The 112,413-nt window shown below is 46.4% G+C and overlaps 4 protein-coding genes and 1 long non-coding RNA gene across 11 annotated transcripts; 3 read left to right on the top strand and 2 right to left on the bottom strand.

Annotated features, from left to right (window-relative positions):
• The first annotated feature begins 685 nt into the window (after positions 1-685).
• On the top strand, positions 686-10,899 carry NLE1 (notchless homolog 1). 3 transcript variants are annotated; one of them, XM_028128572.2, is made up of 13 exons: positions 686-723; positions 868-1,011; positions 2,226-2,443; positions 3,040-3,119; positions 3,851-3,927; positions 4,074-4,171; positions 4,402-4,594; positions 5,084-5,219; positions 5,385-5,431; positions 7,579-7,781; positions 9,690-9,849; positions 9,941-10,011; positions 10,576-10,899. In XM_028128572.2, exons 1-13 carry the CDS (start codon positions 706-708, stop codon positions 10,586-10,588), a joined length of 1,458 nt encoding a protein of 485 aa, XP_027984373.2. In that variant the 5' UTR covers positions 686-705; the 3' UTR covers positions 10,589-10,899. The 3 variants fall into 3 exon arrangements, 2 of the variants coding, with proteins under 2 accessions (XP_027984373.2, XP_054565112.1); XR_008554722.1 differs by lacking the exons at positions 9,941-10,011; positions 10,576-10,899 and adding an exon at positions 8,933-9,058 and having other exon boundaries at positions 9,690-9,754; XM_054709137.1 differs by lacking the exon at positions 686-723 and having other exon boundaries at positions 957-1,011; positions 1,748-2,443.
• A 1,378-nt stretch (positions 10,900-12,277) lies between these two features.
• FNDC8 (fibronectin type III domain containing 8) lies at positions 12,278-19,305 on the bottom strand. The gene is made up of 4 exons (XM_008153663.3): positions 19,059-19,305; positions 14,938-15,307; positions 13,104-13,340; positions 12,278-12,545 (listed from the first exon to the last, which is right to left on the bottom strand). Exons 1-4 carry the CDS (start codon positions 19,262-19,264, stop codon positions 12,393-12,395), a joined length of 966 nt encoding a protein of 321 aa, XP_008151885.1. The 5' UTR covers positions 19,265-19,305; the 3' UTR covers positions 12,278-12,392.
• A 1,571-nt stretch (positions 19,306-20,876) lies between these two features.
• Positions 20,877-33,747, top strand: RAD51D (RAD51 paralog D). 2 transcript variants are annotated; one of them, XM_054709643.1, is made up of 10 exons: positions 20,877-21,136; positions 21,367-21,496; positions 21,730-21,848; positions 27,231-27,312; positions 27,555-27,689; positions 28,214-28,309; positions 31,173-31,263; positions 31,388-31,458; positions 32,777-32,941; positions 33,156-33,747. In XM_054709643.1, the coding sequence occupies exons 1-10, from the start codon at positions 21,045-21,047 to the stop codon at positions 33,237-33,239; spliced, it is 1,065 nt and encodes a 354-aa protein (XP_054565618.1). In that variant the 5' UTR covers positions 20,877-21,044; the 3' UTR covers positions 33,240-33,747. The 2 variants fall into 2 exon arrangements, with proteins under 2 accessions (XP_054565618.1, XP_008152065.2); XM_008153843.3 differs by having other exon boundaries at positions 20,877-21,126; positions 21,435-21,496; positions 33,156-33,746.
• An 8,508-nt stretch (positions 33,748-42,255) lies between these two features.
• RFFL (ring finger and FYVE like domain containing E3 ubiquitin protein ligase) lies at positions 42,256-109,161 on the top strand. 4 transcript variants are annotated; one of them, XM_028128586.2, is made up of 7 exons: positions 42,256-42,396; positions 91,875-92,062; positions 100,247-100,657; positions 103,562-103,645; positions 104,597-104,807; positions 106,285-106,308; positions 108,770-109,161. In XM_028128586.2, the coding sequence occupies exons 2-7, from the start codon at positions 91,883-91,885 to the stop codon at positions 108,949-108,951; spliced, it is 1,092 nt and encodes a 363-aa protein (XP_027984387.2). In that variant the 5' UTR covers positions 42,256-42,396; positions 91,875-91,882; the 3' UTR covers positions 108,952-109,161. The 4 variants fall into 4 exon arrangements, with proteins under 4 accessions (XP_027984387.2, XP_008151888.2, XP_027984389.2 ...); XM_008153666.3 differs by lacking the exon at positions 42,256-42,396 and adding an exon at positions 64,258-64,407; XM_028128588.2 differs by lacking the exon at positions 42,256-42,396 and adding an exon at positions 76,209-76,232.
• On the bottom strand, positions 58,880-65,892 carry LOC129147349 (uncharacterized). Its single transcript, XR_008554726.1, has 3 exons — positions 65,804-65,892; positions 64,248-64,372; positions 58,880-59,383 (listed from the first exon to the last, which is right to left on the bottom strand). It is a non-coding gene; the product is annotated as an uncharacterized LOC129147349 (long non-coding RNA).
• Positions 109,162-112,413: the final 3,252 nt, after the last annotated feature.

Raw genomic sequence — 112,413 nt, forward strand, 5'->3', positions numbered from 1 at the left:
GGGGAGGTTGAAGAGGGTAAAGGAGGTCAAATATATAGTGACAGAAGGGGACTAAACTTTAGGTGATGAGCACACGATGCAATATGCAGATGATGTATTATAATCTGTGCCTTTGAAACTTATGTAATCTTATTAACCAATGTCATCCCAATAAATTTAAATGTTTTTAAAGAGTGATTTATTTCTGAGTGTGTAAAGTTATAGTGATTTTTATTTTATTCTTTTCCTTATCCGTATATTCTAATTTTTGTAAATAAACATGTATAATAAAAATACAATAAAAGTCACATTTTCAAATAAAAAAGAAAAGAACAATAATTTCTGCCCTCAACCCAATAGCCTCTGGCTTTGTAAGTCATCCCCTACAGGGCTGCTTGCTGCCTGGAGCCTATTCAGTCTTCTGTCATTTTCTATCTCTGTGACGTTTGGGAAAATAAACCGCTCAGAGCCTCGATTTCCCCATCTATAAAGTGGGGCAAGTATCCCTGTTCTGAAGAGACAAGTCTGCATTCTGCAAGGCACTGGGAGGGACTGAGTGGGGCGGCAGCGAGCTGTCCAAGGGAGGTCAGGGGTGCCAGGCCTGGCGCGGCGTGACACTTCCCCTCCGCAACACCAGAGGGCGATGTCGCGAGCTGCGGCACCACCCGACCACAGGGGCGGCGCTCCGTCCCTCCAGCGTCTTTCTCCTCCACGTGGGGTCGCGGGATGGCGGCGGCGGTGGCGGTGGGTGTGCGTGGATGGGGGCGGGGGCGCGCGACGGGGCGCTGGTGCCCGAGGTCCGCGATGAGGGAGGGAGGGAGGGAGGCGGGAGTGGGGACCCTTCCCTCCCAGGCGCGTGGCTGACGCCCGCTGCGCTTGTTGGCGCAGGACGAGGCGGCGGCGCGCGACGTGCAGCGGCTGCTGGTGCAGTTCCAGGATGAGGGCGGGCAGCTGCTGGGCTCCCCGTTCGACGTGCCCGTGGACATCACCCCGGACAAACTGCAGCTCATATGCAACGCGCTGCTGGCCCAGGTGAGCGGTAGGCGGCGCCTCCCGGGGCGGGCCCGCTGGGGATCAAAAGACCTAAGATCGGGGGGCTCAAGGGCCCCCACCACTCGCCCACAGTGGGTGATAGACCCCTGCGCGAGCCCATGGGGTGCCACCCCCCCCCCCGGGGGAGGGTCAGAAAGAGACCCTGGTGTGAGAGCGATTTACATGCCGACCAGACAGACCATCGCGGTCCACTTGCGGAGAGAGACTGCGTTAGGAAGGCATGGGATGCCTTGTCAAAGGAGTCCTCGCCACGGCCCCTCCTCAATTCGCCCCATTTTACAGGGTAGCCCGGAGGCATCATTGTTATTCACACGATGCTACGTGGTAGATGGTAGTTTGGAATTGGAATCCAAATGTGTCAAACTCAAAGCCCGTGCTCTTTTATAAACTTCCAAGCCAGTGTTTTCAAAGTGTTGCCCTCTGTTGGGGTGGGAGGTGCTTCAAAATGCGGAATTTGGACTCCACCCCAGACTTACTATCCCACACTCGGGGGTGAAGCAGAGCCTGCATTTCCGAGCAGCTTTTTGGATGCTTCTTACACATTAGACAGCGAGGTGTGGTGGTTTGGAAACAACTGCAGGATGGTGTATACTAATCCTGGACTCGAGTGTTCTCCTTAAAGAACACTAATGAATCTGAATTAGTCATTAGCAATAGGATGTTGGGCTAATTTCTTAGTTGCTCGGAGCCTCAGGTTTTTTTTCCATCTTTCAAGTGGGAATATGAATGCCTACCTCCCCGAGTTGTTGTGAGATGCAGATAAAGGGTTTTAAAGTGCTGTGCCAGCCTCCCACAGTTGTTCTTCAAGGATTAAGAAGGTCTAACTCAGCCAAAACCGGTTTGGCTCAGTAGATAGAGCGTCGGCCTGCGGACTGAAAGGTCCCGGGTTCGATTCCGGTCAAGGGCATGTACCTTGGTTGCGCGGGCACATCCCCAGCAGGGGGTGTGCAGGAGGCAGCTGATCGATGTTTCTCTCTCATCGATGTTTCTGGCTCTCTGTCCCTCTCCCTTCCTCTCTGTAAAAAATCAATAAAATATACTTTAAAAAAAAAAAAGAAGGTCTAACTTAGTGGGGAATGATGGGGGCGTAACTCTAGCAGGGTGGCTGAAAAGAAGGAAGTGCTACCTCCCTGGTGCAGGGGCCCCCTGCCCACCATTTGATGGGAGAGTTGCCCTCTGCCATTGCCCTCCAGGAGGATCCCCTGCCACTGGCCTTCTATGTCCACGATGCTGAGATCGTCTCCTCACTGGGGAGGACGCTGGAGTCCCAGGCGGTGGAGACGGAGAAGGTCCTCGACATCGTTTACCAGCCACAGGCCATCTTCAAGGTCCGCGCTGTGACCCGCTGCACCAGCTCCTTGGAGGGTCACAGCGAGGCTGTCATTTCTGTGGCCTTCAGCCCCACAGGAAAGTAAGGACAGCTGCCAAATTGTGGAGGGGAGCGTAGGGGTGCAGCCTCTGGGTGGGGTGAGGAGGGAACCCCCAAGGGATGATCAATGTGGCCTCTGGCGGCCTATCCTAGACCCAGGCACTGGGCTCAGGTTCGAAGTAGGATTTCCCAAGGGAGGTTTGCCCCACAAAGACCAAGGACACCTGCCTTGGAAGAGGCCTTCCTGGACTTGATCTCAGGAGACGGAGCTGCCCGCTCAGCTCTGCCCCTTCTAGCTGTGTGACCTGGGTAGGTCACGTGACCTTTCTGAGTTACTTCATCATCTGCGGAACTGGGTTTCGTTGCTCCTCACGGTCCTGCGAGGATAGTGAGACGCTTTAAATCTGGTTACAGCTGTGGCCGTTCCCTTTAGGAAGGAAGAGAAGCGAATGGCCTCTCGGGGTCTTCTCCCAGCTGGCAGCAGGGTTGCGTTTCTCCTTTTCACGGGAGAGAAAAGTCCAGTCCCAGACTCGAGTCCCAGAAGACAGTTGCACAGGCAGCAGAAACGGGCAGTGTTTCGGGGTGGGCCCTACCCCTGGGCCCCCCTGCAGAGGTCAAGCCGCCTCTCTCTTCTCCAGGTACCTGGCCAGCGGCTCTGGAGACACCACCGTGCGCTTCTGGGACCTCAGCACCGAGACCCCGCATTTCACGTGCCAGGGTCAGTGTGCTGTTAGCCGTTTAGGGGGTCTGACGGGGGGGCGAGGAGGGGGCGGGTGACCCGCTCAAGCTCTTTAATTCCTGAGGAGGCAGACTCCAACTCCTTCATGTCCGTTTAGTGATTTACCTGTCCCTGAGTAGAGACTGCACCCTTGAGCCTAGCCAGCCTCTTAAGAACAAGCAGACTAGACCAAAGAGTAAGTGAGGGGGTGTGGGCAGGGGCTGACTGGCTAGTAGCAAGGAGGACCTGGCTTAAACCCAGCCTCTGCCACAGTGGTTCTCAAACGCTCGTCGGAATCGCCTCTGAGTGGTGCTGATGATGCTAGTCTGGGGACCACACACTGGCTGGGCAAGGACCTGGTGTGTGTGGAGAGCGTACGCCCTTTTTAAGCTTCTGTTTTCTCTTCTGGAAAAGGGGGGTGATCATTCTTGCTTTGCCTCAGACCTTAGTGCTAGTGTGAGAATTTCAAGGGATGACACACATGAAAACACTTTATATCACGGGTCACGTGAGGAATTATTGGAAAGTGGCTGTGTTATCTGTACAGCAAGACGCATGGTTCTGGCACTTGGGGTGTATTCTCCTGCTGCCTAGGAAACCTTGTCTCTCCTTTCGTTCGATCATTCGCTTATTCAGCAGCTAGCTTAGGAGCTCCTGCTAGGTGCCAGGCGTTGCTAGGAACTGGGGATAAGAACAGGTGTCCCTCCTTTCTCCCTTCCCTTCTTTCTCAGGACACAGACACTGGGTCCTCAGCATATCCTGGTCCCCCGACGGCAAGAAGCTGGCCTCAGGCTGCAAGAATGGCCAGGTAGATGGTGGTCAGGGTGACTAGGCGGGGACCCTGGGCTGCCTTCCTGGAGCTGGGTCACAGTCGGGTTCTGGATCTTTAGGGAGGTGGGTGGGTGGGGCAGGGGAACGTTAGGGAGGCTTATTATGTGAGCTTCTGTCTTTCAGATTCTCCTGTGGGATCCAAACACAGGGAAGCAGGTGGGCAGGACCCTCGCCGGCCATAGCAAGTGGATCACGGGCCTGAGCTGGGAGCCCCTCCATGTGTAAGGATACTGACAGGGCTGGGGTAACGAGGAACAAGGGGTTCAAAGCTCTCCCCCTGCGCACTTGACGCAGACGGGCCTGTTCATCACAGGGCCTGAGAGCTGCTGAATCGGGGGTCCAGAAGCTGTGCAGACATTGTCCTGACCCTTGAATTGGGACTGGGGAGGCGCCATGGGAAGACAGGCGTTGCCGGGTCAGAAGTGAGGTCACAGCTCCCTTCCCCTCCCAGGAACCCCGAGTGCCGCTACGTGGCCAGCAGCTCCAAGGATGGCAGCGTGCGGGTCTGGGACACAACCTCGGGCCGCTGTGAGCGCATCCTCACCGGGCACACGCAGTCGGTCACCTGCCTTCGGTGGGGAGGAGACGGGCTTCTCTACTCTGCCTCGCAGGACCGCACCGTCAAAGTCTGGAGGGCTCACGACGTAAGAGCTGGGCGGGTTCAGAAGCCAGTCTGGGCAGATCTCGGGCCCCGGGATGCCAGCGCTGGGGGAACATTGACCAGCGTCTGAGAGCCAGGTCCAGGAGACACTTTGGGGACACGGGGTCCTGTGGTTGGTGCTGCGCTGTAAGGGAGGTTGCCGTGTCTGTTAGCATAGGCGGGCTCTGGAAATTCCTGCGGCAGGAGGCCAGTTTCACTGCATTGAACCTGCCTTATTCCAGCCTTACTTGACGGGAGCCTTTTCATTCTGACATACTTAGCTTCCGTCCATGAGACATGTTTTCAGAAACATTGCTCTGGGCTAGTGCTCTCTTTTTACAATTGAGGAGAGACTCGAGGCCATAAGGGTGGTTTGATTAAGATCACAATGAATGAGGGTCCTGACTTTGAGTCTCCTGGGACTAATCTGGAGGTGCAATTTCTCTAGGGTAGAGAGTGGTATGTGCGTCTGACCTATCTCCTTCTCCCCTAGGGTGTGCTCTGCCGGACTCTGCAAGGCCACGGCCACTGGGTGAATACCATGGCCCTCAGCACTGACTATGCCCTGCGCACAGGGGCCTTTGAGCCAGCTGAGGCCTCGGTTAACCCCCAAGACCTCCAGGGGTCCTGTGAGTGAGCGGGAGAAGGAGGGGGAGAGAGCTGCTTGGTAAAGAGCCAGTTCTCTAGCTTAATGTGTGAGAGTTGAACCTAGGCTGGGGGTGTTTGCTGTTTGTGTTGGATTTTCTAATCAGCCTCCTGCCTCACCTTCTCTCCCCTCCGGTGCGTGGACACAGTGCAGGAGTTAAAGGAGCGGGCTCTGAGCCGGTACAACGCTGTGCGGGTGAGTATGTGCCCGCCGCAATCCTAGTTTATACTTCTAAGGTCTTCATGTGCTGGGGATCACTTTATTTTATTTTGTTCTGTTTGTTTCTCTATTCATTGCATTCCCAAGATGCCTCTCTTTTTTATTTTGTTTAGTTTAGGTCAGTGGTCGGCAAACTCATTAGTCAACAGAGCCAAATATCAACAGTACAACGATTGAAATTTCTTTTGAGAGCCAAATTTTTTAAACTTAAACTTCTTCTAACGCCACTTCTTCAAAATAGACTCGCCCAGGCCGTGGTATTTTGTGGAAGAGCCACACTCAAGGGGCCAAAGAGCCGCATGTGGCTCGCGAGCCGCAGTTTGCCGACCACGGGTTTAGGTAACACATTCACACGGCCAGAAGTTCAAAGAACACAAAAAGACAGATAGTGAAAAATCCCTCATCCGTTCCTTTTAGAAGCATCTAGTGCCACCAGAATCTTGTTTCTCCTTCCAGAGACTTCATATATCCGCACATGCATGTATATACGTACACTGCATACAATCCGTGCTGCATAAGGACGTTTCAGTCAACAACAGACCACATGTGCGATGGTGGTCCCATAACATTATAGTGAAGCTGAAAAACTCCTGTCGCCTAGCGATGTCACTGTCCCCACATCCTCTCACAGGACATTGCTCATGTTTGTGGTGATGCTGGTATAAGCAGACCTATTGCACTGCCAGTCGTATAGAAGTACAGCATGTACAGTTACGTACAGTACGTAGTACTTGATAGTGATAATAAGCAGCTGTTACTGGTTTGCGTATTTACTGTGTTATTGTTATTAAGTGTGTACTCTTTATACTTATAAGAAAAGTTTGTTGTAAACAGTATGCTATGTCCAGCAGCAGCCTCATTCATATGTCTCATGTTTACCTTGCCTCTTGATTGCATAATTTTCTCTTGTGCTTGAGTTAAAATCTCGTGCTTTGTACAGTGACATGCTATACAGCAAGCATGTCAATCTCAAAGGCTAACATGGGCCAGATAAACAAGGTTTACGTTTATGTGGGCCACAAAAAAAAAAGCTTCAATTTTCATAGAAATGTACGTTTATTTCGATAGAGACACGCTGAATACAAAGGGCTGAAATAAATGAGTAATTGTTAACATAAAATAATAGAACATTTCAATAAAAATTAATATTTTTTCTTGAACATTAACTTACCAGACACTGAATAACTGCACAAGTTAATAAGTGTAACACAAATAACCCTATTTTTCTTGTTCTCTGAAAGCAAAATATTTTCTGTTGCGCACACCAGACAAGTCAGTACAAGACTAATGACCTGGCAATCGGCTGCTAAAATATTCGCTGCTAGTATTAGTGGAGAGAAATGGTGCGCCTGTGCGTAAGGCACGCAACACGATTATAGTAATCAGTCATTAGTGAACATTGTAGTTCGTTAATAATTAGGTATAACAGGATATTGTAAAAATTTAGTTACAAAATTTTTATTAAAACGTTTCTTACATACCGTTGTATTGGCTGGGCCACAGAAATATTCGTTGTGGGCGGGCCGCGAGTTTGGCATGCTTGCTGTTCAGGCTCCGCCCGGCAGCCGTAGGCTGTGCCATCTAGCCTGGGTGTGTGGTGGGCTATACCATCTAGGTCTGTGTGCGTGCACTCTGTGAAGTTAAAGCCACGGCAAAATTGCCTAACGACACCTTTCTCAGAGCGTGTCCCCATCATTAAACAGCCCAAACAATATATTTTATTGACTTTTTACAGATAGGAAGAGAGAGGGATAGAGAGTTAGAAACATCAAGGTACATGCCCTTGCCCTTGACCGGAATCGAACCCGGGACCTTTCAGTCCGCAGGCCGACACTCTATCCACTGAGCCAAACCGGTTTCGGCAATCCTTCCCCTTTCTTAACACACCACTCCGTACCTGGCTTTTTCATGGAATTACATATCTTAGAAATGGTCCTGTGTTCGTCAAGTTTCTTTCCGGGGTTTGGGGGAGTAACTCCTGGGAGTTGGTAGCTGGCCCAAGCCTCACTGCTCTGGGTCCTGGCCGCGGTGCTGGTGTTGAGTCATCAGTAGCGTGTTTGTGGCCGAGGTCGGAGTCTCCCGCCTGAGGCCATGTTTAACACTGTCTTTCTGCCCCCCGCTAGGGCCAGGGCCCAGAGAGGCTGGTGTCTGGCTCAGACGACTTCACCTTATTCCTGTGGTCCCCAGCAGAGGACAAGAAGCCCCTCGCACGGATGACGGGACACCAGGCCCTCATCAACCAGGTGCTCTTCTCCCCTGACTCCCGCGTGGTCGCCAGCGCCTCCTTCGACAAGTCCATCAAGCTGTGGGACGGCAGGACGGGCAAGTGAGTGGAGGTGGGGAGGGGAAGAAGGCCACTGTTGCTCCAGGAGGACCTGGTTCTGCCACGGACCGGTGTGTGGCACGTGTCTGGGTTTCCTGAGCCTCTGTTCCCTCCTCTTTCTAAGAAGACACCTGACCCGTCAGCCTTGTTACGAGGGTTGAATGAGATGGTGTATTTGGCAGCAGCCTTAAGTAGGCACTGAAAACGCTAGTTCATTTCACATCTGAGGAGAGAAATGATCTTCGCACTGGCCTTCCTCAAAGTGTGGTCCAGAGACTAGTGGCAGCAGTAACATCTGGGAATTTGATAGAAATTCAGAATCTCGGGATCTCATCCTTCAGAATTTTAGATTAATTTTCCAGTTATATTTGGCAGACAATATTATATTAGTTTCAGGTGTACAGCATAGTGATTAGACATTGAGATACCTTATGACAGTGATGGGCAACCTTTTGAGCTTGGTGTGTCAAACTTCGCCAAAAAACTGAGCATAACTCGGGTAGTGTGTCACTTTGAGGAAAAAACATTTTGCAAATGTTTCATCCTCAGGAGCAGCAAATGTGTCATCAGAAATGGCTACGCGTGTCAGTGCTGACACGCGTGTCATAGGTTCGCCATCACTGCCTTATGAAGTAACCACCCAGGAAGTCTGGGACCCACCTGACACCATACGTAGTTATTACAGTATTATTGACTATATTCCCGTTGCTGTACTTTACATCCCCACAACTGTTTTGTAAATCACTTTGTTCCCTATCTGAGTTTGTTTTATTTGTTCATTTATTTTGTTTTTTCGATTCCACATATAAGTGAAATCATATGTTATTTGTCTCTCTCTGACTTATTTCACTTAGCATAATACCCTCTAGGTCCATCATGTCACAAATTTCAAGATTTCATTCTTTTTATGGCTGAGTAATATTCCATTGTATACGTGCACCCCATTTTCTTTACCTGTTTTCTGTCAATGGATGTTTAAGTTGTTTCCATGTCTTGGCTATTGTAAATAATGTTGCAGTGAGCACGGAGATGCATCTATCTTTTAGAATGAGTGTTTTGGATTCCTTTGGATAAAAACCCAGAAGTGGAAATACTGGGTCATATGACAGTTTCATTTGTAGTTGTTTGAAGACCCTTCATACTGTTTTCTGTAGCGGCTGAACCAGTTTACATTCCCACCAACAGTGCCTGAGCGTTCCCTTTTCTCCACATCCTCACCACACTTGTTTGTTGATTTATTGATGATCGCCACAGCATCTGCATTTTAATAAGGTCACCAAGTGAGTCTGCTTGTCGCTAAGTCTGAGAAGCCCCGTGTAATGAGGCTCAGTGCCCTTGGGGTTAATTAGTTTGGAGGAGAGGCAAGGGCATGGGCAGGAAGGAGCAGAGAAACCCTTGGCACCTATGTGTCATTTGTGTATTTTTACACAGCAGCCCTTTGAAATAGGCCATTCAGTTCCTTTTTAAGGTAGGAAAGCTGAGTTTCAGAGATGCCTAATAACTTGTCCCAGTAGACACAGCTAGTCTGTATTGATCTGGAAGTTCCAGGTGGGCCTGGCCCAGTTTTACTCCATGCCACCTGTCAGCAAGCAACTGTCATATTGGGGGGATGTCGGGCAGATGGGCTAAGCAGATGGCTGCATTGGATTCTAAGGCATGCAAAGCTGAGTGGGTATGGAGGCCTGGCAAGAGGCACCCTAGAAGCAGCTCATTTGGAGAAGTTTTAAGAACACATCATGGGCAGTAATGATTCACTGGGCCTGGGGTGGGGCCAGGCAGTGGGATTTTGTAAAAATTCCCAGGTAATTCTAACCTGCAGCCAAGGTTGAAAACTACAGCTGTGGGCATAGAGGACCCTTCGGACGTGCTTGATGATCTAATCTCCATCATCATCTTCTTCCCTTGGCCCAGGTACCTGGCTTCCCTGCGTGGCCACGTGGCTGCCGTGTACCAGATCGCGTGGTCGGCCGACAGCCGGCTCCTGGTCAGTGGCAGCAGTGACAGCACATTGAAGGTGTGGGACGTGAAGGCCCAGAAGCTGGCCACGGACTTGCCAGGCCATGCGGATGAGGTACAGCCGGCCCTGTGGGTATGGGATTGAAGCCTGGCCCTCCTCCTTCACCTCCTCACTGGCCCGCTTGCCTTCCTCCTCCGCGGTTTAGGTGTATGCTGTCGACTGGAGTCCAGATGGCCAGAGAGTGGCAAGTGGTGGGAAGGACAAATGCCTCCGCATGTGAGTTGGGGGAGGTGGTGATCGGTGTGCTGGGCTTTGCTGTCACTCTTTGTGACTTCCCCTTCTGGCGTAGAATTCGGAGGGTTTGCCAGGTTCCCAGGACGGGGCATTGTAGGGATTAAGGGAGACCCTGACAGTTCTGAGGCTGCTCTGTGGAGGGGGGTCCAGGGTCGCTCCAGCACGAGGCAATAGTTCTTTGTGAGCACTGGACTTGGGAGTCTTAAGACCTAGTTCAAACCCTGGTTCTCCCTTCAATGTGCAATCTTGGAGGCCTTGGCTAACCTGTGTCTTGGGGGTTATCAGACTTTAGCAGAAAGGAAGAGCAAAGGAACCAGAAGCACTGTGAGCTTGTAAAGGACTGTCACGTCATTGGACAACTTGCTGGGCACCCCAGGGGCCGGGCCTGGTCTGAGGCCCGGGTGAGGCCGGCGGCGGGTGCCCAGCCTGGGTGAGGCTGAGACGGTAGCCAGGCTCTGGATGACTGAGGGGAAACCATAGGTTCTCCCTGTGGCGGGCTCCCTTTCCTGCGGGTCACTCCCCAGCTGTTCCCTCCCCTCTCCACAGATGGAGGAGATGACCCCGCCTGGACTTGGCCTGTGCCAGCTGCCTGCCCTGACAGAGACCAAAGGCCCGGGTGGTGACCCGGAGAACAAGTGTGGCCTGCTGTCCTTGCACAGACCCTCGAGCAGGAGATTGGAGGTCACGGGAGGTCACCACAGAGCTCAGCCCTTGGCCGTCACTCTGTACCTTCCTGGTACCATCAGGGGTGACAGGAGGCCAGGCAATGACTAGACCCCTGCTGCTGCCCCTGCCTCCTTTCCCAGCTGCCAGCTCTATTCAGAGTCAGACCCCAGATTCTATGACCAAATAAATAACTTATATTTTGTGTGTTTGGGTTATAATCCCTTGTCTAGAATCCCCGGGCTCAACCAAGGTCTGTGCTAAGTCCGTTTGTTTAGCCTCCTCTGCACTGGGCCAGGAAGTCACCTTTCCTCTCTCCCCACCCCCACGTGTCTGTAAGGGAGAGACCGGTTGAGGCTGGGGAGGCTGGCTGAAGCCCGTGATCGTGGCCAGAGGGTAAGCCAAGGCTGAGCTGTCTGATGTGTATGCACGAGCCACATGTGGCTCTTTCCATTAACTAGCATTCCCTGCAGTTAGAGTTGCTGTTCTCAGTCGCTCCAGCTCCAGGCTGCTGACTGTGTCAGACAGCACTGTCGTCATCACGGAGTTCTGCTGGCCCGTGCTGCTCTGTGGGGCGCCTTCCTCGGCCCTCACCAGCACACTTCTCGAGGCCTTGCCATCCCTGAGCACTGTGCCCGGCTCTCGGGATACAGACAGGTGACGGCTGTCCCGGAGGATTCTCTAATGGGGCGTGCGGGGTGAGAGCTCCGGCAGAGGTGGGCGAAGTGTGTTATGGGAAGATGGTTCTCTGTCCCCTGACGACTTCAGGTATGAAGGGACCCCACAGACCCTTGACCAAGATCTTGCCCTCCATGCATCCTGCCTCCTCTTTCTCCTGCTCCAGCGCTAAGGCAGATTACTGAGGTTGAACTTCTAAACCATCCTTATATGTACTGCTCAAGGCCACAGCATTTCTAGTCTCGTGTTTCCTCACCCGCCCCCACCCTCTTCTGTGCTTTTATACATCCCTCATAGTAGCCCTGCAGCTGGTCTCATGTCCATATATATATGGTTTTTTTTAATCCTCACCCGAGGACATTTTCTCCATTGATTTTTTCCCCCCAGAGGCTGGGGGGAGGGCGGGGGGGGGGGGCGGGGGGGCGCGGGAGAGAGAAACATCGATTGGTTGCTTCCCACACGTGCCCCGACCAGGGCTGGGGATCAAGCCTGTAACTGAGGTATGTGCCCTTGACCGGGAGTTGAAGCCAAGTCCCTTTGGTCCGCAGGCCGACACTCTAACCACTGGGAAAAACTGGGGCCAGGGCACGTCCCCTTATTTTTTATAAGGAAACAGCCCAGGAAGCTTAAATGGTTTGCCCATGCCCTCACATCCAACAGGAGCCAGAATTAAATCTGGCACTGCCCCAAAGGTGGTGTAATTTGCACCATGTCCCTCCAGAGCCCATCTGATGCTGATGGTGTGCGGACTGCCGCCTCCTCTGCCCAACGTTGCTGTTTTTCCTGGCGTGTGTTTTAGTCTGGGTGCCAGTCTCTTCCTCCCATGGGGAAGAAAGGGTGGTGCTGGCAGAGCCAGGCGGAGGCGGTGGTGGCTGGGCACAGCATGAAGCCGAATGGAGAGGTGTGCTGAGTGACCTGCAGTTCTTTAATGAGGGATCTGGACTTAGCCTGGATCTGGGGAGGGGTGCCTACAGCTGTGGGCAGTGGCTGACCTGGCCTGCAGTGCCCTGGAACCCTCTCCCTTAGTAGGGAAATACGTTTTCCAGGTCTTCCATCCTCCGCATCTCAGCCTGCCTCATGGCCACAGTTTTCCGCTGCGATTCCTTGCGCCGCACGGTGATCTGGATGGGGTTGTTCTCAGGGAAGCTGGTCAGGTCGTTGGCCAAGGTTGCAAACTGAAATCACACGAGAGAACCCCTCAGACTTCCTTCCCAGGCCTGACCTCTCTCTCTTGGCCACCCCCAGTGTTTGTTTGTTAATTGGGATCTTAGTAGCATTACCAACCTACCTAGCAACACCAGAAACAGGTACAAGGAGGCATGATTCAAACCTGTGATATTTCCAACCACAGGTGGACTTGGGCCTCTCCCTGACCCCATGCCCCTACCCACCCGCAGGCTGCTCCCTTCTGTGTCCCCCTTCAGCCCAGCCTCTGTCCTGTACCTGTCAATGCCCTGCACTTCCTGACCCATTCACAATCCTTGGAACCAAGTTGAAAGATGAACAATAGAGTGGTGCTGATGAGTACATTAGTTTGCATTCCCAGTGGGCACCAGATTGGCTTAATCCTTAAGCCTCCCAGAAGAGAGCAACTCGGAGTTGAAGTGTATTTGCGCAGGTAGAAGGAAAGCAAGCAGGGAGATGTCGTGGGGGTATAGGGGGGTCCCCAACCTCCAAAGCCCCTGGTGTAGAGCTCTCCCTGACCCCGTGGGCCCCCATCTTTCAGGGCTCACTTTGTAGGGCTTGCACCACTTCCCCGCCCCAGCTGTGTTGATGGCACGGACGATGAGGCAGTAGCTTGTGTTAGGCTTCAGCTCCATCAGCTTGACAGTGGTACCCAAGATCTTGTGGAAGATCCACGGGCAATTCTTTGTCTTGGGAGCCTCATTGTCGTTTTTCTTGGCCATCTCCTGCAACAGGACCTGGTAGAAACTGACCGGCTGCCTGCTCATGGCATAGGTCCAGGAAATCTAGTGGGGAAGAGAGCCCCCAAAGCTTCCTCAGACCTGGCCCGGGCTGTCCTCCCATCACCCCGACTCACACCCCCACCCCCATATGGGTGGGAATGCCCCTCTTCCATCCCCTGTCCCTGCTGGAGCTGAGGCAAGTCTGATGGGAGGTGCAAGGTGCCCTAACTGGATGTGGAACCACCAGCACGAAGCATATGCGGCTCTCCCTGCACAGCCCCACTTACCTTGGAATGTGCCTTCATCCCATTTCTTCTAGACCAGCGCTTTTCAACCTGTGTGCCCCAAGAACTGCTAAAACATGCCATACCTGACACTAAACAGTCAACCGGTACCGCGGCACATGCATGTTTTGAAAATTCTTGCAGCACATCAGGGTTGAGAATCGCTGTTCTAGACTACGTCAGTTGAGAGGGACCTTAAGAGATGGTCTTGTCCACCTCACTCATTGCACTTGGGTTCAGAGGGTAAGTGGCTGGCCCACGGTCACATAGCAATTCAGTGACAGGGATCAAACCAGTAGCTCCAGAGCCCATGTGCTTTGTACTACAGCAGTGGTTGCCAAGCCAGCCTGGCTAAGGACCCCAGGGAGTGTTAGTAACACTGCAGATCCCTGGCCTGCTGTCTCCTGCCTGGTCTCCATTTACAGTCCCTCCCCTGTCTAGGCCAAGTAGTTCCCAAACTGGTGTGCACGAGAATACCCCGGAGGACTTGTTCAAACAGATTGCTGGCCCCTGCCCTGACAGTCTGTGAGGCAGTCGGGTGGGAGGGGGAGCGAGATTTAAATTTGTAACTAGCTGCCAGGTGATGCTGACCCTGGGGGTGGTCTGGGAACCACACTTTTGAGAATTGCTGCTCTAGGCCTTCCAGCAATGGAGCTTCCAGATTTATCTTCCTAACACACAGCTCTGATTGCTTCCTTCATCAGAAATCAAGCTCCGCAAAAAGCTGTTCTCTGTTGCTTACAGAAATATCTTTAAAGGAGCCTGACTTCGGAGGACTTCCGGAAAATGACCCCCCGCTAACTTTCCCCATCTATTCCGCTAGGACAGCGCTTCTCAACCTGGGGTCCGGGGCCGTCAGCATCACCTGGGAATTGGTTAGCAGCACAGATTCTCAGCCCCCACCCCCAGGCCTACTGAACCAACCAGATGAGGACCGGGAGTCTTGTTTTTAACAAGATGATCAGATCTGCAGGCACAGGAAAGTGTGCATTGGGGCCTGGGTGTTTCCTCCCCCACCTTCCCACCCATGAGCCTTTCCTAGTGTCAGCGCAATGCCTTTCCCCCATCTCTAGATGTTTAAATCCTACCTCTACCCCAGCTCCAGTGTTACCAAGAGCTACTTCCTGCACCTGGAAGTAATGTGTCTTTCCCTCTGACTTCCTGGTGGGCTTGATCTGAACTCTTCCTACAGCCATGAGCCCTTTCTAGCTTGCACTGGCGTTCCTTACAAACACGCCCTCTCTCCTAACCTATGAACTCGAGGTCAGGGTGCAGGTGTTAGGCATCTTCACCCTCCCCACAGAGCTCAGCTCAGTGCCAGGCACATTGCGGGTAGGCAGTAAGCCTTTGCCAAACGCATGAGGAAGAAAACGCACCACGGCCGTGTAATCGCTGACGGTGTGTTCACAGATGAAGGGCGCCTCTGGCACGTCTGTGACCACGGAGGACTTGGAGGATGTCGAGGAGGTGTCTGTGTCCAGCTCAGGGTTGTCAAGGTCCAGCAGGCCCGCAGGGGCTATTTGGGATGTAGATTGATGGGGGCAGAGGGCCAGGTCCTCCTTTTCTGTATTCTTGGCCACCGAGGTGATGCTGAGCTTGTTCAGCTCGCCTTCCAGCAACCCTGCAAAGAAGCTGCTGTTGGGCTGGGTCACGGCCAGTTTGATGGGATTCAACAAGGTGGATGAGATGGGGGAGATGCTGGTGTCGTCGGAGCTGCATTCGGATTCCTCCCCCGGCATCGCCTTCCTGGAGTGCGAGGGGAGACAGGTGAGCACCCGGCCAGCCCATGCAGCCTGGAGGCTCCCGGAGGCCAGGCCTTGGGCCTGACTTGCAAGGGTCCCAGCTGCTTCTGAACAGCTCAGAACATCCTTACTGCGGTGCAGCAGTGCATCTGCACACGGGGGCACACATGGGAAGTGCAGATTCCTGTCCCTGGTTGGGATGGAACTGGGGAAACTGCTAAAGTTAATAGGATCCTCAGACGATTCTGAGGCAGGTGTTCTGAGAACCGCAATTTGAGAAACTGCTAAAACTTTAAGGCTTCCCTCCACAGTAGGGGGCAAAGTCCCAGGGAAGGACCACCATGATCTACGGAGGTATGGAAAAGTATCTAAAAGAAAAATAAATCAGGCTTTACTAATATGTATTCACTATTTAATATTTAATGTAGTAACTAACTTATTTACTTAGAATTTATAACATTTAACATTAATATATAGCATGTAAAAGTAACAAATACATATATATTGGGATGAATGCTGAAAAACTTTTTCCTTCCATTCTAATTTTTTAAAATCATGACCTATTTTAGATATAGCCACAGACATCAAGGATAATATATTAGCCCTGACCGGTTTGGCTCAATGGATAGAGCATCGGCCTGCGGACTGAAAGGTCCCAGGTTCGATTCCGGTCAAGGGCATGTACCTTGGTTGCACGCACATCCCCAGTAGGGGGTGTGCAGGAGGCAGCTGGTTGATGTTTTTAACTATCCCTCTCCCTTCCTCTCTGTAAAAAATCAATAAAATATATTTAAAACAAAAAAAGAATAATATCTTAGCCTGGCAAGAGTGGCTCAGTAGTTGAGCATCAACCTATGAACCAGGAGGTCACGGTTTGATTCCTGGTCAGGGCACATGCCTGGGTTGTGGGCTCGATTCCCAGTGGGGGGCGTGCAGGAGGCAGCTGATCAATGATTCACTCATCATTGATGTTTCCCTCTCCCTTCCTCTCTAAAAGCAATAAAAAATATTAAGAAAAAATAATATATTAATACAATAATATATTAAACCTATGTGATCATGTCAACCAATGTCACCCCAATAAATTTAATTTTAAAAAATAATAATATATTAAGCTTTTATTTAGCCATCATCCAGCTTCAGAACTAAAGCCTCATCAGGATAGCTGAAGGCCACTGGATACTTCTCTCCCCACCTTACTCAGAGATAACCAGTACAGTAAATTTAAAATTTTTGTGTTTATTATTCCTTGTGTGTTGTTACATATGTATGTTATCCCTAAGCAAGATATATTTTGCATATTTTAAAATATGTTTTTATTGATTGAAGAGAGAGGGAGAGAAACATCAGTGATGAGAGAAAATCATCAATTGGCTGCCTCCTGCACGCCCCACACTGGGGACTGAACCCACAACCTGGGCATGTGCCCTAACAGGGACTTGAACCATGACCTCCTGGTTCATAGTCAGTGCTCAACCACTGAGCAACACCGTCCAGGACATATTTTTAAACTTTACATAAATAAATGGTATCATTCAGTACATATCCATTGGCAGCTTGCTTTTTCACTCAACATTATTGTTGTTTTTTCTATTCGTCTGTATTATACAATAGCTCTGGTTTAATCATTTTAACTGTTGTTTGGTTTTTCATTATAGGGATATCTGTATTGTTACGAATTATTTGCTATTAAAAAAGAAGACCTTGTACAGGTTTCTACTATTTAAATATTTTTTTTACCAATGAAGTGCAGAACCCCCCAAAACTGGCTTTCATATCTTTTTTTTTTTTTTTTTACCTACCTTTACCCAAAGTAAGAAATATATATTACATGGCAACCTAGTATACTCATACATACACATAAAACATACATACACACTGCACAAACCAGTTCTTCCTCTATGTGTGATGTGCCCTGGAACTTTTTATTCTGTTTAATTTCATTTTTGTGATACTCGTCTCCACCAACTAGAATGAGTTCCTGACCCACTAATGGGTCACAACCCACAGTTTGAAGAGCACTTGTCTGGAAAGAGCAGTCAGGGTCCCACGGTGAGTTGATGGCAGACTTGGAACTAGGACCCAGATCTCCTAGGCCCCAGGCCTGCCCCACCCCATGCTATGCAGCTCCCATCTGCCCCTGGCACTTTCTGGCTCATCTCCTCTGCTTCCTACCCCATCTCCATCAGCTGCTCTGGCCAAGTCAGCAGCCAACACGCTCCCCTGGATCCCTTACGCCAGGGCTGCTGCTGGCTTCATGGTTGATTGACGGGCTAAATATTTCCTCCCTGAGCTCCAGCCCCATTGACCTCCTAAGAGACCCTGATCAGCCCAAACCTGTGCTAGCCCATTCGTGGTGGGCATTTAGAATAGATGATTCCCCCACCAAGGTCATTGTAGGCAGAAGAGTCTGAGTATTGATGCCATTTGTACTTTAGAGTCTGAGTATTGATGCCATTTGTACTTCAGGTTGTCCTAATGGATCTCTGTCTTAGACTTGCTTTTTCAAAAGACCAGTGCTGATGTGGGTATGGAAGGCAGCTAGCACTGGGCTGTATGCTGCACATGCTCTCTTCTGATATTTACAGTAGCCCTGCTGGGTGGGTGTTAGCCCCAATTTCCAGATGAGGGACTAATCTTACCTACCGCCATGTACTAAGCAGTAGAACTTGGATTTGAACTTGGACTCATAGCCCTAGGTCTTCCCACTAGAGCATGAAGTTTCCTTTAAGCATCCATCACTTGAGCCATACCTGCTACCGACAGGTCCCTTAGGAAATGGACACCATATCCCTTTCATATAATCAGGACCAGCTACATAGCTTGTGGGTCCCTTTCTTCAAAAATTATTAAGAATATCAAGAGAATGACAGCAGGACATTCAACTAAGCACAGGGCCCTTCTAAATGTGGGGCTGTGTGTGACATAACGGTCACACACCATGAGACTGCCCTGCAGATAACTTCCTCAGGCCGTATCCACCCCCTTCACTGCTACCATATCAACACCACTGCCACCCTTCCCGGCTCTCCTTCCCTTCCTAGACATTCAGCTCACATATCACTTCCTCCAAGAAGCCCGCCTTAACTGCACCCTCTCCCAAGCTATACTAAGCTTCCTTCATTTTCTCAAGGTGTCCGGTCATAGCACAGACCATGCTGTATTATCCTTGACTTTTTACATAAGCTGTATTATCCTTGACTTTTTACGCACGCGCACGCACACACACACACATGCACACACACACACACACACACACACACACACACACACACACACACCAGGCTGGGAGCTTCTTAAATCCTGGGCCAGACACCTTACAGGAGCTCAAAGAGTTTTGTGGAATGAAGTAAAGGGAACCCAGAACCACCAAAGAGAAGCAGTTAACCTCGGTCTGAAGACAGACAGGTTATTGGGGGGACATAATCAGGAAGGGGAAGGCACCAAAAGGGAGGATTGAGAGAGGGGCAGGGGTGTCTGGGGGAGAGGGGGAGGACCCTAACTAGACTAAGGGGATGAGGAGCACAGTCAACAAATCTCTGACTAATCCCAGAAGGCCTCCTGGAGTAAGAGGCCTACATGTGTCTAAGAACGGACGTGGGCCCAGGAATCCATGGTGCAACCTGCACACATGCTCTCCCCTGGGAGTCCAGGGCCCAGGTTGTGACAGGTCCAGGAAGTACCCCTTCTTCAAGCCTCTCCCCACCCGCAGCTCCAGCCCTAGCGAGGAGGACAGAACCCGACTTGTATCTTACGGTAGATTGGGAAGGTCGATGGTATCTTCCTCCATGAAGTTAATCAAACTGCCCCTTGAGGAAAGAGGGAGTCCTTTGGTGGCAACCATCCTGTTCATAGACTTGGGGTTGAGAAAGGGCTTCGACATTTGATTCAGAATGAGAGTTTCCTTTTTCATCATGTTCTCCTCCCCATCTCCCACCTTACAGAACACCTCTGATGCCATCGAGTTAGTTTGGGGCCACGGCCAACAACCAAGCTGACAGGAAGTAGAGAGAAACTGGGGGCAGGGGACCCACCCTTAGTTTGGCTGGGAGGGGGGTGCAATGAGCTGACTTCATAATCATCGCAGAGTGTAACAATTAGGGGACAGCCTCCCCCTTGACCTGAGGCTGCTGCTACCCAGGGCCAGGGCCAGGGTCTGGAGCGAGGTGGAGCCCAGGAACAGACTGCAGCCCCCTTCCAGCTCGAATGCCGGTGGTTCAGCTGCCCTGCCCTTCTGCAAAGATCTCAGAGGCTCACCACCTAGGATGCCCTTTGGAGCTGCCCTGGGGAGGAGGAGAACGGTGGTAGGAGAAAGGCACCCTGGCACGGAGAGAGGAGACACTGGAACGGGTCTTCGGGACTGGGGGACTGTGGAATGCTGAGGCACCATGTCCAGAAATTCTAGGCAGCAAACCCTCACTGTGTCCGGTCTGGAGGCAGAGGGAAAGCAGAGCTGGCCCATGGGACTCATGGCTCACATATACCTACGTGGGTTTTACTGCTAGAATTCTAAACGTGTCACATGGGTCTTCCTGGGTTGAGTGACAGTGGAGGATGCTGCAGAGGGATACAAAGATGGGCCAGACGTTATTTCTGTTCTCAGGGAAACCACTCTACGGTAGGAAAACATACACACAACTTCTGGGTTAAAGCAGCACAGGCTTTGCACTTAGAGGTGAATTTGTCGCTCTAAGTCCAGTTCTGCCCTTACAGGCTCTGTTACCTTTGGCCCCTGACTTCACCTCCCCCAGCCTCAGTTTCCTCATCTGAGAACGAGGGGTAAAAATAGCGCCTATCTTACCGGGTTATGAGGAGATAACCCTATAAGGTTGTTTTGTTGCTCCCAGAGGATGAGGCAAAAGCAAAGGACATTCAAAACAACAAATCCTATATTTTGTGTTTTACATACTCAGGGTTTTTGTTATTTTTTTCAAATGGTATTTATAAAACAATGTTAAATACAGAGAAGCAGCCCTGGCCGGTGTGGCTCAGTTGCATGGGCGCTGTCCCGGTGCACCGAAAGGTTGCGGGTTCCATTCCTGGTCAGGGCACACACCTGGGTTGCAGTTTGATCCCTGGTCATGGAGTGTCCGGAAGGCAACCAGTGTTTCTCTCTCACATTGATGTTTCTCTCTCCCTCCCTCCCCTTTTCTCTAAAAATAAAGTAAGTACAGAGACTCAGGTGTCGTCTGTGTCCTCTGCTGTTTCTTAGCGCTCATCATAGACTCTGTAATATCCTACCTGGTTGATTTCATTCCTCCTCGCTGTCTTGCCCTCACTAACAGGTAGGGCCCCTGAGCATAGGAACTGGTGGAACTTTCTGGCCTAGCGTTTAGAACAGAGGTACATAGGTAGGTCTGCGTGCGTGTTTGGGAAGGGGGTAGAGGCGAATGTGGATGCCCAAGTGTGCACAGGGCTTGCGGGTGCAGGAGCCTGTGCGGATCCGCGGGGCGCTGGGGCGGCTCAGACGAGCGCTTGGGGTTGGGCTTGTTTCGCCCCAGCCGGCGGGCCGCAGGAGGGCGCGCATCCGTCCCGCACGGCCAGCAGGTGGCGCTGCCCGCCGGCTCCGGAGCCTGGAAGCCGGAAGAGGCGGTGCGGCCCGGGCTGGCGGGCCCTCGGCGCGGGAGACCCGGCTCCTCTGCGCCGCCCGTCCCGGCTCCGGAAAAGGGTGCCGCGGGGCGTCTGGAGGGGGCCCTGCGGATGCCCACGGGACGAGCGGCGGGCGCCGGGCCCCAGGGAACATGGGCGTGCTCAGGGCAGGGCTCTGCCCAGGCCTCACCCAGGACATGGTCCAGCTCCTGAGGAGCCACGGAATCAAGACAGGTGACCGCGTGTGCGTGCCACCAGCGGGGCACACCGCGGGGGCCGCCCCGCGCCCTGCAGACCTGGGCGGGGCCGGCCCTCCCTCCTCTGCTCCCCACCCTTTGGGGAGCCAGGCCTCCCTCTAACGGGGCGGAACCCCTGCTGTGTGCCCGGCCCCCTGCCCGGTCCTGCGGCTCTGTGAGTTCCCTAGGCCTCCTAAGACAGCCTGCCTCGAGGTGGAATTGTCACCCCACTTTGCAGATGGGTGAAAGCCACGCAGGGGCAGCCGCGCCCTTCGTGCCCATCAACCACACGTGGTTTGTTTTCAGTGGTGGACCTGGTTTCCGCAGACCTGGAGGAGGTCGCCCGGAAGTGCGGCTTGTCTTATAAGGTGAGCTGATGGTCTGCTCCTTCCAAACCTGGGTGTCTCTAAATGTCTGTCCCTGAGCCAGAGGAGCAAAGGGTGCTCAGAGTTTCATCTGGAGGGGAGGGGGGCAGACGGGACTCGGGGGTGCCCCCTCCCTCGCCTGCTCCTTGCTGAGTACTCTGGTTCGCTTGGGGTGGAAGTGCCCCGCCCACCCTGAGTTGCCCCGCCCACCCTGAGTTGCCCCGCCCCTTCGGCAGGCCTTGGTTGCCCTGAGGCGGGTGCTGCTGGCTCAGTTCTCAGCCTTCCCATGCAATGGCGCCGACCTCTACGAGGAACTGAAGACCTCCACCGCCATCCTGTCCACTGGCATTGGAAGGTGTGTATGTGCCCGCGGGGAAGGAGGTGAGACGCCGGAGCTTATGGATGCTTGCGGCTTGGCTTTTGACGCTTGAGTCTAGAGCAAGCATGTCAAACTCGCGGCCCGTGGGCCGCACACTTCGTTGATTTGGCGCGCATTAGCCTTTGAGTTTGACATGCTTGGTCTAGAGAGCAGGGTTTTTCAAGCAGGGGTGAGGGCAGCAGGGACTGATGGTCAGGGCTCCTGAGTTCTCTTACCTTCTAACAGGGTTTCTCAACCTCACACTCCTGACATTGGTTCGGTGCATCATTATTTAGGGGTCGGGGGACATCTCGTAAGCTGGAGGATGCTTGGCCGAATTCCTCACCTCTGTCCACTAGGTGCTAGTAGCACCTCCTGCTCCCCAAATTGTGCAATCAAACATGTCTCCTGAGCCCTGGCAGGTGTGGCTGGGTTGGTTGGAGTGTCCTCCTGTACACCAAAAGGTGGTGGGTTCTATTCCCAGTCAGGGCACATAACCAGGTTGCAGGTTCCATCCTGGGTCAGGGCGTGCAGGAGGCCACTGATTGATGTTTCTAACATCTATGTTTCTCTCTCTCTCTCTCTTTTTCTCTTTCTCCCTTCCTCTCTATGAAATCAATTTTTAAAAATGTCTCCAGACATTGCCAAATGACACCCGAGGAACAGAATTGCCCCTGATTGATAACTGCTGTCATATAACACAAGATGTCAGTATTTCATTATTATTCAGCAGATCAGAGCAACTCTTCTTCGGCCCTACGTCATATTTCACTTAAGAATAGGACAAGAAAGAACATACAGGACTAACACTTACTGAGTGCCTACTATATGCCAGCCATTGTATATAGGTTATGTAACCTCTTCAGGGAAAGTGTGAATTACGGGTAATGATTATTAACCCACTTGAGTTTAGCCGAAGAGGAGCGAGCGGTGGAGTGGGGCCCAAGCCCTTGGGGTACTTGACCGAGAACTTGGTTCATGCCCCAAACAGCAGCCGCTCTCTGACTGAGGGAGTCCGACCTCTTTCCTGGCCTGTTTGTGTGAAGTGTGATGAACTCCGCCATCACAGAAGTCTTTGGACTGGTTTGGCCCTTGCTGCTTCCATAACACATTCTCTTGGCAAGGTTCACACAGCATAGTGCTTGCGCCTCCTGGTTGGTCTGAATCTGTTATCCATCACGGCCTCCTGGTTGCCAGATACGTGCAGTTGATAGTTGTACGCGTGAGGCAAGGCTCCTGCACGTAAAGGAGAATGGGATCCCGTGGGTAGGAAGACGAGCAGGTGAACCCAGCAGGGAGGTACAGAAATGTGTGAGGCAGCGTAAGGAGGGAGTGATTAACAGGAAGCACACTGGGCCTTTGGGCTTAGGGAGCTTATAAAACCAACGTACTCCGAGGAAGCATTTCGGGAGCAGTCAAGTGGTACCCTGGCAGGACTGCAGCTGCAGCGGGTCCCTGCAGGGGAGATCAGAGCGGCTCAGGAAAGCTCTAGGAAGGAGGCAGGCCTTGGGCATTGAGGACCGGGTGGGCTTTCTCTGGGTGCTACCAAGAGCCAGGCACCGCGCTTGCCCTTCACAGTGTATTATTTCATTTGTTCTTCACCAGTGAGCGCTTCGATGTCTCTCTCTCTCTCTCTCTCTCTCTTCTCTCTTCATCCCCTCTTCTCCCCCTTCCTCTCTCTAAGCATGTCCTCCGGTGATGATTAAAAACTAAATAACAGCCCTAACCGGTTTGGCTCAGTGGATAGAGCGTCGGCCTGAGGACTGAAGGGTCCCCGGTTCGGTTCCGGTCAAGGGCATGTACCTTGGTTGCGGGCACATTCCCAGTAGGGAGTGTACAGGAGGCAGCTGATCGATGTTTCTCTCATTGATGTTTCTAACTCTCTATCCCTCTCCCTTCCTCTCTGTAAAAACTCAATAAAATATATATTTTTTAAAAACAAACAAAAAAACCCCCCTAAATAACATTTACTGTTTTTCTGATTATAAAAGTAATGCATACTCATAATAAACGATTTCCAATACACAGAAACACAAAGAAAAAGTAAAAACCACCTCAGTCAATAATTTTAGCCTTTTATACCCTGTCATCATCCCTTTTTGCTTAACGTTCAATGTCTTTAAAAGGTCTTCAAAACATTTTAATGGCCATATCTAATACGTATAAACCACAATTTACCCATAATTATTCAACCAGTCACCAATTTGGAAATTTCCAACTTTTCTCCTGTAATTCATTCATTCATTCTTTTTTAAAAAAATACATTTTTATTGATTTTAGAGAGGAAGGGAGAGGGAGAGAGAGAGAGAGAGAAGAATGGATCAGCTGCCTTCCGAACGCCCCCCATGTGGGATCAAGCCCAAAATCAGGACATGTGCCCAGACCGGGAATTGAACCAGTGACTCCTGGTATGTGGGATAACGCTCAAGCAACTAAGCCACACCAGCCGGGCAATACCTGCCTCTTTTTTTAATTTTATTTATTTATTTATTTTTTTACAGAGAGGAAGGGAGAAGGATAGAGAGTCAGAAACATTGATGAGAGAGAAACATCAATCAGCTGCCTCCTGCACACCCTCCTACTGGGGATGTGCCCACAACCAAGGTACATGCCCTTGACCGGAACCAAACCTGGGACCCTTCAGTCCGCAGGCGGATGCTCTATCCACTGAGCCAAACCGGTTAGGGCAACCTGCCTCTTTTTAAAACTCCTTTGGTGCCCTGGCAGGTGTGGCTCAGTTAGGGGCCACACCTGGAGAAGCACTGCTGTGATGCGACTGGGGTTCTCTGATCTCAGTGGGAGGAATGGGATCCAGGAATTGCAGAGCCTGGATGCCTTTTTAAACAGAGTCAGGGACAGCTGTCCTAAGATGCTACAGGGCTGCAGTCTTTTGACTGGCAGGGGTCTGTGGTTATAATCACGGGGTCCCTGGAATTGAAATAGATGGGGTGCGTACTAAGGTGCTACTTGGCATAGACAGAGGGGTCATGGGAGGTCTCAGGAACTATTTCTGAGGACTGGCACCGGTGAAGTGATGGTAGGGTGAGCTAAGGGATGCTTGTGGACACGGAGACATTGGTATGGGCTCTGGTGTAGGAGAATCCAGCCAGTAGGCTGGGCAGGACATGGAGGGTGGTTAGTTACTTGTTTCATGGTGGTTCAAGGACAGAACTCAAATTAGGAATTGGCCGTGTCTTGAGTTTTATCACAAGGCTCCCACAGCCCGAGTGCCAATAATAATAGGACTAAATGGCATGTCCTATAGCTTATTTCTCTGGGAATATTTATTGTGGGTCTCTTGTGTTTCGGGCCAGTGTAGCACAGTGCCTGGATGTAAGGGCCAGTACCTGCCCCAGGGTGCTCTGGGCCACATGGGGAAGACAGACAAAAACAAGTAAATAGAAAATAATTCAAAACCCCTAGAACTAATACGTGAATTCAGCTAGGTTGCAGGATATAGAGTAACACGTAAAAATTAATTGCATTTTTGTATACTCAAAATGAACATGTGGAAATGGAAATTAAAAACACAATACCGTTTAAAATTGCTTCCAAGAAAATGAAATAGTTAGGTCTAAATCTAACAAAACAGATATAAGATCTGTATGCTGAAAATTAAAAATTGCTGATGAGCCCTGGCCAGATGGTTTAGTTGGTTAGAGCATCGTCCCAATGCACCAAGGTTGTGGGTTCGACACTCAGTCAGGGCACATACTGGAATCAACCAGTGAATACATAAATAAGTGACACAACAAATTAATGTTTCTCTGTCTTTCTTCCTCCCCTTCCTCCCCCTCCCTCCCTCTCTCTAAAAAATCAATCAATGTATTTTTTTAAATTGCTGATAAAAGAAGTCAAAATGGACCCAAATAAATAGAGGGACATATTGTATTTATGGATTGGGAGACCGAACATAGCAAAGATATCAATTCTTCCCAAAATGATCTATAGATTTAATGCAGTTCCTACCAAAAATCCCAGCAAGGTTGTTTGAGAAATAGGCTTATTCTAATAATTTTATGGAAGAGCCAATGGCCTAGAACAGCTAAAACAATTTTGAAAAAGAAGAAGAAAGTTGGAGGAACCATTCTAGCAAATGTTAAAGCTTGCTATATAGCTGCAGTAATCAAGACAAATGTGATATTGGCAGAGAGATAGGCATACAGATCAACGGAGCGGAATAGAGAACCCAGAAATAGACCCAGATGTGTCCGACTGATTTTTGACAAAGATGCAAAAACACTTCAGTGAGGAGGAATATAGCCTTTTGAACAAATGGTGTTGGAGCTATTGAACATCACGGGTAATAAATAAATAAACCTAAAATTGAAAATGGATCATGGACTTAAATGTGAAACTTAAAACTATCCATCTTTTAGAACAAAACAGGAGAAAATCTTTGGTAGCTAGGACTAGGCATAGAGTTCTTAGACTTGACATGAAAGTATGAGCAATAAAAAAATTGATAATACGTTTTTTAAAACAGTCAAAATGAAAAACTGTTCAAAATTTAAAACTTCCTCTGCAAAAGAGGATGAAAAGGTAATCTATAAAGTGGGGAAAATATTTTAAAGCCACATACTCTACAAGGGACTTGCATCTAGAAAACATAAAGAATTCTTAAACCTCAACAGTAACACAAACAGTCCAATTAGGAAATGGGGCTTTAGCCGCCTTGGCCCAGTGGATAGAGCGTCAGCCTGTGAACTGAAGGGTCTCAGGTTCGATTCTGGCCAAGGGCACATGCCTGGGTTTCGGACTCGATCCCCAGTTGGGGGCGTGCGGGAGGCAGCTGATCAATGATTCTCTCATCATTGATGGTTTCTATCTCTCTCCTCCCTTCCTCTCTGAAATTAATAAAGAAATATATTTTTTAAAAAATAGCAAAAAAAGGAAAATGGGCAAAAGACATGAACAGACACTTCACCAAAGAGGACATACAGGTGGCAAATAATCACATAAAAGGATGTTCAACATCATTGTTCATTAGGGAAAAGTAAATTAAGATGCACTGAGATACTACTACACACTTACCAGAATGATTAAAGTGAAAATGGTGAGCTCTGGCTGGTCTTGCTCAGTTGTTAGAGCAAACTGTAACCTCCTGGTTCATAGGTCGACGCTCAGCCACTGAGCCACAAGCTGGCCTGGCTGGAGAGATGATTTTTAAGCTGCGAGCGAAAGGATGAGGAGGGCGCACGGAGGAACATTTAGCCACGCCCTTTCCCTGAAGGAAACTCTTCCTAGAAACCTCCTGGCCAGAGACATTGAGAGCATCTCCGGACAGAACCAATGTCTTGCTTTTCTTCTTGGCTACTACTTCCCTCCCTACTCTCCAGTACCCTGGGTTGATCCTCTTCCTTCCTCTTCTGCCATCAGCCTAGACAAACTGCTCGATGCTGGTCTCTATACTGGAGAAGTGACTGAAATTGTAGGAGTCCCAGGTAGCGGCAAAACCCAGGTAACACATACAGCCAGAAGCCAGAGGATTGGGAGAGGTAGGTGTATATGATCCTGGATCCCCAGGGAAGCTTCTGCCAGTAGATTGTGATTCAGAGCTTGGAAGAGAGACGATGGGTGGTGAGGAGTGGGTCTTGAACTTGACCCATTCATGTCACTGGGATCTGAATAGATTTGGTGGGAAGCTCCATCCTGGGCAATCTTTGAGGGCTCAAGTTCACCCAATGCCCGGTCTCTACTCAGGTATGTCTTTGTGTGGCTGCAAATGTGGCCCATGGCCTGCAGCAGAACGTCCTATACGTGGATTCCAATGGAGGGCTGACAGCCTCCCGCATCCTCCAGCTACTTCAGGCCAGAACCCCGGATGAGGAAGAGCAGGTAAGGGGTAGGAGTGCTGGATTCCTTTAAAGCTGTGACACAAAGACCCCACGATCCCTTACATTATAAGGATTTTAGCCATTTGGATGAGTAGCCCTGCTGGCTTTGAAACTTGCTGTTCTCTGAATACTTCCTGTATTCTTCCAGTCTCCCTGTTATAACATCATCCCAACTTGGATGCCGTTCACACACGATCCCCCCCGCGCCCCCCAGCTCCTTGCATACCTTAATTCAGGGCTGGCAAATACCCAGCGTCAGTGTTCCTATCCCATTTCTTGCCCAGGGCAGACACCACCAATCAGTCCTATCACACTTCCCCACTGTGCTCTGACTTAGCTTTGCAGCTCAGCACCCAGGCAGCCACCACCGTGAGAACTGGCCCGTTAGACAAAGCGTCTTGCCATCCTGGACCTGATTCCTTGTATCCAGATGCCTCTTCCTGCTCAGCCTTAAAATCCCCCTTCCTCTTGCTGGACCCTGCTCCCTCTTATCCAAAGCCCCCCTTCTCTTTCCCACCCCTTCAGGCAGGAGCTCTCCAGAGGATCCAGGTGGTGCGTGCCTTTGACATCTTCCAGATGCTGGATGTGCTGCAGGACCTCCGAGGCGCTGTGGCCCAGCAGGTGAGTCCGCTGTCCCGCTCCTCCCAGCTTCACCCAGCTTGCCGGGTGCCATCTATTTGTGGGCAGGTGTCCTACTACAGACTCTCTGGAAATGCAGATGTGCAATCTGGTGACTCCAGCTGGGCTTGCCACTCCCAGGATGGGGTTCTGAGTGCTTAATTCGTTCCTGAGTGCCTCGTTGTGTACACACTCATCTTCCCCACTAAACAGTAAGCCCCTTGAGTGCAAGGATCATGTCATACTCATCTCGGCATTCCCCCGATGGATCAGTTTTCAGCTGCGCGTAATAGAGTATGACTGACAGACACTTAAACTTTGAGGACATTTAATTATCTCACAGGATCTGGAGGTTGGCAGGGCCACATTATTAGGGCTTTAGGCTGGTGTGTGTGTGATTCTCTTGCGCTTTCCCCTTGTGATTGCAAAGTGGCTGCTGTTGATCTAAGCCTCATATTTTTATTTTTTTAATAATTTTTTTTTATTGATTTCAGAGAGGAAGGGAGAGGGAGAGAGCGATAGAAATATCAATGATGAGAGAGAATCATTGATTGGTTGCCTCCTGCACACCCCACCCTGGGGATCGTGCCCGAAACCCTGGGCATGTGCCCTGGCTGGGATTCAAACCGTGATATCCTGGTTCATAGGTCAACGCTCAACTACTGAGCCACGCTGGCCGGGCTAAGCCTCATATTTTTCAACATCACATCCACATTCAGGGCAGTGAAAGTAGATGCCTCTTTTTTTGTACTTGTTCCTCTTTTATCAGGGAAGAAAATCTTTCTCCAAAACCCGCTAGCAGACTGCCCATTTCCCCTTACATCTAATTGGCCAAAACTGAGTTATACGTGTATCTGAGACCAGGGGTTGGGCCCACCTTCCCTGATGTCAGAAGATCTGTGTCCGGTACCCGGCCACATCTGCAGTTCTGTTAACAAGCAAGAGGGGTTCGGAATGGCATTTGGGTTGGTTCCCTGCAAACCTGCTAAGTGTTTAGACAGGATTTGGTGCACTGATTTATAGACTATTAGATTTGGAAGACACCTTAGAATAGTTTAATTCATCTGAAATGTTTTCCTTCACCCAGAAGCATGACATGTTCCTATGGGCATACCCAGGGTTGTATATCATTTTTACAAACCTTAGAACATACAATAGTTGAACAACTACTTGCCAGGGGCTGACCCCACAGAAGAGGACTCACTTCAGTGGGGCTCTGGTGCCCGGTGAGCCCACCCCTGGAGTGTGGCACTGGTGGAGGTGATTAGGTGGTGCTCCAGCGTGGTCTGAAGCTGTCCACTGGCAGGGAGGAGGGGGCAACATGCAGTCTTATCTTATATAACACTAGAGGCCCAGTGCACGAAATTCTTGCAACAGTAGGGCTTCCTTCCCCCAGCTGCCAGCACCGGCTTCCCTCTGGCACCGGGACCAGGGCTTCCCTCTGGCCACTGGCAGGCACCCAGGAGCCGGGCTTCCCTCGCAGCCCCGGCTTCGTCCGGAAGGATGTCTGGTCCAATTAGCATATTACGCTTTTATTATTATAGATAACAGTCTTGGGAGTGATGTCTCATTACCTTCGCCATGTAGCATAGCCTAATTAAGAGAGTGACACTCCAACACCTTTGCCATTTTAGTCAGAAGTAAGTCACAGGACACATCCAGGGTCAAGGGGAGGGGATTATACAAGGGCGTGAGAACCTAAAGGTGGGCATCGTGGGGGCCACTTAAGGCTCTGTCTGCCACAGATGACCTGGAAGTGACGAACAGGGCAAGGCTTGCTGTCCCATTTTAACCAGAGATTTCAACCTGCTCTCCCAGAGAGTAAGGAAGGGCTAAGCCAGTTTCAGTTTTAGCTTCTCTCTTTTCTGCCATCCTCTCAGATAAGCTGATGACTGGCCAAGAGTCAGTAAGTGGAAGACGTGCCAGAGACAGAGCAGATAATGCTGAATATCTACTAGTAAGACTCAGCTCACGTGAAGTGAAAAAAAAAAGTTGAGAAAACAGTCAGCAAATGACTTGGATATAAGGAGTAAGGGAGAAGAGAAGCAACAAAGATAGGTCAAAAAAAAAAAAAAAAGGAAAAAGAAACAAAAAACAGGAAGATGCTAATGCTTGTGTAGAGACAAAAAATTATGATTTTCACAGATGGCTGTCTGTATAGCCCCTATTTGGAACCATTTTAGATACAGAAAATGAGGCCCTAGAGGCATGATCTGGAAGGCGACAGTGAAGTGGAGAGGAAGTAAACTTGAAGGAAGTTAGGACTCTGAAAAGTGAGCAGAAGAGGGAAAGAGGGGCCTGACAGGCTGGTCGGGGGCGGGCCATGAGAGAGGTGGCCACTAAGAAAATTCCTGACCAGGGGCCACAACACTGAACAGGGATTTCTCAAATGTCGTTATTTTAGGGTATCTGGGATGTCCTGATTTAAACCTTCTCTATCCGCCCAAATCTTCAGTAAAATCTCTTATTTGTACAAATGGGGTTGAGGGAAAAAGACATTGATGAAATTGGGTGATACCTGCACAGCTGTATTTGGTCAGGGAAGGTTCTCACCAGTTCCTTTAAAAGAAAATGTTTTTATTGATTTTAGAGAGTGAGGGAGAGGGAGAGAGGGATAGAAACATCAATGATGAGAATCATTGATCAGCTACCTCCTGCATGCCCCTACTGGGGATTGAGCCCGCAACCCGGGCATGTGCCCTGACAGGATCGACCGTGACCTCCTGGTTCATGGGGTGGTTGTTCAATTACTGAGCCACACTGGTTGGGCTCTTCCCAGTTTATATTAGAATCAAGCTTGGGTTGTAATGAGTGCCCCCTAGAGGCCCAAGTGGTTCATGACACCTGCTTCCCACCAACCCCTTAGGTGAGCGATTCTTCAGGAACTGTGAAGGTGGTCATTGTGGACTCTGTCACCGCTGTGGTCTCCCCACTTCTGGGAGGTCAGCAGAGGGAAGGTGAGTGATGTGTGTGGCAGAGCCCAGGGTCAGAGATGTGACCTTGTCTCCCAGCTCTGGAGTCCAGTATCCAGCCAGCCCAGTCCCTAATGCCCTGCTCCCTCCCGCTCTGCTTCTCCTCCAGGCTTGGCCTTGATGATGCAGCTGGCCTTGGAGCTGAAGACCCTGGCCCGGGACCTCGGCGTGGCAGTGGTGGTGAGGAAGGGCGCTTGGCCAGCGTGCTTGTCCCACCTGATTCCTGGGCTTCACCAAGAGGGAAGATGAACCTGATTTCTAGCTGTAGCTAAAAATGTATTTCCCTTAAATGGAAGTTTCTTTATTGCCCTTATATGGCAGCTTCTGGACCCCCAAAATGGAAAGGGTCACAGCCCAACCTCCATGGGTCACCTAGAGCACTGGACCCTGAGGGGATCCACCTATAAATAGCTAAGGGATCAGAGGTAGTCTTGTTTTTCTTTTTTCTTTCTTGAAGTTAAGTAAATTCACATAGAGTAACTTTCTTCTTGTTTCGAGTTTGACTAACAGCCTTGTTTCCTGTCTAGACTGCAATCAAAAGACAAAATATCCATTTCTATCACCTCAGAAAGGTGCTCTGGGCATGTGACCTGACTGGAAATCGAACCCTGACCTCCTGGTTTATAGTTCAATACTCAGCCACTGAGCCACACCAGTCACTATGGCAGGGCAAGAATGCCATTTTTAGCAGTTATGTATTATCTTGTTTAATACCTATGTTACAGAGGTCAGCAAACCTTTTCTATTAAGGGCCAGGTAGTAAATATTTGAGGCTTTATGACTATACTAGAGGCCTGTGCACGAAATTCATGCACAAATAGGGACCCCAAGCCTGGCGGACGATCAGGGCCAATTGGGGCCTTCTGGTTGCCGGCCGGGGCCTCCCTTCCAGCCACTAGCCGGGGCCTCTCTTCCCCAGCTTGGAGCCTTTATAAGTGGTTCTTAACCTTTCTAATGCCGCGGCCCTTTAATACAGTTCCTCATGTTGTGGTGACCCCCAACCACAAAATTATTTTTGTTGCTACTTCATACCTGTAATTTTGCTACTGTTATGAATTGTAATGTAAATATCTGTGTTTTCCGATGGTCTTAGGTGACCCTGCTAGCGGTTCTCAACCTGTGGGTCGAGACCCAAAGGGCTGATTGGACATGGTCTCACGATGCCTGTCTGCTGGGTTGGGGGTGGGGGTGGTGGGCTCAAGACCACCACTGGCCTCCCTTCAGGAAAGTGCAGACAGCACTGCTTGTTCCCGGACACATGCCCCATCACCTTCGTTGGAGTCAAGCTTGAGGCATTGTGGTTTAGTGGAAAGAGCTGTGCCCAAGTCAGGAGCCCGGGGTCTGGTTCAGGACCTATGTGGATAAGTTACGGAGTCTTGGGGAAGGAGTTTCTCCATGCTAGGCCTCAGCGTTCCCATCTGTAAAACGAAGGAGTCAGAACAGATGTCCTCTCTGCTAGCATTATGGGTCTGTACGTCTTTGATTCTTTCTGCCGCAGGTGACCAACCACATGACCCGAGACAGGGACAGCGGGAAGCTTAAACCTGCCTTGGGCCGCTCCTGGAGCTTTGTGCCCAGCACCCGGATTGTCCTGGCCATCGGCGAAGGAGCAGGAGCACCGGGCAGTGAGCGCACGGCGTGTCTGACTAAATCTCCCCGTCTGGTGAGTCAGTCCCAGGGGCAAATAAAACTAATAATAACAATAAATAAAAATGAAACTAATAACAATAAAACAAAAACAAATCATCTGGGCCCTTGAGGGTAGTGTCTATGCCCATAGATGTCTTATAGAGGAATTCTTGGATGCTGAGAAGTTGCAACCAAAAACTTGGGTTGCTTAACTCAAAAACTTACCCTTCCCTCCTGTCTTCTTCCAGCCAACAGGTTCCCAGGAGACGGTAGACATTGGGACCTGGGGGGCTCTGGAGCAGAGCCCATTGTTACAGGGAGAGCAGGCATGACTGTGCTGTTGATTGGGAAGGGAGAGGCCTCAAGGCCTCCGACTCTCCTGTACAGGAACGCCTGCCGCTCACTGCCAGCCAGCTCTTGGGATGCGGGAGACACTCTCGGGCCGGGCAGAAGGCAATCTCAGATTCTCCAGTTGCTCTCTCTGTGGAAACATTTAGAACTACTGGCAAGAGAGGATGCTGTAGTGGAGGACCCAGAAATTCATGCTGGAGCCAAGTTTTCTTCCCTTGTTTCTACCATGCATGTGTCTACTGGAGCCAAGTTCATTCACCCTGGCTTGGGGCATCTCTGAAGAGGCACGCTAGTGACTGGATGGATAACCCTCCCATGCATCACCATCGTGCCTGCACTCCATCCTAATACAGTGACTGAACCATGAAACTTGCCTTTGCTTCTCTTTTTTGGTTTGTTTTTTGGCCTCTGTTTTTCCATCTGTAAATGAGGCTCTCTTCCCCTTAGCTCTGTTTTTGAGTTACTGAGTTGAAGTAAATACAAAACTCTTCTTCATCTATGTCCTGCTCTTAAAAATATAAAAAGGAAATTTCCTGAGCCCCAGATCCACCTAATTTCCCCCCAGAATGTTGTTTTTTCCCCCCAGTTTCCACCAGTGAGGACCCAAAGAACGGTTATTCCTCTTTGGCTCTTGCTGATTTGGTGTCACACACCTGCGTGCATCACCAGGCCCAGGTGAGACAGGGAGCTCGCTGCAGTCCCAGGGCTATTATCTAATGAAGGGAGGATGTGACCTGCTCCTAGTGAATCCAGACACTTGTATAATATGCACGATGCCCTGTGGGGCCCCTCCATAGTACAAAGTACCCAGAGGTGCTGAACCATGCATGGCCTTGCCCATAAGCAGACAGAGGAGAATTTGCTCAGTAAATAGAGCCAGCTGGGAAAATTGATGCTGGCATAAATAATACATGGCAAATCTAGTCTTCATGCAGAAATTCATTGCCGGTGGCTCCGAGATGCAATATAATTACCCTTCTCTTCCAGCCAGCTGTACCAGGGCGTAGTGCCCTAGCGTTCGAAATACCCCCCTCCCCTCACACACACCCACCCTGTCTGTTACCAGCACGGTAGCCATCCGTCTGAGAGCTGAGAGCTGTCTCCCTGGCTGGGAGGAGAGGGGGACACCAGGGACGGGAAAACAAAAGGCAAAGCAGAGAAATGATCAGGTTGTTTACTGAATACATTTTTTAACAGGAAGGCTGCCTTTCTCAGAGAGCCTGTTGTGTAATTAATTAGTTGTGTCTTGGCTGCAGGAAAAGGGGTGTCAGAATCGTAGACCGATGATCTGACATTTAGAGATGATAAACGCAGCAGGGATAGCAGCAAGGAGCATGGCGCGTTGGGAATGCATGGGGCACTGGCTCGAGGGTATCTGCCTGGGTGAGGACAGGGTTGGTGAGCCTGAGGGAACCCTGGTGCGGCTGCTCTCACAGAACACCACGGGAGGAATTAATCTTCAGTATCCTTTTTAAAGAATATATATTTTTACTGATTTCAGAGGAAAGGGATAGGGAAAGATAGAAACATTAATGATGAGAGAGAAGCATTGATCAGCTGCCTCCTGCACGCCCCCTACTGCAGATCAAGCCCGCAACTCGGGTATGTACCCAGAATCGAACCCGGGACCCTTCAGTCTGAAGGCCGATGCTCTATCCCCTGAGCCAAATCAGCTAGGGCTTTTCGGTATCCTTATCCTGTGAGCGGTTGGCACATTTCTGCAGCCGTGGTAGGAAACAGTACTTGAAGCTGGGAATGACAAATCCCTGCCACTCTTACCATTTGGGCATCCTGAGCCCACGCAGACATCACCAACCAATCAAGCATTCTTTTTTGCGGAGCGCACAGTGTTTTGCAGTTTTTTTCCACAGAGCACTCCAGGTAACCTCAGCCAATCCGCTGGACTTGGCATTCAGCGTGGAACCTGGTTGCCATCTCTGCCCTGGGGAGATCTGCCCTGTTTCCAGGTGCTTAGCCCCTGACTGAGGACCCTAGACTAGCGTGGTTTGAGAGGCCTGGAAAGATCATCTGTCCCTTCCTGTGACTTAACAGAGAAGGAAACTGAGCCCCAAAGAAGAGTAGGACAGTCCCAGTGGTAGAGCAGGGCTGGAACCCAGAACTCCTGATTCCTAGGCCAGGACTCTGCCTGTCCCCACATCGCCTTTAATTTCCAATCCGCACCGTTCTATTCCCACTGGGGCACTTACTCCAGCTGAAGGCGCCACAGCCCTCAAGCCCAGGTGGCATCTCTGGCCATGGGAAGGCGCCCCATTCACTGCTGTGCCAGACCACCGTGTGACATTCCTGCAGGACCTGGCCCCTCGTACTTGCTTCCTCCTTGGGCCTTGCTCTTAGACCAGGGCTTCCTTGCCCCGCGTGCTGCCACTGCACACTCTGCTCGGGGCACATTGGACAGTTCCAAGCAGGCCTCAGGCCAGGCTGGCTCTTCTACCCAAGTGACTTTCCCCTGCTTATGTGCTGCCTCTGCCCACCCCCACCCCCCACTGTGGCTGGTGCATCCACACTGACAGCTTCCCTTTCTTATGCCTCCACGGTGGTCCAGATAGACATTTCTCATAACCACCCTGTGCCATTCTCTCATACTTTCTGTTCATTTATCTGACCATGAGCTCAAGATCCACTTTAAGGGTTCCCATGTCAAATTTTCTTTTGCTTGCCCAGCTGGTGTGGCTCAGTAGTTGAGTGTCAACCTATGAATCAGGAGGTCACAGTTCGATTCCTGGTCAGGGCACATGCCTGGGCAGTGTGGGAAGTGCAGGAGGCAGCTGATCAATGATTCTCTCTTATCATTGATGTTTCTATCTCTCCCCTCCAGTCCTCTCTGAAATCAATTATATACATATATATAGAGAGTCTTTTTCATTCTGCCCTGATAGCAGTATAGACTACTCATCCCAACCTCTTTTCATCTTAGCTCACCATAAAAAGCTGGACCAGAGATCTACTTTATCAGCTCTTCCCGATTTTCTGTAATGGAAGTTGTGAAAGAATGACAAACACTCAGAGAAGGGAAATATCATTGGTATTAAAGTCAACTGGTCAACTGGAGCCTTAGGGGAAAATATAATTGAATAAAAGCAATAGGGTCTAATGTCCCTGAGTTATGAGCCAGGAGGAGATAAGGGATTTAGATACATACCTACTAGATTTTGCTGTGTTTTGTCACGGAGTTGTACTGGGTAGAGTTACAACTGTCCAAATCTGTGCGTTGGGAATGAATATTAGAGAAGGCTGTATGATGCATGGAACTTACAATAGAGCTAGGTATAGTATTCATCAAACAACACTCTCAAAAAAGTGCTTTCCGTGATTTTTTTTCTTGTCCTATTGCATTGGCTAGACTAACTTCCGGAACTAAGTTGAATAGAAGCAACAATAGCCATTGTTCTTGTTCCTGACATTAGGGGGCTGTTTACAGTTTTTTATCATTAAGTAAGATGTTGTAGGTTCCTCGTTTAATCAAGGTAAAGACCTCATTGCATTTCCTGTTTGTCCTGAAGAAGGGAGGTCAGGTTCTGGCCATTATATTTGTCATGTATAGAGTTCTCTCTCCCAGCCAATGGAAGGTCCATGTGTCCTGAAGCTGTGCAGCTGCACTTTAGCTGCTGCACAGGTTTGATTCCTTGAGTAGCCTTTGAGTTCTACCTCTCCCCTGACTCTGTAGTTTCTGAGTGTGATAGCCTCAATTTAAACTTAGGTTTTGCCAGAAGACAATAGGTCTGTACTGAAAAGCTATAAAGTAAAGGAACATGATTTTTTTACATCTCAAATAACTTGGTCTTAGTTCTGACACTCATTTGCTGTATCTCATTGGATGATTCAGCCTCTTTAACCCTTCACTTTTTTTTTTTTTTAATAGAGAGAGGAAGATGGGGGAGGAGGGGAAGAGAGAGAGAGAGAGAGAGAAAGAGAGAGAAAGGGAGGAAATTGATTTGTTGTTTAACTATTTGTGCATTCATTGGTTGATTCTTATATGTGCCCTGACCAGGAATTGAACCTGCACCCTTGGTATATATCTGGACGATGCTCTAAACAACTGAACTACCTGGCTAGGGCCTCGTTAAGCCCTAGTTTCATCCTCTGTGAAATGGAGAAAATAAAAGTTGCTACATAGAATTGCTTTAGGTCATGTAGCTTAGGTAAAGTACGGAATGTTTTTCCAGCATAAAATAAGCACTCAGTCTCATACCATTGTGAGACTTATGATGCCTGGGAGATACTAGTGACAGCTACCTTCCGTCCAGGCAAGACCAGCTTCGTGGTAGTGTGACCAATGCAGTTGCACAGTCCTGTGCTTGATTAATGCTCTGCCATTGCCATCCCGAAACTCTTAATTCTTTTTGAAGAAGGGTCCAACATTTTGTACTGTGCCCCGGTAAGTATGTGTCCAGGCCCGTCTCCAAGAATGAATAGAACTCATACTTGTTCTTCTCTTTGGGAAATACCCCCAGCACTGATTTTTTGTTGTTGTTGTTAACCCTCACCTGAGGATATTTTTCCATTGATTTTTTTTTTTTTTTTTAAGAAAGAGTGGAAGAGAAAGGGAAAGATGAGAGAAACATCAATGTGAGAGAAACACATCAATTGGTTGCCTCCTGCACGAGCCCTGACCAGGGCCTGGGCCGGGAAGGAGTCTGCAACCAAGGTATGTGCCCTTGACAGAAATCGAACCTGGGACCCTTTGATCCGCAGGCCAACACTCTATCCACTGAGCCAAACTGGCTAGCCCCTCCACTGATTTCTTAGGGAATGACTTCCCCCAGAGAGTAACCTCTCATAGAAAAACTGGGGTTAGCATCCTGTGTCTCTTTACTTCTAACTGTTCCATTCTGGGGAAACCTATGCAGACTCTCTCGGAAAGGAATATTTTGTATTGTACAGACATTATTATATTTAGGCTTTTGGAATCAAGATCTAGGTTCAAAACCCTGCTGGGCCCTTTATGGCTGAGTTACTTAAACAAGGTAATGCCTCTGTCTTAGTGGTAAAATCTATATCTCAGGCAAATTAAACAGATAATCGATGTGAAGTGCCTTTCACAGGCACATAGTAGGTGTCTAGTCACCATGAATTCTTCCGGCTCTTGCCAGAACAAACAAAAATTAGGGCACTAGGACTTATAAGCTACGCTGCTGCTAATAAAATAAATAATATGATTTATTATTTCACTACTGTTTGGGGAAAGGCCTGGGCTTCATAAATATGTATTGGAAAGTACTTAGCAAATGAGTAGAAATAATAAAAATATGGCAAAGTAAATAGCTCCTATAAATATGTCACTTGGTAGACAAATTAGTGTTTTATCACTACTAAATACGATTGCTCACTGAAAAGGATTTCAGATTACTTAAACAATGGGTACATTATTGAGTGCCTCTCTGGAAGCGTACGATAAAGATGAAAAATCGTGATGGCGCTCATGCTAAAGGTGGAGAAAGGAGGAGTGTGGGTAAACCAGCTCCCTCCGAGACCTCCCCGCTTCAGTGATAGGCACATTATTTAGCAGCGCTCCAAAGTTTTAGCTGTAATATGGACCCGAGGACACAGGAAAGCTGATTTCCACAGGATGTCTCGAATCCAGACATCAATGATTTGGTTCAACAGTGGATGAAGCACACTCCCTAGGAACCGAGCGCTCAGCTTGTAAACTTAAGTTTACAAAAAGATATCTCTTGGTCCCACCCATCCTTGACTGAGACCTGTTAACATAAAAACACTGAAACCTGTAAGAATGTTTGTGAGTTTACTTGAGCCAAACTGCCCACAATTGCTGGGAAGCAGAACCTCAACGAATTGAGATAATGCTCCGGAGAATGGCGGGTTACATCTGTATTTATACATTGCAATCAAAGGAAGGGATGTAGGTGGGTTACTTGAAATCCATTGGTGATAGACTAGAGAGGCGGGAGAAAGCAAAGCCGGTGGGGGGGCGGGGGAGGAGAGGGGGGACCCCTGGGATTGGATAAAAAGTAAAATGATAGACACATATTTAGGTGGGTGCAGGAACAATTAACATGATAATTTGTGTTGTCTGTCCTGGCACCCAAGCACATTAGGTTGTGCCCTAAGGGGTCCAGAAAAAGGGAAGTTACAAGTTACCCAGACATTTCAAGGGTATGTTATTATAGATGCAAAAAGACAGACTCAGTTAAGATAAAGGTTGACCTTGTCAGTGAAGATACCGGCCTAGGATGTAACTACCTACCATAACTGCTTTTAGTTAAAGTTTAATTTCATACCATCTTTTGTGGTTACTTTAGGTCTCTGAGTTTGCAAGACCGCCATGCAGGCCTCCCCTGAGCTTGTCAGGTCAGCATGTGGCCCCTTTCGTCCACAGACCTATCAACTTTCTGACTATACAGTAATTAACATGGAGAGAAGGAGAGAGCCGAGAGATCAGGTAGAGAATGCTGTGTCTTAGTCACAGATCACAAACCCATTTCAGCAATACGAGGCTGCACAAGGCCCTGGCATCTCAAGAGACAAGGAACCAGAGAGGGAGAAAGAGGAGACAAATGCCTTCATGTGGGAAAATAAAACCCTGGAGAGAAGCAGAGAGGGCAGGGAACTGCATCAAGGAAAGTTACCAAAGTAGCCAGGTAGGAAAAAGATGGGCGGGCACATTCATTTCAGGTGCGGGAGGCATCTAGGAGGCCAGTCATTCCATCAGCGTCTGGTGGTGGAAAGACCCAGTTTCAAAATCCAGCTCTGCCTTTTCCCGTGTGGCTTTGGGTCAATACTTAATCTGCAGATCTTCATTAATGACATGGGTATACTACTACTCAGTTGGCTGGGTTTTGGGGAAGACTCTAAATGATTTTTGTAAAGTGACAGTCTGCACGTGAAATGTTTTTACTTCACTTTTCCTTGTGATATTCCTTATTTAAAATGCAAAAAAAAAAAAATCCCCAAAACAAAACAAAACAAAACAAAAAACAACCAAAAAACACACTCAAAAAAATTGCTCAGAAGAACTCTGGGAGGTTTCCATAGGAACCTAAAGCATAAGAAAATTAAGTGTCAATAGATTCAAATCCTCTAATCAGAGGATTCAAATTTATATTATTTTCATGATAGGTTTTTTGTTTTTTTTTTAACCCATGCTGGCTAATGATTCCCCATGCAACCCTGGTGCTTTATAGTTTACTAAACCTTCTGTGCATTAGCTCATTTAAATCTTCCTACCAAGCATGGAACAGAGTGCGGAATCTCAGAGGGAAGGAGGGGGAGGGCGGGTGTGGGGGGGGAGATAATCAACCAAAGACCTTGTATGCCAGCATATATGGACACAGACAATAGGGTGTTAAAGGCCTGGGGGAGGGGGTGGGGGTGGTCTGGAGGGGGTCAATGGGGGAAAAAGGGAGACATATGTATTACTTTCAACAGTAAAGAATTATTATTACTATTATTTTAAATCTTCCTACCAACCTGCATTTCAGGGATGAGGAAATGAGTTCAGAAAGACTAAGTGCCCCACAGCAAAGGTACAGCTGCTGAAGGGCCAGGATGGGCTTTCAGCACCAGCCGTTTTCACTGCACCGCCGCCTTCCTCGGGACAGTTTCCTCACCTTCCTCAGGTGAAACTAGCTAGTTCTGGGGGCTCAGACAGGGAAATGCTAGTTGAGAGAGGTGCTATCGAGCAAGTGGAACCAACGAGGGTTTTGATATTGACAAGAACAAACATTCTGAAATGTTTTAAATTAGATTACAGCGGGCTGGAGAATAGGAGAAGGGCGGAACAGTTAGCCTGTTCATAGCTGGGGGCCAGGTGACAGACGGCTCACATTCCTGAATGTATATTGGAGCTTTGAATCAACATCCAGACGGCTACTAGCCCACTACTAGTTGGGCCATCCCGATCTTGCCTGTGCATAAACTTTCAGGACTATTGCCTGTAACCAGTCAAAAGTAGTAAATATTTCTTTCTTACAGAGGCTGCTGTCATAGGACTGCTCCCTCACTTCACCTTATCGCACCACCCTTATCTGTAGCCAATGTAAACTCTTCCCAGACACCTTACATTCCCCCTCATCCTCCCCTGCATGAGATATAAGAAAGAGGCCTGTCAACGCCGGGACCGCGGGACATGTTGCCTTTCCCACCTAGGCTGCTGCTGCCGGTTTAGACTTCATGCCCCAGGACCTGGTCCTTTACGGCCCAGCAAACCCTTTCTTTTGAAAAGGCTTTCAGCCCTGGCTGGTTTGGCTCAGTGGGTAGAGCATCGGCCTGCGGACTGAAGAGTCCCAGGTCCAATTCCGGCCAAGGGCACATGCCTGGGTTGCGGACTCCATCCCCAGTGGGGGGCGTGCAGGAGGCAGCCAATCAAAGATTCTCTCTCATTAATGTTTCTCTCTCTAAGATCAATAACACATATTAAAAAAATAAAAAGGTTTTCAGCCATGGAAGTTAAGTTTTTTTATTTAACAATGCCCTACAGGTCTGGCTAATAATACCTTCCAGCTGTGGGGCCTTGAATAGGCTAGTGAGCCCCGATGGGCCTGAGTTTCCTCCAATGTAACTTGGGAGCCATCACCTGCTAATAGCATCGCGAGGAACAAGGAGATAGGAAGGTGCGGCAACTTTCCAACTTTTATTATGCAGCGAGTTCGAAGAGGTTAAGGGACTCGCCCACGGTCACCAAGCTGGACAATGGCCCAGCTGAGACTCTGACCTGGACCCTCATCTCCTCCCGTGGAGAGCAGACGCCCTGACACCCGGGGACCCACGCCTTGCCCGGCTCGGGCTCCGGCAGCTGGGCTCCGCCAGGGGGCGCGCGCGCGCGCGGAGGCCGCGCTGTACCGGCGGCGCGCGCCCCTCTCTATGGTGCTCGGGCGCGGCGGAGCGGAGGCGCGCTCCCGAGAGGGGGGCCTGTCCCGCCGGGGGCGGGGCCACGCGGGGGGGCGGGATCAGCCCGGCCGGCCGGCTGGGGATGGCTGGTGGGGGGGCCAACTTCCTGGGGCAGCCGGTGAGGATGTCGCGACTGCCCCCCGCTACCCCTCAGCCCCGGAGACGCGGCCGCGGCGGAGCCTGGAGCCCCCCAGCCTGAGGCGTCCGCCGCCCGAATCCGGGCCCCACGCCTCCCCTCCCAGGTGCGGGCCGAGCCGGCGGCCGCGGCAGGTGAGGAGGAGGCGGCGGCGGCGGCGCTGACCCGCGGGGCGCCCGGCCCGGGATGGGGGTCCAAGGGGGAGGCTGGAGCGGGGTGCGCTGCTCGGCCGTGGGTGTCGCCTGGCTGTGTGGTCTGGGGCGCCTTCCCCGTGCCGGACGCGGCCTGGGGCTCTCCCCGCCCCGCGCGGGATGGGGGAGCTCCTGCAGCGCTGGGAGTCCCGTGCCGGGCAGCCCGCACCTGTCCTCTTACAGGTCCCTCCAAGAACGCCTTTCCCCTGGGGGGGCCCTGACGGGGGCCGGGGAACCTCCGCTCTCTCCGAACGCCGTGCCGACCGGCAGGTCGGGGGAGCTGGTGGCGGGGGGCAGAGACTGCTTTGCGGCCGAGTAAACTGAGTCAGGACGGGGCGGCCTGCTCCCCGCTCCAGAGAGGTTAGCCTGTCCCCGCTTCTCCGTGGAGGCGGCCTGCGGGCTTCTCGGAAGAGGAGGGCGGCCGGAGTTGGAAGGCTCGATGGAGAAGTTTGGGAAGGGCCACGGCTCCTCGCTGGGGAGTCGTCCTGTGCTCGTTTGGGACGATGAGAGTGAGGTCGCCCGTGGCTCCGGCGGGGAGGGACGCGGGGCCTGCCTGCGGCTCGCTGCCCGGGAGACATTTGACCAGGGGTGGGGAGGTAGGGTAGACCCGGGAGCCCGAGCCGGGCAGGCATCTGTCTGTCTACTCAGAGCTCGGTTCCAGGCCGGCAGGAGATAAGAACAGCCCATTTTCTCCTTTTTGTTGGCCTGTCATTCGTTCTAGGGGAAAAACAAAAAAACAAAAACCCTGCTTGTGTCATGAAGGAAGCGTGTCCCACGCTCTCCCCGTCCACCCGGGGCAGGAGTATTGTTGGCTTGGAAATAGGGCTTTACCCAGCACTGGCCCTTTGCACCCTGGCAGAAGGCCAGTGACGTGAGGAACAAACATCCCAGGTGCATATGACCTTCTAAGAAGACAGTCAGGACCGTATTCCATCCCTTTTGCCAGTGGTTGGGAGGACGGGGGAGACTTCCGGTCACCCCTGTTGCTACAACCCTTTGGAGGAGCTTGTGGTTTTCCCAGTGACAGTTCAAGTTACTGAAATGTGGTCAAGGCTGTTCATTTTATTGAACCCATTTTTCTAGGAATAGGAGACGGGGGACGTGGTGCGGGGCTGAGTTTGTATCCAGAGTTCTAGGGTGGGAGCTGGCAGGAATACTTCTTTTCTGTTCAGGGGATTTCAGGTTGGACAACTTAACTTACCCTTTTTTCCTGATTGCATTCTCTTTCACATTCAAGGAAATAGATAATGGCGTGCGTTTCTGAAAGGTGGTCAAATTTTCTAATAATTCCAGGCTTCAGAATACAATTCAAAAAATGACAGTTTATTTAGCAGCGTTAAGTTTGAAAATGTTTGAAAATTGTATGTAACAATTGCAAATTGACGTGGCAGAGCTTCCTAGTAACTTGACTGTGTTTGAAGAAAATTCCCGTGTAATCTAGGACACCCCCTTTTTAATGTCTATATCTAATTATGAAGACCAGTTCACTGAAAACGTTCACATTGATCAGGTAGACAGCTGTTAACCTGACTGTTTACACTGGGATCAAGGGTTGTAAACTCTCTTAAGTTGACTCAATTTAACCAGTTGCTGAAATAATACACACAAAAAGAGAGAGCCCGTCTCAGAATGCTTAGGAATTAGTTTTCAAACTTTTTCCCAGCCCAAGCCCATTAACATAACTCTGCTTAGCACACCATCTAATAGGAATATCATTTTAAGAGCTTTAAAATAGCAGTGGAAAAGGCATTTTTCAGTTACCAGCATTTAAGAAGACAAAACAGCAACAATAACCAAAAAGGACAATTTCCCCCCTAATTACATGTTTATTGTGGAGTTTAATACAGCCACACCCATCTATAAGAGAGTGGTGCCTAGGACTTTTTGAAAGCACTTACATAAACCTGAGGTGTGTTAGGGGGACTCATTCCAACTCGACTTTTTTTTTTTTATCCTTATAATAGAACCTTTACTACTACTGCTAATTTTTTTAAAAAAATATTTTTATTGATTTTAGAGAGGAAGGGAGAGGGAGAGAGAAAGATAGAAACATCATCAATGATGAGAATCATTAATCGGCTGCCTCCTGCACACTCCCTACTGGGGATCAAGCCCACAATCCATGTGCCCTGACCGGAATTGAATGGTGACCTCTTGGTTCATAGGTCGATGCTCAATCATTGAGTCATGCTGGCCGGGCTACTGCTAATATTTTACTGGTAGATTAGAGACATCAAACTTGTGCTAGCCATAGTGCTTGTTTTGGGAGGAAAGATTTAAACTCTGCACCTTGGAATTTCAAAACCCCTGCAATACAGAGCTAAGATACAATTTAGAATTTAATGAAAATATATACTTTAAATGGCTGTTGTAGTCTCAAGGGGTGAGCTGCTTCATCATCATCATCATTATTATTTGGTTGTGGTTACTGATGATTATTTTTGTTTGGTTACTGCGTATCGGTAGTCGTTACTTGTGTTGATGTAAGAAAGAGTTTGGCAATTGTAAGGACAGTAGTTTTATATCCAAATGCACAGATTCCCATTTCTTCAATAGGAACATGGTCTGGTCACTTTCATGTGTTGACTTTGTTATTCATGGAGTTTTAAAATCCTAAAACCAGTTGGGCTCTTAATAGGAAATCCTATTATAGCTCACAGGAAAGCCATCCCGTGTAGGTAGGAACCCTCAGCCTCCTGTGTTCAAAGACCTCAATTCTCCCGGTTCCAGGTTTTATCCGTTGCCATGGTCAGGACAGTGGTTTTATCTAATCCTCTAATGCCATTCTTAGCTTAAACGCATTGTCTTCTTTTCTCTTAGTTAAGACTGTCTAGATTGTTTCTCTGCTTTCTCTTATTCCGGTTGAGTATTCCACATTTTTGATGCCGTTGGGCCCGTTAACATTCTAAATTGGAGCTAAGCAGTTGGTTAAGAGAGTTCTGTACGTTTTTAAACATATTCCTTTTTCAAAGCAAGCACAAAATCTACATTTCCTCCAGGGAAAACCAGCTCTTTGAATCTCATGGAAAAACAAAAGTTGTCTTTTCCAGCTTTCCACCAATAGAAAATCTTCTCCTTTCTTTCTGGTTTTGCCAGTATGGTGATGAACTGGAGGCACTGGGAGAGCCTGCTGTCTCCTGAATCATCAAAAAAGGCCACATTGTATTCAATGCAGCTTCAGCGTTTTTAGTATGTTTTATTGCAAGGAATTTTCAAAAGCCAGTGCTCTTTGAAAGATTCGGTGGTACCTAGCCCTTTGCAGCTGAGTCACTGAGGGGTTCCTTAAAAATACAGGTTTTCTAGTCCCACCTCCTAGAGATTTTGATTGAGTAAGTGATCTACATTATAAAAACCTCTCTGGCATCTTCCCCAAAAGCTCCGCAGGTGATTCTGATTTGTAGCAGGTTTGGGAGCCACTGTTGTATTGCTTTGAAATTCTTTATAAATTGGTAGTCCCTTTAAAAGCATCATGTTTTTCAGGATGTTTGATTTGCTGGAATAGCCCATTTCCTAGTCCTGACAGATAAAAAGGAGCTTTTATAACTTTTATGTAAATTGCTTTACTGAGAGGCCCTCTCTGCTGTATTATGCAGTGGGAGTCATGAGAGAGGGTTGGTGAAAGTGGCTTCCTTTATTTCCTGAGTTGACAAATGAATGATAATGTGGAAACAGCTGGAAGTCTGAAAACTAGTCAATCTGGTTATGGTCAGTGTTGGATAGGAGAGATGCCTGGGAATTCTCTGTATGTAGGGTTTTTAAATAAAGCCAACTTGCCAGATGTTTCACTTCTACATAGCTGAAGCGCTTATTGAAAATAATAAGATGCGTAATAGTCAGTAAAATGTGGTCACAAGTACTTTGCTGAGTTCATGGAAAGAAGAAAAATTATTGAAATACAGAACCATCTGAATTAAAACAGAATTGGGGAACTAAATATGTTAGGGAATTAAACTTGGGAAAAGCTAAACAGTGTAGGAAATAGACAATTGTGGTTTTGAATCCCAGCTCCTCCATCTCCTGGCTAAGCTCCTTTAGACATGTTATTTAACCTCCGTGAGCTTCATTTTCTCTTCACCTGTAAGGTGAAAAAAAATGCCTGATAGGATTGTTATGTGGATTAAAAGAGATAAATATTTTCTGTGTACGTTGTAGGCAAGTCAGTGAATGTTCTTTTCTCCTACTTTCTCATAAGATTTTTATTCTGTAGGCTTAAGATGACTTGCTAAATCTAGCCTTCTCTATATCTCTAGGAATATCTACTCAGTCAGCTTTTTTGTTTTTAATTTAAAAAACTTTTTCAATTACAGTTTACATTCAATATTATTTTGTATTAGTTTCAGGCGTACTCCATAGTGTTTAGACAGTCATATACTTTACAGAGTGTTCCCCCCTCTCCCCCGATATTTCCAGTACCCACCTGGCTCCATACGTAGTTATTACAATACTAGAGGCCTGGTGCACAAATTTGTGCATAGGTGGGTGGGGGGACCAGGATGCAATTGGCCCTCTGGGCAGGTAGTGGGTTGCCCTTGCCCGCCTGGGATCCGGATCCATCCCACTGACATTCGTGCTGGTTGTCGGGAGCCACCTGGTGGCCACTTTTATATTGTTTCTTTCTTACGGAGCGTCTAGGGAGGGGAAGTGGCGCTGTTGGGACCATGTCAGTGGTGCTGGTCCGTCAGTGTCTGGCCCATTCTCCGGAGATTGGACCTGCAGGACTACTGAAGGAGTGAGTGGCTGCCGCTGGGCTGCTGGGCTGCTGGGCTGCTGGGATGGGTCGGTCAGCTGAGTGGTGCTCTGGATGTGGGAGTGCACTGCCCCCAGGGGGCAGCTCCTGCGTTGAGTGTCTGCCCCCTGGTGGTCAGTGCTTGTCATAGGTTGTTCAGTCGTGTAGTCCCTTAGGCTTTTATGTATATAGATATAGATTATTAACTGTATCCCCTATGCTGTGCTTGATACCCCCATGACTATTTTGTAACTACCAATTTGTACTTCTGAATCCCTTCACCTTTTTATTTTATATACTCACCAAAGACATGTCCATTGATTTTTGGAGAGAAGGGGAGAGAGAGAGAGAGAGAGAGAGAGAGAGAGAGAGAGAGAGAGAGAGAGAGTGTGAGAGAGAGAGAGAGAGATCTGTGAGAGAGATGTGAGAGAGAGACATTGATTGGTTGCCTCCCACAGGTGCGAGGCTGGGATCAAACCTGAGACCTTTCACAGTTTACAGGATGATCTCCAACCAACTGAGCCACACCGGCCTGGGCCTCACCTTTTTCACCCAGTCCTTCAACCCCCCTCCCCTCTGACAACCATCTGTCTGTTCTCCATATCTGAGCCTGTTTCAGTTTTGTTTATTTTGTTCTTTAGATCCAACATACAAGTGAAATCATATGCTATTAGTGGTATTTGTCTTTCATTCGGCTTTTTTAGAAGATGTATGAAAGAATGAGGAATAAAGTTAAATGTTAGGGTCGCTGAAGGATGAACACACGAGGCCAGAGGAGTGAGGGATGACGAATTTATTAGGTCATCTGGAAACCCAGATGGGCTGAGCCCCAAAATGGCGCCAGCTCCCAAAGACTGAGAGTCAGAGGTTTTTAAAGGACTAAGCGGGCTTTTTCTGGGTGGAGAATTCTCTGTGCAAGGCCGGATTCTGGGGAACTCCAGAGGGGAGAGATAATGGTCTTAGCAGGTGGAATGTGATCTAAGCAAGTGGAATGTCCATTGTGAAGTGGCCTAAAGGTCAGATCCCAGGGGAGAGGTATCGATTCAATTATTTGATCAGACCTAACATTAAGAACTAGAGATTATGGGTAAGAATTTTTTTAGGTGTGGAATGTAGGCTTATATCCAGAGTTATTGTCTGCAGGAATAACGTAACACTATCCACAGTCTGCCTGATCGTGTCTGGGTGGTAGCCCAGGAGCTCAGTTTAGGCCAGGAGGCTTTGAGGGTGTCCCCATTAGGTAGCACCTGACATCCATTTCTTTCTTCATCTCCCCTTTTCTCCCTTTTGGTCTCTTTTGCTTCTTTTTCCCCCTCTCTCCTTCCTTTCCCTCTTTCAAATTGGCCTTCCATTATTGAAGGCAGGCCCCTGGAACTCCAGGCTAAGAGGTTGCTGGTTGCTAACACCTGTCTCCCAGCTAAATGAATAGGCTCTTTTGTGGGCAGAATGTTAAAAAAGCTGATTAGTACAATACTGGTTTAAAGGACCTATTAAGGATACAGCATATGTAAATCACAGAGTGACTTAAAGCCCATTCAAAGACTTGTTTCTTACACTATACATTTTTTTATGTTGAATTATGATATTGGTTGAATTTTTACATCCCAACCATGAATTTTATTGCCCAAACAGACTAATTTCTGTCGTATTGACTGGGAATCATTTATATTCTAAAGAAGTTCTGCCCTTAAGGGCCTTTGTTGTATTCCACAAATGTCTAACGAGTGTGTAATACAATTAAAGTTTTGTTCACTGCGCTGCTGACATAATTAGTTTAATTTCTGCTCCTTATATATTTTTGTTGGCAGCTGGGAAATTAAAATACTAGACGTTGCATAAAACTGCTTTTTTGAGGGTGATTTTACTGTCGAATGTATGTAGGCCCCAGGGTACATTTTTAAAGATGTTTTATTCAACTTTACTGTAATAGTCTCTTTCTCTATATAGAATTAATGTATTAAGACACATAATTGGCTATTTAAGCATTCAAAAGAGACAGTATTTGGCCTTTACCCTGTGGTTATATTGTTTTCTACAGCTCTTGAGGAAATGTATGTAATTTTTGGGAACCCCTAAGTATATTACAGTTACTTGAGCATGTGAACTTTTGCAAAGACTAGAGAATGGAGTGGTTTTCTCAGATAAGGTGTATTATTTAATTCCCTCCCCAAATCACTGCTCTCTTCTTTTTAGATCATAGTGTTTGCAGACTTGATAGGAAAGTGGAAAGGCTGTGATGCCTGGCAAATCCACTTCACAATTTTTCTCTGATACATTTCACAGAATCATAGGCTCTAGTCTTCAGGAACAGAAGTTGTTCTCAAGGAGACTTTACATTTAATAACTCTAATCCGCACTTAATTCCCTACAGGATTTTGGAGAGATTCTCACCAGGCTGTTGATTTCGTGGAGTTAGGACCTACACAGGTTTTTATCTGTTGAGGCTGCTAACCTTTTTTCCCCCGTTAATGGAAAGTGACCTTGGTCTGTTAATTTCTCCTTGTCCTCTCCTACAAAAAGAAACAGTGAAACCTTGCTCTCTCAGTGGCTACAACTCGTGTGCAGAATTTGAACTTAATTTTTCATTCAGCAAGAGTTAATTGACTTTTAAAATTTGCTCCTTTCCAGTGCTACGGGCTCGCCTACATCTCCTAGTTTAAGATGCACATGCCTTTTCTAGAATTGCATATAAAAATGTGGTTTCATTATCGCTTGCCTGTGGAGTGGTCAGGGCTCCCTGGGACAACCCTTTGTTTCCACCAGGCCAGTCCTAAGAGTAGGGGCAGCCCATCCCCATTGGAACTGTTTGGAGCCAGAATGATTTGCTGAAACCCTTTAACTGCCTTGATCCTCTTTAAAGAAATGCTGCCTAGTCATCCTGAAATTTATAGGAAGTTTGGCCAAGTGGAGGCTCTGCTAGCCTCTGAGTAGTTAAATGTAATTCGTTAGTAATCAGCACCACTGTTTATTTGTAACTGCTGGATTATGTTAACTGAAAAAAAAAGAAAGAAAGAAAAGGAAAAAAAGGCTTTTCTTAAGTAAATGGAATGCCCTCACCCAACCCATCTTCCTGCTTGTTTCACTCTTCATTTGCTTTGGAAAATCTTTCCAGTCTTCGTCCTGATCGAATACACTTATGGCACACGGAATCAATATTTTTTTATCCTAAATCATAGAGGAAATTGTGTGGTCCCTCCAGCATTTTCTTCAAATCTAACCTTTTAAAAAAATTTTTTTTATTATTTTCATAATGATTAAGGTGTCTGCTTGAGAAATAACCAAGCCTCCTCTGTTGACTCCCAACCTTTTCCCAGGTCTTGAGTGAATGGGCCGATAGCCAATTAATTATACCCTTCATGACCAGGCTAAGTTATTATTTTACATGGCGTGGAAGAAGATTCACTAGAGCAGAAGCCTTTATTTGAAAATGCTGGACAAAAGGAGCATTCTAATTTGAAGAACGAGGGCAGAATGTTTTCTAGGGCTTTAGCAGGAGTGGGTCTACTGAAGTTCAGCTAGTTTGAGAAATCCTTAGAAAAGGATGGTTCTGGAAGAGGGAGGAATTGTTTTTGCAGATTAGCAGTCATTGTTTGGGTAATTTGGATTTTATGGAGATGGAGAGGAACAGGGGCTAAGATTTTATGCAAGGGGCACAGGGTGGGAAGGAATAACCAAGGGACTAGGACTTGACCAGTCCACAGTGGAAAATTCTTCGTCCTGCATTTTCTACCTTTTGGGCATGACTAGACTCAGGTACCATTTGTGGTCATTTTGAAACCGGACAACAAATGGGTCCCAGCTGCCTGTCACTACTTGAGCCTATTAAGCAGAGAAAGGGTTGAATCATGTATGAGCATTTATTCCAGTAATGCGGGTAGGATGGGAAAACATCAGGTCATCCACGAAAATCTGCTCTGCGCCCCTCCATAAACCAGCTGCTTAGATGGGACCGGAGGACAAACATTACATGGAGAAGTAGGCAGAGGAATAAGAACGGGTATAACGGTTACAGATTACAGGCATTGTGGGCTGGGGGGTTGCAAAGGGCTGGGGCCTCTGGTGTCCACAACAAGGTTGTTCATCTTTCCATGATAATAGGCAGCTCTCAGATGAGGAGAATGGGCCGCGTCCAGGTCGGGGGGCATACAACTCTCAGCCAGGTTAGAATGTGCTTTCTTTCATCAGAATAAAACAATCACGGTTAACAGAGCATGATTAATATTTTTGATAACTATAGCTATTCTCCACTCTCCTGTTTTCCCCTCCTGCCCCTAACAATTTTACCAGATATTGATGGAAGAGTTTGCATAATCATTCTGTGTCAAAGCTGAAGCTTACTTTAGCCAGTGTTTGCTACAGAGCAGGTGGGGAGGGGCGTGCCATGATATTTCCAGAGAACTTGTCAAACAGGCACTCCACCTTCCTTCACCATATGGTTGGACCCAGCGCTTCAGGTGACGCTGAATCATCATGCCAGCGCCCATTGATCTAGTTCTGTGTTTCCCAGAGCAGTAGTAGTAAAGGTTCTATTATAAGGATAAAAAAAAAAAAAAAAGTCGAGCTGGAATGAGTCCCCCTAACACACCTGCTGCAGGCTCGCACCCAGTCAGTCTCAACTGGGAGAGGCTCGCGCTGCCGCAATGGTGCTCGCCAGCTATGAGCTCTGTGCCCTGTGTCTGGGGCCCGTTGGTCAGCTGAGTGGTGCTCCTGCTGTGGGAGCGCACTGACCACCAGGGGGCAGCTCCTGCATTGAGCGTCTGCCCCCTGGTGGTCAGTGCGTCATAGTGCCCGGTCGTTTGGTCACTTAGGCTTTTATATATATAGATTATGAATAAGCGTTATTTGTGTGGCTACTATGTCAGAATGAGTGTTGATTTGCAACAGGGGAGAAAATATCTTCATGCATGTTTTATGTTCTGGTTTAATTGCTTAGTTGGATGAAATGTCAAACTTGATAGATTATTGGAGCTATTATTTTGGTGGTTAAACAATAATGAAACTGTTTGAATGTTTGCAAGGGCACTGCTCCCTGTGTCTGAACTTTGTGCTGGAGAAAGTTTCAATTGTTCAGAAGCAATTGAAAATTGCTAGTTAGAAAATGCAGCGCTGTGGCTCGTAGCACAGCTGTCTAAATTACTAGCTATCTATATTGGGGCCTTTGGACAAGCATCCTGAATAATAAAAGGCTAATATGCAAATTGTCCTCACGAGAGTTTGACCAACCGGGAGTTCAACTGCTTGCTATGACATGTGCGGATCACCAGGGGGCAGTGCAGAATGAAGGAAGGCCCCAGCTGGCAGCCGGAAGGTCCCGATCAGCCCTGATTGCCGGCCAGGGCTAGGGACTCTACCCATGCATGAATTTTGTGCACCAGGTATCTAGTTGTTTAATACTTTTGGAAACAATTTATGTTTCCTATTCCAAAATGTCTGTGTTGTTCTCTGAATAGTTAGAAAACCTAGAAATGGAGAAAGGTATTGTTTGTGTCTAGGTTATTCAAGTCAGGTCTTTTTTCTTTAAGCATCTCTAGAACAAATTATCTTTCTAATTGAGGCAGGGTGGATGGTCATGGGGGCTGTTATGGGACTGTTAACCATCAGAGCCTTTTTTTCCTATTACTGACTATTCAGTAGGATAGCATGTTGGCAGGCTGTGTGCCAGCATAAAGCACTTTGGTTCTTATAACTTTGACTAGAGGCCTGGTGCATGAAATTCGTGCACGGGTAAGGTCCCTAGGCCTGGTGGGTGATCAGGGCTGATCTGCGGGGCGACTGGTGGGGCGATCGTGGGGGGGGGGGCTGCTGGCACCTGCCTTGGCTGGCCTGGCACTGCCCGCTCACCAGCCCTGTTCCCCCGCCACTACCAGTCACCTCCCTTTGCGGGGCGACTGGCAGGGCAATCGCGCGGAGGGTCTGGGGCCTGGGACCTGGGGCCTGTGGGCTGGGGGAAGCTCCTGTATTGAGTGTCTGCCCCCTGGTGGTCAGTGCACATCATAGCAACCGGTTGTTCTGCTGGTCGTTCAGTATTCGGTCGATTTGCATATTATGCTTTTATTATTATACTAGAGGCCCGGTGCGTGAAAATTCATGCACTGGAGGGGGGGGGGTCCCTCAATCTGGCTTGCCCTCTCATACAGTCCATGAGCCCTCGGGCGGGAGGCGACCCGGCGATCAGGGGAAGGTGACACCCCATCACACCTCTGCTGCTGCCACTGCTGGCAGTGCAAGCCTCGGCTGGCCCTGGTTACCTGCACCTCGGGCCTGCCCTGGGCGGCTAGGGGGCTGAGGGGACTGGGGAACTCCGGAGGGACTGGGTGCCGCCATCTTGTGGCTGTGGGCACCGCCATCCTTGAGGGTGGGGCATCAATTCGCATATTTCCTCCTTATTGGCTGTGGGTGCTGCCATCTTTGTGATAGTGTGAGGGTCAATTAGCATATCCCCTCTTTATTAGATAGGATGGGAAACATGAGTGAGAATACAGGTGTTTTTGAAAATCTCCATGCCTGCCCTGACCGGTTTGGCTCAGTGGATAGAGCGTTGGCCTGCCAACTGAAGGGTCCCAGGTTCGATTCCAGTCAAGGGCATGTACCTTGGTTGCGGGCACATCCCTAGTAGGGGGTGTGCAAGAGGCAGCTGATCGATGTTTCTCTCTCATTGATGTTTCTAACTCTCTATCCCTCTCCCTTCCTCTCTGTAAAAAATCAATAAAATATATTTAAAAAAAAATAAAAAAGAAAAAAAGAAAATCTCCATGCCTGCTATGTGAAGTCTTGAATTTTCACTTTGAACATTACATTTGGTGAAGGATGTTATAAAACCACCTTTACACAACAGTCCCCTTTCCTATTGATACGTTGCCAAGCAGAGCTTGGGAGTGTTAAGCATGCTCAACAGGGTTTACTTTACTCATTGCATTGTGTAAAATGATACTTTTTTCTGAATGAAATTGTATGCATTTTTTGTTGTTGTTGTTAATCCTCACCTGAGGGTATTTTTCCATTGATTTTTAGAGTAGAAGGAAGGGGGAGAGACACATCGATTGGTTGCCTCCTATGTGTGCCCTGACTGGGGCTGGGGATTGAGCCTACAACCAAGGTATGTGTCTCTGACCGGAATTGAACCTGAGACCCTTTAGTCCTCAGGCTGATGCTCTAACCACTGAACAACCCGGCTAGGGTTATATGCATTCTTTAGTGGGAGTTAGAAGTGGAAGGCTTATTTGTGTCTAAAAGTATGAGAGAATTTAGTGTAGGATTGAACAAAAGACTGACATGTATTTTCTTGTGTGATAGTTCTCTTTGTGCTCTATTTCACTTGCACAAAAATTACCAGCAGTTAATGTGTGCTTACCATGTACCAGGGACTATGTGAACGCATTTCATCCTCCCAACAATCCTACTAGGTATAGGTGTATTATCTGTGTTCTTACAGATGTGAAAATACTGCACAGAAAAGTTAAACAGTGGGCCTAGGGCCACACAGTGTTTGAATCCAAGTAGTCTGGCTGTAAAGGCCCAGCTCTCAGCCACCAGGCTGCAGCTGCCTCACTCTCCATCAGCTCATCTGTTAGGTCTTTAGAAATAGCTTCCATTTGGATTGGCTGGAGTGGCTCAGTTGGTTGAGTGTCTCATGATCTGAAAGATTCGGTTCCTGGTCAGGACACATGGTTAGGTTGCAGGCTCCAGCCCCAGTAGGGGGTTTGCAGGAGGCAGCCAGTCGATGTTCTCTCTCTCTCTCTCTCTCTCTCTCTCTCTCTCTCTCTCTCTCTCTCTCTCTCTCTCTCTCTCTCCCTTCCCTCTCTCTCTTCCTCTCCGCTTTTCCCCATCTCCCTTCCTCTCTCTCTAAAGTCAATACAAATATATATTTTTTAAAAAAGAAAAGAAATAGGTTCCATTTCATATAATATGGGCTTAAAATTATCCTTTTGTACATGGAATGTGATTTAAAGATGATATTAGCAATACTTGTTACTTGTTTTACTAGTTTTAGTTCTATTTGTACTGAAGGATTGTTTTATAGTTTATTTCTAATTCTAAAATTATAATTGTATTTGTTGTATAAACTAGTCACCTTAAAAGCACATTTGGCTAAACAGCATTGGGTTAGAGGAGAATTTATTGTTAGTTTTTGTTTCCTCCCTCCCTCCTTCCCTTCCTTTCCTGTTTGTCAATAGGCCTTCTCAATAAATTGGCTTCTACATAAGATATAAAGATATTGGCACCCCATGATGCCTCCTGTTGTGAGTGATTATGAAATAAATGGTGATAGACTACTTTTAGTAAGAAGCCCTGATCAGTAAGTATAGAAAGTAAAACTTTGTTATTTGGACTTGAGACACGTATCCTCCTTTCAGTATGTGTGAGGCCCTGTGAGGACTGGGTTAGAGAATCACAGAGGAAGTATCATTTAAATTTTTTCCACTGACCTCTCCCTCACATTTTGAAGACAGCTACTGAGACTTAGGAGTAAGAAGAAAAACTATTTGCAGTAAGAAGCCTGTCAAGTGAGGTGCCCTACCTGGTAACCACAGCTTTCACAATTTATTTGTCTAATTGGTGCAGTTTTTAGATGCTTTTGATTTCAAGCGGATACTTTTTGGCTGAATGCTGAGCTCAAATTGCAGTGAGTTCATTCAGCATGGGTTACTTTTCCTGCCTTCTGATTTCGTTGTTCATGGCTCTAGGGCGGCTCAGATAAAAATACCTGGAAGGATGCTATAATTAATATAAAAATATTACGATATACCAGGTGCTATTATTTCTGTAGAACATATTGGCATCTATGTTCTAAGGCCGTGGTCGGCAAACTGCGGCTTGCAAGCCACATGCGGCTGGCTCTTTGGCCCCTTGAGTGTGGCTCTTCCACAAAATACCACGGCCTGGGCAAGTCTATTTTGAAGAAGTGGCGTTAGAAGAAGTTTAAGTTGAAAAAATTTGGCTCTCAAAAGAAATTTCAGTCGTTGTACTGTTGATATTTGGCTCTGTTGACTAATGAGTTTGCTGACCACTGTTCTAAGGCAATATTAAAAATGATTATTGTTTAAAATTTAAGAAAATTAGATTCCTTTATTTTGGCTTAAAATTTGTTCACTAGCTTAACTTGCTACAAAATGATAGATTATATAGAAAAAGTATTCTCCACAAATGAAGTGCTTAAAATATTGCAAAGAAACCAGTAACGTATGAATAATTGGTTTGATTATTTCAGATTTATTTTTTTCTGTTCATTTAAGTGTCAATTATAGAGTTTATGCTAAAATCCAACAATGAACCAATTTGTCAGATTAGTTTAAGTTACTGTATATACTTAAAAGAATATGACTTTTTCTTGAAGAAATAGCAGTTACTTAATCTGGCCTTCTATCAGAGTCTGAATAATTGATATTTTACTACATTTATCACACGTTAAATGTTCATGCACAAAATTGAGGAGCTATTATGGTGAATATTTTTAAAATATTTTATTGACTTTTTACAGAGAGGAAGGGAGAGGGATAGAGAGTTAGAAACATCGATGAGAGAGAAACATCGATCAGCTGCCTCCTGCACACCCCCTACTGGGGATGTGCCCACAACCAAGGTACATGCCCTTGACCGGAATCGAACCTGGGACCCTTCAGTCGGCAGGCCGACGCTCTATCCACTGAGCCAAACCGGTTAGGGCAATGGTGAATATTTTTTAAAAATACTTTTATATTTTATTTTGGTAAGAGTTCAAGTTTTCTAAATGGAGGTTTTGCTCTAATACTAAAAATTCCACTACATATTTTAAATTTTACTCTAGCTTCTGTTCGATTAAAAAAAAAACAACAAACCTGGAGGGATAGGGCACAGATAATGCCTGAAAAGTATTTCAGGTGGTTGGGCCACTACCTGATCTATGTTTAAAGACTCTTTTTTTTTTTTTTCCATAGGAGGCACTGCCAAATAATATGAAATGTGCTTTGTTTTACAAAGTTTTCACACTTCCTTAGTTCTCCAGTGGTTGGACAGTTGAATGAATAATAATTGCATTTTACAGTCACCCCCTCCCCCCATCATCCCTAATTCTTGGCCACCAGTAATCTGTTCTCTGTCTATAATTTTGTCATTTCTGAAATGTTATGGGAATGGAATCATAATAGTATGTGACTTTCTGAAATGGGCATTTTCTCACTTAGCACTTCCATCAAGTAGTTGAGTGTAGCAATAATCCATTCCTCTTTATTTGCTTATCATTCCATGGTATGGATGTACCACAGTTTAACCATTCATCTATTGAAGGGCATTCTGGGTGTTTCCAGTTTTTGGCTATTACAGATAAAGCTGTTATGAACTTTGTGTGGATACAAGTTTTAATTTCTCTGGGTTAAGTGCCCAGCAATGCAATTGCTGCATCTAATAGATTAGGATTTTTAAGAAACTGCCAAACTATTTTCTAGAGTGGCTATACCATTTTACAGTCCCACCAGCAATGTACGAGATCCAGTTTCTTTGCAGCTTTGCCAGCATTTGATATTGTCACCATTTTTTATTTTAGCTTTTCTAATAGGCAGCATATCTTGTTTTAAAGTTAATCAGGTTACTTAGTAAAACTGATCTGACAAAAAGCAAAGATTTTTGAGTTGAGTGTTGTTATCCCTCCATGTGGCTCTGCCTCTGTACAGTGCTCAGTGGTCTGTTGCCTTGCTTTTTAATTTCCTTGCTATGGTTTCCTTGAGAAAGGGAAGACTAAGCAAGACTAGACTTAGAGAAAAGCAAGAACTGTGAGCATGAGACTCTCTTCCTTTATCTGGCAGTACCTAGCACAGCCCTGCTTCTAGCACAGCGCCCCAGCGATGGTGAACAAACAATGCTATCCCCAAACTATGAATTTTTGCTTAATTCTTTATAAATGTGCCTCAATGAATGTAGCCTTAAGTATACTAAAATATGGCTCAGAATGGCCCTCAGAACTTGTTAAAATTGTTGTTTCTTATTATTTGTGAAGTGATCCTAGGTTCTTCCTTTCTGGTAATACTAATTAGCTTGCACTACTCATTTTAAAATACTAAAATAGCCCTAGCTGGTTTGGCTCAATGGATAAGCCTGCGGACTGAAGTGTCCTGGGTTTGATTCCGGTCAAGGGCACATGCCCGGGTTGCTGGCTCTATCCCCAGTAGGGGGCGTGCAGGAGGCAGCCGATCTGTGATTCTCTCTCATCATTGATGTTTCTATCTCTCTCTCCCTCTCTGAAATCAACCAAAATATATTAAAAAAAACCCACACAAAACAAACTAAAATAGCACAGAATTATATGTATAAAGCAGAAGGCAAACCCCCATCCCTACTGGAAATGACTACTATTAAATGATTTTAGACATTTTAACTATATGTGTTTTGTATCTTTCTCTCTCTGTATATGTGGGGTGGGCAAAAGTAGGTTTACAGTTGTTCACGTGGAAAATAACAAAATAATTAATAGATAATAATACAAGAATAAACTCTGTTTTCATGTACTCACAACTGTAAACCTACTTTTGTCCATTCTGGTATGTATGTATATCCTGTGTATATATTTGTGTGTGTGTGTGTGTGTGTGTGTGTGTGTGTGTATTCCTCAGCTGCTGTTCTATAGTGCCTTTTTTTTTTTTACTCCAATGGATAATGTATAATAGACATTTTTTCCTGTGCTTTTTTTTTTTTTTTAAAGCACTTAATGCCGAGACAGAGCTTTGAGTTCCTTTCTCTAATCTTTTTTTTTTTTCCTTATAAAAGGGATGAGAGAAACATTTGAAAGACTAAACAAAATATTTTATTCCTGTTTCAGGGGTTTGGGTTGAAATAAGGTTGTAGTTTTATTTGTAAGAAAATCAGTAGAATTCTGGATGTTAGTATATATCTATCCATTTTTAAGATAACACATGATTTTATGATGTGATCTCTTGCAGAACCTTGAGGAAAGCAAGAACTGTGAGCACAGTAATCTTTAGAGAATGTGCAGTCCTTTGGGTATTTGTCTGCTCCTCAGTAGCTTAGTCAGATAGTGTTTTCTTAAGTGCTGCTGAAGTACAGTTCAGTCTTTATTTTGAAATCTGTCTTCTCTCCCTCTTCCATTACTTTGATTACCTTGATGGGACATTCAAGCTGCGCAGTCTTATCCTTTTATTTCCATAGCCTACAGAAGTCAGTTTGAAGATTAACTGTAGGTGAACAGGTAATCTTATCTGCTTGGCGAGGCATCACCTGTCAAGATGAAACACATGTCAACAAAGGCCTCCTAGACTTGAGGACCTGAATGAAGGTAACTTAATCGTGTGGATGATAATTTAGGAAATTTGACTGATTGGAGGCAGGGCATGAGTATGGAGTGAGGGATTGGAGAGGGAGAGAGAGGAGGAGAGAAAGAGAGGAGAGAGAGAGGGAGGAAGAGAGAGAGTGTATGTGTGAATGTATTGGGGGAGGAGAAGAATCCAGAGGTATACAGTAAAGAATTCTGGGAGTCTTTGAAGTGGAATTATAGAATCTTTGTTCTGAGAGGGTGGTTACTGGGAATAGGTCCGGAGCTTACTAGTCATTTCATTATGAAGCTGTTGGAGTTGTTTAGGTGAAGGAGTTTGATGACAAGGGCCTTTTCCCTGCCCTTTTCTGTATTAGCAGCTCTGTGTAGAAATTACACCCATCCAGTGGTGCCGAGATTTCTGTTGTCAGGTGTCGAAAGTGCGCTGGCCCAGATAGCATTTGGCCACATTGCTGACTTCCTTTCTCCCAGTGTTGTCGTCAGGTCCTCAGATTGGCCTGACAGCGCTGGATTTTTCCTTTTCCTGCAAGCTTGCTGTGCTTGTAGTTCCCGACATTAGGAGCCTAGTATTTCATTGCACCTGAGGTAGGCAGTTGCTATCCCCTTGATATTGGATACCTTTCTGAACTCTGAAGTATTATACCACAGTGGATAGTAAAGTGCCTACAATTACATTACAGAACCGGTTCTGGTAACGGCACCAGCGCGGACAGGCTCAGCCTGTGTGCCCTCACGCAGCTCCGGGGTTGTTTTGCAGCAAAGTGCTGTGAAGCGGGTTGGACCTCACACAGTGCCAGTTCTGTATCTGAACATGAAAGTGGCTCGTTAAAGATTAAAGGGACTGCCTGGTCCTCCTGGCCCCAAGATGGAATGATTTCCACCATGGAGACAGGCTCTGTCTCCCAGGAGAGGCCATTTTATACAGCGGGTTTGTGCTTCCAAATGTTACAGTAAGCCTGCATTGGCTGATGCTGTGGTGATAAGTTGGCATTTGGGTACTCTCAAGACATATGAGCTATATAGCATCCCATGGTTTGAATTTCTGGGCAAAACTGCCTCATCAGGAAGTCAAAAGCCTCTACCTTCAACCCCTGTCTTTGGGGAGGTTTTCTCCTTTGTTTTATTTTACTATTCTGTTGAGTCAAGTGAATTTTAATTTTCACAGGCATAAAAATTCCATTAAGCCCCTTGTACTGCATCCCAGGTGTGGAAATGTCTCAGTATCGCATCACTGTGGGTGACAGCTAAAATCCTTAAAAGTAGTTAGGATAATTGTCTCTGGAGGCTTGAAGAAAATAATGGTCCAACGGGCAAAATAAATTCAGTTCAATTGTTCATGGCGGTTCTTGTGGGTGAGGGGACTACTGTCTAAGACATGCTCAGTGAGACTATAGTTCAGTGGTGTTCAATAAAACCTTCGTTTTACTGGGTACTGTGCTTAGGGGACATACCTATATCCCGTCTCTCAACTCATGATCCAAGGCCCGTCTGCATCAGAATCACTTGGGAGAGGAGGATACTTATTAAAAATTCCAACTATGGGGCCTCCGTCCACTTTTGTGAATTCAGTGTCTGGGACTGGGATGGGCAAAGATAATTTTCAGTAAGCACCCCTGTTGATTCTTAAGTATTCTTAGAGTTGATTCTCGAGTGTCCTAAAATTTACTTCATATTTCATGTTTAATTTCTGTGTTTGGTTGACATGCATATTATCCTTTTTCTTTTTCTAAAAAAATCCTCACCCCAGGATATGTTTTAGAGAGAGGAAGGGAGAGAGAGAGACATTGATGTGAGAGAGAAACATCAATCGGTTGCCTCCTGTATGCGCCCTGACTGGGGATCAAACCTGCAACCTAGATATGGGTCCTGATGGGGAATTGAACCCTCAACTTTTTGGTGCACGGGACAACGCTCAACCAACTGAGCCACACTGGCCAGGGCCATAATGTCCTTTTTGAAGAGGGAGGCACACTAATGTAAAAACAACAACAACAAAAACGGTTGTAAGATCCCAGAACACCAAAGATTAGAATTTGGCAATGTTCCTAATTCTCACCATGGTGAGACAGCCACTGGTTTTTTGGTTTATCATTTCACTGTCTGTGAGTCAGAAAAAGTATGTGGACACAGTTAAGATTAATTGTGTTATAAAGAAGAAATGTGCAGTATCGTTTAGGATGTTAGGAACAAGAAAGTAGGTAGGTATTGAGAAAGTGAGAAGGGGACAAGATTACAGTAGTTTATAAATGGTAAAATAATTTTAAACTTTAACTGAATTTTAAATTACCAAGTAATATTTGAACATATGCTTGTTGTTTAAAAAATTTCAGCCCTAGCTGGTTTGGTTCAGTGGATAGAGCGTTGGCCTGTGCATTGAAGGGTCCCAGATTCGATTCTGGTCAAGGACACAAGCCCGGTTGTGGGCTCAATCCCCAGTAGGGGGCATGTAGGAGGCAGCCGATTAATGATTCTCTCTCATCATTGATGTTTCTCTCTTCTCTCTCTCTTCCTCTCTGAAATCAATAAAAATAAGAAAATTTCAAATATTGATAAAGCCAAAAATACCTCCTTGATCTGCTCACATTGCAATTCCCTCCCTGGCATGTGTATCCTACCATATCTTTTGTATGTATTTGGTAATTTTCTATGGATTTGGAAGACTATAGAATTCTGAGAAATGAATATTTTTATTTCTATTTTGACAGCTGGTTACTGTTTATAATGTTAATATGTAATGCAGAAAAAACAAACATGTGGGTTATCAATAGCATTACATATTCCTGTTCAAGTAAACAATGGGTATGGTGTATATACCTATATACACAAAACAAATACACACACACCCCGCTAGCATATCTGTTGTGGCCACCCATTAAAAGTATACTTATATAGCTTTGGGTGGTGAATTATTTGTATGAGTTTTCAGATAATGCATTGAAAGAACTTAAGCACAAAGCCACAATTTTTAAAATTTCTCATATACTTTTATATTCTCAGGATTTTCTTTTATCCTCATAAAGCATCAAGTGGCTGAAAGCATTAATTCAAATTTAGCATCTTTTTAAAGCTCTAAATGTGTAATTTTCAGTCTTTCCAGTTTAAAGAAGGAACTAGGATGGAGTAAGGTTATATTTGGGGGAAACGGATTGGAACTGTACAGAATCCCAAACAGGGAAATGATAATGTGCGCTAGCTTACCTCACCTACTAAATGGTGTTTATCTTCGTATAGCTACAAAGTTCTGATGTTTTTGGTCCTCATGTTGCTGTTCATATAATTTACATTTATTTCCTGGGCACAATACCATCCAGATTTTCTATTCCTTATTTACTAATACAGAAGGAGTCAGGAGCTTCTAACAATATACTGTTTCTTCCTTGTGGAGGTTCCATATTTGTATATACTGTATGTGCCTTGAGAGTTGCTCCATCCATGTTAGAATGTTTGTGACTTATCGTCTACTACAGCAATGTTTTTTAAAGTGTGGTCCATGAGATAATGGTTGTTAACTGCTATAAGGATGCTTTTTCATTTGAAAAGGACTAATTAACATGCACTGTAGGAAAACTTTAAACACAGCCATTTTCGGAAAAGGGAAACACTGAAGGGGGGGGTGGGCAAAGAGAAGAGGGAACATAAAACCTTACACAAGCTCAGTATGGCTAACCTATTGGAATAATATAATCAAGGGGAATTAAGTGAGTTGGATAAAAAACATTTTTTAAAGTAGCTCTTTGAGAAGGAATAGGATTAAATAGCATATTTTTTAAAACCCAAATTATGATGGACTACATGTACATTTTAATTGACCTAATAACATATATTGAATGACCATCGGGTTGGCAGCTGCGTCCTGTTTGAGGCTAGATGTGGTGCCTCGAGTGACTGGGCTAAGAAATAGCTAATGACCATGGGAAATTGTGAGCAAGGAACCGAAGGATCTGATGTGAACTTTAACTTCTTTTTTTCTTAAATGAAAACACAAAGAAAGCAAGGACTTAATCTTTGGTTTTCTTTGTATTGTATAGCACCAACACCAATTCTAGCCTGTCAGGGCAAATTAAATAATAATTGCTGTTGATGAGCCAGTCATTCTAGAATTGATTTTTAAAAATAAGCTAGCCAATAAATGAGAATCAACAAAAATTTAGGGATTTTCCTTTTAAAAGCAAGTATTAATGCAGTTTTCACAGACTCCTATATTCCTTAAGCATCTAGTAGGTCTGATGGTGGGTAATTTAGCTTTAGTATAAGAGAATGTGACAGCTGATGAAAAAAAATCCTCCAGTGTTTATCTTAATTAGAGAACTTGAGTTGTCTAAAGAAATACAGAGGTCAGAGAAGGGGGGGAAACAGCGAGCCTGGTTAGAGCTAAGAAAAACTCACCCTGTGTTTAACAGCCTGTGCTGACTGAGCAAGCTCCCCTCGTCCTCTGACCTAGGCATTCTAATTTGTAAATGCAAAGTGACTTTATCAGCCTCTTGGGGGAAATCCTCAGAGCAGTGAACCTGCTACCTGCTGTCCTGAGCCCCAGCTGTTCTCAGATGAAATTTCAGAAGGTGACCACCGGAGTTTTCTGAGTAAAGGCTCCAGAGTCCACCGAGTGACCAGCGTTAGAAGAATGAGGTTTACCTGTCCCCAGCAATCAGCACTCGATTAAAAAAGAAAATCAGTGGGGCACCTTTTCTTTTCTCGGTTGCAGTTGATTGTGGTTGGCTCAGGCGGAGTTGTTTGGGAAATGTGAGTTTTGCCTGGCATGAGTCAGCACTGCCCTGGGTAAACTGCCTGCTCTGTTGCAGTCTTGCTTACCAAAGATATGTCCCCAGGCGGCACCATTCACTTTGCCTGAAAGCGACTGCTGTTGGCTCCTGAGATGATCTCATCTGAATATGGCTCCAAGGACTCAGCGGCAGGAACTGGAGGCAGCTTGCTTTCTGCAGAGGCAATGTTTTGAAACAGGCAAAATCAGGTAACCCAGACCGTTTCTCTTAGTTTCATTAGCTAGACTGAGCTGCAGTGGAAAATCCTTATTCTTCAGAACTGAGTTACTGCCTTATCTTTGGTATCTTAAAGTTAATCCTTCAACTCTTTGGGACTTACAGGGGAAAGTTTTCATTTCATTTGGCATCTGGATGTGGTTTTAGACCTAATTAGACCATGTATTAGATCACCTTAGAGAAGTCAAATAGATTTACTGCTTTATACATCTTTGCTCTTGGTTTCTGTTCTTTTTGTGTCTTGTGAGAAATAGTTTAGTCAAACTAAACTATTGTTAAAGAAAGGGAGAAGGCAAACATATATTTGCTTATCTACCTAGTGATCATGAATATTGAATTGTAGAGAATTCATTCTACCAGTGAGTTTCCATATTCTTTTCTGAGGTATTAGAAATGTTGTAGGCAGTTAGACGTGAGCAGAGTAAGGACAATGGGTCAGGTACAGAAGGTCACCAGGGTGGAAAGCCCCAGGTGACTAGCAAAGGACAATTATAGAGTGGGACCACACCCCCAGGGTGACTTTTCCTCCCCTATCATATTGCTGGTCAGGAGATTTGGACCCCTGACCTTTCCTCCCTAGAGATAACATTTAGACCTCAGCTGTATTTCAGCTCCAGGCCCAGAGAAGCAATAAAACCAGCCATGTCAGAACCAGCTGCATTGAATAATAACGCCTTGCTCTGCTGCAGGCTAGTCAATCAGTGGAGACCACAACCCTGAAAGTTCACTCCTGAGAAACTGCTGAATATGCAATTGACATCTTCCCCAGGGACCTCCCCTAAAATCTTCACCCTTAAAATCCTTAGGCCAGGACCCTTTGCGCTCTCCCTCCTGGCAGCAAGCCTGAGGGCCCCCTCTCCCTCCACCTTCACTTCCCCTCCTCCAACATTGTTGCCATTAGCTTCCTCACTCCCAAGCTCCAAGGCCCTTCCTTTACCTCTGTAACTTGTTTCCTAAGCCCGTTTCTTCTAGGAATTGCTTTTTCTACCTCTGTGATTTACCAAGTAAATGTTCTCTTACAGTTTGGGTCTGGACTCTGAACTCTTTCCTAGCCAGAACCCAAATATCGAGGTTGCTGAACCCAGGTTTGGTACAACAGGAAGAACCTCCCATCATCCCTAAATCTGTTGAGGCTATTACCATCTCTCCCCCTCTTCACCTTTAACCTTTTAAAATCTTCAAACACTAGTTAATTGCCCCTTTTGAAGTTTGCTTCTGCTCCTTACAATTGTCTCAAGTGTCCATGCTCTCTTTTGCCTCAGCCCTTCGCACAAATAAGCCTTCTCTAAACACCCTGCCCCAACTTAGCCCTAGTGAACTGGCTTCAGCCTGGAAGTCATTTCCTCTATGAGGTCTCTTCTTACTCACCAAGACTGGATGGGCACCCAGGAAGCCCTGTGTTTACTCCAGTCATACGATATATTGAGAATCAGCTTCTTGTTACAATTACATCCGGGGTGCTTGGCCAATAGTAGGTTCTCACTAAAGGTGGAATGAGGAAGTGCCTGTACTCTACTTCCACAACTCTGATCCTCTTAACGACCCTTTCTTTTGGCTCCCACCCCCTTATCCTAGTGATGTTTCCCTGAAGATCACCAGTAAATTCCTACTTCCCAAACACAATGTTCCGGTTTTAGCCTTCATTTTACTTAATCTCTGCAAAGCACTTGGCACTGTTAAACCATTCTTTTTTCCCAGCAACCCTCTTCATTGGCCTTGCCTTGAGTATGTTTTCATTCTTCTCCCACCCCCTTCCTCTAAGGATCTCGATATTATACCCCAAAATTCAGCTATGCCAGTATTTCTTACCAGCTCAGCTATTTCTCCCAAACTTCAGATCCTTACTTCCAACTTCACAGATCTTGACAAATTTTTTCTAATTCGACAAACCTACTAGTTCAAAAGGCACCAATTCAGCACATGCACACCATTATCACCCCTACCCAGTATGTTATCTGCTTATATTGCTGTATGTTTGAACTCTGTTAATTATATCCAGAAAATCTTCCTGTTTACTAGTACTCTCTTTATGCCTCACGTTCTGTAAGTATGCTAAACCCAGTTACTAAACCCTTTTGTTTACTACTGTATTGAAGTACTGCTTGATGTGTGTCTTTTCTTTATTCCCACTGTAGTGCCTATATTTACCAGAGTTTGAAAACTAGATGTTTTGTTTAACGAACCCAATGGCTTACAATTTTGTGTGCAAATGCTTTTAGGCAGGGCCTGTACTCTTCAAAGGTTACAGATACCACCATTCTCCCAGATCTTGTACACTAACGATTTTACCCGCTCTGCTTCTAGGCATTTGAGTTTCTAACTTCTGGTTCAGACCTTAGCAAATCTTGACCTGACTTTGCCGCTCCATAGGTCTTTCTCTACTCCATCTTCATATTCTTGCCAAAGTTATTTTCCTAAAGGCCAAATCTAATCATCAGTTTCGGGTTTTCAGAGTGGCATTGGTTCCTTATTTCCTCCTTAGCTCTGATAGGTGTAAAGTCCTTCACAATTTGACCCTGCCCTACCTGTTACTATTACCAGTCTTATTTCCTCCTTTCCCCACCCATTTCTCCCCTGAACTTTGCATCTTTCTAGTTCCTGGTTTTACAGTGTCCTTTTCTATAACTGGCAAAGTGCTTACCTTTCTTACCCCCCCTTCCCCCCACACACACACCTGGAGACTTAATTCAGATGTTATACCTTTTCTGACTTTCTCATATAGAGTTATTCTTTCTTATTTAGATTTCTGCAGCACTATGGTTCTCTTCCACTAGTCTGTTGAGTTCCTGGCCCCTGATCTAGTTCCATCAGTGGCTGAAGTGGGTCTTCAAGGGTCAAACCACTAGTCCAAATGTCTTTGTTACTCTTGGCAGTATAAGAAAATTTATAAGTTCTCTTACAAGATGGCATGTTTGTGAGTTCTGTTTGATGAACTTGAACCCATAGTGCCTTGTTCTGTATATGTCACCTGAAACCATCAGCTAACCATTCAAAGTTAGTTTGAAGATTTATAGGGCTTGCTAAAACTGAGTTCCATAATGTCACCTAACATTTTTTTTAAAACATCTCTTTTTCCTATTTATTTATTTAATTAACTTATTTCAGAGAGGAAGGGAGAGGGATAGAGAGCTGGAAACATCAATGATGAGAGAGAATAATGGATCGGCTGCCTCCTGCATGCTCCCTACTGGGAATCGAGCCCGCAACCCAGGCATGTGCCCTTGGCTGGAATCGAACCTGGGACCCTTCAGTCTGCAGGCCAATGCTCTTTCCACTGAGCCACACCAGCTAAGGCTCACCTAACTTTATAGTACTTTACAAAATTATTCCCTTCTATCATTTTATTTGATACCTATAATACCCCGTGTTGGGTAGGCTTTATTATTTCTACTTTACTGGTGATTATAAAGCTACTTCTGGCATCTAGGCATATATTCAGGTAAGACTCAGAGAGAAAATGTGTTTTTACATTACCTTAAGCAACTTGTTAGTTAAGTGTTAGGTTCTACAGCAAAGGCACCTTTGCTCGGTATGCAGATGCTAAAACTCGGTCCTTTTCCAAGGCCCCTTTATTTTTGAGGTAGAAGGAGGAGGTACCCAGACCCTGCCTCACCTGTGGAAAAACCCTGACAATGTTAAGAGACCTTCATGGAAATTAATGGTGTGCCCACTCCAACCTCTTAAGCTTTGTTTTTGTGCTTCAAATGTCTAGAATTTGTTAAAACCTACTGCAAAAATGGACTGTCAAACGAAGTTGAAGAGTGAAGGGAGTCATCAAAAATGGAGTAAGCCGAGTGTTTCTAAAAAATAGTTATTTATTCATTTTTGAGAGAGAAAGTGAGAGAAACATCATTTTGTTGTTTCACTTATTTATGCATTCATTGTTTGCTTCTTACATGTGCCCTGAGTAGGGACCCACAACCTTGGTGTATGGGATGACTCTCTAACCAAATGAGCTGCCTGGCCAGCTGGAGTAAGCTGAGTGTTAAGAACAGAAAAGGTTTCACAGTAATTCTAGTAAGTGATTAAATTTGTAGGGTAATTTACAACTGTGGGGGTGCTAATATGCTGTATTTGGGACTATGTGGAATTTGATTATAGAAAGATGAACCGTAAGGGCTAGGAAATAAGCTGTTAGATACTGGTATATGACATCTAATTCTGGTCCCTGCATACTTAAGAGAGGATAAAGATGATTAAAAAGTTAAAAAAAAAGTCATCATTAGAAGTTTTTTGAAAAGGAAAGATTTTAGCCTAGAAAAGGAAAAGTTAAGGCATGGCTTGATTATCATCTCCAAGTACAAGAATAGTTTCTGCCAGGGGGATTTTGAGTAATTGTTCTTATGTACTTCAAAGACTTAAAAGGAAATGGGCTTAAATTGAAGGAGGAGTAATTTTAATGAATATGAAGAAGGGTTTCTTGAGCTTCAAAGTTGAGAAACTGTTTGAATGACTGCTAAAACAGTGTCGAATTTCTGACTGTTTCAGTTATCTATTACTGAGTAACAAATCACCCTAAAACTTTTAGTGGCTTCAGATGACAACCATTTTATTGCTCATAATTCTGTGGGTTTAGTAGTTCAGGGAAGAGGGACATATTACTTTTGCTCTATGAGATATTGATTAGACTGGAGGATTTATCATGGCTTCACTCAAATATCTGGGGACTCAGTGCTTGACTGTTGGCTGGGACATCTTGGTTCTCCTCCATGAGGTCCATTTCTCTCTTGGCCTCATCATTCATGAATTTAGATCAGGCTCCTTTTACATGATGGTTGGCTTCCAAGGGGCCATAATGGAAGCTGCAGGGCCTCTTAAAGGCCTGGCCTGGGAGTCATACATCATCACTTTTGCCCCATGCATTTGGTTTAAGTAAGTCACAAGTGTAGCCCACATCCAAGGGGAGGGAACACGGACAAGGGTAGAGGGTCAAAGACATACTGCACAAGGGCATGGAGTATGGTTGGGATTATTGTCACCAATTTTGGAAACAATTTACCACACCGACCTTAGAGATTTTTAATGAGAGAATAAATCAACACACGTTTATTGAATAGGTAGTTTGGGCATATGATTGGCTGCATATCAGAGTCATCTGAAAGCTTTTTACAAGCATGGACTCCTTAGGTACCATGCATGTGACCTGGTATCTCCTGAGGGGGTTGGCACAGAAGCGACACTGTGTCTTTTCCTTCAGGTAACTCTCAGTAAAATGACAATGGGGTTGGGGAAAGGGAACAAGACGGATAGATATAATATTTAAGGCAGAACAGTAGGTGCTTTAAGATAGGCCCACTGGTCTCCTGCTTCCAGGGCTTGGCTGAACCCTCCACCTGGCATGCTCTACCTTCCAGCCAGCCTAGTATAAGTTACATGTCATTCAGTTAGCACATCATCAAAGGAGTGTTTCTTTTCTTTCTTCATTTTTTTTCTCATAGTTTCTAGCACTTTTTTCCTTCATAGCATTTTTTAGTTTATAATTACATATTTGTATGATTATTTGACTGATGTGTGATAGACAAAATAGGTCTGCTTTGCTTTCCGGTATCTAACATAGTGCCTGCCTCATAATAGGTACTCAGTAAGTATTTGTTGAAAGAATAAGTGGTTGATTGAATGCATGAATGAATGGGTAGTTTAATTCCGTTTTAAAGGGTGATTAGAATTTTGGACAGGTGGAGCAAATGAATGGAAAATCATAGTTCTGAAGCAGAATGTGTGGATTATATTGCTCATATAGTTTCAGAATTTTGGAGGAACTGGTTTCTGAAGAGATGAGGGTTTGGTTTTGAGTGTACTTCGTATGCTAAATTTGGGGTCAGGATATCTAGCAGGCATTTAGAAATGAGGTACTGAAATTGAAGGGTGATATTCATTCCAGATACTTATATTTGGAGTTATCTGAATGAAGACTATGCAACCTAATCACTCAGTGAATACTTATTTGAGCTTCCATTGTGTGTCAGACAACTGTGTTGTAGGGAAGGTGAGCTGAAGTCTGACTGATAAAGGAACCAGCTTCATGAAAAGAGCTGCGGACAATGTTCCAGGAAGGAAAGGAACCACACGTGTGTAGGCCTGGGGGCAGTAAATAATTTATTATTTTTGAGGAACTGAAAGGAGACCACCAAGGGCTTAGAGTGAGGTGCAGGTAGAGAGGGAGATCATCGTGAGGTAAAGTGAGAAAGGTAGGCAGGGCCCATAACACATGGGGCCTTTGTGGGCCACATAGGGAGTCTAGGCTTTACAAAAAAGCATATTGGGAAGCCACTGAAGGCTATAAAGCAGGAGAGTAAAAAGCAGAGTATACATTTTTTTTAAAATATATTTTTTACTGATTTTTTACAGAGAGGAAGGGAGAGGGATAGAGAGCTAGAAACATCGATGAGAGAGAATCATCGACCAGCTGCCTCCTGCACACCCCCCACCAGGGATGTGCCCGCAGCCAATGCACATGCCCCCGACCGGAATCGAACCTGGGACCCTTCAGTCCGCAGACCGACGCTATCCACTGAGCCAAACCGGTTTCGGCAGAGTATACATTTTTTAAACAAAAGGTTACCCTGACTACTGTGTAGCAAATAGACCAGCAAAGAGGGGACCACTACGGAGGTGTTTGCTGTAATTCTTGAGAAAGAAAGTGGCCTATAAGGCAGGTTATGGCAGTGGACATAGTGAGAATGGGATACACATTTGCAGGTTATATTTAAAATGTGGGACCAATATAATTCACTAGTGAAGGGAAGGAAGAATGGTTAGCATGGAGCCCCAGGGATATTTAGAGGACAAAAGAAGGAACCGGGGAAGAAGAGGGAGGAAGATTGGTCTTTGAAGTCAAAGGAGAGTCAAGCTACTGCACTCTAAGTGGCAACTGAAGGGGAAGAAGGAGCCTGTGAGAAAGACTGAAAGAACATAGGTCATTGGTGTATGGGGGAGGTCATGAAGGTTAAGGACTTAGGAAAAAGCCAGGCATTTAGCTGTCAGAATATCATAGGTGTCCTTGGAGAAAGGTCTCTCAGTAGAGTGGAATGGAGTGAAAGAACAAGTGTATGATGTGAAAGTGAAGCAGAGTACCAGCTACTCTGTTGGGGAAGTTAGGAATTAAAGAGAAGGGGAGGCAGAGCAGAGTTCACTTTATGCAAAGGTGCACAGAGAAGTATGTGCGAAGGAAGTCAGGGTTTTCAAAACTGTAATTGACCAATATTTACTGAGCATCTACTCTGTGCTAGGACCTATACCATGCCTATTCTATTTATCTTTGTCTCTGAACAGTTTGTCTAATAGTGTAGGGACCACCAAAATGGATTTCCAAATTATAGGGGAAGGTAAGACCTTCCTTTGGAGTATGGGAAGGAAATAGTAAAAGTAAGTTCTTCTGTATTTTTATCTTAACCCTTTGAAATTTCTTTTTAGTGTTATATTTTGGATAGAACACAGTATGTTTGTATAGTATTACTTGTCTACTTTGCTGTTATACATAGATATATTGGAGATGTGCTATTTAAAAAAAACTAAACTGATGGTCAAAAATGGTGGATTCTACTGGTCTAGTGAACAAAGGGGAGGTTTTGAGATGGAGAGAAAAAAAAAAAAAGGCAGAGAAGGATGGGAAATCAACACGCAAAGTAGTCTGCATGTTGTTTTAAACCTCTTAAGAACCCTGTGAAGTTATTTCCCCCATCTTACAGACAAGAAACTGAGGACTGGAGAATTTAACTTGTCCAAGGTCATACAAAGAGTTAGTGGTAGAACTGGGATTTGAAATCTAGTTACCTTTAAAAACCTTATCACCTCACTAAGTCTTTTCCCTCTTTATTTGCCTAATGCTTTTTCATATTTTTCCAACTAATTATCATAGTGATTCTATAAGAAATATATTAAAATATTCATTTTGCTGTTGAATCTGACACAGATGAAATAATTAGTGCAAGGCTACATATCTAGTATGTGACAACCACTGGACCCCTGATTCCAGTGTTCTTTCCACTGTACCACTGTTGCCTCAGAATAAATGGATGGAATTGGTTGTTTTGGTAAAGTAGGTTGAGGAGGTTCTAGTTATCTGACAAAGAAGTGGAAGAGGGGATAAGGGTTGGAAGATTACTTTAGATAAAGTAGGAGAAAGTAATAGTTCCCATTTGTGGAGCACTTTGTGTTGTAAGGCTTTGCATTAATGACCTCCAGGTATTCTGTAGGTAATGAAGTTTAGGTAAGTTAAGCACCATGAATAAGGTCACTCAGGAGTTTTGACTTCAGGCCCCATGTCCTAAACCTTCACAACAACAATGCTCTTTGGAAAGTTGATGTGGAAACATCAACTGGAGGTGAATAAAAGATTTTCAAGCCCAGCGATTGCTTTCCCAGTGTATGAATTTGTTGGGAACCCCATAAATAAAGTCTTCTGACTTTTCTGTAATACTTGGTAGCTCAGGTGTTGGAAAGATTGGGGAAGGAAGGGGAAGAAAAACAGTTCAATAAATCAGAAAAAAGCTCCACGGTACAAGAATGGCAGATTACAATTTGTGTTTTATATTCATTCTTTTTGTTTTGAGTTTGTTTTTTTAAAATTATTATTGATTTTTAGAGGGAGAGAGCTATAGAAACAGCGATGTGAAAAACATTGATTGGCTGCCTCCCACACCCCACACCAGGGTTCGAGCCTGCAACCCAGGCAATGCGCCCTGACTGGGAATTAAATCAGCAACCTCTTGTTGCATGGAGTAGATGCTCAACCACTGAATCACACTGGCTGGGCTTTAATTCATTCCTTATAATAAACTTATTGTGGTTCTGTTGGATGAAAGGTATATTGAGATATGGAGGAAAGAATGCAAAGATGCATAAGGTGGAATCTTTGACAGCTAGAATGGTAAGAGAGGGGGGATACAGTGCTTCACCATAGCCCATGATTGAAGGGTCTGAGAGAGGTGGAAGGTGGAGAAGTAGTATTCATATTGGCTTGTTGTTGGTTGAGGGTGGCATTATGTAGGGCTGGCCTGGTGGGTGCCATCTAGCTTCTCAGGAAGACCCCTGAGGGCTTTGGTTACTATGCTTTAGGTCTGGTTCTCAGGGCACAAAATGTATTTTGTTTTGCACCTGAAAATGATAGGTCTTTTGGTGACAGGGTTCTATTTAGAATTGAGTGACTGTGCTGAGAAAGGAATGCCAATTTATTATTTTAGAGTGAAGGATTCCTTTCCTGTAACAGGATTCTGGATTTTGCTAGGATATTGCTTTTCAATATCAAGAGATCTGAGAAATGAAATTTAATGATATCAAGCTTCCTTGGTGAACATGGGATAATATGATAAAATAGTTTGTGGGGAAGGATACAGTTACAAAAAGCTAAGATTATTGATTGCTTACTATATGCCAGGTATTGTACTAAGTGCTTTGCATACAGTAGGACATTTAATTCTCCCAGTGGTCCTCCTGCAGAGTAGGCACAATTATCCTCAATTTACAAATGAGGAAGCCAGGGCTGTCTCCAAGATGCTAAGAGGCTGAACTGAGATGGGTAATAAGTCCCTCTGACTCAGTCCGTATCCCTGGCTGCTACTGTATGCTGTTTCCATTTAAGCTTCAGGGAAGCATCTTATCCCACTGCAGAGAAGATGGAGTGTCACCTACGTTCAGTATTTCTCTGCCTTGGGTGATTCTGGAGTTGAAATGGCTTCCTCTATTTATTTTTTTATTGGAGATTTTTCTAAGTTTCTTTGACCACACTTTGATGTGGCCACGTTTTTTATTTAAATATATTAATACCATTGTCCTCCTCTCTTCTTATTTTTGGTTTGGAAGACATTGTATCTCCTTAGAGGGACTTTACATATCTGTACATATTGCTTTTGTGTTGATTTTATTATCTTAATTTTATGGGCTAAGTTATGAGATTTCTCCAACTGCTAACTTGTCAATCTCCCCTTGTTCCCCGCCTCCTTTTCCACTGGATTTAAATTCAAATTCCGAGTTTGATTTTGAAGTACTCAGTCTGACTCTAATCCAGCTATTCAGTTTAGCTATGGCTCTCTGGATCACTAGTTATTATTATTACCATCCCTCCCTTTGTGCCCACTTATTTCTCAAGTCAAATCTAGTTATTCACTGAACCTATATGTCCTTGATTTTCCTAGTTGGGTGTCCTTGGTTCTGCTGTGTTTTCTGCTTCGAATGTCATTCTTTCTATGAAGCCTCCTTGTCTGATCCCTCATTGGCAGTGATCACTTTCTCCTCAGGGTCTCATAGGAGAATTCTTTTCTGTCTCCTTTATGGCACAGTACATACATTTCAGTTGTTTGTGGACATGCCTTTATCTCTTACTAGACCAGAGCCCCATTGTGCAGGTCTGTCTGGCCGACCTTTGTGTCTTCCCCTTGTGTCTAGTTCAGTTCTCTTCACACAGCGGGCATTTGATATCTGTTGGATGAGTGAATGAACAAACAGAATTTCAGATTTAAGTGTCTGCTTGTTGGTTTAGATTTCTTCTTCCTTTGCTTTCCTTACTCCTTTTCCATTTCCTTTTCTTTCAAACTTGCTGTGCTTTCTCTTGCACTGACTTACAGAAATTGTCTTCCCCACTCCCTTTTCTTACCCAGATTTTGCCTCATTCTTTCCCCATTAGCAGTCACTGTGTGGGAGTGCCACATGCTGCTGGTCAGATTTTCTCCATCCTTTTGTGGCTGGCTCTATTCTCTCCAGGAAGCATATGACCAGCGTGGTTGCATTAAGATCTTAACAAAAAGACCGTATGTCAAGAACAGTCCTTAAGATTTGCTAGCCTGTTGCTTTCAAGTGGGAAACCTTCTGATCGACATTTCTAGGGAGAGGGGAAAAATCCTTGGGTACTTGGAAGGTGGATGAATGCATATATTCACACTGTGGGACTGGGATGTCAGAGGCATCCTGTTTGACCATAGAAATAATGCAGGAAGCCACAGACGCTTCTGCTAACTGTTAGCATTGAATCCCTGGATTTTTTTCTACAGCTGGAAGAAACATTAAGAGATTGGTGTAATCCAGCCCTTTCCAGATGAGAAAATAGACCCAAAGAGGCTAAATGACAAGTCCGTCAAACAGGGCTATTCGTTGCCTTGTGTTTACTCCCAGAGCTGAATGTGACTTGGGGAACCAATACCTCTTTGAAAGCAATGGAAGTTTTGCTCGAAGTGGAGGCTTTGGTCTCTAAAGCTGAAGGCTCTTGCAGTGCTGAAAAGCAGACTCGGGTTGGTAGCAGGTTGGATCACTCTCGGAGTTTTGCTTCTGGGAATCTGCTCAGTGGGAACTGGCTGAAGAAAATTGTTCCTTCTCTATTTAAAAAGAGGCCAACATTTAATAATAAAAACACATTCATTATTTCTTGTTATTTTCCCCAGCCCCCATATTCTAAGTTTTGTTTCAGGCTTAACTTTCTTAGCTCAGCACTTTTTGTGTTTTTATTGTTTGCTCCAGGTCAGATGTTAGTAGAAGCATGGGAAATCCAGAAACTGCCTGAGAGGCCCATACTTGTTGGTTGGTGCTTTTCAGGTGACTTACCTGACTCACAGGATAATATGTTTTATTGTCATTGAAATACTGTCCCGTGAACCAGTTGTTGGTAGATATGAAAGTTTACCTACCTGTTTGTGGCTAGGGAGCAGCCGTGTATAGAGACAGCTCAGAACAGGAAGTCAAGTGCAAACAGGATGTGCTTGTCTTTACTGTAAGTTGTGTGCCTGTGTTTTGAAACTTACTGTGGTTAAAAAGACTTTGAGTATTTGAGTGTGGCTGAAGAAATGTCTGCATCTGGTTTGAAAAGGAGGTAAGGTACCTAGATCATTACTGCCCTTGCCTATATACAGGAATTTCTTCTAGGGATCAGGTCTTTCTTTCTGATGCTGAGGCATTGTGAGTTTCCTAGCTTACACCATTATTACATATCTATCTATCAATCTATCTATCTATCTATCTATCTATCTATCTATCTATCTATCTATCTACCTATCTATCTATATCTATCATCTATCTATAAAACCTAAGTGACCATTAGGACTGAACGACCGGAATGACCAGTCAAGTGGTCACTATGATGCGCACTGACCACCAGGAGGCAGACGCTCAATGCAGGAGCTGCCCCCTGGTGGTCAGTGTGCTCCCACAGCAGGAGCGCTGCTCAGCTAGAAGCTGGGCTCACGGCTGGCGAGTGCAGCCCGCTGCTGCAGCAGCACTACTGAGAAGTGGCAGGTGCAGCGGGGCCAGGATGAGCAGCAGTGGAGCTGTGCCCATCCCAGCTTGGGCTCCTCCCCGGCTGCCTGCCGCTTCGGCACTGCTACATGCCCTCTCTCCCCCCCAGGGATCCTGGATTGCGAGAGGGCGCAGGCCAGGCTGAGGGACCTACTTGTGCATGAATCCGTGCACCGGGCCTCTAGTGTTTTATAAAACAAAACCACTGAATTGACTGATTGTCTGGTAGCTATGGGATTCAAGCTGTGCTTAGCTATTATTTTTTAAGTAACAATAGAAGATCTTAGCCTAGAGTTCACCAGCCTTTCAAATTATAGGTTCCTTTTGTTGGATTCCAGGATTTCTAGCACATCTTTTGAGTGTTTCTCCAGTTCCTAAGCTAGGTAGCCTAACAAATTAGTCTTTGAGTTGAAAATTTTTCTTTGAGGATTCAAGGCTGGATCTATTGCTAACTGCTGAATTGTTTTACCCCTAGGCAAGTTTCTGGAGAAGAGATTAAATAAGTAATCTGTTTGTGGGTCATTCAGCTGGTAAACAGCCTTAGGAACCCCTATTTTCTGAACCCCCCTCCCACTCCTCATTGTTTCCCACTGTGAAATCTGCTTCATTATGTGCATCGGGGGCTGGATTGGCTATAAAATAACTAATTTTGGGATCTTTGTGGGTTATTATAACTGCTCGAGTTATTTCAGAACAGGTCCGTTCTGATGGTCTCAAACCATAAACTAATGAATATGAGGCAGGAAAAGGTCTGGTCCTGCTTTTTGTGCATTCTGTATCCTTGCCACATTGCAAAGAAGACTAGCCTTTCACTTTTGTAATTCCAGGACCAAGTGGGCAAAGTAGTAGCACATTTCAGCATTGCTGGGAATAGCATTACTTCCTGATATCAGCACAGGTGTCTTTTTTTCTTTTTCTTTACAGGTGTCTTTTTTTCTTAGGAAAAAAGGAGTAGAAAAGATGAGCCAGTTTGCACTTTGTTGTGGGACATATAGGCAAAGAGTAAAACCTGGAAACCAGGTTAAGCATGTGTCATCAGGAAATGATATGGTGAGAATACAGAGGTTTTCTTTGTGATATTAGACAAACTAGAAATCTCCATTTCTGCTTCTTGGGATAGGTACTAGGCATCACACATCCTGGCAGGAGCAGAAAACATTTTGGAAAGTCAGCATAATTTTCAGATTGAGATCAAACATCAAACCAAGCCAAAGGACTGTGGAAGGAAGGGGGTGGGGAGTCTGAATTCACCCTGGATTTATCACAAAATCCCATCTGACTTTAGTGCAGTGCAAGCAGTTATGGAGCACCAGGTGGAGGGCAGAGGTGTACGTGTTCAGTTCTCTGAATTTGGTGGATAGAAGGGACTGAGGAGCTAAGGGAGAAAGTTTAAACAGGCTGGACTGTGGGAAAAGTGACCAACTCCTTAGCACTGGGGTAGAATTGGGAAGAAATGTAACAGCCTAGGGCGGCATCCAGGATAAACTAGTGACGGCCTCTGAGAGGAGTTCTTTGGGGATTAGAAAATTAAGAGCTGGTGGGAGGGACCGGGAGCCATTTAGTTCTTAGAACATCATTGGAAAACTAGATTGAGTCTGACTAAAGGTATCAGCATGTCTAACAAAAAGATAGATGGGGGATATAGCAGATTAACTTTGTTACTTTAAAGAACCTTAAAAAAGTTATTCATGAAATTACTTATAGCCAACTTTTATTGAGTATCTATTATGTGCTAGGCTTTAAATACCATTAGGATTTAGAGTCTTTGTTCATTCTGTATACTACAGCTCATTTGGCAATAGTAACTCGTGCAGTCCACTTTGGAAAGGTAAAATGCTTAATTTTGATACTAGACGGAATGCCCATCTTGAAGGGCTGCCTTTTCTTGGGCACAGGAGTGCCAGAAATCCTCTCCATGAGCATTTTTATCCTGGTTACCCATTGGTCAGTCACTGTGATAATATCTTGTGAAAGCAGCTTCTTCCCGCAGAAGGTCCATAAAAGCTTATCTTGTAAGTTCTTTTTCCTGCACAAGAGAGTAGTCGGGGGATTAGTCTCTTTATTCGTGATGAGCTTTGTCATCAGTTTTGATGGAAGAAGGATCCTGTGGTAATTAAACTGCAGGTCCGTTTATTCTGTTTTCAGCATTGTTAGGAGATTTTTCTCTGAACTGCTTTCTTTTCCTGATTGACTCACCCTTTGGGGCAAAATGCCTGGGCTGAAATTAAATGTGTAGTTTCTTTGCTGCAGTGTTCAATCTGTCATCTCCTAAACTTCACACTCAGAAGCAGCCATTTAATTGGTCAGACCCCGAGGGTGATATTTTGGCACAACTCCATTGGTTAGAATTACTTTTCCCTGAACTTCATAGCAGATGCTGAGGCCCCTCTGCAGATATTTGTCATAAACTAGTTGAAACCAGGGAGTTTCCAAGAACATTTATAACTTGTGATTATTATGTATGTTTTTCTGTTGTTTACAACAGTTACCACTTCAGAAAAAGAGCTCATTTATTACCAGTGGCGAGTGAAATCTCTCTCATTTTCTTCCCCTTATTCATAGTGTCACCTTAACACTTTATGCTCCAATACCCACTGTTCCAGTTCATACATCCTTTTGTCATGTTTCTCTTTCCACCTTGCTTGTGCTGTGCGTGCCAATAGCAACAGGCAAAGCTCTGCTTAGACCTGGATGTATCTGGTGGAGGTCTGTCTCTTTGATTTCTAGGATTTCTTTTCTGTTACTTTACTTCTCCATTTGCTTTTTGTGCATTTCTATTTGTGTCCTTTGCAATTCTCATCACAGCACCATTCCAAACCCAAGCCCCTGGGGGGCATTGAAGCCTGAAGTGATGGTCTGTTGTTTATCTTTGAGGCTCTTTCTGGTTTTCTAATGCTGTATTAATCGTCAGTTTTAATATTTTTCTGTTACTTTCAGAAAGTAGTCTGTTACCATTCTTTTCTTATTTCTCAAGTAATCTTAGCAGACACTTAAAAATTATCTTTAGCATGTATGAGGTAGGCTTTTCCTTACAGCTATTTATGTGGTTATATGTGTTTAAACCCCTTAATTTGCTGATTACCCTAGAATCATGATTGGGGAGTTTTCAAGCATGAATTTCTGCCTCACCCCCTTAAAGCTCTAATGCTGTCAGCATTAGTAATCTATACTAATAAAAGGGTGATATGCTATTTAGACCGGGAGACCTTCTGGCTGTCCTTCTGGACGAAGCCATGGTGGTGGGGCCGAGGCAGAGGCGGTTAGGGGTGATCAGGCCAGGAGGGGAGGGCAGTTGGAGGTGAGCAGGCCATGTGGGAGACATTTGGGGGCAAGCAGGCCAGAAGGGGGGGCAGTTGGGGCCAAGCAGGCTGGCAGACAGTGTGGTTAGGGGTGATCAGGCAGGCAGGCAGGTGAGCATTTAGGAGCCAGCGGTCCCAGAATGTGAGAGGGATGTCTGACTGCCGTGGGATCGGGCCTAAACCGGCAGTCAGACATCCCCCTAGGGGTCCCAGATTGGAGAGGGTGCAGACTGGGCTGAGGGACACTCCCCCCTACATGCATTAATTTTGTGCACCAAGCCACTAGTACTTCAATAAATACCTGGTGATCACATTTATCTGGCACTAAGGATGGGACTAATGCTGTAAAGTAGACTCACTCTTGTTTCCTGTTTCACTTTCCACACCTAACCATGGGAGATGAACACTTTAAAAAGAATTATACTTTGAACGTCAGCCCAAGGACTGAAGGGTCACAGGTTCGATTCTGGTCAAGGGCATGTACCTCATTACCTCGGTTGCAGGCTCTATCCCCAGCCCTGGTTGGGCACATGCAGGAGACAACCAATCGATGCATCTCTCTCCTCCCTTCTGTTCTCTCTAAAAATCAATGGAGCCCTGGCCAGGTTTGCTCAGTGGTTAGAGAGTTGGCCTGTGGACCAAAAGGGTCTCAGGTTCGATTCCTGGTCAAGGGCATGTACATTGGTTGAAGGTAAGGGCGAGTGTAGGAGGTAACCAATCAATGGATGTGTCTCTCTCATGTCAGTGTTCCTCCCCCTCCTCCCTCCATTACTCTCTCTAGAAATCAATGGAAAAAATATCCTGGGGTGAGGATTAACAACAAAAAAAAGAATTATACAAATTGTTAGGCAGTTGTTAAATACAGTGCGCCTTAAATGCTCATCCTCTCCGAATGCAATCACCATGCAATGCAGAGACCTTGCCAGTTTTTATTCTTGGAATGCTCAGCAACCAGAAGAAGGTTTGGCAGACAGTATTGCTAAATAATCAGATGAATGAATTAAAGTTATCGGGAGGTGTACAAGATGCCACGAGAGCAGACAGGGTCAGAGGTTTTCCTGAGGAAATAAATGCCACCGTGGGAGGTAGGTGGGAGGCTGAGAAAATAACTTGAGGGAGGTTCCTGAAGCCAAAATAAGCTTGGCATTTGAGGGACTGAAAGAATGGAAAGGTAGGGGAGCTGGAGCTAAGAGCAGGGAGAAGGAGGCCCTGAGCTCTGAGGATTTACTTTCAGTTTTATTTAATGGTTACCAGTGAAAAATTTATTGAAAGGAGGTTAATAGAGCATTAGTTGCAGTTGACACAATTAGGTCAAAAACCCCTACTCAGCTGGAACAAAGATGGCCAGAATGGAAACTGAAACACATCCTCAGTGTCGATTAAGGGCTTTATCTTTAGAAAACTGGGGTCTATCTATAGCTCCTGTACCCTGAAGTTGAAAGTAGGAAATGCAGGTGACTTCCTGGATGTAAAAATTAAAATGCTGGGGGTTCCTAGGGATGGTTTTTCTGTCCACTCTGAGTCTTAAAAGGTTGGCTTGGTGGGTAGGTATCCCTTTTTGGTGTCCCTAGAAGGGAGTAGAAGTTAGTATTAGATAATTCCTCCCTGCTAGCCACCTTATGTGGCTTCTGTTGCCCTCTCTCACAGCAGTTCATTAACCTGCTCTCCCAGCGCACAGGCCCTTGAATTCCTAGTGCTAAGGGTAGGGAGTATGGATGGTGAAAGAAGACCCCCTCTTTCTGTAGGACTACAAATTAATTAAAACACTGGACTTACGTTCTGTCACTTTCTAGCTGTGTGACCCTGGTCCAGTTACCCAATCTTCTTTATTTACAAAATGAGCATTTAAATTCTGATTTTTGCAGGATTATTGTATTAAATGAGAGAATAGATGCAAACATAACCCACTTGGCACATGTTAGGTGTTCTGTAGTGTTTTTACTTTTTTCTTAAAAAATGAAATTTTCTATGATCATTTGAGAAAGGGAGCCCCTGAGTCTAAATAACTCCCCCAATTTTCCTCGTGTCTGCAGCTGGAAGAAACAGCACAGCAGACTCTCTCTCTCTCACCTAAAGCTTCTAAAGCTTTGGTAATTTTTATTCAAGTATTACTGGGGAAGTGGATAGAGGAGGCTGAGCCCGAGCCCTAGCGTCTTTGAAATCTTTACCATGTCAGATTGTATAGAGGCTCTGGAAGCTGTTTGGGAGAGAGGCAAATATTTAACACTAGAGGCCCGGTGCACAAAACTTGTGCACAGGCCGAAACTGGTTTGGCTCAGTGGATAGAGTGTCGGCCTGCGGACTGAAAGGTCCCAGGTTCGATTCTGGTCAAGGGCATGTACATTGGTTGCGGGCACATCCCCGGTGGGGGTGTGCAGGAGGCAGCTGGTCGATGTTTCTCTATCATCGATGTTTCTAGCTCTCTATCCCTCTCCCTTCCTCTCTGTAAAAAAATCAATAAAATATATTTAAAAAACAAAACAAACAAACAAAAAAAACTTGTGCACAGGCGGGGTCCCTAGGCTTGGCCAGTGATCAGGGCCTATCAGGGCTGTCTCACCCAGTCCCTATTGGGGTTTGGCCGGCCAGGGCCTGCCAGACAGGGCCTGCAGGACAGAGGGAGGGATGGTCGTAGTCAGTGTGTGTCATAGCGACTGGTTGACTGGTTGTTCTGGTCATTCGGACCTAACGGTCGCTTAGGCTTTATATATATAGATTAGCCCCATGCCTTACGATAATGCCTGCCATTTACTGAAGTACTGCCTTCTGCTCCTTCTGTAAGTTGAAAGCCTGGTAACTTACCTCATGCCTTGACCAACAAAGGTATGCTCTTTATACCGATCACCTACTCTGTCTCCAGCTGTGACAAATAGGTACATCCATTCATGTTATACTGGAGCTCAGAGAGGCAACTTTCTCAAGCTCATTCAGTTACTGTGTTAGAGCCAGGATTTAAGGTCAGGTGTGACTGTCAGTTTAAAACCAAAGTAAAACGTTTATTTGGGAACTTTTTTTTTTTACTCGTTTGTTTTCTAAAAATTTAGCCCTAAAATGAAATTCTTATCTAGGAACTATGCAAATTGTCTGTTAGGTGTTAGAGCCCGGGGGACTGTTTTCCTCTGCTGTGCCCCAGCCCTGTGAAATACCCTGTTTGTGTCCTGCCCACATACCACTTGAGCCGGGCTGTGGGTCTCATTTAGGCCTTGGGTTCTAAAGTTCCACAGTACACTTGTCGCCTCTGTGACTTAGGTGTTCTGAATTCTTTATTCTCAAATAAATAGCTCAGAAATAATCTCAGTATCACAGAGAACATGCTTCATTGTCCCACACCCAGCAAGTGAGACCAGTCTGCAGTATGGTTTACTCCGTGGGTTGCTTACTTACAAAAGCAACAGTTGCCCTATTTGATGCTCGTGTTGCCACCAGCATTGTAAATCTTCCCCTTCCGAGGTGGACACCTCAGGCAGGTTTACTGGAAAATTCCAACTGCGATTCTGAGATTCTGTATTGAATTGAACAGTTTCAAAGGGTGTTCAAGTTTCTTTTCAGACAAACTTATTTTTTAAAGTAAGCAGCCTTCTACGTGGAGAGATGATTTTAAATTTCAGGTGAGTGCTCAGAATAATGATTGATTTTTTATTGTATGGGTGATGTGACCAGCTGTGCTAGAGCTCCTACCCAGGTCCCTTGGGTGGTAGGAAACTCAGACTTTAGGTAAACAGAGAGAGAGAGAGAGGGACATAGTGCTTTCCAGCCTATGTTTATTTTAATGAGCTATTTATGGAGCACTTACTATAGGTTAGGCACTTTATATATGTTACCTCTCATCCCTACAATTACCTTCCAACAGGGGAGGTATTATCTCCCTTATGTAGGTGATGAAGAAAACAGACTTAAAAAGCTTACGTAATGTGCCCAAGGTTACCTACCCTTTGCTTTTGATAAGGGATTTTTCTCATAGTCACTTTATTTCATATAAATATTGATAAAATGCTTTGGGCTCTAAGGAGAGATAACTAGTACTTGCTTCACCAGCTCGTATTGATAAAATACTCAGTGTTCTTTTGGTCTCAGTTTGTTCATTCCACAACGTATTTGAGTATCTGCTATGAAGTGGCAGTGTGCTTAGATGATGCCAGTAAAAAAGTGAAGATAAAATAAATATAATTACAGATGATGATAGTTATCACGCAGGAAACGAAAAGGTCAATGAGAGTGTATGTGACTGAGGAGGATCCTCTAAATAGGCAATATTCAAGTTGAGACCTGAAGGATGCCAAGGAGCCAGGAGAACAAGCTTTTTAAGTTTGCAGGAAGGAGCTTATATGCTTGAACAACGGAAAGGACACCATGGCATGAAGCTTAGTGAGCGGTGAGGAAAGGAGCATGTTGTGAATTGGAGAGGTAGGCAGGGGCTGATGGCACACGCAGGGGCTGATGGCACACGCAAGGGCTGATGGCACACGCAAGGGCTGATGGCACACGCAAGGGCTGATGGCACACGCAAGGGCTGATGGCACACGCAAGGGCTGATGGCACACGCAAGGGTCTTCTACTCCTAAAATGCAGTGGGGATCCATTAAAGAGCTTTAAGTGTGTGTTTTGGGGGGAGGAGGGAAGTGGATGATGCCTGTGGAGAAAGAATCGGAGAGGGGCAGGAACTAGGGAATCTAGTTAGGAGACTGTTCTAGACTGGAAATACAGTGGAGCACAAAGTCCCGGTCTTCGTGAAATTTTTATTTCAGTTAGGTGACGCAGTTAACAAGTAAGCAAATAATATTAGCTGGTGCTAAGTGTCATGTATGAGATTAGAAAGTGATATTTAGACTAAGGGGTGATGGACAAGAAGGAGCCAAATATGTGAAGGTCTGGAGAAAAGAGAAGGAACAAATAGCAAGTTCAAAGGGCCTAAGGAGGGAAATGTAGTAGATGAGAGATGGTGATTTAGGCCCTTGTCAGGGGCAGGGGAGATGGGAATTTATGAGTCTTCAGCTTAAACATGGTATTTAAAGCCACTGATTGGGGGTCTCCTTGGGAGAGAGAGTGGGCACCAAAGACAGCCTAGGCACTCCCAACATTTAAGAAAAGGGGGAGGGGAAAAACCAGCAAAGAAGCTTTAAGGTAAGACGGAAATCAAGAGTGCGGAGTTCTGGAGGCTCAGAAATGGTTAGCGGGCGAGTGTGTCCGGGAGGAGGGAAGGAGGGCCACTGGGTCCTGCAGGAGATCGAGAAGTGTCGCTTGGAATTCCTTGGTGATCTTGCAGAGATTAGGTGCAGTGGTTAGGCCAACCTAGATTGGAGAAGGCTGAAGAGCGAATTATAGGTTGAGCAAGTGGAGTCAAATACTGAGAGAAATCTTGATGTAGAGGAGAGCAGAGGAAAGGGCCTTTACTAAGAGTGGGGACATGGGCTCAAAATGGTTTTCTTTGTTATTGTTTTTTTACAGATTACAAATATTATCCTAGATGCTTTAAAAGCCTCTCTTAAATAAACGTTTAATTGAAATATAACTAGAGAAGTCCATAAATTGTAAGTTAGGGTTTGATGAATTAATAGGCTTCGGGGTCTAAGCGACGTCTGTTCAAATCCTGGCTTACTACCCGTTAGCTATGACCTTTCACAAGTCAGTTAACTTCTCTAAACCCTGGTTGTCTCACCTGAAGATGGGAAGAACGAATCTGCCTTGCCAGAACTGTTGTGAGGATCACATGAAATAACACTGGGTAGTACCCAGCTCAGTGTTGGGCAGATAAGAGCAGTCTTCCACTGAATGGCTACTTTCTTCTTTACTTGTTAAAATATGTAATTATTTATCAATTACTTCAAAGAGGCATATTGCTAGGCTTTTCATAGCTGTTCAAAGCCATTGCAATTATACTTTAATTGCTTTTTATGGACAATATGCAAGATGAAGCAAAGCCCATTCTGTAGTAATGATCCATGACGTGGGATACTTTTCTTTATGCACCAAGAGCATAGATGCTTTTAATAATTCCAGGAATATGGTATGCAGTAGGCAAACCACTCTCAATAAGCGAGATGATTCTGTAAGGCTTGCCATCTAGACATTTTCTGATTTGCCACATCAGAAAGGTGCTTATTTGAGGATTTGGGGGCATTTTAATTAGGCGTCTTTAAAAGATTTTTATAAAGTCTTATACAGTGTGTTCACCATACATATGTTAATTCCAAAACGTTGCTGTCTCTGCATCCTGTGAAGCCTGTTGTTGCAGGGGTACTTTGACACACAGGCCAGTCAATTAAAATGACAACAGACTGGGTGAGAACCTTGGGGCCTTGACTTTACTGCTGTAGAATGTGGTGGTTAGCAAGATGGTTTTGGAGTTGCACTGCACACTAGCGCTAATTTTACTAGGACACTGACATTCTGACCCCTCTATGCCATGTGGCCATTCTTTTTAAAAAATATATTTTTATTGATTTCAGAGTGGAAGGGAGAGATAGAAACATCAGTGATGAAAGAGAATCATTGATTGGCTGTCTCCTGCACGCCCCACTCTGAGGATTGAGCCCACAACCTGGGCATGTGTCCCAACAGGGAATCCAACCATGGCCCTCTGGTTCATAGGTTGACGTTCAACCACTGAGCCACGCGGGCCAGGCCATGGGACCATTCTGACCCTTCTCTGCTCCATGGTAAAGCCCATGACAACCACTGATCCACTTAAAATTATTTGACTTGATCAGGTGAACAAGTGAAGTGGTTGTGTAGGAAAAAGTCACATTACCTCCCCTCCTGCCTCTGACTGTACTCACCCGACCTGGGATAAGTCATCTGTCTTACCCTGGGTTACCACTGTAATTTTCCTGTTCAGCAGGGATCAGCCTCCCAAGAAATACCAGCATACTTATCAAGCTGACAGAATCTCGTGTGCTAGCTAGCCGTTCTTGCCTCACACCACAGGACTCTTCCCCAGGGAATGTCAGTTTTCTTGTTCACCCCAGCCCTACATCTCTCCTCCTCCTCCCCTGCAGGCAAAGTGGAGGAGGAGAGCGTGGCAGTTTTCAAACACGCTCAGTGGGAGAGCAGTCAGAGACCATGTTTGAGGATTAAGTCTCCCAGCCCCTCTCTTCTGAAGAGGGTGAGGGGATTTGGAGAAGGGATTTTCAAGCCCTCAGTGAAGATTTGATTATTTTCTTTCAAGATCAGAAGGAGGTTTGCAGATCTGAGAAGGAAGTTTTTCAAAGTTGTTAACATAGGGAGACTCCTTTATACACCTCACAATTGGTTCCACTTTCAGTCCTTTAAGTTACATAAGCAGATGCCATGTATTTGAATCTGTTTAGGGCTGAGGGATGAAAAAAATATTCCCAAGAGAAAAATGTGTAGTTTGTATGGCAATGTTAAAATTACAAACTCTTTCACTCCCCAAAATAACCCTGAAGATAGTTGTTATTTAGACTTAGGGTTTTCCAGTTTGGCAAGAGAGTACTTTTTGGTTGTTGTTGTTAACCCTCACCCAAGGATGAATGGAGATATATAATTTTTTTAGAGAGAGTGGAAGAGAGGGAGGGAGAGAGAGAGAAACATCTATGTGAGAAGGATACATCCATTGGTTGCCCTGGCAAATGCTCCCACCGGGGCAGGGATGGAACCAGCAAACCCAGGTACTTGCCCCTGACCAGGTATTAAACCCTGACCCTTTGGTGCACAGGCCAGCGCTCTAACCGTTGAACACACTGGTCGGGGGGGGCAAGAGAGTACTTTTAACTGACCACCTTAGGAAATGTGTCTTTTTGGTGTGTAAATATATGTCAAAAAGTGTAAAAGCCTCGTCTGTTGACTGGTGAACTTGTTCTGTTGGAGTGAGCAGGTGTGAGGTATGTTAGCCCTGGGGAGTCTTTCCACCTAGCCCTTTCCATAATAACCCCTTTTCCCACAGATACATATCCGCAGGATAAGACTGTTCTTCACCCCAACATGGGCTTATGAAATAACAGTGACAGATTTCAAGTCTCCTCACAGAGCCAAGACCTTGTAAAAGCCAAATACTTCCACAGGCCAAGGGCTTTTCTTTCAAGGCTCCCTAGAGGAGGCAGTTAAGATTAGATGCAGCCGAAACCGGTTTGGCTCAGTGGATGGAGCGTCAGCCTGCCGACTCAAGGGTCCCAGGTTCGATTCCGGTCAGGGGCATGTACCTTGGTTGCGGGCGCGTCCCCGGTGGGGGGTGTGCGGGAGGCAGCTGATTGATGTTTCTCTCTCATCGATGTTTCTAGCTCTCTATCCCTCTCCCTTCCTCTCTGTAAAAAATCAATAAAACATATTTAAAAAAAAAAAAAAGATTAGATGCAAAGTGAAGAGAATGAAAGTAGTGCTAGGGATGATTCATTCTCCTGACTCCCAACGGAGGGAGAGCTTCCTTAGCTTTTGGGTCTGGGCGAGCTGTAGTGCCTTACTGGGCTGAAGTCCCCTGGGTGCAAGGACCTTGTCAGAATCACTTTTGGTAAACCCGTGCCCAGCACATAGCTGGTGCTTCTGAAATAAAGCACGAGTTGAAACAATACACAGCGGGCCAGCTTTCCTTGGGAACATACTGGTTCCCACTGATGGTGCTTTACCACGTGCATTTACCCGTTGTGGCAAAGTTCTTATCTCTTAGGAAACAGTTGCAACATGTGTATTCCTAGTGTGGAGGGAAATATGTTTTCTTCTGGTTAAATCTATCATTTCCCCTCCTTTTCCTTTGTATTTCATTTTTCTTTGCTAATGCCTCAAGCTTATCTTTGGTTATATCTGTCTTTACTTCTATTCCACTCTCTAGTGAGAGGTGACTTTTCTCCTGCCCAGAAGTGTCTACGCAGGATCTGATTGGTCACTAGGTGCTGTGTTTCCTGCTTCTCTGGCCCTTCCTCCCATGATTTATCACTGGCTTCCTTCCTCTCTAACCTCTTCATCTTCGGGGGTTTCCTCTACAGTCTTCCAATATGTCTACCTTTCTCTCTGTTTTAGTGACCTGGATCTTCAGCTACTGCCTTCTCTCTCCTAGTCACAGTCAAAAGTTTCTTGAAAGAATAATTTATGCTTAGAGTCTGGCAAATCCTCACTTCTCATTCACTTCCCAACCTGTGGTTATCTTCCTAAACTGCTCAGGCAAAGAGCATACCCACATTTTCCTAAAACTAGTCCGTTTTGCATTTTTTATTTTGTTCTACCCTCTGGGTCATTAGCTAGCGTGGATAATTTCTTCTTGAAACTCATAACACTCTTTCGGTTTTCCCACCTCTGAGCATTCTTCCTTTCTCTGTCCTGCTGGTTGGTTTTCCTCTGCTTACCCTGTACATAGGGTCTTCCCAAGGGTTCTCACAGACCCGCCTCTTTTCTGCACTCGACCATCCATCAGTCTTCTGCCCCACTCTGGGTTTATTTACATACTTGTAGAAGGCTGAGGATTCCCAAACCTTCATCTTCAACTGAGACCAAACCCCTGTGTGCTGTGCATACAGCAGCATGTCCCACAGTACAGAACTCAACTCATCATCTTAGCCTGCCCCCTCCACACAGGTACATGCCTCCTTCTGAGGGCTTTATCCCAGTTAGTGATTCCACTGTCTGTCCTGTTGTGCAAGTCAGAGTCCCTGGGATTCATCCAAGACTGTTTCCTTTCTCCCTTCCCCTGCCTTTTCAATTCATTGACACAGACTGCTAATTCTGGCAAAGATCTGGGACAAGCCCAGAAAGCCAAATCGTAATCGTGAAATCTCTAGGTTTGCTTCTTGCCTATGCATTCTCAGAGAACTTGTAGTTAAAATATTGTTATGATGATAGTAGCAACAACTAATGTTTATTTAGTGCTTCACAGCCAGAGAATGTCCAGATGAGAAAAATGAAGTACAGACAGGTTATGATGACTTGGGTAACATAGCCCATAAACGGGGCTTGGGACCTCTGTTTTACCAAGATCCTATATGTTCTTTGTATTACTACACTGTCACAGGTGTTTCTATCAATCGATGATTTAAAGAATTACAGAATCCCTCCTTCAGAGGGCTATTGCACCACTGTTGTCTCCATTCTCATGACAACAAGGAACTCGTTTAATTAACTGTTCTTTACTTCATTATTCCATGTGAACTGTTAATGACCAGTAAGGCAGATTACGCACCCGCTCCCCCGTCTGTGGAAAGTAGGAGTCTTAGAGTCTTCATGCAAGTAATAGTGAGTCAGAGGGGGATGTGTAGGAAATGGAGCAAATGTGTGCTTAGTTAAGATTTAAATATTGTGTGTGATTCATTCACTCAGTAGTACTTGTTGAGCCACCTATCTGCTGAATACTGTATGACTAATGGTTCCTGTTCTCATGGGGTCACAGGTAAGTGTTTGGGGTGGGGTGGGGCAGATGTAAATTGGATCCGCCTACAAAAGTGAATGAATTATATCACAGGTGTATTGGAGGCAAGTGTTGGGAAGCTAAAAAGGCCCTAGAGTAGTCAGAGGCCTGACGTTATAGCTGTGTGAACCAGGAAGTTACTCCCTCTGCTGGGCCTTTTGCTTTTCCTCTATAAAAGGGCCAAGGTTGAACCTGTTGGCTTCTTAGTTCCTTCCAGCTTATCATATCTTTGAACTATGATTTCACAAAGGCACTTTCAAGAAGTCAGGAGGCAGCGCAGAAAGTACCATTCTTTTATGTGAACTGATTATTGAGTAATAACACTAAATGTTCCACTTATTATCTCGGTAAACATAGAGGTCAGGCTCAAAATGTCCATGTTGACTGCCTTGGTCTACTGAGAAAAGCACACTCTTACTTTATCACGGCATTACTTGGCATTTTAGTGGACTGTCTTGCCATCTTTAGGTTATTCTGACATTTGGGAGATTAACTCCTCTTTGTTTTGTGATCTTAAAAAATCACCAATCCCGCCCTGGCCGGTTTGGATAGAGCATTGGCCTTCGAACTGAAAGGTCGCAGGTTCCATTCCGGTCAAGGGCACATGCCTGGGTTGTGGGCTCGATCCCCAGTAGGAGACTTGCAGGATTATTAAAAAAAAAAAAAAATCACCAATCCCTTTGTCCCTAGTACCTGTATTTGGGATGTCAAATGGGAATAATAATCCAACTCTTTTTAATAAACTCACAGAGGCACTGATTGAGCAATGAAGCTGAATTTTATTTATTGAGCATCTACTCTGTGCACGACACTGCTAGGGGAAGGTATAGGTGTGAATAAGAAGTGGTTACTTCTCTCCAGGAACATGTGGTTTAATGTTAGAAAACAAAGGGTGAGCGTATCTGCAGCCAGCTGCTCTAGGTGCTGTGATGGAAGCTTACGTGGGATTGCAGGTACAAATGTCTTAAGAGTAGTTAGTTCTGCTGGCTGGTGGGAGGGGAAACCAAGGGGCAGCAGCATGGTGCAGGGAGCAGAACTTGAGGTTTAGAGTCAGAAGGACCTGGGTTTTCGGAATCTTGATTTTCTATGTATTAGTGCGTTACCTTGACTTCTCACCTGTATACAGGAAATAATACCTTTTCACATAGTCAGTGTGAGCATGGAATTATGCAGTGTGTGTGCATGATGAAGTTGTGTCTGTGCGCTCTAGGGGAAGGTCACGTTCCTGAATAAAGTGCGTGTTAGGCCCCTTGTAATCGCTACGGCAAGAGATTTTATTTGAAGTTAGATCTCAGATTAAAGCCAAACATGGATCAGCAACCTTTCAAAGGTAGTGTGCCAACTTGGCCGCCCCTGCTATCCTGGCAGATCAGGTGTCTGTAGTCGCTTCTTATGGGCAAAGGTGACGTGGTGGTGCAGGAGGTGACAGGAAACCAGTGGCCCAACATATACTGCCTTGACTCTGGCAGCAGGAGTGGTTTGAGTGTCCCAGCTCACCTGTGCCCTCAGGAATGGAAATGCACTAGAGGTGTGTCTTAATTCTGACCTTTTTCCTTTTCCTCCTGTTCACCAGATTTTATCATGTGGGCAACCTGTTGCAACTGGTTCTGCGTGGATGGACAGCCTGAGGAGGCCGCACCACCCCAGGGAGCCAGGGCGCAGGCCTATTCCAATCCTGGGTACAGCTCCTTTCCTTCCCCAACAGGCTCGGAACCAAGCTGCAAGGCCTGTGGGGCCCACTTCGCAAACATGGCCAGGAAGGTGAGTGCTGACCACCTCAGGCCCTTGGGCCAGCTCCCTGGCCTTTCTATCCTGCCTCTTGCCTTGCCTCTGCTTATGCAATGCCAGTAACCCAGACCCATTCGTTTCGCAAACGTAATAAAGGAAAAACTAACCAAGCAAAATCAAAGCATCTCAGCATAGATTTGGAGCCCGCTAGACCTGAATTTAGATATCAGCTTTGTCATTTACTAGCTTATGACTTAACCTTTCTTGAGATCCTTTTCCTCGTTTATAAAGAGGGGATGTCGTAGCTGTACCCATCTCACAGTGTTGTGAGAATAAAATGAGACAAGCTACAAAGGCCAGCACGTTCAATGCCTGGAATGTAGCAGGCACTGCATGCTATTTCCTTTATTAGCAGCCCTCATAAAGAGCCTGACTTGCAGATTAACTTGTTCATTTTAGCGGAAGCAATGCCACGGACGTCTCCGGTACATCAAGACCTTAACAACACAGACTGGAGCTTATATACTGTGGCGATTTGAAATGCGCCATGGCATGTTTTCCAGATTAGTGAGCAGGAAGGAAACTTACTGGCTGGGTAATGGTGTGTGGGTGTGGGCCCTCCCTTTGTCAACTCCCAGAGGCAGTGTGCTCTCTGGTCAAGCACCATTAGAGCTGACGGTGAACCTTGACCTGGAGAAAGAACTGTATTCTGCATTCTTCGGTGGAAGGAGAGGTTTGCAACCCAGAATGGGATGTTAAAATGGTGATAATAGGAAAATTGAGAGGAAGAAACCCTTTTTAAACCATCTGCTGTATGCCAGGACTGTTTTAAGCAATTTAGATTTGTTTCATTTAATCCTCACAATAACTCTATGATGTAGGCTTTAGGGTTCCTAAACTCCCATTTTATGAGAAACTAAGGCTTAGAGTTTAACAGTTAAAAGGAAACTGTGTGAAGTTCCGGACAAATAGCATAAGAGACATTAAAATACTGCTTCTCTTCCCTCCCCTCCTTAGGTAGAACCCCAAGGCCACATAGTTATTAATGGCAGAGTCAGGATTCAAACCAGGTCTTTGACCCTTAGGCTGTCTCCCAGAAGACATTCAACATGTCAGAACTTCTGCAGCTTGGAATGTAGCTTGAAGTGTTGACCCACCTGCCCTTTTTGTCTGTAAATGGTGGAGGATTGGCATTTTACCTGGTAGGCTGTATTTGCCTGCACTTCACCGTAGTGCAGCAAAGGCGGGCACATGGCAGAGCTTTATTGTGATTTGCTTAGCTACCCAAGAACTCAGCCAGAGAGGCTGCTGCAGGCGGTCAGGGAGCCGTGGCTCAGTGGGCGGAGGTGCCCCTCCTTTTATACTTAGATGAAAGGTTGAGTCAATAGATTGAGACCGAAGTGGAGAATAGAAGGAACTCGGTGCCACGTGGCCTCAGTCTTCTCAGTGATGGAGATGGTGGGTGGAGTTAGGATCTGAGATGAGATGGAAGGAGGGCTGTTGGGTATTCGTCACATGCCTGGTGCTGAATTTGGCATTTCAAATGCCTTATCTTCATTGGTTCCTTACAAAAGCCTATGAAATCTGTACTATTATTTTTTTCTCTCTCTTTTTTTAAAAAAAATATATTTAATTGATTTTTTACAGAGAGGAAGGGAGAGGGATAGAGAGTTAGAAACATCGATCAGCTGCCTCCTGCACATCCTCTACTGGGGATGTGCCTGCAACCAAGGTACATGCCCTTGACCAGAATCGAACCTGGGACCTTTCAGTCCACAGGCCAACGCTCTATCCACTGAGCCAAACCAGCTTCAGCTGTACTATTATTCATTCCCATTTTACAGATGAAGAAATTGTTCTCTTTATCTAAGGCAGTAGTTCCCAGGACTCCTCAGGTACATCAAGAGACTGTTGGATAGCCAGAGCTGCTGTTCTCACAGTTATACTGTGAGGAGTGTTAGGAACAACTGCTGATAGAAGTGGCAAAGTAATTGGCAACAAGGAATAGGAAAAACCCTTGTGCAAATGAGCAGCATGAATTTGCAGTAGGCTTATTTGAACCTTTTTTTTTTTAACCTGGTAGTGTATAACCTTTTATTGTTATTCAACAATTTAAAAAATTATTACAGTTACAGAAGTATATAACTTAGAGTCAAATTGTTCAAAAAGTTTGTTACAAACAATAGAACCCCCCTCTTCTCATTTCGCTCTTCTCAGAGGCAGCTACTTTCAGTTCTTTGGGCTGGTTCTTTTGGTAGTTACCTCCACATTACTGTTACATATCTACTAGTGGCCCAGTGCACAAAATTGATGCACTCGGGGTGGGGGGAGGGGTCTCCCAGCCTGGCCTGTGCCCTGTCACAGTGCAGGAGCCCCTTGATCCATTGCCCCAAAGAGGTAGGCCCCACCCACCCATCCGGGGCTCCTCGATGGATTGCCCCAAAGAGGTAGGCCGGAGCCAGGGGTAGTCCACGGTGGAGGCCTGTGGACCTCCACACGCCTGCAGACCCCCAGCCGGGGCCGCGGCAGAGAGGCCTCTCTGCTGCGGCCCCACCCTGTCCCCAACACTGCAAGTCCCCACCCACCTGAGCCTGCTGAGCACGCAGCCTGCTGATTGGTCGTTACTGTGACGGCGTCCTGACCAATTTTCATATTACCCTATTATTAGTATAGATATCTATATATAGCTATCTATATCTATATATATACATACATACACACACACACACTTAGTGGGCCTTTGAACAATGTGGGGGTTCAAATTTGAACAATGTGGGGGTGCTGACAACCCCACTCCCTCTATAGATACATGTATAGCTTTTGACTCCCCCAGAATTTAACTAGTTTCTCAGTATCTGTGGGAGATTGTGACCACCTTCTTAAAACATGTTAGTTATACTTTATGGAGTGGAAATGGAGAGAGAAAGAGCACAGGACAGTGATGGTGATCCAGGCTTGGGGGTTCAGCATGGCAAGCATGTTTAAACCTTGGGAGAACCAGGGGATCTGACGAGTTCTTGACATTTCTCAGCCAGAGGGAGAACGAGAATGAGCGAGGAAAGCTCCCCCAGAGACCGGAGAACGATGGGTGGGTGAGGAAGGGAAGACGCTTTATTTTTCTTTATAGTGGTTATCACCGCCTGACCTAAAATGTTTGTGGGTTGCCTGTCTTAGATGGTACATAGGAACAGAGATCTTACCCATTTTGTTCACAGCCTTTTATCCCCAGTGCTTAGAACAGTGACCGCCACATAGTGGTTAGGCAATAAAAATTTTAAATAAATAATGGACAATTGAGGTGAGAACAATTTGAAAAAGAGAAAGTAGACCAGAGAGTTTCTACTTTCATTGTTTTGTGGCTGACAATTCCATGCTGAAGATTTTCATCCAGGGCCAGTCCTGTACCGGCAGCCTGCTAGCTGCTAGAGGTCTAGCTTTGTGGAGATAGAGGTGAGAGGAGAGAAAGACCTAGGCCTTTCCCTCAGGCGCTTCCTCTCTGATTAAGGAGGCCCACATTTGCAAAGAACTGCTAGCAGTCAGCTGAGTAAGGTAGGTACTGGGAATCAGGCGTTGCTGGTAAATTGGTCATTCTAGCTGATAATTCTAGGAAGGTTTATTGATTTGCAGAGCAGTGGCTGAAGTGAAGGTACCAGATGTGGGGCAAGTGCAAGGCGTATTTGGGAATTGTGAGTGGCCTGTTGGGCCGGCGTGCAGGAAGGATACTTGGGAAGTTAGGGTAGAACCAAGGTGGGATCAGGTGAAGGGCCATGACTGCCTTAGTAAGGAGCTTGGAGCCATCAGAAGGACGTTACACAAAGGAAGACCTGATCAGTCCCGTTTCAGGTAGTAGACATGGCTTCACTAGTAACAGGTGTAGCACTTAGGGAGCTTTTGCCTACTTGACACCTGGTGAGAAGTGATCCGAGGCTGGTCTAGGGTGGTGGCTGAGACTGATCATATAGCTCATTTAGTGAGCACCTCTTCATGCCATTCTCTGTGAAGTAGTACTTGTTAACCCATTTTACAGATGAAAAATAGGAGACTCAGACACTAAGTTATTTGCATATGAAGACAGGTAAAATGTAGGGGAAGAAGGTAAATTTGAAGATGACAGGATAATGGCCAGTGTGTCTAGGAGCATCGCAAATGATCAAAATAAGGAACTTTCCCTCCTATTTATTGGAAAAATAAATGATGGAATGTCTACTGTGTCTCAGGCATTGCCTGCGCTAGACAGGCAGAGATGAAGTAAGTCATGCCTGCCTAACAGAGAGCTTGCAGTCTGACAGAAGGTGGGGGCAGATACATAGCCATACAAAGAAGATAGAAAGCAGAAGCAGGAATACTTTTGGGGGGTTTTGGGGGGAGGCAAGTTCAATTTGGATATTTTCTTGTTACAAAAGTAAGAAATAATTTTCTGTGATTGACAGTGAATTTTGTGAATATGAAGGATGTTTTCTCCAATTAGAAATTTTCATTTGTAATTTCATGCTTAAGTGGATCAACATTCTTATCAAAAGGGTTTGGCATTTAACAGCCATGGGCTTTTTAAATGTCTTGTCTAAAGCGGTTGAATTGAAATGATTACATGGATCCCACTACCTTTCTTTTCTTCATGTGGTCAGTATTTTCTGAATGCTCATTCGGTACAAAGCACAGATAACATTAAGGATTTCACAGAGAGAACCTAAGAAAGACGTATCTTCTGCCTTCCCAGTTTCCAGTCTTGTAGAGAAATGGCAGGCTGTTTTTGCCACAAGCCAAATATCCCGTCTGTATCGCTAATACCTACCGGTATTAGCAGCCCTGACAATTCTGTAGCGAGATTGGCATTCAGCCTCTTTAGTTGGATCAGTTTGAGGAGGAAGATGAGTTTGTGTTTGGAAACATGGATGAGGTATTCAAATCTCTGAGTGGAAAGAGGGGCTGGATTCCTAGGTATTGCAAAAGCTCAGAGATGAGGCAAAAAGGAACCTGTTTGTGAGGACCATATCACCTTATGCTAAGGTTTAATATTCATGATCTCATGTGATACCTCCAGTAGTCGTGAGGCTGACAGACCACCTGACTTCTCAGGTGAGGGAACTGATGCTCTGGGAGGTTATCTGTTTTGCACAAGTTCCCTTAGCTAGAAAGTGGACAGCCAGGACTTATCCTGAGTGTGTCACTCCTGGCTGCCCTTTTCTCTCTCAGGGGGATGCAGCAATGAATGCCTGCCTATGGGAAGGGCCATGAGGAGGAGGGGCTGGGAGGGTGAGAAAGTGCCAGGGAATATGGGTGGTGGGGAGGAGGAGGAATACGGGAGGGGCGGATTAACAAAGGAGAGCATCTCCCCTGGCATCCATGAAGGGCAGTGTCTGGCTGAGGTTCCACTGCCGGCTTTTTAAATGCTGGGTGTGTGTGTTCTCTTGGCGTTTATGCAGGCACGTTGGCTCCACCAACTCATCTTTCATGCTACCTTGTTACTCAGTTGGTTTGCACCATTTGCTAGAATTCATACGAGCATGATTCTTTGGCTCATTCTGCCCACATTGTTGATGGCCAGCTGTGTTTCCCTTCCCTTTGTTCTCTCCTGCCTCTGCAAACTGGGATTTTAGCCTCGAGCTTTCTTTCTCCTTTAGGGTGTATTTCGAATGCAGGCTGACTTCACAGTCCCTGTTGGAGGGTGGTGGGCATAGAAGCTGGGTTGCTGATCTTGCACCCAATAAACCACACACGCTTTAAAATATATATATATATATATATTTTTTTTTTTTATTTTATTTTTTTTTCACAGAGGAAGGAAGGAAGAGGGAGGGAGAGAGAGAAACATCAATGATGAGAGAGAATCATTGATCTGTCTCCTGCACACCCCACACTGGGGATTGAGCCCGCAACCCGGGCATATACCCTGACTGGGAATCGAACCTCGACCTCCTGGTTCATGGGTTGATGCTCAGCCACTGAACCACGCTGGCTGGTCTAAACCACACACTTTTAAAGAAAGAGGAGAGTGTTGTTTAGAGCTGGGCTGATTGAGCAACTCAGGGCTTTTTAATTGTGTCAAGCTAGGTCTTGTCAAACTGCATTGACAAGTAATGGTCCATGTCAGGACCTATAGCGTTGTGACATTGAAGCCTCTTCATTTCACTATCAGTCATCCTAAACACATTTTTTTTCCCAATAGCAAAGCTTCTGTTATGAATGAATCCCCAAACCCCAAGATATCCGTTTTCCACCTGAGTTGCTATTGGTCCCAGACCATTAGGAAGCGAGTGCAGCCATGCGTCCTTTGAAGTCAGTTTTGAACCTTTTACTGTCGGGTTATAACTGTGTGGAGAATAGGGAACTTGATATGTACCCTTTCGCAATGCCTTCTAAGTATTTATAGTCAAACGGGGTGGTGAACATGCCTGCCTCCCCTCACTACATGAATGACCCTTAGACAAGACTAAATATAGCCGTCTCACTATGCAGACTTGTGCTTCAGCCCCACACAAGTGTCTGTGATTTTGCCTGTGAGAATCTAAGTCTCTTGGGCATTCTTGTTGGCTTGAATAGAAAAGAGGGAGTGGAAATGTTGAGGTTAATACTTAAGTCACCACAGGATGAAAAGGTTTTTATTTCTATGAACGATGAGTGAGTGTGCCCTTTAGGATCATCCCAGTGTGCCCAGGAGTTACCTCTCCTGTGGGAGTGGGACCTGCTCCTGGCTGCAACGGCTCAGTCAGATGTCACTGTGCTCGCTCAGCCTGTGGGGCAAGAGGCTGAGGATTTGCTTCCTGTGAGTTGAGCAAGCCATCATGTATTGTGTTGTCTGTGATTGCGGGAGTTGCTGCTGCCAGGCGGTACCAGCTTGCCTGCCAGGCCTGCTTGTTGCCCTCTGAGACACTCTGTACTTTCACAAACGAGAGCTCCCTAAATCATGTCCAGAGGGCCTCCTGTAGCTGTCTAAATGTTTGTCTTGGATGTGCTCTCCTGCCCCACTGAATTCCCAGCGCTCTGAGTGGGCCTTCCTGGGGGGGGGGGGGCGCGGAGCCTGGGCACCAGCCTCTGGGTGGGGCACTGGGTTGGGAGTTTGGAGATGGAGAGCCAGGCTCTTGACCCAGTACCACTGTCAGCTTGAATGGGACTGAGTTAGGCAACATGGCCTGGTGGGAAGAGCATGACTGTGGGCATCAAGCTCAGACAGACCTTGAGCATGAATCCTGGCTCTGCTGCTTGCTGCCTGCCCTTGAATATGATACTTACAACTCTGGGCCTCAGGTGCTCTGTCTGTGAAACACAGAGGTACATGAATACCTACTTTGCAGGGTTGCTTTGAGATTTAAATGACAAGCTGGGTATAGCTCTAGCATATAGTGGCCCTCAGTAAATTTAATTAATGATAGTAATAATAACCACTACCACAGCCTCTATACATTTGCTTTCTTATCTCAGCAATAAATACAATCATAGTTCAGGATTTGAATCCTGCCTCTCATCATTAGCTTATATTTCCTAGCAATAGTAATAATTAAAACAGTTACGCTTATTGTGGACCCCTATGCTACATGCATTATCTCTTAACTTGACAACAATCCTATGAGGTAGATACTATTACCACCTCCATTTTGCAGATGAGGAAACTGAGGGCCAGAGAAGCTACGTTACACACCCAAGGTGACACCACAAGAAATGGAGGAGGGAGACAATAAAAATGTAGGGATTTTTATTTTTAAAGAATAGTTTATTGATTTTTTTAGAGAGAGAGGAAGGGAGAAGAAACATCAATGTGAGAATAACATCAATTGGCTGCCTCCTACACACCCCCTACTGGGGATCGAGCCCACAACCCTGGCATGTGCCCTAACTAGAAATTGAACCCCAATCTCTCGGTGCATGGGATGACACCCAACCTACTGAGCCACACCAGCCCGGGCAAAATGTAGGGATTTTTAATTCTAAACCTGGTAGTCTTAATAGCCTTTATTTCTCTCTCAATAAAATAAATAAAGCCCCACATGGGATAATAAACGTAGTGTCCTGTACATGGATACACAGATGCATACAGCGGGTCTGCTATGTGAGTGCTTTTAACCTGAAATCTTCAAGTTCGCTTGCATCCTTAGATATAGGAGATAGCTTAGTTAGAGCGTGATTGGCGGTCTCGCTAGTCCTGGCAGCCCTAAGCTCCCAGCCCACTCTGTCTTGTTCTCAGAGTCTGATGTGGTTTCCTCTGCCTCTTGCTCTAAGCAGCAGACCTGCCTGGACTGTAAGAAAAATTTCTGCACGACCTGTTCGAGCCAAGTGGGAAATGGGCCCCGCCTCTGCCTTCTCTGCCAACGATTCCGAGCAACAGCCTTTCAGCGGGAGGAGCTCATGAAGATGAAGGTGAAGGACCTGCGGGACTATCTCAACCTCCATGACATCTCTACCGAAATGTGCCGGGAAAAAGAGGAGCTGGTGCTCTTGGTGCTTGGCCAGCAGCCTGTAATCTCCCAGGAGGGCAGGACTCGTGCCCCCACCTTTTCCCCGGACTTCCCTGAGCAGCAGGCCTTCCTGACCCAGCCTCATGCCAGCACAATACCTCCTACCTCACCCAGCTTCCCTCCTTCACCCTCACAAGCCACTTCCGTTCCCCCCGCCCAGGCTCAGGAAAATCAGCAGGTACGGCTCGTTTGCAGTCTCTGCCCGTTCGGGGCTCACTTCCCCTCCTGCCTGCTGTGGGAGTGGGGTGGGAGCTTAAGTGTCTTGATGTGAAAGCTTGCTGCCTACTGATGCATGAGTGGTATTTCCTTGACACCACACTCAGGTTCTGGCTTTTTTCAGAGGTGATAACGCGCAGTCCCAGGTTTTTGGTGTTTTTTAATACATATATATCCCAGTTAGACATTAAAAAAATTCATTGTTCCAGAAATACTTGAGAAAACTTCAGTTAACTCTCCAAATTTAGTTCTGTCCTAATTGCCCCCCCACGGACTCACCTTTATTGTGGGCTTTCTTAGCTGGGTAGGGAACTGGGTCCTTAGTAACCATCCCAAGGCGCATAGGAAAGAGAGGAACACGAGAGGGGAGGGAGAGCAGGGAACACAGTGACCAAGACAAGGGCGCTGCTTCTCTGGCCAGTCACTGGGCAGGGGGGTTGGCAGAGGATGAACCAGAGGGGAACGGTGAGCTAAGAGCAGCACCTAGACTGAGTTCTGAACAGGCACGGGAAGTACAAGAATGAGTCATGCGCGGTCTCTGCCCTCAGAAAGCCTCTCTAAGAGGGAAGGTAGGCACGCAGACCTCACTGGGATAAGAGTGAGGCGGGTGGCCTTGACCACTGTGTCAGGAGTGATGGTGTCCTGTAGGTGAACTTAAGTGCCTTAGTGGGGGGATTAGAAGATCCATCCAGTTTCCACACCCAATTTGTCACTGACTCTGTGGTCACCCCGGGTGAACTTAGAGCCTTTAACAGTGAGATGAGGTTAATCCCAGGCCACTTTCGTTCTTGCCAGATGGTGGGAGGATTGACCAGTGTGATGTCACGTCCAAAGAGCTTTGAGCTACTTAGAGCTGGCATAGGACTCACGTTGTCTGTTCCCACCCGGGGAGTGGATGGCTGCTGCCGGTTGATGAGCTCCTCTTTTGCCAGGACCGGGCCCCCTGTTTCAGCTCTGAGGGGCTCTGAGGCCTAAAGGCCAGCGTGATAGCATACTTACCTGCAGTAAACTCACTCACTCCCTTGTTGGCTGAGCATGCTTTCCACCCAGCTGGCGTTAAACTCTTCGCTAAGCTCTGGCTCTCTCTCTGCTGGCAGGTTTTACCCCCTGCTGCGACTTCCTCCCTGTGCTTGGCCGTGCACTCCTCTGTTTAGGGGGAGCTAGGAGAGCACCTTGAGCAAATTGTTTCCCCCAAAGAGCCTTCAGGTGGGTTTTTCAAGGAAAGGAATAGGTTTTAAGCTTCCTGTCATTAACTGGAAAATTTCAGATGCACCTCCAGCTTACAGAATGTGCCAGATCTAATTGGGCACTTCTCTGATCTCCGATGTTTTCAGAGGGCCTTTACGTCAGTTCACGTCCCCTGTTCTGGTGAGAGCTACATTTTGCAGGCCAGAAAACACACACGGGGGAAGTCAAGTAACTTGTGCAAGGCCACCTGACCGTTCCACAGTGAGCTGCACCTAGCGTGCAAATCTCGCAGTGCTTGCTCCACCAGGGTTCTTTCCTTTACCTTTAGTGCCCTGGCAGTCGTTGCTAGGGAAGTGTGTGGAGTAAGCAAAACCGGACAGATGCTGGTTGTAGACTTTGATTTAGCCAGTGGGCAGAGGTAATATGCTTTGCAGTATGAGATCCAGTTTCTCTTTCCAAGAAAAAAATGGACCTACAAAAGCTGCCTATTTAGGAACAGGTTACGCTCTGAAAGATTGTTTTGTAACTCCCAGGTGACCCCAGGAGGCCAGTCCGTACCACATCTACATGAAGCTGAGAGAAAACGAGAGGTGTTGATAAAGACATGGTTTGGGGTGCCTCCCAGTACCTGTTCTGCTACACACGTGATCTTATTCTCTCTTGGCATTTTTGGTGGTGGTGGCGATTTCTACTTTTCATTCTTGCTGTAGTTGCTTGCCTCTTCTTAATTAGCTCCATATACGGATCCTAATCGGGAATGAGTGGCTGGGGCCAGCGGGTGACTGGTTTCCTAGGTTGTCCCTTTGCTGGTGCCTCACTACTGGAAAAGGCCTGTGGGCTCAGACACCTCATTGCTCTGGGCTCACAGGAGGCTTTGCCTGGAGGGAGTACTGGGTGAAAAGGATCTAGTTAAGGGACTTGTGGCTTAAATGGTGATGGGATTAAGAGATTCATAGTTCTGAGTACTCTTTGGCAAATCCTGAAGAAGTACCTAGGAAGAACTGTTTGAGAGGTTAGAATTCTAAGCAGAGTGAAACTTTTTAAGCATAGGCATTTGTCTTATGTAGTCTTAGGCTAGTAGGCTCTTAGATGCTTTAAAATAAACGTTTGACCAGGTTTCAAGGCAGCTCTTAGTAATAGTGTGCCCTGCTGGGCTGGTTGGACCCCATTTCCAGAATGTGAGAGCGGTGATGGGCCAGAAGAGAGGGAGTAAGGGGGTGAGGGTCCGGAAACTGTTTCAGCTGGGCCATTTGAGGATTTAGTACTGAGGAAGGAAAGACATGCTATGAACAGTTTGAAGAAAGCAGTAGACATTGGTCTGAGGGGCAAACCAAGGATGGAGGGTGGATGTTATAGAAAGGGCAGTTTGGGGTCAGTGGCAGTTAGCGAGCAGCCTCCTGCAGTGGACACAGGACCTTCCATCTACCGGAGTGTTGAAGGAACATCAGTGATGAGTGGGCTAATGCCATCCTGGCGGTGGGCAGAATTCATGCACTCTGGTTCTCTGCCTAACAAGGTCAGTATTAGAGAGCAAGCTTTTGTCACGCTGTTGTGCGAGACTACAGATTTCGGGAGCAGGTGGGAGTCGTGGGACATGGTGTGAGCTCAGGACAGGTCAGTGCTCTGCTAATCCCTGGGCCATCTCTGCGGATATGATGGCACCTTTCTCTTCCCACAGGCCAATGGCCACGTGTCTCAGGACCAAGAAGAACCCATCCACCCGGAGAGCACAGCCAGGGCACCTGCTGAGGATGAGACGCAGGTGGGCCTTTGCTTTGTCTGGGTCTGGGTCTTGGCTTTGCCCTTTCCCTCATGTTCTTGGGCTTTATTAGGAACCTCTCAACAGACTCTGAGGTGGAGAGAAGAATCAGTCTGTGATGATAGTCCTGAAATTCTGTTCCAGGGGTGGGGTTTAGTGCTAACGTTCCTTCGAAACTATCAGAATGTCAGTGCGGAGTTGTGAGGTCACAGTGGAGACTGGGGAGCCGCATGGCCCATTCGTTTCCAGTCTCTTGACTTTCTGAGAGCTGCCAGAGGGCAGGCTCCTGGTGCTGCTGTGCAAATCTCATTGTTCTTCTGCTTCGAGCACACAGTAGCCATTGTCAGGGGAAGGAGGTCAGATAATCAGGAGGAAAGCTGAGAGGGAGGCAGGCCTCAGCTATGGCGGGGCCAGTCTAGTGGGCTCAGCCGTTAGGGCCACAGAGTTATGGTCAAGGTTGCCTACAGAGGATTGCTCGCCAGGGAAGTCTGCCTCTTCGTGGGGAAGCAGAAATCTCTGCAGGGGGGAGAGAAAGGCCAGCACCATGCGAGGAGGCTTCTTGTGCTGCCACATTGAATCTTCACAGGAACCCAGCGTGCTAGCACTGCTCTCTCCTTCGTGCGGGGGCGGGCAGGCTGAGAGGAGCAGCTCGCCACGTATCACTTAGCATTAATCAGCGGAGGAGTTAGATCAAAGTTAGGGTCATCAGACTCAAATCGGTGCTCCTCCTCTTACATGCACTGCTGGGTTTGTGGCTGTTGGGCCTGAGCACAGTGTGGGTAGGGCAGGGATGGGTCTATTTCAGTGCAAAGCACTGTGCCAGGTGCTCTCCCTGCCTCTGTTCCTGCTTCTGAGGTCAGCCACCAGATGATGGTGAGAGTGCTTTGTGGTCCTCGGAGAGGGAGCCAGGGGAGTTTAGAGCTTAGCTCACCAGTCTCATCTCTGCCTGTGTAGTCCGTCGACTCAGAGGACAGCTTCGTCCCGGGCCGGAGGGCTTCTCTGTCTGACTTGACCGACCTGGAAGACATTGAAGGTCTCAATGTGCGGCAGCTGAAAGAGATCCTGGCTCGTAACTTCGTCAACTACAAGGGCTGCTGTGAGAAGTGGGAGCTGATGGAAAGGGTGACGCGGCTGTACAAGGATCAGAAAGGCCTCCAGCACCTGGGTGAGGGGCTGAGTGGCAGCTGTCACTCCACAGCATAACAGCATCTTCCAAGGAAGGAGTCCCCTTGCACGTTTGCCCCATCCAGTAATAGCTGTCATTTGGCGTGGAGTGCCAGGACCGGGTTAGGCGCTGTATACATTTATTTAATCCCCAGAGCAGCCTATGACAGGCATTATTCATCCCCTTTCTATTTTAGAGCCAGATTGGAATTGAGAATTTCCTGGTCTAAGTTCATGGCCTTTCCCACTGTATGTCACCCCCACCACACTCACGACTACCTCCAACAATACTTAAACAGTAGGGAGATTAGGAAGCAAATCCTTGCGCACACTGTGTGAAGAACTGTTATACTAGTACCTGGGCTTCTCCTTTTATTCATTTCCCAAGTCATTCTACATGGTATCATTTTCAGGTGACTTCCAGTAAAGTATCTAGGTCTGTGATCACATGAGTTCGGAAAAAATACTTTCTGCTATGACACCGCCCCCCACTCCCCCCCCCCCCCCCCCCCCCCCCCCGCCGCTCCGTTACTGATTCATGGTAGATACTTTACTAGTAAAGGCAGAAAGTCCTGCAGAAGAGAAACGTATTTAGCTGTTTTGAACTCTGCATTTCCTGACATGATCTCACTTAGAACCCTTTCCCCTTCCCCTCCCTTCCCTCTCCTCCCCAACTGATTTAGTTCCTGCCCATCAACATTTCCATTCCTTGCATGCTAACAGTGATTGAAGTCAGATTTCAGGCTCTCCTCTCCCAGTAGCTCAAATTCATCAGAGTTAGGGGACGTCTGGCCATTCACCTGATCAGGCTCACTCTTCCCTATGGGACTGTCCCCAGAATCGCCCTAGCGTTGTGAGGACATAGAGAACAGGAGATGGGAACTCCCGATGGGAACTTCATCAGGATGCCCTGGCTGACTGGAGCAGACTGTACCTTCTTTCCTGACTTCATGCTAGCTTTAGAAGCAATAGAAATGGGCCCTAGCCGGTTTGGCTCAATGGATAGAGGTCAGCCTGCGGACTGAAGGGTCCCGGGTTCGATTCCGGTCAAGGGTTCCGGTTGCGGGCTTGATCCACAGTAGGGGGTGTGCTGGAGGCAGCCAATCAATGATTCTCTCTCATCATTGGTGTTTCTATCTCTCTTTCCCTCCCCTTCCTCTCTGAAATCAATAAAAAATATATTTTAAAAAAGGCAAAAGGAACAGGTATTGTGCTTATGCAGTGTAATTCCTGCTTGGCAGTTTTGTTCATGCAAACCAGTAGAGCCCCCCTGTCCTGAGACTAGACCAGACACACCAGCAGGCGCTTTCTGAGTGCTCAGCGTGTGCAGTGAGTGGGGAGGGCGGGTGTTTCTCTGGGCTCTCGCCACCCTGGTTCCCAGCAGGGAAAGAGCAGAGATCAGAAATGAAGTCAGGGAGGTTGGAGGCTTTCCCGGGATCATCACATATTCAGACATCTTCTTTCTCTTTCCTTTTCAGTGTGTGGTGCCGAAGACCAAAATGGTATGTATTTGTGTCTGTCTGGGAATGGCTCATGCTCTTAGCTCTTCTCTCCTTCCCCTCCTTCAGCCCCAGTAGAAGTCTGAGCATGTCAACATCTGGACAGAGGGTGTGAGGAAATTCACTGAGAGCCAGGGCTTCTCGGCATCTTTCGAAATTCCCAGGGCAGCATAATGGGGGCAGACTGATTGGCACGTCTCTGGGTTACCAGAGCTCAGAAGCCAGCATTTGTGAAATACTTACCAAAGCGAGTGGTGGCATGTGCCACATTCGGTTCATTTTTCATTCTCCTGGTACTAAGGCGCACCTTCCCCTACACTCAGTTCTCGTCTTCAGGGAAATCACTTGGGTTGTTTAACAGTTTCCGTACCAACCAAGAGGAAAGGGGATGATCTGAGAGAGCCTTGTTTGTCCAGGGCTGGGCAGTGGCTCGCGCTGCCCTGGGGTCAGATCAGGCAGGTGTCTCACAGGGTGCTCTGTAGGCACAAGATGCATATCCCACCTCAGCTGCCACACATCCACCTGTGTGTTAAAGACCACCCGAGCCTTTGGGTACTCCCAGAATGCACTGCGGGGATCTGACTGGATTTGGCATCATTCTAAAACTCTCTGGTATACCTTTGTGAAAGCCTCAAGGCTGTGTGGTTGTGAGCTCCTCCCCAAGAGAGAACATTCTCAGAGTGGTGTAAGAGACTGCAAAGCATTTTAAAACTTTCAGAAGACTCCGAATTATTACTTAATAAAATGGCCTTTTGCTGAAAATGGGACAGAGTCTTCTGGCTGATAATTTATCAAGAGTTGAGCTCTTTTCAGTTCCCCCAAACCGTTTGGGGTTCTAGATCTACTCCCTCGCCTTGGTGCCAAGATCATGCTAATCTACGTGGTGTCTTCCTTTCTTTTTCTAATTCCCTGGGAGGATGCTGGCAACTGAGTTGATGAGTTTATTGTTATTCCTGAGAGAAGTGATGACATTCTGTCAGTTATTCCTGCTCACTTTAGGTCTTTGTGTAGTTCAGCCCTTTCCAAACCTTCCTGATTAGGGCTAATGGCTCCTCAAAGGGGTAAACAGGTCTCAAGACCTTTCACAGCCAGCCCACTGCAGTGTTTCCTGACTTTTTGAATAGTTCAGGAAACAGGAAAAGAAAGTGCAGAAGCAACAGAACCCTGGGGGTGGGGGGGTGGTGGGGGTGGAGGGAGGGATTCCTTTGGGAATGGTAGAGGTGACTGGTACAGTCCAGTTCCCTATTTATGGCTACCTCGTCCAGGCTACCTGGCTGGGGTGTCTGGGGTTTTGGACATGAAGGTTTTTCTGTTTGTGCAGCTAAACTAGGATACTGGCCCACTGTGTCTCACCACTCAGATAAGAGGGTGAGCTGTTAGGAACTCTATGCACTGAGCATTTAATACCATCTTGGTAGTCCCTGCCCTTAGGCCACTGCCCAGAAGGCTCCCTGGGATCTGAATTCTGGCTTCTCTATTTAGCAGATGTGTGCCTTGGGCAGGCCACGTAACTCTTTGGCCTCAGTTGCTTCATATATAACATGAGTAGTAAGAGAAGGTACTTCGTAGTTTTGTGAGGATTCAATGAGTTAAAATATGCAAAGCTCTCAGGACCTTCATTGGTCCCTGCACGCATTCCGTAAGTGTGAGCTGTTATTCCCTGGGGAGATGTTAATTTATTAGACATTTTGAGAACACCTACCACATGACTGGCTTTTTAGGGATTCAAAGATGAATATCTGACCTCAGAGCACATAGCAAATGCTAAGTATGCAATTGTAGAAATGGAATGAATTTGTTGGATTAAGGAACTCATAGTATAGTGGGAGAGAGAAATGGGCAAATTCAAACATTCTAACCCAGTGTGCTGAGCATTCATGGAGGTACGCATGCAGTCCTGTGGGTGCAGCACAGAAGAGGGACCTGCATAATCTGTTGGGCTCTTGTACAAGGCAGTTTCTGAGGACGCCTGGGAGGCAGGGGGAGTTTGTGAGATAGCACAGGGGGCCCCCTGGTCCTTGGCTTTATTAAATTGGGGGTATGTTTACAGGTAAGCCTTGCGTTCCTTAATCACTCATTATAGTTGCATTTATACCTAAACTTTTCTGAACCACTTTTTATCTCTTCAGCATGTTCTGCCTCAGGGGATAATGAGTCCCTAAGTGCCATTCACTCTCTGTATTACAGCAGCAATTGTCTGAAAATGACTTCTTTTGAGCTTTGAGGACTTGGCTTATTTAGTTCTCATGTTCTGGGGGGCATTTGATCTACAGATACTTTGTTCTTCAAATCTAAAACCTGGTCTGTGGAGGTGCGGCTTAGAGCAATGGAATTGGTTACTGGAGGAGTGTTTCCTTGGGGTCCTAGTTGAGGGGAGGTGTGTGGCTTTAGGGGTTTGTTCATAGTGTGCCTGTGCTCTCCCACCTCCATACACTCACTCTGCCCCTCTCCTGTGTTTGTACAGGGGGAGCAGTGCCACCCAGCCTGGAAGAGAACCTGTGCAGGATCTGCATGGACTCGCCCATTGACTGTGTTCTGCTGGAGTGTGGCCACATGGTAACCTGTACCAAGTGTGGCAAGCGTATGAACGAGTGTCCCATCTGTCGGCAGTATGTGATCCGAGCCGTGCACGTCTTCCGGTCCTGAGGGCTTGGTACCGGCTTCTTCAGTGCCTTACGGGGACACAGTGCGAGGTTTCTGGGCTCAGGGTTGGCAGCTGCAGGGGGGCAGGCTGACGAGAAAACCTGCAGTGTTCCCAAGACCAGGGCAAGCAAAGATGCTGTCACCTCTGAGCATGCCTGTCTTGCCACGGAGGGGCACCTCTTGGCTGGCAGAGCCTGCGGCAGTGAGAACGTGTAGATCATCTCTGCTTCTCTTGGGGCCCGACTTAGCACCATCCTTCCTTTTAGTTGGAGAAAAGGGAGAGTGTTGGGTGGAATCAAAGGCTTTTTGCTTAATTTTGACTTCTCCAACAGAGAGGAGTTCTAAACCCCTCGCTCCTGTGAAAGAAGTCTCTCTTTCCCACAAGATTTAAACATGGTTTCACTCAAGGCATCGAGACTTAGGCAAAGAGCCTGGCTCTTCTCTAGCCAGTCTTCTCTAAGTTCCTGGGACCAAATCTGTGAGACACAGAGCCCCTCCAGGTATCAGAGGCACCGAATGAGGCTGGTTTCAGCCCGTGAGCACACAGCTGGAAGCCTTAGTTCCCCAGCTCGGTGGGGACTCCCTCCTATTTCCTTTCTCAGTCTACTGATTTGGGGGTAGATGAGGAAGAAGCATTCTCTGGGCTCTCTAGGAAGGATCGTGCAATGAGTAGGTCGTGTTCTCGAGCCCTCTTAGGGTCTTTACAGCACTGGAAGAACCAACGGGCTAAAGAAACGTTCGCTGGACCAGCTTAGCCAAGCACAAACATACATGCTCTCAGAGGAGCTGTGTGCGCTGCCATTACCAATGGATGATCTATGCAAACCCTAAACACCGAGGGCCTTGGCAGACACCCTCCCCCCAATGCAGCCAAGATAAGAACGAATCGTAACTCTGGAAAGCAGTGGGAAACCTCCAAGAGGACCTGTTTATTGGTACAGACATACTTGGCTTTCCCTCCATCATCAACCACTAATCCCCTGTGGGAAAACCAAATTTCATCAAGTAGTTGTCAGCTAATCACTGGGCCACTTACCTCAACATTATACCAAGTCCTGGATGATTTAATTCTGGGCCAGAGCCTTTGTAGGAACCGGGGGAATGGAGATTTCCCTGTGAAGACATTTTTTGCTGGACAGTTAATACTATAGTTTACAATGCCTACCAGTTTAGCAAAGGATTCAGCTACTCGGTTCCATTGTGAAGCAGGTCTATGTGTATGCAACTCAGTTAACCTCTAGCAATAACTTCAGGGTAGAAGCTGGTTCTCTTCCTACTTAAAACTTGCTCAGGCCTTACCTCTCCCTGCCTCCCAATTTCCCTCCTAACATGAGTTAAAGATAATGTGGTAATGGTCGGTTTGTAACCTCAGTAAGAATTAGAACTGATGTCATTGACTCATTTTGGAGAAAGAACTTGCCTTTAAGTCTTCTAACCTCTTTTGGTGACGGTTTTCACTTAAGAAAAATAGTGTCAAGCAACCCTGATTTCTTTTTTTTTTTGTATTTTTATTACACCAAATAAAAGTTGGGAATTCCAAGATCCCATTTTAGTTACTATCTAACCTAGGTAGAAAACTTGATTTTTATCCTTGAATACTCCTTCCGGCCCCTCATGGCTCTTTGGTCTTAATTTTATCATGGAAACGATTCTTCCAGTTATTTCTTGGCTTTTGCTGTGATTGAGAAACTTCAGTTGAGACTTTTAAAACAAGAGAGCTGACTGGTTCATAATGTTTGAATACTTGGCTCCAAACTAGTAAGAATAAGCTGTACAGGAATTAGTGCTCAATAATATTGTATAAATTTGTTGAAATTTTTTGGATGCGAATGTGTTACTTCAAGTGGCTTATATTAAGATTCTCTCAGACTTGGGTGTAATACAAACCCAAATGTGTATTTTTTGTTACAGATCTCTGCTTTTTAATTTTGTAATAAAGTTTCATTATAGATGCCTGTCCGATCTGGTGTGAGGCTGCCAGAGATCTGATAGTTAAGACTGACAAGAGTTGATCAACCACAGGCTAATCCCAGGCGTGTGCACACGGGTATGCACTTGAGACGGCATTATTGTTGGAGATGCTGGGCCATGTCCTGTGGCTTTGGTCAAGGCAGCGCTGTTCCACAGACAAGGAAGGAAACTGAAGCTTAAGTGTTGTTGTGACTTAAGAGCTCACTACTCTGAGGGAGAGGCCTGGAACAGCCTAGATGAGGATGGGAGCTGGGTAGAAAAAGGACCAATTATAAGACCAAATATGAAGCAGCAGTGAGTTCAAACATTGCCACTGATTTGGTGAGAGATGGGCCCTAAAGATGATATATATTATATAACCTGGCCGATATGGCCTAGTGGTTGAGTGTCGATCTATGAACCAGGAGGTCATGGTTGAATTCCCTGTCAGGGCACATGCCTTCGTTGGGGGCTCAATCCCCCCAGTACAGTGCGTGTAGGTAGAGTGCATGCAGGAGGCAGCCAATCGATTCACCATTGATGTTTCTATCTCCCCCTTCCTCTCTGAAATCAATAAAAATAAATTTTAAAAAGGTGATGTGTGTAGAACAGAGTCCGAGGACAGCCAGTGTCAAGTCTTCATGTGACCCTGAAAGATGGATGGTGGCTTTTGGATACAGCTGTGGTAGCTGGAGTGGCTGAGGTTGGCCCAGCCTTGTGGGCAGACTGCTGTGTGCGCACAGGCCTGCAGACACCTCCTTGATCAAGTGCCCAGGGGAGGGGACTCCTGAGAATGCAGCCTTTGGGAGAGCGAGGTTGTGTGCAGCTCTGCCCTGTGACTGAGGAGACTTGTCCAGGGTGTAAAGGCTTGAGGCTGAGCCACAGCCTTTTGTCCTCATTGTTCGGGGCTGCTGACCCGTTGAGCACCGTGATGACCTCTATCTGCTGCCAAGCAACAGCTTACAAAGGCTCAAGGTCTATGGAAATACATGAAAGGATACAAAATTGTATACATGATATAATCTCAAATCTCATGTCAGAAAGACTAGAAGGAAAGCACTTTAAACAGTGAATGGAAGAGAACACCCAGCAAGCACACCCCTCAGCTTGGCTGTGAGGCTGCACCGAGTGTAAGCACCCAGTAAGGACAGGTGGGGCTGGGGCTGGTCAGTCGGGCCAAAGGGCGGCGGCAGTGTCCTCTGGCAGAATTCTCCAGGGGAGGAGTGCCTTGTTCTGCTGCCCTGTCCAGTTTGGCCTGGAGGCTGGAGAAGGGGGTGGAAATTTATGTAGGTCAGTGCTCAGAGGATCAGCTTTTGTCTCCACTGAGGATAGAATAAAAAGGGTGTCTTATTCCCAATACTGAAGCCAGACTGAATGGTGCCTATTCAAAACCACCCAATGTCCAGAGCCAGAGACAAGGCAGCACCTCCCCCTCCTGCTTCTGCCTCCCAACACATTTTAACCAGCAGGTGGAGACACAGGTCAATTAGGTTAAAGTTGGCCTCCAAGCTGATT

The sequence above is a fragment of the Eptesicus fuscus genome, chromosome 20, assembly GCF_027574615.1.
Source record: "Eptesicus fuscus isolate TK198812 chromosome 20, DD_ASM_mEF_20220401, whole genome shotgun sequence".
Classification (NCBI taxonomy): Eukaryota; Metazoa; Chordata; class Mammalia; order Chiroptera; family Vespertilionidae; genus Eptesicus; species Eptesicus fuscus.

Coding starts and splice junctions, on each gene's coding strand:
- RFFL (XM_028128586.2), top strand. CDS start 91,883: ATGTGGGCAACCTGTTGCAACTGGTTCTGCGTGGATGGACAGCCTGAG. Junction 92,063..100,246: donor TCGCAAACATGGCCAGGAAG/GTGAGTGCTGAC, acceptor TGCTCTAAGCAG/CAGACCTGCCTGGACTGTAA. Junction 104,808..106,284: donor GAAAGGCCTCCAGCACCTGG/GTGAGGGGCTGA, acceptor TTTCCTTTTCAG/TGTGTGGTGCCGAAGACCAA.
- NLE1 (XM_028128572.2), top strand. Junction 1,012..2,225: donor GCAACGCGCTGCTGGCCCAG/GTGAGCGGTAGG, acceptor ATTGCCCTCCAG/GAGGATCCCCTGCCACTGGC. Junction 9,850..9,940: donor TGCCAGGCCATGCGGATGAG/GTACAGCCGGCC, acceptor TCCGCGGTTTAG/GTGTATGCTGTCGACTGGAG.
- FNDC8 (XM_008153663.3), bottom strand. CDS start 19,264: ATGGCATCAGAGGTGTTCTGTAAGGTGGGAGATGGGGAGGAGAACATG. Junction 15,308..19,058: donor ATCGACCTTCCCAATCTACC/GTAAGATACAAG, acceptor CTCGCACTCCAG/GAAGGCGATGCCGGGGGAGG. Junction 13,341..14,937: donor TCAGCGATTACACGGCCGTG/GTGCGTTTTCTT, acceptor CTTCCCCACTAG/ATTTCCTGGACCTATGCCAT.
- RAD51D (XM_054709643.1), top strand. CDS start 21,045: ATGGGCGTGCTCAGGGCAGGGCTCTGCCCAGGCCTCACCCAGGACATG. Junction 21,497..21,729: donor AGTGCGGCTTGTCTTATAAG/GTGAGCTGATGG, acceptor CCCCTTCGGCAG/GCCTTGGTTGCCCTGAGGCG. Junction 27,313..27,554: donor CAGGTAGCGGCAAAACCCAG/GTAACACATACA, acceptor GTCTCTACTCAG/GTATGTCTTTGTGTGGCTGC.